We start from the raw sequence: 101,800 nt of genomic DNA, 5'->3' as shown, positions 1-101,800 counted from the left end.
TAAAAGCTTTCATAGAGCATTTCATTCTCCTAAATTACATTTCAAGCATCAACTTCCTTAAGAGTCTGGGGGGGGGGGATTGTTTTGTTTTAAGATGGTCATACCATGGATCATTTAGCTATTTAATTTTGAATGTTAGTACCCCTTTAGGTATAAACAAAATATATATTTAAAAAATGATTTAATCAAACATTGAATTTGGCCTTACTGCTATTAGCCCATAGAAATGCATTGAATAATAGATAAATAGTGTAAAAAAAGATAGAAAAACAAATCTAAAAGAAATGTGTTTTAAAGTGTATGTCCTATATCTGAGAGATTTAAGAAAGATCAGGAAAGTATATATTATTATTTTCTACCCATATTTAACCAATTGTTGGGGCACTAAACTACTTCCATATGCAGTGCCTTGCAAAAGTATTCAACCCCCTTGGCGTTTTTCCTATTTTGTTACATTACAACCTGTAATTTAAATTGATTTTTATTTGGATTTCATGTAATGGACATACACAAAATAGTCCAAATTGGTGAAGTGAAATGAAAAAAATTACTTGTTTCAAAAAATTCTAAACAATAAATAATGGAAAAGTGGTGCGTGCATATGTATTCACCCCCTTTTCTCTGAAACCCCTAAATAAGATCTGGTGCAACTAATTACCTTCAGAAGTCACATAATTAGTTAAATAAAAAGTCCACATGTGTGCAATCTAAGTGCCACATGATCTCAGTATATATACACCTGTTCTGAAAGGCCCCAGAGTCTGCAACACCACTAAGCAAGGGGCACCACCAAGCAAGCGGCACCATGAAGACCAAGGAGCTCGCCAAACAGGTCAGCGACAAAGTTGTGGAGAAGTACAGATCAGGGTTGGGTTATAAAAAAAATATCTGAAACTTTGAACATCCCACGAAGCACCATTAAATCCATTATTAAAAAATGGAAATAATATGGCACCACAATAAACCTGCCAAGAGAGGGCCGCCCACCAAAACTCACGGACCAGGCAAGGAGGGCATTAATCAGAGAGGCAACAAAGAGACCAAAGATAACCCTGAAGGAGCTGCAAAGCTCCACAGCGGAGATTGGAGTATCTGTCCACAGGACCACTTTAAGCCGTACACTCCACAGAGCTGGGCTTTATGGAAGAGTGGCCAGAAAAAAGCCATTGCTTGAATAAAAGAATAAGCAAACACGTTTGGTGTTCGCCAAAAGCTATGTGGGAGACTCCCCAAACATATGGAAGAAGGTACTCTGGTCAGATGAGACTAAAATTGAGCTTTTTGGCCATCAAGGAAAACGCTATGTTTGGCGCAAACCCAACACTTCTCATCACCCCGAGAACACCATCCCCACAGTGAAGCATGGTGGGGATGGCATACTCCCGAGTGGCGCAGTGGTCTAAGGCACTGCATCGCAGTGCTAGCTGTGCCACTAGAGCTCCTGGTTCGAATCCAGGCTCTGTCGTAGCCGGCCGCGACCGGGAGACCCATGGGGCGGCGCACAATTGGCCCAGCGTCGCCCAGGTTAGGGGAGGGAATGGCCGGCAGGGGATGTAGCTCAGTTGGTAGAGCATGGCGTTTGCAATGCCAGGGTTGTGGGTTCGATAAAATAATGTATGCGCTAACTGTAAGTCGCTCTGGATAAGAGCGTCTGCTAAATGACTTAAATGTAAATGTAAATGTAAATGTAAATGCTGTGGGGATGTTTTTCATCGGCAGGGACTGGGAAACTGATCAGAATTGAAGGAATGATGGATGGCGCTAAATACAGGGAAATTCTTGAGGGAAACCTGTTTCAGTCTTCCAGAGATTTGAGACTGGGACGGAGGTTCACCTTCCAGCAGGACAATAACTCTAAGCATACTGCTAAAGCAACACTTGAGTGGTTTAAGGGGAAACATTGAAATGTCTTGGAATGGCCTAGTCAAAGCCCAGACCTCAATCCAATTGAGAATCTGTGTCAAGACTTCCTCCGAAGCTGCCTCTTCTCCTTGTTCGGGCAGGCTTCGGCGTTCGTCGTCACCGGCCTTCTAGCCTCTGCCGCTCCTCATCTCATCATTCCATTTGTTTTGTCTTGTTTATCACACACACCTGGTTCATATCCCCTCATCAGTACATGTATACGTATTCCCTCTGCCCCCCATGTCTTTGTGTGTGATTGTTTATTGTGGAGGTTATTATAGCTCGGTGGAGCTATATGGTATTTTGTATCACTGGGATATTCACCCATGTGCCTTGTTGTCTCCAGTGCGCCGTATTACCGCACTGGAGTGTTTTACGCATTGCTGCGTACTGCTGTCTTACCGAATAAACAATTTATTCTGTGATTTACCCTCCTGCGTCTGACTCTGTCCAAATCACCCGCCACAATCTGTGGTATGACTTAAAGATTGCTGTACACCAGCGGAACCCATCCAACTTGAAGGAGCTGGAGCAGGGGGGAGGGGGGATGAATAGTTATGCACGCTCAAGTTTTTTTGTCTTATTTCTTGTTCGTTTCACACCAAAACATTTTTTGCATATTCAAAGTGGTAGGCATGTTGTGTAAATCAAATGATACAAACCCCCCAAACATCCATTTTAATTCCAGGTTGTAAGGCAACAAAATAGGAAAAATGCCAAGGGGGGTGAATACTTTCGCAAGCCACTGTATACTTCTATTCATTTTTTCAACTGGTATGGGCTACCTTCAGAGTCTTGTGAGGCTTGTGGGGGTCATAGAGCAAAGCGGAGAACACCATCATGTTTGTGAGAGTCTCTTCTTTCCATAGAGTGGTCATATTAGTTCAGACACTACAGACGTTTTTGTGAGAAGACCGATCTTCGGGATGTCTCATGGTCTGACAAACACCGCTGTAGCTCGGCGACCTTCCACCACAGATACGGAAAACCACCATTGGTGGATGCGGTGGATTTAGATGCAGCCCATGGAAAAAACAGATATCTCCATCTTAATCAGACAGATTTTGATGGGTATTTGTATTATTATGTTAATTAAATTTCCATGGGGTGCTGACATTGAAACTAGCTTAAAGGGATGGAACAGTACCAATTCAGTGCAATAAAAACATGCTATTGGCTACTGAGCGAACTGAGAGCATTTAAAATATACTTATCTTTTATGGCACTGCATTGCTCATCTAATGGCCTAGACTAGCTGACCAATCATAGAGGCTACAAACTTTTTTAATCTAATAAGCAAGACCAGCATTTTGCCTGTGAGGAAAAGCTTCCCTTTATTAAACTCAAGTGGAACCCACACGCCTCAATGCCTTGGTTTGTTGAAGCGCTGGAGAAATCTGAGAGATAGCTCTTTTACAGGTCACCAAATGTCCCTTCGCATTGCTCTGAACTTAGTGAGATAGATTTGGACTAACATCCCCACTGAGGTTACATCATGAGTCCCCGCTGTGCCCAATATTTGAACTATATATATATATATATATGACCAAAAAAAACTGCCATCCACCACCCAAGTGCCTCATTCCCCCTCATTTTCACATAGAGATCTGTACCCATTTTGCAGTTTGTTCTAAATTTGATGGGAGTTCATTTAGCATGCCTGATCTTCATATGCATGCAGCATCACTTGCCTTCAATTCCTAGTCTGTCTTTCTTCCTAATTTGAAATCAATATAGACTTAGTTATGTAATTATTATGCCTGTAATGTATTCACCCTTGTAGAGTAACACTGGCCATTCTGTCCCTCTCTTTCTTCAGCCTCATTTCTTAAAAACATATTGACCTGGATCTGCTGGCTGTGAGGAATGAGGCGGCCTCCTGTTTCTAAATAAATTGGCTCTCACCGTGTACGGGAGGGAGTCATCAGGACTGGAGCAGAGTCTAAGGAAAACACAAAATAGCTTGTGTCAGTTCAAACACTACATTTACATTTAATAATGAAACTTATAAGGCTTTTTAAGGATATTGTTTATTATTTTGGCCGCATGTCAAATTTTAACTCATGTTGCTGACCTAAAAATCTCCCAAAAGCAGGTGCAGGTGAAAAAATGAGAAATAGATGGAGGTGAAGGAGAGAAAGGTGGATGATGGAGAGAGAGAGCAAGAGAGAGAGAAGGGGGGGATAGAGGGAACGAGAGAGAGAGAGAGAGAGAGAGAGAGAGAGAGAGAGAGAGAGAGAGAGAGAGAGAGAGAGAGAGAGAAAAAAAAAATAGATATGCAGGAGCAGTGGTTTGATGCCTTGAGCAAGGTGTGCTTATGAAAAAGTGTTAATATCTTATGTGATATCTTACTCCAGCCAGCCTCAGTCAGACAGATTAAGGTTATTAATACACAGACACACAGATGGTCATTTCATTTCTGTCAGTGGGGCAGGTGTAATGGAAGCAGTATCCCACCTTCCCTTCTCTTTGTTTCAGTCAGAATAGCATAGAATAGAGTAGAGTATAGTAGAATATAATAACATAGAACAGAGTAGGGTATGGTAGAGTAGAGTAGAGTAGACTAGAGTAGAATTACCTGGATTGAACAACAAATCAAAAATATTCCTACTGTAACTTTTCCTTGTGTCTTTCCCATTTTTTTAGGCCTAACTACTACCACTCAAAACAACAGTAAACAAACAGAAAGATAATTTCCCTCTTGTAAATTAGTTGCATCATCCTTGTTCTGCCGTCTTCTAGAATCTAAACCCACCCACGCATTCCTTCCCCACTACCACTCCATTTAGGGCTCTATTCAATCTGTATCGCGGAAGTTCAGTGTTACAGCGTGATTGACTCGCATTGACTCGCAGCTTGATTGACTCGCATTGACTCGCAGCATAATTGTCTCGCATTAGCTGAGACTGCATTCACGGTAAACGCTGCATATGTCGGCTCAATCGAAAAGTACCCTTACATTTCTATAGCGCAATCTGTGACGCTTCAGGGATAGAGCCCCTAATCCCTCTTGACCTTGACCTACACTGTTGATTCACCCCGTTCTACGATCTCGCTCTCCATCTCTCTCTCTTTCTCTCTCTTCCTCTCTCTGTCCCCCCCCCCCCCCCCCCCCTCTCTCCCTATCTCTCTCTCTCTGTCTTTCTCTTCCCCTCTCTCTAGGTACATTGAACACCCACCTCTTCTGGCTGAAGAGAACTTGGGTTTTAAAAATACATCGGATCAAAGGTATAATTTCAGAGAAATGTTTGCTTGAGAGACAAGTAAGAGAGAGATAGGAAATAAGAAAGGTTTCCATAGAAACTATCGAGTTGCATATAATTGTGGTCTGTCTGAAATACTGTAACTAACTATATTTCCCTGCAAAAAAGAGACATTGCCGACGCCAATACAAATATTAATTATAAATTAAACTATGAACAGTAGTGTCTTTGATATAAATGAGAAAGTTGGATGAACTTATTGCAGCTAGGAGAAAGTTATTCAGGTATCCATCGCTAGTTCAGTAGTCTCCCTGTGGTAAAAAATATTGGTCTAATCAATGACTAAGCACATGAGGTGGTGGTTGTTAGCAGGGTGCTGAGACTGGTCTGGAGGCTAACTGTATGTGACAGCCAGCCAGGCAGGCCACGGAAGGGTGGTGATAGTTCGAGGAGTATCCGTTTTCCGTTTTAGTCTGTTTCAGCACCTCCTCTCTGGACAGCTCCACAATGCAACACTGGATCCGATTTCAATTCCCTGTTTTCACTAGCTTAGTAGGGAGACTGTTTCTTACCCCACACCCCCTCTTCAGTTGGTTTGTTACGTATATATGTAGAATCATAATTTGACCTATATTGTCGCAATAAAATAATCCTGCAGCAACGGGATTTGAACGTTTATGCCATAATGTTGTTTGATCGGTGGTTAGGACATTAGCTGGCCAAAAGTAGGCTACATGAAAAGTGCAATACTGTTAATATAACCGTGTGTTAGTGTGTGTTTACGGTGAATTTATGTAAATCACGAAGCTCATCTGGATTTCCTGCAGTACAATAAAATTCTCAGCAACAAAAGAGTGATCAAATTAAGAATCTACATTTGTAAATGCGACTCTAACATTACATGATGTCTGTATTTGTCAACAACAGGGATATTTAATCAACCACCTTCCTGTCATTGCCTTTTTATAGTAGGCCTATTTCTATAAGTATATTCACAGTTCAATAATACAGCTTCAAACTCGCACAAAGATAGGCAGCTCACATGTACAGCCTAACACTGATCTAAATTCACTGAAAATCCGAGCAAAGCATAGCAAGGTGTTGTCTTCTCTGGAGGCCAGTCTAATAAAAATCTGTGGCGCGGGCGGTAAATAATAGGGATGCACACCTACACTCTCAGGAACACAACTCCACGTAAACGGGGACATAATCAAAGTGACAAGCGCTCCATCCCTCCCGCCCGCCCTCTCTCTCCCACCCACAGCTAGCGAGGGACAGAGAGATGTGCCGTGCGCACCTCACACACAGGGTTCGAGCGCTTATTGAGTGAAGTGCGAGTCCAACAGAGAGAACGAATGCGAGCAGTTGAGTGGGATGCAAATGAAGCAATAAAACTGAACATTGGAAGAATATTAGGATTAAAAGACAAAAAGTTTCAAAATGAACGTCATGAGTCAATGAAACGGGCTGCAAAAAAAGGAATTCGTAGAGAGAGGACAGAACATTAAGGATGTGTTTTATTTTTTATTTTGGAGAGAATGTCAACGTTGTTTTTCAAGTAGCTAAGAACATTGCCATTCAAAAGGTGAGTATGTATTCTAATCACTGACAGTTTTTTCATAGGCAACAACAATTTTCCATTGACAGGACAAGTTGTCATGAACTTGACCTGTTTTTCTTTTAGATTGGTTGGTTTTTAGGTTGGCTAGTCGAGGAGGCTTTGTTGTTTTTAACATGCAAGGTTTCGATGAAACTCACTTCATACACTAGTTACGGCCCCGAAATAAACTGCAGAGTAATCTTGTCTGTTTTCACCAGTATTATGTCACGACATGAACTCCTCGCCCTGTAGAGCGCAGTGAAACCTGTTATTTTCTGCTGTTCACTGTCCTTCAGACAAACACTGTAAAAGGATCAATGAATCCGCCAACGTAACACATTGTTCTGGCCTATAACGTCAATCAACTGTAAATGATGCACAGACAAATCCTAATTATGTGCCATATTTGATTGACTAGGCCGTAGGTGATGTATCATGCCAGTTTGGATATCCTGAGAGGGTTGATTTGCAAGACTCAAAATTAGATCAGATATGGACACATAATAGATATATACACATAATTCCTATATTCAAACATTCTTCTTTCCTACATGCGCGGAACAGATTTCAGCACTGGACAGCTCTACACGTCAGCATCAACTTTGATATAGTTTAGCAAGTGCGTAGGCCTACCCTGCACTGTGTTATAAAAAAGGATCTAATTTTAGTTTATCATTGGCTATTAAAAGAATGGGATATCTCGTCACCCCATCATTTTTCATAGATATGGGAAGGCCATGGTTTTTACACAATAATGTGCATTCATGATAGACGTGCAGATCGTACATATTTGAATGAGATATTGTGTTCAAAGAGCTCCCATCAAAGCCTTTAAAAAATACATAACATTCCCCCCTCCCTATTACTTGCCTACAATAACGTCTGCCATAATCATGTAGAACAATGCCTTATTTAGTGATGAAGACGCCATAATGCCACCAATCACTGGATCAAAAGTAACACACCATCCTCTGATGTCATAATCTCTATACCTCCATTCTTTCTTCCCTTCATCCATCCATCCCTGACAAGTGCATGCCCTCCCCTGTGCTGTCACCTAAACTCTTCACTTTCTTTTTCCTTTTTTTCTCTCCTTTAATGTCAGTCTCAGATTAAAGAAGAACATATAAACCAGGTCGCTTGACTGCATCCACCTTTCATATCACAGTTTGGATTAGGAGATTACTACACATGCACATGCAATCGCAAACGCACGTGCGTACACACACACACACACAGACACACACACACACACACACACACACACACACACACACACACACACACACACACACACACACACACACACACATACACATACACATACACATACACACACACACATAAACATACACACACATACACACATACACACACACATACACACACACACAAACATTCATCCATTCATATTAATTTACCCTGGGATTAAGTGTTTCCGGATTCGAGGCATTTCTGAGCTGCCTATATATTGACAATTTCAGGCCCTAAATGTATTGTGTTGTGTAGAGCTCTGTTGTGGAGTAGGTTAAATATCTGGGTCTTTACGCGCGCGCGTGTGTGTGTGTGTGTGTGTGTTTGTGCCTGTCTCTGTTCTGTGTGAGTGTGATTCAGTTTTACCCACATTGAAGTGAATCAGTCCTGTATGTGACTCAGTCACTCAGGAGAGCACTTACACCTCTGGTGCCTCTACCCTCGCGCTCCACCTCGGCGGTGGTGCCTCGTGCTAAATCATCCCTGCTCGACACGGCAAATCAGAGCGTTGAGGAGGGAAAGAGGTTCCTATGGAAACAGCTAATAACTATCATCAACATTTAATTACTCCTGCTCTCCCTCAGGGACTAGTGGTTCCTGACTGTCTGTCTGCGTCCTAAGTGACACCCTATTCCCTATATAGTGCATTGCGTTCGACCAGAGCCATATGAGCTCTGATCTAAAGTAGTGCACTATGTAGAGAATAGGTTGCCATTTTCGTCCTATCTCTACATATATTCTACAAAGTGTTCTAGATCTGCAGTACATCTATATGTGTTGGAAGCCTCTAATGCTGAAGATGCTGATATGGTTAACAGTATGGCTACATTCTGAGTCTCACGTCTCAATGGCAATCAGGTTGACCCGAAAATACTACTGTTTCTGAATCTGTGGCAATGGATTCATCATGATCTGGCATAATCCCATAGCCTCTCAAACTGAGAAACTCAAGCTGTCACAGTCTTCCATTCAGATGCATTATTCTTCTCCTCCAACCTAACTCAGATACACATTCTTGTCCAATCAAACTCCCAGGATCCTCAGGAAGTGGCATGGATAGACCTGATACGTGTGACCCTGGTGAACACTGTGTACACTGAAGACTCCTTAAGACACAGTGGCACTGGTGTGATGTTGTCAATAAGTCACATCAGCCCCCTGGATCTCTCTCTCTCTCTCTCTCTCTCTCTCTCTCTCTCTCTCTCTCTCTCTCTCTCTCTCTCTCTCTCTCTCTCTCTCTCTCTCTCTCTCTCTCTCTCTCTCTCTCTCTCTCTCTCTCTCTCTCTCTCTCTCTCTCTCTCTCTCTCTCTCTCTCTCTCTCTCTCTCTCTCTCTCTCAGCGCCTTTGGTCCAGCTGCTACAGTAGTTGACATGTAACAATGCTGACGTAATCTATCCCAGCCTCTTACTGAGGATTTAAGTTGGGAAGGATCCTGGATCCTCAATCCGGCCAATAAGCACACGGCAGGAGCAACATCTGTCCATCTGCTGTGTGTGTGTATTTGGGAGGGAAGAAAATTGCCATAGACTGTCACGCAAAGGTAAAAAAACAACCCTGCTAAATCCTGTCAGTCTGTGGACAGTGTGTGTGTGTGTTTGTGTGTGTGTGTGTGTGTATGTGTGTGCACTCGCGCTCAAGTCTGTGTGTTTTAATAAATGCGTGCTGACGTATGTCGAAGTGTCAGTTTCGTTGACCCAACAGTGATGTCACATCGCCTTTGTAAGCTACTGTAGTTGGACATGTATTTTTCTACACATAGCTAACTCCACACCTCACGTCAAACCATCCAGTGCTGCTGTTCTATTGTGTGCAGCTACAAACCTGTTATGGCTGTTATGCAACACTTTCCCTTGGTCGCCCTGATAGCCTAGCGATCACATAATGGGTACTAGCTCTAACCCACTACGTCACCCGGCCTCTAACCCTGTCATCAAGCCAAACACCAGATCAATTGTTCCCTTAACAGTAGATCAACACAGATTCCCCTCTCTTTTAGACCTTTGGCCCCTCCTCTGTCTGTTAGTGTGTTCCACCCCATGCTGACATAAAGGGCCCTCAGGCGACCGTCTACGAGGACTCAATCTATAACCATCATGATGAATATTTGTCTATTTTTCTTCACGGATGAAGAGAGTTGACTATCCCACCCTTCTCCTGCATGACATGTATAGATGTAGGAATACTGTGCATGGGGTGCTGTGATTCTGAATGACCTGCAACATTCTTACTGTTCTCTGATTTGCTGTCATTCCAGGAAATGCATCAGAAGGAGGCGACGCTGATATCTCCAAGGGGTCCTTAGACCTGAGGCTGCTGTCCTCCTGCCCCCCTCTGCCCTCTGCCCACACCCTCCTACCAACCTGGTCTCTTTTAATGGTTGGCACTGGCCACCGCGGCCCTGATTACTTCCCACACAGACACAGCCTGATGATCACTGGTGCCATGGGAGCGGTGCGAGTCAACAGGTAGGACTGGGGAATAGGACAATCAGCTCATTTTCTGCCCCTTTTTCTGCCTCTAAAAGCCTGTCCTTGTTGTCTATTCTTGGACTATTAGCTATTCTTCTTGGAATGTTATAAAATAAACCTGGTATTCGCTGCTCTGTACTCAATTTTAACTCTTCAGTCTTAAAGCTGTAATATGTCACCTTTTGGGCAACCCGACCAAATTCACATAGAAATGTGAGTTATAGATCTGTCATTCTCATTGAAAGCAAGTCTAAGAAGCAGTAGATCTGTTCTACAGTGGGGAAAAAAACTATTTAGTCAGCCACCAATTGTGCAAGTTCTCCCACTTAAAAAGATGAGAGAGGCCTGTAATTTTCATCATAGGTACATGTCAACTATGACAGACAAATTTAGTAAAAAAATCCAGAAAATCACATTGTAGGATTTTTAATGAATTTATTTGCAAATTATGGTGGAAAATAAGTATTTGGTCACCTACAAACAAGCAAGATTTCTGGCTCTCACAGACCTGTAACTTCTTCTTTAAGATGCTCCTCTGTCCTCCACTCTTAATGGCACCTGTTTGAACTTGTTATCAGTATAAAATACACCTGTCCACAACCTCAAACAGTCACACTCCAAATTCCACTATGGCCAAGACCAAAGAGCTGTCAAAGGACACCAGAAACAAAATTGTAGACCTGCACCAGGCTGGGAAGACTGAATCTGCAATAGGTAAGCAGCTTGGTTTGAAGAAATCAACTGTGGGAGCAATTATTAGGAAATGGAAGACATACAAGACCACTGATAATCTCCCTCGATCTGGGGCTCCACGCAAGATCTCACCCCGTGGGGTCAAAATGATCACAAGAACGGTGAGCAAAAATCCCAGAACCACACGGGGGGACCTAGTGAATGACCTGCAGAGAGCTGGGACCAAAGTAACAAAGCCTACCATCAGTAACACACTACGCCGCCAGGGACTAAAATCCTGCAGTGCCAGACGTGTCCCCCTGCTTAAGCCAGTACATGTCCAGGCCCGTCTGAAGTTTGCTAGTGTGCATTTGGATGATCCAGAAGAGGATTGGGAGAATGTCATATGGTCAGATGAAACCAAAATATAACTTTTTGGTAAAAACTCAACTCGTCGTGTTTGGAGGACAAAGAATGCTGAGTTGCATCCAAAGAACACCATACCTACTGTGAAGCATGGGGGTGGAAACATCATGCTTTGGGGCTGTTTTTCTGCAAAGGGACCAGGACGACTGATCGGTGTAAAGGAAAGAATGAATGGGGTCATGTATCGTGAGATTTTGAGTGAAAACCTCCTTCCATCAGCAAGGGCATTGAAGATGAAACGTGGCTGGGTCTTTCAGCATGACAATGATCCCAAACACACCGCCCGGGCAACGAAGGAGTGGCTTCGTAAGAAGCATTTCAAGGTCCTGGAGAGGCCTAGCCAGTCTCCAGATCTCAACCCCATAGAAAATCTTTGGAGGGAGTTGAAAGTCCGTGTTGCACAGCGACAGCCCCAAAACATCACTGCTCTAGAGGAGATCTGCATGGAGGAATTGGCCAAAATACCAGCAACAGTGTGTGAAAACCTTGTGAAGACTTACAGAAAACGTTTGACCTGTGTCATTGCCAACAAAGGGTATATAACAAAGTATTGAGAAACTTTTGTTATTGACCAAATACTTATTTTCCACCATAATTTGCAAATAAATTCATTAAAAATCCTACAATGTGATTTTCTGGATTTTCTTTTCTCATTTTGTCTGTCATAGTTGACGTGTACCTATGATGAAAATTACAGGCCTCTCTCATCTTTTTAAGTGGGAGAACTTGCACAATTGGTGGCTGACTAAATACTTTTTTTCCCCACTGTATGTGCGATATTGCTATGCTTCCCGTTCTTAAGTTTCGTTTTTGCGTCTTTTACTTTCGGTTTTGTACACCAGCTTCAAACAGCTCAAAATATTATATTTTTGGTTATGGAAAATATATTTCACAATGTTTTAGATGGTGCAATGATTCTCTACACATTGACTGCTTGTGTTGTCACATAAACTGAAATTAGCAAACTATTTGAATTTTAGCAACCAGAAAATGATGGAGCAATTTCTGCATAGTTCACCTTTAAAGGTCCAATGCAGCTGTTTTTATCCCAATATCAAATCATTTCTGGGTAACCTTACTGAGAGTCATTTCTCAAGCAACATTTTTGCTAGGACTGTCTGGGAGTGGTCTGAGTGTGGAGGGGAAAACTGAAAACTAGCTGTTATTGGCTGAAAGGTTTGGAACTCTCTTTCTTATCAGCATATTAACTAATTTACCGCCTAGTGATGTTGCCAGTCAGGCCAAAACTCCATCCAAGCAAAACACTGTGAAATTTCAGGCGGTCTTTTCAAACAGCTCTTACACTAAAAGTGCATTATCATAATTGTCACAATTTCACAGTATTATTCCAACCTCATAGTGTGGAAATATTTACACTTAGTGTACAAAACATTAAGGAAACCTGCTCTTTCCATGACATAGACTGACCAGGTGAAAGCTGGGGAGGAGACAGGTTAAAGAAGGATTTTTAAGCCTTGAAACAATTGAGACATGGATTGTGTATGTGTGCCATTCAGAGGGTGAATGGGCAGGAACAAATATTTAAGTGCCTTTGAACGGGGTATGGTAGTAGGTGCCAGGCGCACCAGTTTGTGTCAAGAACTACAAAGCTGCTGGGTTTTTCATGCTCAACAGTTTCCCGTGTGTATCATGAATGGCCCACCACCCAAAGGACATCCAGCCAACTTCACACAACAGTGGGAAGCATTGGAGTCCACATTATCCAGCATTCCTGTGGAGCGCTTTTCACAACTTGTAGAGGCCATGCAACTTAATATTAGGAAGGTGTTCCTAATGTTTGGTATACTCAGAGTATAAAACACAGGAAAGTCATGTTTTGACTGCACTGGGACTTTATCTCTTAAACCTGCCATATCTATCTCCTTCACCCTCCTCTCTAAACTCATGTATTTTGTTGTGGTTTTTGTTTCACATCAGATACAGCATCGTAGCCACCGATGAAGACCACTTCAAGATCTCCACCCTGGGCCTCCACAACGGCCATGGTCCCCTGATGCACCACACCCTGACTGGGAGGGGGATGGGGGGCGGAGGGGGTGGTGGTGGTGGTGGTGGAGGGTCAGAAGGAGGAGGAGGAGGCGGCAGCTCATTAGCCCTGCGAGCAACGGAGCCTGTCCACAATGGCCGCCAGATCTCCACGGCGGGGCCCAACCATGTCCGGAGCCGCTTTGTGAAGAAGAACGGCCAGTGCAACGTGGTTTTCCACAACATGGAAGACAAGACGAAACACTACCTGGCCGACATATTTACCACCTGCGTGGACATCCGCTGGCGCTACATGCTGCTCCTTTTCACCTCTACCTTCCTTCTCTCCTGGTTCGTCTTCGGTGTGGTCTTCTGGGGCGTGGCCCTGGCCCATGGGGACTTCGACCTTCGACCCGGCCTGGGAGAGGGGCCTCTGGCCAGCTTGGAGGGAGGAGGGGTGGAGTGGAAGCCCTGCATCCTACACGTCCAGGGCTTCGTAGGGGCTTTTCTCTTCTCCATAGAGACCCAGACCACCATTGGGTACGGGTTCCGCTGCGTCACAGAGGAGTGTCCGGCGGCGGTGGCTACGGTGGTGGTCCAGTCCATTGTGGGCTGCATCATCGACTCCTTCATGATCGGAACCATCATGGCCAAGATGGTTCGACCTAAGAAGCGGGCGCAGACCTTGCTGTTCTCGCACCACGCGGTCATCTCCATGCGGGACGGGAAGCTGTGCCTGATGTTTCGCCTGGGGAACATGAGGAAAAGCCACATCGTGGAGGCCCACGTCCGGGCGCAGCTCATCCGGCCGCACGTCACTGCTGAGGGCGAGTACCTCCCCATGGAGCAGACGGACATCGACGTGGGCTACGACGAGGGCCTGGACCGCCTCTTCCTGGTGTCTCCGCTGGTCGTGGTCCACGAGATCAACGAGAACAGCCCACTGTACTGTATGAGCAGCGCCGACCTGGCGACGGAGGACTTTGAGATCGTGGTGATCCTGGAGGGGATGGTGGAGGCCACGGCCATGACCACCCAGGCCCGCTCCTCCTACCTGGCCAGGGAGATCCTGTGGGGCCACCGCTTCGAGCCTGTTGTCTTCGAGAAGGAGCACCGCTACCAGGTGGACTACTCCCGCTTCCACAAGACCTATGAGGTGCCGGCTACTCCACACTGCAGCGCCAGGGAGCTCCGGGAGATGACGGGTCGATCCCGCTCCCCCTCGTCCGCCTCCGGCTCCAGTTCTACCCGGTCAGTGTCCCCTCTCGGCCCCAAGTCCTCCGGCCTCCACCTCTTGCCTCCGCACTCCCCCAGCGCCTTCTGCTACGAGAACGAGGTGGCCCTGTGCTGCGGGGAGGAGGAGGAGGAGGAGGGGGAGGAGGTGGGGGAGATGGGGGTGATGCTGGGGGGGAGGGATGATGGGGAGGGGGAGGAGAGGGACGTACAGCTAGACATTTTCCAGGAGAGGTTTCAGGACCAGGTAGCGGTGGACATGAACATGCTGTGTGTGCTGGACATGGACAATCAGATTGACAGGCTGCAGCCGGCTATAGCTCTTGATGCGCTGGGCTTCAGGAGGGAATCAGGAGTGTAGTGACTGATTCACACTATAGAGTCAAACTGAGACAAGACAAGCCTGCGCTGGCCTGGTTACACATCCACTATAGTTTCTGGAACCATGCTGGAAAGGACATTGTGAAAGGAAAATGTCCAAGCCAGCCAGGGCCACAGCTACATATGAGGACGAGGTCCAGACCTAGTTAATTTATTCAAAAGTTTGGGGTCACTTAGACATTTCCTTAGAGTGTCTAGTTTGAGAAACAGACGCCTCACAGGTCCTCAACTGGCAGCTTCATTATATAGTACCCGCAAAATACCAGTCTCAACGTCAACAGTGAAGAGGCGACTCCGGGATGCTGACCTTCTAGGCAGTGTTGCAAAGAAAGCCATATCTCAGACTGGCCAATAAAAATAAAATGTTAAGATGGGCAGTCTGAGATAGGGCTTTTTCTTTGCAACTCTGCCTAGAAGGTCCCACTCCTCTTTCTATTCTGGTTAGAGACAGTTTTATTGCTTCTTTAATCAGCACAACAGTTTTCAGCTGTGCTAATATAATTGCAAAAGGGTTTTCTAATGATCAATTAGCCTTTTACATTTTAGTCATTTAGCAGACACTCTTATCCAGAGCGACTTACAGTTAGTGAGTGCATAATATATATTTTTTCAGCTACAATAGCCATTTACAACATTAACAATGTCTACACTGTATTTCTGATCAATTTGATGTTATTTTAATCGACAAAAGAATTGCTTTTCTTTCGAAAACAAGGACATTTATAAGTGACCCCAAACTTTTGAACGGTAGTGTATATTTATGCACAAGGTTTTGAAACTTGGCTGCGCCAGTTTTCCTCTTGTTATATGTCACTCCCTGACAGTCACTCAATTAGCCCATGTCAGTAAAAATAAATAAAAATAAAGGTAAATGAGTCTAGTTAGTCTAGACTAAACTTATAGTAATCATACCCGAATGACTGACTGGGCACGCAGGGCACATGCCCAGGGGCCCTGACCTCCAGGGGTCCCCCATTGATTTTGTTAGTCACTCTCACTCATATATCATATTAACATGGCATAAGTCATGGTAAAATGTGTAGAACTGCAGGAAAATCGCAGAACTTTTTTGAAATGGTTTACCATTTGTTAATAAAATACTGCTAACAGATCCCTCACTATGTAATAAATTATAGTTTTTAATCCTGGTGTTGAGTTCATGTGTAGCGGCTAATTGTGCAGCTAATAGGCTATGCGTTTGTAGATCGCCTGATGTGAATGAAGCTACAGAAACCATAGTGATAATGGCTGAGGAATTATTTTGTTGCTCTTCTCCAAATAGCATTTTAGAGTTTTTTAATTGTATAGAAATGCAGTAAATGAGCGTGAACTTTTTAAAATGTCCTCACTAACACTCAGACCCTGGCTACGGCCCTGAAGCCAGCACAGTATGGCTTGGGTCGGCCATGTAGTGTGAATCAGTCATAGAAGACTCTCATGTCTAGTGTCCTGAATGAACTATGTGCCCTTGGTACACTTCCTCTTTTTGTGTATCCAACCAAAGTCCTCGGAGAGAGAAGAAGAAAATAATTAGAACTGTTCTGCCGCACAACAACAAAGGAAGGTTGAATGACCTTACTATTCTCTTGAGTTTCTTTTTGTTTTTAAACATAGTTGTGTTCAGTACATGAGTCTAAATTTGCATTTTATAGCGCAATATTTAAATGCATTCTTATTGTATTCAATATTCCGTTGTATATATTCTCTGGAATAAGATTCTTTGTGAAGTGACTTTTGGTTCCATTCAACCAAGTCTTGGTACCGTTTTTTTCATTTACAGATAGTCATCATGAGTCATTAATACTTTCAAAACCACAAATGAAGTTCATGTGGTTTTAAAAAAGTATTTTCTGTTTGTAAATATATGATTTCCCATGTTTAGAAACTAGGGCTGGGATGATACCAATACCACAATACTGGTTAGCATCGTGGAAAGGAAACAAAACATGAAGCGGATTTCACTTCTTTAGGAAAACATCTGTAAAGTTGGAAACAAACATCATTATGTTGTCATTCAGAGTCACATTTATTTATTTTCCAAGCTATAGCACCCAATAGTTTACATACATTTTTTAAGAACCAAAGAGTTTGGTCTGCTTCGTGTTTTCATTTTTGCCATGGAGTAAATATTTCAATACTGGTATCATCACAGACCTATTAGAAACCATGGTAATTTTGACTTCCTGCTTAAGGTATATTACTGTTAATGTTTGATACATGAGCTATGTATTCCAAAATTTGAAAATATTTTATGATGCAAAAACAAGGAACCTGAACAGAAACTGAGTTGGAAATAACATGTATTGTCCAGATAAAGAATAACAAGCACTTTATTCTGTATTTTATCAAAAGGAATATCTAAAAAAATTAACAATTTAATTGTATGCTGTTTTGTATGAATTAATAAATGTCTAATAATAATAATAAACAAGCAGCAGTAGCTGTTCTGGTTGGGTTGACACACTCTGCTCTGTTCTCACACTCTTTTTTTCCCATCAGACACCAGTCCCAAAGGTCCAAGGTCAAACTGACCCCATGTTGATGTCCACCTGCTTCTGACTGCTCATTGGTTGGCCCGGTTTGGGGCAGTGTGTGTCTGTGTGTGTGGGTGTGTGTGTGTGTATGTGTGTGTGTGTGTGTGTGTGTGTGTGTGTGTGTGTGTGTGTGTGTGTGTGTGTGTGTGTGTGTGTGTGTGTGTGTGTGTGTGTGTGTGTGTGTGTGTGTGTGTGTGTGTGTGTGTGTGTGTGTGTGTGTGTGTGTGTGCGTGCGTGCGTGCGTGCGTGCGTGCGTGCGTGCGTGCGTGCGTGTGTGTGTGTGTGTGTGTGATGTGAAGTGAAGGCAGGGGGTTGTTGTTCTCTAGCTCAGTGACTCAGAGGTAATCCCATACACACACCTGTCTCTCTTACGATTCTCTCTTTCTAAACCAAAACTGGGGTATTACCCAAAATCTGTGTCATACTCAAATAGCTCAGTACAGAGAGTTTTTATTTGGCAGGTTGTCTTTTAAAACGTCCCAGAGAGTGAGGGAGAGAGGGGCAGATAGAAATAGAAAGAGATGCAGACTGGAGGAGGACATACTAGGCCGAGGGGCAGTGGGGAGGGAGAGAGAGAGAGAGAGAGAGGGAGAGGAGAGAGAAAGAGAGGGAGGGAGAGGAGGAACAGCTCGCTGACGCAACACGGTCATGTACTGTACCTACCCAGTTCACCACTAGGAGACAGTGAAGACTGCTCCACTACAACAGACCAATGGAAGAGAGAGTACGGTATACCAGCTCCCTCATGTGGTAAATTATCAGAGTAAACCATAACATAGTTTTTTTTAAAGACTGGTCACCAAACCTTTATTTTTTTTGAAGTGCTGAGGCCCACCTGAACACTTTACATTCTCTATATGATGAGTTTCATTCCAAAACACTATATATTCATGTTCATAAATGTTGGTAAATGAGCTTTTATTGTTTAAAGAAATGATGAAAGAGTTTGGTGTGTCTAATCATGGCATGGGATTGTTCAATGACAGACATGTATTTCTTTAAAATCTATCACTTGATGGTTTCATTTCAGAGAGACAAATAATCATATATTTTTTTTGCAAAATGCTATCTATCCGCCTCACTCTCAGAGAAATAAGTAGTACTGCTAGGTTTTACACAGTCAAATGTAACAAATAACTACATTTTTCATAAAGAAATTTACAAATGATACATTTTTTAAATCAATGTTTAAATCAATAAAAATTTAAAAATTCAATACAGTAATAGGAGATCTGTATGTAAAACATTTGAAATTTTAGTCATTTAGCAGATGCTCTTATCCAGAACGACTTACTGTAAGTACATTCATCATAAGATAGCTCGGTGAGACAACCACATATCACAGTCAAATATAAAGGAAAGGAACATTCCATTCCAGCTAAACAATGGATTTACAGTATAGCGTTCCCATCATTTTATTAAACGTGTTCTCCTGCTCTAACAAGCCACTTCCCCATCTCTATCGCTATCTCTCTCTCCTTCTCACCCCTCCATCATTCTTTCCTTCCTCTACTAATGTCAGTTCAAAGAGCCATTTCCCCATCTCTATCGCTATCTCTATGCCGTCTCTCAATTTTTCCCTCCTTCTCTCCCTCCTTCCCTCCATCCCTCTCTACTGATGTCGGTTAATTAGCCACTGTGTCACACCCCCTTGTCATCAACATCCATAAAAACGACCAGCTGGGTGACCTCTGGTGACCTTTCTCCAGGCTCCGTCAGTCATAATGGCTGACTAGAGGATCTAGAATCTGAGCTGTCTGGCAGGGGGCTGCTTTCATGCTTTGTAGCCCTCCTCTGCTGCTGTTGGTTTCTGCCCTGGGGTTGTGTGGGGCTGTGTGGGGCAGTGGGGCTAGTGTTAGGAAATAGGGGCTAGTGTGTGTGCTCAGTAGGGGACAGTATTGGGGACTAAGTGGTGGAGGGTTGGGGGTCCTGGGGCCCATAATGATCTGTTGTGTGTTGTGGAGCTGTGAACCATTCGTTGGAGGACAGAGAGGCATTGTGTTACATTGGGCTGCCCACGTTGGCTACACCACTGGGAACCACCACAGGCTGTGTGTGTGTGGGGGGGGGGTAAGTGTGTGTATGTGTGTGTGTGTGTGTGTGTGTGTGTGTTTCTTTCTGTCTGTCTGTCCGTCCGTCTGTCTGTCTATTTGTCTGTCTGTCTGTCTGTCTATTTGTCTATTTGAGGCTCTGAGATCAGGTGAGGTGTCTAGCCTGTGTGGAACACCTGTGGATATCCCATGTATCAATGCATGCTGCTGTAGCCATATGCAGATCATCCGTCACTGTCTCAGTGTGTGAATATACAAGACATATGAAGAATATTGACAATCCCCCTTTTTCTCTTTCTTTGAAAATCCCTCTATCTCTTTCTTCCCCCTTTCATGTCTTCCTCCTCTCCGCCAACAACAGAGTCTTTCATTCGGGCATCTCAGCGGCCGCCTCAGGCCCTCAGGCCCTCTGCCGTTCGCTCAGCTTAATTAAATGTTCTGAGAAAAACTCATGATTGGAAAGTGACTTGTTTCTCTCTGTTTCCAAGCCACTCGTCTCTCTCTCTTCTCTCTCTCCTTTCTCATCCCTCAGGTCAATCTCTCTCTCTCGCCCTCTCTCTTTCTCTCCCGTCTCTCCACGCTCTTCTCTCCTCTCTCATCCCTCAGGCCAATTTCCCATGCATCTTCCTTTCACCCATTTGATCAGAATCAGAAATACATTTTCCTGAGAAGTAAACTTAGTGTTTGCAAGTGAGTACTCTGCTGGATGAAGCACTTTCCGTCTGTATCCATAGCTATACAGCCAGGTCTCCCTTGGTCTTCTGAACTCAATGGGACTTACATTTACATTTTAGTCATTTAGCAGACGCTCTTATCCAGAGCGACTTACAGGAGCAATTAGGATTAAGTGCCTTGCTCAAGGGCACATCGACAGATTTTTCACCTAGTCGGCTCGACCTTTTGGTTACTGGCACAACACTCTTAACCACTAAGCTACCTGCTACCTAAATGTTACAGAAAAAGTGCATCTGTACCAACGCCTTTTGGTTAGAATGTCTGCCCTGAGATCGGAAGGTTGGGAGTTCGATCGCCGGCCGAGTCATACCAAAGGCTGAAAGAATGGGACCCGATACGTCTCTGCTTGGCAGTCAGCATTAAGGAGATGGACTGGGGTAAGGCCCTGCGATAGACTAGCATCCTGTCCAGGCGGTGTACTGGTACATCAAGCTGCCTCACTCTACAGAAACAGGAGATAGACTAGTGTCCTGTCCAGGGGGTGTACTGGTACATCAAGATGCCTCACGCTACAGAAACACGAGATAGACTCCTCTCCTATGAGCTGTTCTGCCTCTCACAAGCAAGGCTACTTACTATGATCTTTATAGAGAACATAACTAAGTATGTGTTGAACTCCTTTGCTCAATAATACAGGCATCCACAGGAGTCCTGGGCAACCATACAGGTGGTTATCAGTCTAATGATGCTCCCCTCCACCCAAAACCAAATGACACCCAAACTCAGCACTGTCTTAATGAGAGGGGGGAAGGTAGGGGGAGGCCTGGGGCTGAAAGTGATGCTGTCTGCAGCCTCACATACCACCACCACTATAAGCCTTAATTGGTTAATTTGATCACTGCTGATTGAGGGAGACCTCAGAGATTATTATTATGGGAGGCTGGGATAGTAACCTGGGGTTACCCTGATTTTGCACTACATTACCAAAAGTATGTGGACACCTGCTCGTCTAACATCTCATTCCAAAATCATGGGCATTAATATGGAGTTGGTCCCCCATTTGCTGCTATAACAGCCTCCACTCTTCTGGGAAGGCTTTCTACTAGATGTTGGAACATTGCTGCGGGGACTTTCTTCTATTCAGCCACAAGAGCATTAGTGAGGTCGGGCACTGATGTTGGGCGATTAGGTCTTGCTCGCAGTCGGAGTTCCAATTCCTCCCAAAGGTGTTCAATGGGGTTGAGGTCAGGGCTCTGTGCAGGCCAGTCAAGTTCTTCCATACCAATCTCAACAAACCATTTCTGTATGGATCTCGCTTTGTGCACGGGGGCATTGTCATTCTGAAACAGGAAAGGGCCTTCCCCAAACTGTTGCCACAAATTTGGAAGCACAGAATCGTCTAGAATGTCAATGTATGCTGTAGCGTTAAGATTTCCCTTCACTGGAACTAAGTGGCCTAGCCCGAACCATGAAAAACAGCCCCAGAACATTATTCCTCCTCCACCAAACTTTACAGTTGACACTATGCATTAGGGCAGGTAGCGTTCTCCTGGCATCCGCCAAACCCAGATTCGTCCAACGGACTGCCAGATGGTGAAGTGTGATTCATCACTCCAGAGAACGCGTTTCCACTGCTCCAGAGTCCAATGGCGGCGAGCTTTACACCACTCCAGCCGACGGTTGACATTGCGCATGGTGATCTTAGGCTTGTGTGGAAACATATTTCATGAAGCTCCCAACGAACAGTTCTTGTGCTGACGTTGTTTCCAGAGGCAGTTTGGAAATCGGTAGTGAGTGTTGCAACCAAGGACAGGCGTTTTTTATGCTCTACGCGCTTCAGCTCTCGGTAGTCCCGTCTGTGAGCTTGTGTGGCCTACCACTTCGCGGCTGTACCGTTGTTGCTCCTAGACATTTCCACTTCACAATAACAGCACTTACAGTTGACTGGGGCAGCTCTAGCAGGGCAGAAATTTGACGAACTGACTTGTTGGAAAAGTGGCATCCTATGACAGTGCCACATTGAAAGTCACTGAGCTCTTCAGTAACGCCAGTCTACAGCCAATGTTTGTCTATGGATATTGCATGGCTGTGTGCTCGATTTTATACACCTGTCAGCAACGGGTGTGGCTGAAGTAGCTGAATCCACTAATTTGAAGGGGTGTCCACATACCTTTGTACAGTGGGGGAAAAAAGTATTTAGTCAGCCACCAATTGTGCAAGTTCTCCCACTTAAAAAGATGAGAGAGGCCTGTAATTTTCATCATAGGTACATGTCAACTATGACAGACAAATTGAGGAAAAAAAATCCAGAAAATCACATTGTAGGATTTTTAATGAATTTATTTGCAAATTATGGTGGAAAATAAGTATTTGGTCACCTACAAACAAGCAAGATTTCTGGCTCTCACAGACCTGTAACTTCTTCTTTAAGAGGCTCCTCTGTCCTCCACTCATTACCTGTATTAATGGCACCTGTTTGAACTTGTTATCAGTATAAAAGACACCTGTCCACAACCTCAAACAGTCACACTCCAAACTCCACTATGGCCAAGACCAAAGAGCTGTCAAAGGACACCAGAAACAAAATTGTAGACCTGCACCAGGCTGGGAAGACTGAATCTGCAATAGGTAAGCAGCTTGGTTTGAAGAAATCAACTGTGGGAGCAATTATTAGGAAATGGAAGACATACAAGACCACTGATAATCTCACTCGATCTGGGGCTCCACGCAAGATCTCACCCTGTGGGGTCAAAATTATCACAAGAACGGTGAGCAAAAATCCCAGAACCACACGGGGGGACCTAGTGACTCAAATCCTGCAGTGCCAGACGTGTCCCCCTGCTTAAGCCAGTACAAGTGTCCAGGCCCATCTGAAGTTTGCTAGAGTGCATTTGGATGATCCAGAAGAGGATTGGGAGAATGTCATATGGTCAGATGAAACAAAAATAGAACTTTTTGGTAAAAACTCAACTCGTCATGTTTGGAGGACAAAGAATGCTGAGTTGCATCCAAAGAACACCATACCTACTGTGAAGCATGGGGGTGGAAACATCATGCTTTGGGGCTGTTTTTCTGCAAAGGGACCAGGACGACTGATCCGTGTAAAGGAAAGAATGAATGGGGCCATGTATCGTGAGATTTTGAGTGAAAACCTCCTTCCATCAGCAAGGGCATTGAAGATGAAACGTGGCTGGGTCTTTCAGCATGACAATGATCCCAAACACACCGCCCGGGCAACGAAGGAGTGGCTTCGTAAGAAGCATTTCAAGGTCCTGGAGTGGCCTAGCCAGTCTCCAGATCTCAACCCCATAGAAAATCTTTGGAGGGAGTTGAAAGTCTGTGTTGCCCAGCGACAGCCCCAAAACATCATTGTTCTACAGTAGATCTGCATGGAGGAATGGGCCAAAATACCAGCAACAGTGTGTGAAAACCTTGTGAAGACTTACAGAAAACGTTTGACCTGTGTCATTGCCAACAAAGGGTATATAACAAACTATTGAGAAACTTTTGTTATTGACCAAATACTTATTTTCCACCATGATTTGCAAATAAATTCATAAAAAATCCTACAATGTGATTTTTTTGGAGAAAAAAAATCTCATTTTGTCTGTCATAGTTGACGTGTACCTATGATGAAAATTACAGGCCTCTCTCATCTTTTTAAGTGGGAGAACTTGCACAATTGGTGGCTGACTAAATACTTTTTTCCCCCACTGTATATATAGTGTAGTTCATTTATTTTTCTATTTGAGAAAAAGCCTCACATTTTTCGTCAATATTCTACTTGTCTATTCATCGTGTATTTGAATAGGGACAGATAGAAACACATTGGTTTCTGTATCTATGGTGACATTATGACAAAAGGGGCAATCTGCAGTTGTTACATCCATTTTTGGACTTATAAATTAATGATATGTACCGATTGATTCTTGAGGAATATAACTTAGAAATGCCTCATGAGCTTAGTTCAACTGTCATACCCCATCAGAACCCAAAATATAAGCTTGTTTTACTCCAATGTTAGTAAACAAAGTAAATGTAAGCAAACTCTATATAGCCTCAAAACATGATTAAAACTATCATTTTGATATCGTGGATGGTCAGTCCTTGCATCAATATCATTGTCTATGAATTTGAGAGTGGTTACATTTCTCCAGCCCCATCCCTCAGCTTTTTACCGAAACAGGGGTGGCGAGATAGCTTTGTTATTATTTCAACTGCTGATTGCCACTTTAAGTGCTCAGACTACAATACTATGACAAAACATGAAACCCAGTTCCTTCCTTGTTGGTAATTGTGATATCTTTGATTGTAAATCATTTCAGATGTAGCAACACTGAGAGATGCATTGTAAGAATGGCTAAGCTAATAAATAGTAAATAGTCAACACCCTACACTTCTGTGTGACTAAATGCCATGACTAGGCCAGTGCTGACACTATGACTGAGGGGCCACTGCCAGCTAATCACAGACGCCATTGTCCACCTTCACATTATTTTAATAACATAAGTTTCAACCTCCGGCTAATGACTCAGCCCCATCATTCCATCTCTCTCTCTAGTTGTCTCATTCTACCCATCTCCCCCATCTCTCTTTCTCTCGCTCTTTCGTTCTCTCATTTTCTTGATATCTTGTTTTCTAGTTCCATCTCTCCATCTCTCTCTCTCTCTCTCTCTCTCTCTCTCTATATATATATATATATATATCTCCCTCTCTCTCTCTCTCTCTCTCTCTCTCTCTCTCTCTCTCTCTCTCTCTCTCTCTCTCTCTCTCTCTCTCTCTCTCTCTCTCTCTCTCTCTCTCTCTCTCTCTCTCTCTACATCTCTCTCTCTCGCTCTCTCTCTCTCTCTCTCTCTCTCTCTCTCTCTCTCTCTCTCTACATCTCTCCATCTCTCTCTCTCTCTCTCTCGCCATCCCTCCATCACAATTGAGGTAACTCGGGCCAGTGTAGATACGGACCCAGGGGCGAACAATAGGCCATTCATGATGCCTTGCAAATGCAATGATGATCCTGCTCTCTCTCTACCCCCCCTCCACCAGCCTCCACAGCTGCACAGGAATGTGGTCCAACAAGTCCCCCCCTCCCCTCCCCTCCACCCCCTTACCCCCCCAAACTTCCACCCGCACCACTATCGCAACCGAAGCCAACCTCAACCCCCTTCCCAAATAAAAAGAGAGAGGGCAAGAAATGGGCAATTCTGCAGATAGAACACAAAGAGAGGATTCATGGCTTTAGTCACAGACACTCACGGGAAGAGAGGGGGACCCATTTAAGTGTTGCGCAGCTGCACTGATTCATTGCAAAAATGGCTGAGGAGAGACAAAGGCCAAGCAGCATAATTTTTTATTCATCCTTCTGGAATCTGCATGAGGCCGTGCACACTAAATCACTAAATCACTAAACTATGAATCACAGCGAGCCATGGCATCAGTATGATATGGCATCAGTATGGTATGACAGTGGTCCTGGGTGGCTCAGTTGGTAGAACATGGCACTTGCAACGTCAGGATTGTAGGTTAGATTCCCACTGAGGCCACCCATACGAAAATGTATGTACGTACTACTACTATAAGTCGCTTTGCATATAGTGTCTGCTATTTGGCATCAGTAAGAAGACTGTTTCAATTAATCAGAGCAAATTGTATATCTGGACATGATCTACTAATAATATATATCCTGTATGACGGTTGTATAAAATAAATGTGAATGTTAGTGCCAGGATAGGCTGAGTGTCATAATGTAACATGGAATAAATCTGTGAGCCATGGAGGGTTAAGGCTACATCTGAACCATGGAGAAGTGGACTGGGGCCTTCCATCCACATCCTCCATTTCCCAGCATGAATGATAAGCCATTTTGTCACTCATAGGGCCTGGTTGTTTATGGTGTTATGAAATTCTTATTTTAGACGCGATATGAATAAATTAGAGCAAGTTGTTAAAAAGCTGTAGAGATTTGGTTCAGAATAGGAGAGGGTCAATTAGGTTGGAGTTCCTTTTAGTTGCTTTGGATGTGGAATTTGTCCTTGAGAACAGTTTAATTCCTGAATTGTCCTGAACCCTGATTGTCGTCAAACATGTTTACAGATGTTCTGGCCAATAGGTATTTGCTGAAATGATTTTGAACAACATATTTTCACCTGTTGCTGTAAAACTGTAAAATTGAAGTGTCAACAAATCATGTAACAATTAATGGGGTAAAACCCCAAACACGTATTAGCTAAGTCTGACTGTAAGTACAGAATATTTCCATATTTCAGGAAGCAATAGGTTGTCAAATACAAACATGCTAATATATGCAATTCCTCCTTGTCATATGGGCTTCTATTGAGTGCGTCATCATTCTGAACAAACACCACCATTCACATCAGCCCTACATGTCCATTGACATGGGAATGACTGTCTTTCCCTCAATTATACATACGACAGTTGAACACAGAATGTGACCCACTGCATGAATATATTGACCGCTGTCCGTGTTCCCTTGTTCTCTCTCTCTCTCTCTCGTCAGATTTCAGGAATTTCCCAGTGAAACTCTTCTATGGACTGAGGCCAACACAAAAGGGCAGCAATCTCTCTCTATTCCATTCTTTCATTCTCTCATTCTCTTTCTTCTTCTTTTTCTCTTCTATCATTTCACCATCAGCATCCTGTTTTCCAGGACACAAAACTGGATTCACCTCTTTGAATCTTTCTCTATCATGCTCTTACATTTTAGAACATGACATCACAATGAAATTAACAGTATGTAGCTGCAGGCTTATTGGTTCATTTGCGAGTAAGACATTACATTTTGGGGGGACAGAGCCACAAACATGAACACAAAATGGCTGCAGCTGCCCCATATCACACTACATCCACCTAGGGAGTGAGACATAGTGAATCCTGACCCCTTGAACCTGCTGGTCATGAGTTCCCCATCGTCTCTCTCTCTCCTGCCACAGCAGCATACAGACTCTTGTGACAGGGACAGGGGCAGACACATTAGTGCAGCAGGTCACATGGCAGGTTAAAGCATGGATGTATGAGTCACTGTGGTTAATAGATGGACATGTGAGTTCTATTTTCCACAGAGCTATGTCAGCCCCTGGGGGCCCATAGCCCTGGATGGGAGAGATGGGATCGAGATAGGAGAAAGATATGGATAATATCTCTCTATGTTATATTAAAATATTAACTTTGTACAAAAATGTACATAATTCATTGTATTGTTAAGCACATTCAGTCCCTTATCTTGTGTAAAGTGGAACAAACAAAATATTGAGCAAAATACATATACAAACCATTCAAATGGACTTTCATTAAAATAAATAGGCTCACATCAATATTTTGGCAAGAAGTCTTAGTAGTAGCCTATAGAATATGTCTTATAGTTGACTATAAACAGACAGAGAATAATTATATTTAGGCAATAAAGTTCCACTCAACTTTATTTTTCTGAAAACCCCAAGTTCTTATAATTACTAGCTATTGAAATAATATATTTCAAAGACAATATTTAATCAAACGAATGTTAACTTATACATTCAAAAACGGATCATCTTTTGCATTTAAATCGTTTATAATAATCGACTGATTAGGCCTAAAAATAATAGATTGCAAGTATGTCATTGTTGAGAAAATAATCGAAAGTGAAATGAAAATCGAACGAAAGTTATTTGGAAAAATACAGTGGGATAACCTTTTTGGTAGGCCTCCTTTTAAAGTTGATTACAACTCGTTTCTCGTATAGGCCTAGTTGTTCATTCATTTGATCTATCTTTCGTGCGTTTCTCCCACACTATCGAGACAATTGTTTTTAGAGGAATTTACACAACTTATAGACTATATATATATATATATGTATGCATTTCTCCACGATTAATGCTACGACCATGAATAACATATTATGAAGATTCTGATTGAACTGACCCGGTGATAGGCCTATGTGTAGCATTGAGAGTTTCGGTGCGTTATTTACAGGAATTCTGAACAGAATGAAACCATTTCTAGAAGACCAATAACATGTATCATAAATAATTGACTGAAGTAACTATTCTGGCATAGCATTGCTGCATAATCTCAGTGTTATGAAAATATAAAATAAAATGGCAGTTTTACTAAATTAAGACAATTGTAAAGCAGGTGCTTATTTCGTTAGTTAATGGTATGTTCAGAATTTCTAGAATATTTAACGCTATTTTTGTCAACGAAAAAAAATAAGGATTGCATGGGAATTTACAAAATAATGACAACTTGAATCACTGCTAATTAACAATGTACTTTTAATTTGGTGTTTCTCTAAAAAACGTTTCGTTTTAAATAAATTCAAACATCTTTGAATTTATGTTTTACTAACTTTTTACAATCTAGTTTACAAGCCTTTCAGAAATATTTTTCTATTGGGAATACTCTCAGTAAACATCTTGCATCCACATAAAAAATAATACCATGCCCTGCATAAATTCACAATGATTTTTATTGCACCTAATGTATAATATATCATAGCATACAGCACAGTCACTCTGAATCACAAAATACATATCACAATTAATTCCAACTTGCTCTTAGTCTGTCAAATTCCGTTGATTGCTTAAATAAATCAACATAAAATCAAACCTTTTGTCAGCATACTATTATCTAATGCATTTTCTTTAAACTCCTCTCTCTCATACACAAACAGAAGCAGTCACTCACATCAAGGCCAGGACAGGGCCTCAGTATCCCAGTGTAGTCAGAGGGGTGTATGTAGCCCCCATCCTGAATCGTGCACCCCCAACCAACCCCTCTCGGACGAACCCACCAAGGCTAGCACCCAAAGGCCCAGGCCCATGGTCTCGGTGGACATGGCAATAAAACAGATGGAGAGAGATCCATGTGTCCAGCTAGTGCAGTCCTTGGATGTTGTGTTATGTGTGAGATACTGTGTCTGTGTGGTAACACAGGGCCCCAGAGACACACATCTCTTTCTTTTCTGTTATCATTTTTTCAAGATGCACAAAACTGCTTTTTGTTCGTCTCATTTTTTCATTTAGAGGGCTAATGGAATGAGGCTTGCAGGGCGTCTGATCACATGGTTACAATTCACCTGAGATGACAACAAAGAGTCTAAAGAAGAGAGAGAAGAGAGGGAGAGAGGGAGAGAGGGAGCGGGAGAAAACTGAGACACGGATTCAACATGAGAAGGAAAAGGGAAACACTGGGGGTTATTGTTGCAGTCAGTGTGTTTGTGTGTGTGTGTCTTTAGCCCGTAATACTCAGTCCCTGAATCTATCTTAACGTGTGTGAAATGTATTTATATACTGTAAATATCTGACATATTAACATATTAACGACTACAAGTAAGGTACATACAAGTTACATAGAATGTAGCCAGTTACAGTAACAATACATTCAATGCAGTAAACATCATGAATGATTCGACCTCAACAGCACAACCTTACACACAGAACCCTCTGGATCTTGACAAGTATTTTAGATGCATATATACTATTATTAAGTGACATCCAAAAGCAATTTGGAAGAGCAATATCGGAAGTGAGAAGAGTTCTGTGTTTCATAGAGTATAAGCCTAAAAGGTCACGTACATTGACCTCAGGATTGGGTCCATAAAGCCCTTATTGCTGGTCAACAATATAAGGATGATGATTTTGGATCTAATTCAACTCCTCCAGCAACTCACTCTACCCTATATCCCTTTTTGTCCTCTTTCAGTACTATATCAGCCATAGGCAGAGGTGGAAATGTACCCAATTGTCATACTTGAGTAAAAGTAAAGATACCTTAATCGAAAATGACTCAAGTAAAAGTGAAAGTCACCCAGTAAAATAATACTTAAAGTATCTAAAAGTATTTGGTTTTAAATATACTTAAGTATCAAAAGTAAAAGTAAAAGTATAAATAATTGCACATTTCTTATATTAAGCAAACTAGACAGCACGATTTTCTTGTTTTTATTTATTTATAGATAGCCAGGGGAACACTTGAATGCTTAGGCAATAATTTACAAACGAAGCATTTGTGTTTAGTGAGTCCTCCAGATCAGAGGCAGTAGGGATGACCAGGGATGTTCTCTTGATAAGTGCGTGAATTGGACCATTTTCCTGTCCTGCTAAGCATTCAAAATGTAACGAGTACTTTCGGGTGTCAGAGAAAATGTATGGAGTACAAAGTTCATTATTTTGTTTAGGAATGTAGTGGAGTAAAAGTAAAAGTTGTATAAAATATAAATAGTAAAGGAAACTACAGATACCCACAAAAACTACTTAAGTAGTACTTTGAAATATTTTTTACTTAAGTACCTTACCATAGACCTAATTCTTTCATAATAATTTTTCTGGGGTTAACGATAACCTAGATATAAGTAACATATTCACTGCATGAAATAGGACCTCACGAACTGTATAATGATGTTATAATGCATATAATGACGTTATAATGCATTATAATCCCTTGGAGATTTTTCGTGAACTTTAGTGTAATTTGACCACAAATAAGTCTTGTCACGATTGTTTATTTATTCAATATAACATGTCAACACATCAAACAAAGCGGGCCTTATTTGGTTGCTAAATAGAGCCAGTATAAAGTCACTTAAACTACTCTGATGTAAAATCTCACCTCCTTTCATTGGAAATATTACTTGTGACGGACAGACAGGCAATAACAGTAACCCCGTCGTCCAGTAAGAAAGCCGGAGAATATTAAATGACCAATAGGCGTCCAGCGTGTGAGCAAGAGGGTGGTGTCGACTCAGTGTTGGAATGCTGCGTCTCAGAATGTTTTCCACTTTCAATCACTTTTTTTTCTCGTTCCTTCTCACAACGGAGCTCTTTAAGCTCCGGTGCGCGACACAGAGCGGCCATTCATTGAAGGGCAAACCGAACGAGGGGGCAGGGGACGGAGCGCGAGCGTCACACCGGTGGACAGGGGAACGCACAAACTCGTGTGTTGAACGGGCGACCTCCTAAACTCTGCATTGGTACGTTTTTTAACTTTATTTTCCATATGAACATAACATAGACTTGTTTACGCTTTTGGGTGGAATTTCTGAAATATCCTAATCTTATTAGCTAAGAGGTTTTTTTAATTCCCAAGATGATGTTGGGCTGAGTTTTACGGGCTTTTATCAACTTTAGCCTTAAAATAGGATTAAAACAGTAAACTACATATTCTCAGAATGATTTAAAGATAAATACTGAAACATTTAGGATGTTCGTTGTTAATGTTCAGTTTTCTTTATGAACCTTGGTTATTTGTAAAATAGGTCATATTGGGTGAAGCAAACCTTCCTATTATTAGCCTAAAATGACAAGAACCGGTGGATTTGGTCTTCTTCTTATGTATCCTATAAATTGGTTCCAGTTGACATATATTAGCCTATCTTTCGTACATTTTTTGTGGCCTAACATAACTGTAAACAAGACAACACTGTATGAATGCCTTTCTGTTCCTCTCAGAGCTAACGGTCATTTCTAGGCCTACCATTGTAATGAAAATATCCTCTGGGAATAGACGTTGAACTGACGTCTGTTCCCAGTGGGTACAGTTTCTGCCTTGGTCTATATATGATTTGTTTTATATATATTTTAAAAGTTGTATTAAATGGTGTCTGACTTCATTGCCCAATGTAAAATGTGTTAATTGCCTAATTTTGTTATATTCTATATTATTCATTTCAGGCGACATCGGTGGAAGTGAATGGGAAGTGCAAAGGACAGGATTTGGGTACATTCGATTACGCACGAGTAGGCTATGGGTTTACGCGTGGCATATAGGAAGAATTCCATATAAAGGAGCGAGTCCGGAGCACATCTCACAGCTGTAGCCTAAAGTTTTGTATTCTCTGAACAACTTGATTAATTTACCTAATTTTCCTGCAAGGATATTTTTGTTGCCAATCGATAATAGCCTATACATTAAAATGTCTGGAGAGGAGCACAGCCTATCCGAGGCAGAGTTGAGTCCCGGGGGCTCAGATGATGGTCACTCTCTGTCACCGGCACACTCCGGGGCCACCGGCGGCCGGGACTCCCCGCTCATCGGTCCGTCGCAGCAACTGACGGGGCTTTCTGGCGCAGATGGCGGCGGAGAAGATGGTGGACTAGTGCCCAAGTCAGAGGTGGATATGGACCGGTTCCCCATCGGCATCCGCGAGGCGGTCAGCCAGGTGCTCGATGGATACGACTGGACGCTCGTACCCATGCCCGTGCGAGTAAACAACGGGAACAAGAGCAAGCCGCACGTGAAGAGGCCCATGAACGCCTTCATGGTGTGGGCGCAGGCCGCGCGCCGTAAACTGGCGGACCAGTACCCTCACCTGCACAACGCGGAGCTCAGCAAGACACTTGGCAAACTGTGGAGGTGGGCATTGGCCGGGAATTGGAATGAATAGGCCTACGTGGGAAATTGATAATCTATAAACTACCCATAGGCCTTGTTGGCGTTTGTGTGTAATTGAAGCATGACTCATGCAGTAAAGTCCTACTTCCTTCAGATACATTTCCTGCCTGTATTTTATAAATATGTTTCTGAAATTAAAGGCATATTATATAACCATTATATTTAAGTTATTTAGCAGACACACTTATCCAGAGCAACTAGAGTTAAGTGCCTTGGTAAAGGGCACATCTACAGATTATTCACCTAGTCAGCATGGGGATTCAAACCAGTGACCTTTCAGTTACTGGACCAACCCTCTTAACCACTAGGCTACCTGCTGCCCTGCCATGACCATGTTTTGTCCCACAGGCTCCTGAATGAGAGTGACAAGAGGCCTTTCATTGAGGAGGCGGAGCGACTGAGGAAACAACATAAGAAGGACTACCCAGAGTACAAGTACCAGCCCCGCAGACGCAAGAACGGCAAGCTGGGGACCAATGGTGAGGGAGGGGAGGGAGCAGAGGGGGAGGGCAGCCACGCCCAGCCCCATTACAAGACCCTCCACCTGGATGTGCACAGTACAGGGGCTGGGTCCCCCCTGGCCGACCTCCACCACCATCATCACCACCCTGCAGGTGAGCTCAACTTTATTTGTTAGTGAATTTACCCAATACTCTGAGTAAGTCCTACTTCAACTAGCCAGGGCAAACAACAGGCCACCTGGTACCAAACAGCCTTCTGTAACCTCAGAGACCAAGATGAAAACAGAACTACTGTCTCCATTCGAAATGTTTCACTTCTATTGCTTTGCTGATTGGTTGTCCCCTTTTCCTTCCAGGTCAGGGCCCGCCGACACCCCCCACCACCCCAAAGACAGAGCTCCAGTCTGGGAAGATGGCGGAGGGGAAGAGGGAGGGTGGAGGTGGCTCAGGGTCCTCCCGTGGAGGAGGCCTGGGGGTAGGAGCAGAGGCCTCTGGTGGCCCTTCATCAGCGGGCGGGAAACCCCACATCGACTTCTGCACCATGGACATCGGCGAGATCAGCCACGACGTGATGGCCAACATCGAGCCCTTCGACGTCAACGAGTTTGACCAATACCTGCCGCCTAACGGGCACCCGGGGGTCGGCCAGGGCGGCGGTGTCACACCAAGCTCCTCTGCTACATCCTACGCCTACGCCCTGGCTGCTGCCAGCGGTCACTCAGCCGCCTGGCTCTCCAAGCAGCAGCATCAACAGGCCTCCCCCTCTGCCTCAGACCCCACCAAGGCCCAGATCAAGAGTGAGTCTGGAGCCGGGAGCCACTACGCAGAGACCTCCTCCTCCTCGTCAGGAACCCACGTCACCTACACCCCCCTCAGCCTCCCCCACTACGGATCAGCCTTCCCCTCGCTGGCCTCCAGGGCCCAGTTTGAGTACGGGGAGCACCAGGCGCCGGGGCCGTACTACACCCACTCCAGCCAGGCCCCGGGGCTGTACTCAGCCTTCTCCTACATGGGGCCCAGCCAGAGGCCCCTCTACACTACCATCACTGACCCCTCCAGCGTGGCCCAGTCTCACAGTCCTACACACTGGGAGCAGCCTGTCTATACCACCCTGTCACGGCCATGAGAGAGACTGAGATGCATGGGATAGGATGTGTGCGTGTGTGTCTCTACACCACCATAGAGAAAGACAAAGATTGGAAGGGTGTAGGGCGGCTACTGAGTGTGTGTGTGTGTGTGTGTGTGTGTGTGTGTGTGTGTGTGTGTGTGTGTGTGTGTGTGTGTGTGTGTGTAAATGTGTGTGTGTGTGGGGCGGGTTAACAAAGGATGGATATCTTACTGATGTTGTATTGGGATTCATTGGGACTTGACAGTGCATCCATGGAGGCCTTATAATCTTTTACTGTATAGTATCTTTTCTATCACAGCCAATGGTCAATAGCCAATCAGAATAAACCTTTAACCAATGTGTGCCATGTTTTAGTGTGTAAGGTCAGGATCCCAGCTGCCATGGAGGCATAGTGTATAGTAAGAAAGCTTATCGTGATGATGAGCCCAGAGTTCACAGAATCAATACCGTAGTGGTAAGAAGGATACCCATAGGGTTGCAAAATGCTTGTAACCTTCCTCAAATTCCCCAGATTCCAGAAATCCTAGTTGTAAATTCCTGGAATTAGGAGGGAATAAGCAGGATTTTCAGGAATCCTCCTACTGGGAAATTTTGGGAAAGTTATCGGAATTTTGCAACCCTAGCTACCTATATCACAAGGATTGAGTGACAGTGCCAGCGAGGACTGGCTTTGGGCGGGTTTCGACTGGCTATCAGCCTAGGCTTGACAAGAACAAATACAACGTGACGTTTATCAGAACTGGGTTGTTTTAGATTGAAATAATCCGATTCTATTAACCAAACTAAAGGAAATGTTTGTGTGACGTCATTTTAGTATTTTTTTATGACTTAAGTGATGTATTGTTTTTGTATTTTTTATATGACTTTACATGTTCTGGTTTGATATTACACTGCCATGGCTTCACCACTGCTTTTGAAAGACAATGTTTATTTAAAATTCCTGAGTTTACTTGGCCAATAACTTTATGCTTTGGTTTATGGGCGTCAGGTAACCTAGCCAGTGCGTTAGGCCAATACCTGAAAGGTTGCCGGTTTGAAACCCTGAGCCGGCAAGGTGGAAAAATCTGCTGTTCTGCCCTTGAGCAAGGCAGTTAACCTGCAACAACTACCCCCCGGGTGCCATGGACGTCAATTAAGGCAGCCCCCCTGCACATCTCTGATTCAAAGGGTTTGGGTTAAATGTGGAAGACACAGTTGAATGCATTCAGTTGTGCAACTGACTAGGTATCCCCTTCTGGGATGCTGCTTGACTCCTTATGAATTGCATTGTGCTAAACCATAGTTGATGGGAAAAAAAGAGGGAAAGAGAATGATTGGAAACACTTTAGCTTACAGTTCTGGAAATCATTACATTACCTCAACTCAATGTACATGTGCCAATAATATGCCAATAACACTTTACATGCTCAAATAACCTTGATAAGAATATATGGCACACATTTCGCTTATACTACTCATAAATAATAAAACATTGTTGAAGTCACTGGACTTTTTTATTGATATTGATTGCATTGTACCCTCTGGTTGCTTCTAATTCCATTTGTTTACCAAATTATCAAAGCAAAACAATCTACATGATTCAGCAAGTACAAAGTCTGCAAAATCTTTTGTGAGAATTCTCCAGCTTTAAACTAAAGATTTTGTGAGCTATTTAGAACAAGTGCCACATGCTATAGTTTATGTACATAGGTTTTCCCCTCTGCATCTCCCTTTTCTGTATCCTGTTTAATGTCCCTCTCTGCTCCCTCTGCAATGTGAATGATCACCACATGCCTCTTCTTCCATAGGTGATTTATACTGAGTCATTTTATACTGACCCTCTCTGCTTTGTAGTTTTTATTTAAAACAATTTCACGTTTAGCTTTTTTTCAGTTTTGTACAATTCTGGATCGTTTCTAAAACGTTGTATGCTACACATTTGATGTATCTGCTTTCTTCTACAAGAAACAACAATGTACAAATATTATTGATGTTGTCATTACGTTGTCATTCTATTAAAGCAATTTATTTATACAAAACTGAAATTGATTGGATATGATTTGGAAAGGCACACACCTGTCTATATAAGGTCCCACAGTTGGCAGTGCATGTCAGAGCAAAAACCAAGACATGAGGTCGAAGGAATTGTCCGTTGAGCTCCGAGACAGGATTGTGTCGAAGGCACAGATCTGTGAAGGGTACCTAAATATTACTGCAGCATTGAAAGTCCCCAGGAACACAGTGGCCTCCATCATTCTTAAAAGAAGGAAGTATAGAACCACCAAGACTATTCGTAGAGCTGACCACCTGGCCAAATTGAGCAATCGGGGAAGAAGGGCCTTGGTCAGGGAGGTGACCAAGAACCCGATGGTCACTCCGACAGAGCTCCAGAGTTCCTCTGTGGAGATGGGAGAACCTTCCAGAAGGACAACAATCTCTGCAGCACTCCACCAATCAGGCCTTTATGGTAGAGTGGCCAGGCGGAAGCCACTCCTCAGTACAAGGCACATGACAGCTGGCTTGGAGTTTGCCAAAAGGCACCTAAAGGACTCTCAGACCATGAGAAACAATTCTCTGGTCTGATTAAACCAAGATTGAACTCTTTGGCCTGAATACCAAGCATCACATCTGGAGGAAACTTGGCACCATCCCTACAGTGAAGCATGGTGGCAGCATCATGCTGTGGGGATGTTTTTCAGCTTCAGGGACTGCGAGACTAGTCAATTACAGAGAGATCCTTGATGAAAACCTGCTCCAGAGCGCTGATGACCTCAAACTGGGGAGAAGGTTCACCTTCCAACAGGACAACGACCCTAGGCACACAGCCAAGGCAACACAGGAGTGGCTTCGGGACAAGTCTCTGAATGTCCTTGAGTGGCCCAGCCAGAGCCCGGACTTGAACCCGATCAAACATCACTGGAGAGACCTGAAAATAGCTGTGCAGTGACACTCCCCATCCAACCTGACAGAGCTTGAGAGGACCTGCAGAGAAGAATAGGAGACACTCCCCAAATACAGGTGTGCCAAGCTTGTAGCATAAAACCAAAGAAGACTCCAGGCTGTAATCACTGCCAAAGGTGCTTCAACAAAGTACCGAGTAAAGTACCAGGGTCTGAATACTTATGTAAATGCTATATTTCAGTTTTTTATTTTTAATAAATTTGTCAAAAATTCTAAAAACCTGTTTTTGCTTTGTCATTATGGGGTATTGTGTGTAGATTGATAAGGGGAAAAAACGATTTAATGATGAGGGAAAAAACGATTTAATCCATTTTAGAATAAGGCTGTAAAGTAACAAAATATGAATACTTTCCGAATGCACTGCAAACAGCACTAATAAATCAAATCTCTGCCATGTACAGTCAGTGCGACAACAACAAGATCTCTGTCCCACAACACAAGCCCTTCCCCTAAGCAGTTTAATTTCTGTTTGTGTGTGTGGCAAGCTAAAATTGACAGCTAATTCCCTGCGTTTAATCGGCTGAGGCTGCATGTTACTCAGAGAGACAAAGAGAACCATTGAATATGAGAGAGAGGGAGGGAGGGAGCTAGATGGGGAGAGGGCCAGTGAGAAGGCCAATAGCTGCCACAGTCAGTACGCTACTTTACACATGGACTTTCATAAATGCCCGGCCGGAGGGATTTAACCCTCCCTCCATCCCCCTCTCTCTTCCTCGTGCCCTCCCTCTCTACGTTTACTCTCACTTCACAGTTCAGCTACGAAATCTAATGGATTCAAGCATTCAACAGCAGTCAGCAACCTAGATGGTGGGGTAAAAAAATTGATGTTTTAGCTAGTTAGACAGTCTCACAATGCACAATTTGATACCCAAACTCTTTAGATTGATAAATCATGTGCCATGCTTTACACAGTTGAGACTTGAGACAAGAGACACAAATAGAAAACGTTTAAAATAGAAGTTATACTCAAACACATTATTGCACAAAAATGAACACTTCATTTTTCAATAGCTCTATATGCCTCGTACAATTATCTCTGTGGTTTTGCCTCCCCCTAGTGGGCCAATGTTGTACTGCAAGACCAAATGCCTCATCACGTGGCTTTGAGACCCATGGTTTCTATGGCAACCGCCAGTTGTGTCCGGAAGAAACACTGCCATCATTATCCCATGGTGCAGCATCAAGAAAGTTGAGGAAAATAGAAATCCATGGTAAGAAATACAACACTGTGAAGTTATGTCTTGATAAATAGTTTGCATGTTTGCAGTTTGGGTAGCTTAGCTTCCTAACAAGCAACGTTTTGCTATCTGCCATGGCCTTTGTGCAGCAGCAGCTAACGCGTTATTCGTTGTAGATGGAGACGTCTTCTCGTGGTCCAGCTGGTGGAGGTCTGTGGAACTGTCCTAGAGGGACCCAGTACAGCAAGGAGACTCAGGAGATGCTGAAATGTGGGGGGTTTGTTCTCTCTCTGTGTGTGTGTGTGTGAGTTTGTAGACTTTAGATCCATACCAGTGGAGGCTACTGAGGGGAGGACGGCTCATAATGATGGCTGAAACGGAGCAAATGGAATGGCATCAAACACCTGGAAACCATATGTTTGATATCATTCCACTGATTCTGCTCCAGCCATTACCACGTGCCGTCCTCCCCAATTAAGGTGTCACCAACCTTCTGTGATCCACACAAATACAATAGGCCATCTTGTGCACTGGTTTTACAGTGATGATGCAAGAGTCGAGACTCACCAACTTCCAGCAAAGACAGATCAATGACAAACTAAAGAGTGAGTGTCACATGTTTGTTATACATCTTCTCTTGAAAAGTAATGCTGACTTACTGCTTGAACTTCCTCCACAGCTGTTGCTCCATTATGAGTCCTAACATTCATTTTCAAGTATTATGAAACATTTTGCCAAACAAAGGTAAGATAATGTTGTGATGTTTTTTTTTTTTTTGTCTGCATTTTCAACAGAGGGAGCAGCTTTGCCATTGACCTGTAACCCCACATCATCGGCTCTTCCCTCACTGCCCAAACCCAAAGTCGTAAAAAATAGCACGACCCGCACTCCAGCCAAGCCCCTGAGGCGCTCCGCTGACAATTGTAGTTCTGGGGACAACTACACCAGAGAAAGGTTCCGCCCCAGTGCCACACGTATGTGTTCTGCTTCAGCTCTACCACCTTTGAACTGTCCGAGATGCTTGGTATTCTATTGATAGAGGCCCTCCTCTTCTGATATCAGAACTAGTTCACTGATAGTAGGTCAGGGACACCTGGGAACAAATGTACCACCACGCTCTATTCTTGTAAAAAAAGAAAATGTAATTTAGGCCTATGTGTATGAGCCTTCTTTTACAGTAGTTTCCCTCTCCATTTCTTTCTTTCTCTCACTCTCCTCTCTCTTCTGATTCAGAGGGGTTGGGTTAAATGCGGAAGACACATTTCAGTTGAATGCACTCAGTTGTACAACTGACTAGGTATCCCCCTTTCCCTTTCCTTCTATGAGAGATCTGGATAAGAAGAGGTGTATGTGCATTCATTCTCTCCCTCACCTTTTCTCCTGTAAGGAGATTTAGAGAAGGAGAAGAGGAGGCTCCAGAACATTCTAGCTACGGGGCAGGAGGAGCCCAGACCCAGTCGTCCCAGGAACATTTCCCTGGACCAGGGCCCAGAGGAGGAGAGGGACCGCTTCCAGGAGGGTGAGGTTTACCACAGAGAGGGAGAGAGTTACTGCTTTCTGACCATGGGCAAACATGTTGTCCACATCTCTGGCTCTCCTACATGTTTTCTATATATCTTTCCTCCTCACATACATCACTTTCCCCTAATTTCAATTCAGTTCCATATGACTCTACTAAATTACTAAAGTAATTTACCCCAACCTACTGTAACCCCATTCCAACACAGCGTTTGATCAAAGAGTTTCTCCTTGGTTTGATGTACGGTCTTTGCAAGTTTTCAAAGGGTTGTGTTCCTTTCCTAGTTTTGGGTGAGATTGAGGAGAGGAGGGAGTTTCTGGAGGAGATGACGGCCCTGGGGAAAGGGAAGCAGTACCACAACATCATCAACACAGAGATCTCACAGGTAAGTTGTCTCATATACCTCATGTCACAGGAATGTCTTTAAGGAAAATAATCTACACCCAACAACAAAAGTATTTACATTGTACTGTTTCGATGACGATACAGATTCATTGGTGAACACAATGTGGAATAACACACATACAGTACCAGTCAAAAGTTTGGACACACCTACTCATTCCAGGGTTTTTCTTTATTTTTACTATTTTCTACATTGTAGAATAATAGTGAAGACATCAAAACTATGAAATAACACATATGGAATCATGTATAACCAAAAAAAAGTGTTAAACAAATCAAAATATATTTTATATTTGAGATTCTTCAAAGTAGCCACCCTTTGCCTTGATGACAGCTTTGCACACTCTTGGCATTCTCTCAACCAGATTCAACAGTCTTGAAGGAGTTCCCACATATGCTGAGCACTTGTTGGCTGCTTTTCCTTCACTCTGCGGTCCAACTCATCCCAAACCATCTCAATTGGGTTGAGGTCGGGTGATTGTGGAGGCCAGGTCATCTGATGCAGCACTCCATCACTCTCCTTCTTGGTCAAATAGCCCTTACACAGCCTGGAGGTGTGTTTTGGGTCATTGTCCTGTTGAAAAACAAATGATAGTCCCACTAAGCGCAAACCAGATGGGATGGCGTATCGCTGCAGAATGCTGTGGTAGCCATGCTGGTTAAGTGTGCCTTGAATTCTAAATAAATCACAGACAGTGTCACCAGCAAAGCACCCCCACCCCATCACACCTCCTCCTCCATACTTCACGGTGGGAACCACACATGCGGAGATCATCCGTTCACCTACTCTGCGTCTCACAAAGACACAGCGGTTGGAACCAAGAATCTCACATTTGGACTCATCAGACCAAAGGACAGATTTCCACCGGTCTAATGTCCATTGCTCGTGTTTCTTGGCCCAAGCAAGTCTCTTATTATTATTATTGATGTCCTTTAGTAGTGGTTTCTTTGCAGCAATTCAACCATGAAGGCCTGATTCACGCAGTCTCCTCTGAACAGTTGATGTTGAGATGTGTCTGTTACTTGAACTCTGTGAAGCATTTATTTGGGCTGCAATTTCTGAGGCTGGTAACTCTAATGAACTTATCCTCTGCAGCAGAGGTAACTCTGGGTCTTCCTTTCCTGTGGCGGTCCTCATGAGGGCCAGTTTCATCATAGCGCTTGATGGTTTTTGCGACTGCACTTTGAAAAAACTTTCAAAGTTCTTGAAATGTTCCGTATTGACTGACCTACATGTCTTAAAGTAATGATGGACTGTCGTTTCTCTTTGCTTATTTGAGATGTTCTTGCCATAATATGGACTTGGTCTTTTACCAAGTAGGGCTATCTTCTGTATACCACCCCTACCTTGTCACAACACAACTGATTGGCTCAAACGCATTAAGAAGGAAATTAATTAACTTTGAACAAGGCACACCTGTTAATTGAAATGCATTCCAGGTGACTACCTCACGAAGCTGGTTGAGAGAATGCCAAAAGTGTGCAAAGCTGTCATCAAGGCAAAGGGTGGCTACTTTGAAGAATCTCAAATATAAAATATATAATTTGTTTAACACTTTTTTGGTTACTACATGATTCCATATGTGTTATTTCATAGTTTTGATGTCATCACTATTATTCTACAATGTAGAAAATAGTAAAAATTAAGAAAAACCCTGGAATGAGTAGGTGTTCTAAAACTTTTGACTGGTACTATAGGTACATTCTCTCTCTTACACATTTTTTACGGTTATTTGTGTCTCCTCACCTTCCAGAAAATCCATGAGCTGGAGGTGATTGACAAGGCCCGCAGTGCAGAGCTGAGGACCATGATGCCAGAGAAGAAGACTGAGTGACAGAAAGGAATACTCATCTACCCCAACTCTGCTGAATGGATCTACTCTACTGCTAATACTCCTACAGAAAATACACTACTGCACAGGAATTCTGAACTCAAACTTGGATACTAGTCTTAATTTCAGCATAATGCGTGTTCAAATGATGGCATGGTATCATAAATGTTGCTGGGAAGACACCAATGCATCCTTATCAAACTGAAAAATAATTGTAGTGTACATTCAAACATGACCAAACAGACATCTTTTTAGTTGCATTAATATGTTTTATTTCTCAGTCTCCCATATTTCAATGCGATCCTGTTGTTTCTTTAGGACAGTGTTTTAACATAGCTATACAGAAGCCCTTGGTTTGAGTTCAATAGGAAGAAGAGGCACAAAGACAGGAAGAGACAGACATGGAAATACACTGACTAACAGAATGCACAAACACAGACAGACAAGTAGCCATTTTGAATGGAAGACAAGATCGTAGAGAAGAGAGAGAGAGAAAATGACAACTAGACAATATACGAACAGACTATAACAAGACATTCAGTTTAACTTAGGACAAAAACAAGACTTATTGACAAATACATTTAAATAATGGCACTCTTAACATACAAAACGGATCTCATAGTACTATCGACTTTGACAGCCAATTCTAAGTTAAGGCAAAACTCAATGGAATTAGACAGCGTTTACAGAGTAAAACAAAGAAAGGTATTGTAAAATATATCAATTAAAAGATTTGCATATTTTGCAGGCTTTCCCGAAACAGTTAAACTGATATCAACTGGTAGGTACTAATAGTTTGCTACATTGTTAAAAGATATCTACAGAATATATAATTTATATACACACACACAGAGTGTACAAAACATTAGGAACACCTGCTCTTTCCATAACATAGACTGACCAGGTGAATCCAGGTGAAAGCTATGATCCCTTATTGATGTCACTTGTTAATTCCATTTCAATCAGTGTAGATGAAGGGGAGGAGACAGGTTGAAGAAGGATTTTTAAGCCTTGAAACAATTGAGACATGGATTGTGTATGTGTGCCATTCAGAGGGTGAATGGGCAAGACAAAAGATTGAAGTGCTTTTGAACGAGGTATGGTAGTAGGTGCCAGGCGCACCGGTTTGTGTCAAGAACTGCAACACTGCTGTTTTTTAAAATACTGAACAGTTTCCCGTGTGTATCAAGAATGGTCCACCACCCAAAGGACATCCCGCCAACTTGACACAACTGTGGGAAGCATTGGAGTCAACATGGGCCAGCATCCCGGTGGAACGCTTTCAACACCTTGTAGAGTCCATGCCCCGACGAATTGAGGCTGTTCTGAGGGCAAAAGAGGGTGCAACCCAATATTAGGAAGGTGTTCTTAATGTTTTGTACACTCACTGCATATGCATATATATATATATAATGCAATCCTTATTGCATAATGTAGCCCCTAGAACAGTTCACACTTGTTTCGGTTGTAAATCTTGTCAGGTTCAGTAATACTAATAAGTCATACAACTATGTTAGTCAAATACAGTGCTTTAAAGTCCTCTTTTAAAGTCATTACATACATTCCATCTGAACTATTTCTATCCTGTCTTACTCATGACTTACTCTCAGACCATGATTATCCAACCCTAAACATTGTCCGATTTAATATCTACAGTCCAATAGTCAGTGATTTGGAAAACATAAGTAGCTAGTAAAGAAATAACCTTTTCGCTAAAAGCTACAGTAATTATTTAGGTTCTCATTTCTCCATCTTAACTGGCAGTCTTAACATGATGTATTTACTCACAAAAACAGGTTCCTCTTTTAAAAGATTCACAATAGTTCAGAAGTACCACAGACTCAAACCAGACAACTGACTGACACATACAACTCTTAGTTCTATATCAAATCTACAGACAATGAGACATACGCAACGTCCACGAACAAATGAAAAACCTTATGACCACTGAATAAGCAGGAGATGTTGAGGGAGTGTTCTTCTTTAGTTTCTATCATGATAAGAGACTGATAAATGGTAAAAAACCTGCAGTCATAGTATTTATATCTTTGTTAAAAGCCGATTTAAAAAGGCCTGGGTCACAATGTGCAAAGTAACAATGAAAAGGGGTAGAAGCATCCGCATACTGCACTGAACATCAAAGATACAGTATATATACCTCCTCTTCAATTCAGTCTTTAGAAGTTTCTTAAGCTTTGTCTTAAAGCAGTTGAGTTCTCTTAACTTTCTCTTCACACAAAGGCAACTTCAAATATATACAGTACAGAAAACATTGGAGTGGCTGTATTTGGAAGAGCATCATGGGAGGTACAGTAGGGAGCAGAGTATGTGAGCGGAGTGGAGCTGGAGCGAAGCGATCCCAATTTGACTGGAGCTCGGAGCGAGATTCCCAAAGGCTGGAGCGTCGGCCTTCTCGCCCGCCCGCTCCAATATCGCTGCAGTAGCGCTCACTTCACAAGCTCAGGGCATGCCCGGCCCAGCATGCATTTGTAGTCTACTTGTGTGCTGCTATAGCCCCTTGTTTTAGCTACTGTCATGGAGTTCGCTAAATATTTTCATAAAGAAACTGATATAACACACAGGTGCTAAATCAAGGTGACTTACAAAGATGAGGACCAAGAGCAAGAGAGGGAGTGCGGTGATGTGGTGTCCACAACTAAATAATAATTGTGGAATCTGAAAAGACACGTATCCCGAAAGCATGATGGTGTACTTACTATATGCACATGTTAAAAGAAAGGAACGAGGTGGGTAGATAACTAAGTGTGTCATTGTAGCAAAGTATTTATACACTAAAAATCAGATATCTTAAATGTTTCATTCATTTTTGTTCTATTATCTATACAATAGGCCGTAATTGATTTTGGCCCAATAGGCCTGGCATATTCCCACGTTCAATAAGCTTTCCGTTTTGATCGGGTTATTTTGCCTTAAAACCTTTAGGCCTACCTATGGTAAAAAACAAAAACAACTCTGCATCTCTGCCCAGCCTGGCAAGAATGGCCAAACGGGTGTTTAGCATCCACAGTGGCTCTACAAGTGAGGAGAGGATTTTCTCCGATGCTGGCCTGCTCTCCAGGCACCATCGCATGAGCCTGAAGCCACAGACTGGCCAAACTCGTGTTTCTAAAAATTAATTCTAAAAATAAATTCAAAGGCACAAAGTCATTTTTTTGTTTAATTTGTATTTAATTCTAAGTAAGTCCCAGCCTATATGCGAAATGTATAGACTATAATGATCAAATACAACGAAATGTTTAAATGCTGCTTGCTTTATGTCCCTACCAATCTATTGTCGCTCTCGCAAATGCTTCACAATGTATTTCTTAGTAGGCTATAGCCTTGAAATATTTGAAATAATATATCCTAAATAATTCATTTTCGTTCCTTCTATCTGGCTATTTAGAGTGTTTATATGCTGTTTAATATGACATGTAGCCTATTTGAAATGATGTGCGCGTCTTACGTTCACCTTTTCATATTTATTCAAATCATATGGTTTGGTTTCCATACTTCTAAACCAAATGGTAGGTCCAGGTAGTCACAAAAATAGATGGGTGTTGGTGAAATTGTGATTTTCATGAATGGAGCGAATTTAGAGCAGCTGTTTTTTATTCTGTGCGCGTAGCGGTTTTTAGCGGAGCCTTTGGAAAGGACGTGGAGCCCGGAACTGGATTTCCAACCGCTCAACTCCACTCACATACTCTGATAGGGAGGAGCGATATGAAGGATACGCTACAGTAAGGGCAAGGGGGAGTGAATTACAGGTTGCACACATTACAGTCTTTGATATAGCTGTGAGAATCCTGGGCTGTTTTTCCTTTCTTTTTCTCCCTCCACTGTGTTTTGTTTTCATCAGTCGTTTCCTTGCTCTTTCCTTCTGATATGCCCCCCTGTAAAGGATGGTATCCCTCTTCCATCTTCCATCCATCATCCACCTCTCCCTCCCTCCTTCTATACCTTGTTCAGCTCTTGTCCTTCTCTGGTATCTCCTTGCGTGGGCTCCCGCCTTTGCCTTGGTTCACACTCAACCTCTTCAGAACCTTCATGGGTTTAAACTTCTTCTCTTTCTTCTTCTTCTGTTGCTGCTCGCCCTCTGCTGCTGGCTCCTTCTGGAAGTCTGGAGGAAGGGAGAGATGGAGAGAGGACGTTAGGAGAAAGGAGAGAACGAAGAGAGAGAGAGGGGGGAAGACAAAGACATGGACGAGAAGCTTGAATACTTATAGTGGAAAGAAAGAGCAATGGGAAAGTTCTAACAAAACAAGCTTTTGTCTCGTCTTACCTTTTTTCTTCAACATGGTCGCCACCAGCTTATCCTCTTCCTCTTCCCTATTGGAGAAGCACAGTAATATCACCAAAAACACAGACATTGACTGCAGATCACCTATCTAACATCATCCTACTAGCCCATCCTGCTCTGAATGAGCTCAGACAGTAGATGACAGGTGATTGATTACCTCTGCCTGTCCTGATCCATGTTGTTGATGATTTGGTTCCGCTGTTCGATGACTGTGACCAGCTCTGTCATCAGCTCCTGCTCCCTGCCCTTGTCCTCCTCATTCCAGTCTTTCTCTACAAGATGGAGGGATTGAGAGGAGAGGATGAATGAAGAGTAATGCAGTCACTTTTAACACATTGATCATTTTTTGGACCCTGTTCCATTTCAGTGAATTCAGTCCTCCAACACCAAAGAGGAAGGAAAGAGAAATGAAATGGAACCAGGTCTTTAGTTAACAAGCCTCCCATCCCAGGTAGGTGCAAGGGCCTTGTGCTCTATGATATCATTCACAAAGAGGAAGTGAGATCACACACCCGGCTTGTTAAGAAGACATCTCAGCTCATACTCTACATCAGCCTGCCTCTCCTCCAAGTTCTGCTGCTTGTCCCTGTCAAGAGAAAATAAATAGCGTCAGAATCTTAAAGAGACTGCAGCCAAATGGGCCAATGAGCACAGGCTCTGGTGAGGCTTTGGTACGTACGTGTAGACCAGCTCAGCCTCGCGGCGCACCAGCAGGTGTTTCTCATGGATCAGAGTGAACCAGTCCACCAGCAAAGTCTCCTCCTCCTCATCTATAACAGGACAGGAACACGACCATGAGAATATAATAAGATTATACTACAGATACAAATATGGATTATTAAACTGACTATTAGACTATTGACCTGACTATTAGACTGACTATTGAAGTGACTATTAGACTGAATACCGAACTGACTATTAGACTATTGAACCAACTATTGGAATATTGAACTATCAAACTGACTATCAGACGATCAAACTAACAACTACCTAACCGACTATTAGACTATTGAACCGGGTATTAGACTATTGAACCGGGTATTCAACTGACTATTAGACTATTAAACTGAATATTAGACTATTGAACTGACTATTAGATTGACTATTGAACTGAGTACTAGACTGACTATTGATCTGACCATCAGACTATTGAACTGACTATTAGACTACTGAACTAACTATTAGGTAATTGAACTGACTATTCAAATAATGACTATTGAACTGACTATTAAACTATTGACTATTAAACTGACTACTAACCATTAACTATTGAACTAACGATTAGACTATTGACCCGACTATAAGACTACTGAACCGACTATTAGACTATTGAACTGAGTCCTGGACAAAAATATTTTAATAGAGACTCTCCATTGAACATGCTTCTTAGTCCAGGGGTAGGCTTAATCTGAGACCATGCAACCTCCCTATATCATAAAATGAGTCTCTAGAGGTTTATATGATGGCCAGGAGTGCAGAACAATGGTTGATCTGATAGTTTTACCGTTGGGGTTGTCTCTTAGTTTTCTCTCCAGAGCCACTCCTCTCTGCTCCAGCTCATCCAGCTGTTTCTCCAGCTCTCCCATCTCTCCATGGATGTCCTCTACTGGGATGTACTGGTCTGACTGCACCTGGACAACACACACATCACAAAACACACTAGTACTGCAATCTTAGAATAATACAATATGGTACAGTTCGCATTATTTACATCCAGATAGAGTTGTTCCTTTGAAAACATTAGTGCTACTAGTCAAACTATATCCAACTATAACCAATACCATTGCCTATTAATAGCAGTAATAGTAGACTTTTGTTGGCTTGTCGCCACATTCCATAAAAAGACTTGCTCTGTCGGATGCTGAATCATCGAGTGACTCATTGAATTACAAACTTTAGCTGACTGTGGCGTCCTCACAATCTCACCTTGCGTTTGATGAGGGGGAAGCCGTGTCCAGGTGCGGGGGGCCGGGCGGGGCGAGGGCCTCTAGGGGGTCTGGTTTTAGGGGAGGAAACGGGGGAGGGAGAGGCTTTCCTGTTGAAAGGGTTTTCCTTACAAATCCGCTGGAAGGAGAGAGAAGACAGAGATGAATGTCAAGGTATTAATAATTATCATGGTATTTGTTAGTTAGATATAAAGCTCATTACATTGAATATCTTGTATCATTAAAAGGTTCTTAGAAGTTAGTGGAGTGTATTTTTACATGGTGAAAAAATTAGAGGTCTAGAATCCCTTACCTTGGGGGGTGGAACTGGGATAGCACTTGACGCTGCCAGGGGGCTGGGTGTCGTCGGGGGTCTCGGGGGAGGGGGTCTGGCGCTCCGATTGCTCTGCGGAGTGGCTGGAGCCGAGCTAGGATTGGCTGGCTGGGGAGGAGGGGAGGGGCTCGGAGAGAGGCGATTGGCTGAGGTAGAGGGGGAAGGGGTGGAGCCACCACAGGGCCCGCAGATGGAGGGCTCTGATACACTCTTGGTGAAGGGGTTGTCCTGATCGCCTGTGGCTCCGCCCCCTAGGGAAGATGGGTGGGAGGAGCTATGGTCGGAGGCAGAGGATAGGCTTTCTATGCTAATAGCTGGGGAGGGAGAGGAAGAGGAGGGCTGGGAGTGAGGAAGGGCTGAAGAAAGAGGGATGAAGTGATATCAGAAAACAGAAAAAAGGAGCAGAAGTTGAAATGGAAAACGAAGTAGAGTTGAATGGGACGAGGATGGAGGGAAAAACATTGTGAACATCCATGTACACACATCACATGTCTTTCAAAATGACATCAACAAAACCACAGTGCTGTGCAGGACATACAAGACACATGATTGACATGATTTGAGGTGAATTGGATCAAACCAGTCCATTGCGCTAACCCAGTGGTTCCCAACCTTTTTCGGTTACTGTACCTCCAACTGAATTTTGCTCTGCCCGGAGTACCCCTGAAGTATCCCCTCATGTGCATTTTACCAAGAAGCCTATGGTCTCATAAGTCTTCTCAAGTACCCCCTGTGGATAGGCAAAGTACACCCAGGGGTCTTAGTACCCCTGGTTGGGAACCACTGCTCTAACCAACCTCTATCCTATCCTGTTACCTTCAAGGCCCACTGACCTGAGTTAGAGTTTTGGGGCCTTGGAACAGGCTTTGGGGGCGCTGGACGTTTCTTGCACCTGGAGCCACTGGGGCTTGCAGAGCGGGAGGAAATACCCCCACTGGGGGGCGTGTCTGGATCAGCTGCAGCGTCTGCAGCCTGGGTGATGCTGTACCACGGATGACTCACCACCACAGTGGGCGAAACCAAACTTCCTACTGACCCCTCCCCTGACCCCGCCTCCTCTTCCTCTACTTCCTCATCGAAGGGGTTGGCGGGTGCAGGGGGCGTGGCTGGTCTGCAGCCCTCCCCTTTTAGAGAAGATAACGAACCAGTGTTTGGGGGCGTAGCCACTCCAGGGGGAGGGGGAGGGGCTGGTTTCTTCTTGGGTTCTTGGGATTGGACGAGGACCAGCCAGGGCGGGTTAGGGGGTTTGGGGGCGTCGCTGGAGAGACTGGAGCTGAGAGACAGGATGAGTGGGGGAGACAGAAACAGAAAGGGGGGGGATAAAACAACAAAGACAGATGAGTGCATGAAAACATCAACATACATTAACACACAAAGACTGCTGGACAGAGACTGGGAGAGACAAACAGATTAAGTAGTCCAACCACTGTAGACTTATAGTAAAGATAGGTTAGTCAGTATACTGAACCTTCCAGGGGAGTGGGATCTTTCTCGAGGTCTGGGAGCTGGAGGAAGAGATCTCCTGTGTTCACCATGATCACCTGAGAGTCAAAATCAGAGGTTTCATTTAGTTTCATATATTTTATTTTAGCAGGGAGTTCACAGTTCAGTTGAGGATCTACTGCAGCAAATAGCAATAACTTATTTCAGCTGTCAATCCCTTTAAAATCGACCACTCACCATTGACCGCGAGGTTGTCAACGCGGGGTGGGCGGACCCTGGGGGCGGGACGAGGCGGAGGGGAGGGCTGTGACAAGCGGCGAGGGACGGGGACTGGCTTACTGTCCCCTAGTCCTAGATGACTGACAGGTGTAGGAGGGATAACCCCATTGGCTGTGTCTTTGGCTGGTGTCTGAGTCTCCTCCCCCTTTCCCTCGTCTTGCTCCTCCTCGATGTCATCGAAAGGGTTGGGAGGAATGGAGGGTGGAGGTTTCACCTCTTTTTCTCCTGCGCCGTCTTCCCTCGCTTTCTCTTTTTCTGTTTTCAAAGAGTCTGTTTTTGTCGTTGAGGTAGGACAGGGTGTAGAGTCAGAGTCATTGGTTGGTGTGGGGGGGTAATCATCATTGGTGATGCCCTCTTGGGGCGGAGTCTCTTTTGGTGGAGTCTCTTGGGGCGGAGTCTCTTTTGGTGGAGTCTCTTGGGGCGGAGTCTCTTTTGGTGGAGTTTCTCGGGGCGGAGTCTCTTTTGGTGGAGTCTCTCGGGGTGGAGTCTCTTTTGGTGGAGTCTCTCGGGGTGGAGTCTCTTTGGGTGGAGTCTCTTGGGGTGGAGTCTCTTTTGGCGGAGTCTCTTGGGGCGGAGTCTTTGCCCCCTGGTCCCTCCCAGAAGGAGGAGAAGTTTGAGGCAGCATGGGTCGACCAATCCTGACAGACGGAACCGTTGTCGGTCGCTTGCTTAGGTCCGGTCGGCCATTCTGATTGGCTAAGGCAGACCTGGCAAAGTGATGCGTGCAGACCAGGGAGCCGACCTCGTTTCCTAGCTTGTAGGACCCAGGCAGCAGAGTGCTGCTACACTCCCTACACCTGAGAGAGGAGAGGAGGAGGCAACATTCAGAAGGCAGTAGGCTCTGACATACCCTGTGGTAAACATATTGATTAAACACTTGTAAAAACATGGTGAAAATCAAAGTTTAATTTCTTCAAACTCTGGAAATGCATGTCAACAGAGGCAATGCAACTGGCTGTTTTGAGTAACTGGAATAGCAGTGTATTATCATTTTACAGTTGACAGATTCAGCAGTATGACATGTTGTAGTTGCTGTGCAGACCAGATATACAGTAACTGAAGTGGTGGTGTTCACCTGAAACAGTTGCGGTGGTAGAGCTTGCCGTCGACCAGGAACCTCTGCACCAAGTGGACGTGCCTCTGGCAGGCAGCGCAGATGCTGCTGAGGGTGCTACGCTTCACCCCCGCCTGTACCCCTCCGTCCGTACCCGTCTGACCAGGTAGGCTCAGCTAGCACGGGCGTGGCAGGCAGGTGGCCAGGGGGTGCGGGTCGCAGGTGGAGGGGGTGGGGGACGGGGGAGATGGAGAGGATAGGGGGGAGGGAGGGAGGGAGGTGGGGGGAGATCAAACACGGAGTCAGGATCGAGGATGTGGAGGATCCATTCTGCTTATCATTCTGCTTATCATTCTGCTTATCTAGCTAAAACCAGTCTGTTATACTTCATCATCACCTTATCAGCTTAGAGTCATTGTCTTAGCTAGCTATACTATTATTATTGCATTTATTTTATATTCATTCAAAATATTATTGTCTTGATATAAAAAAGTGATATGTATTAAGTGGGAAAGTAGTAAAGTTCCAAACCAGCTGTTAATTAGTTAGGAAAGTCTAGTAGAAAACTAGTCCTAGTAATGGAAGAAACTCTGGCAGGCGTTTTTAGGTCGAGTTAAAAGTTAAAAGGTTAGCAGCAAGTGTTCAAACTTGGCACACAACGTTAGTGGTATAAAACAACAGTTAAATAGTTAGTGTTTATGTACAGAGGTTAAAGGTTAAAGTTCAAAGTGACTGACCTAACTGTTTCAATCCCCCCCCGCCCATCCTACTGTCTAGGCTCAGGACCAGAGAGAGGGGAGGAGATTACAGGCCAGGAGGAAGAAGAAGAGGAGGAGGAAGAAGAAGGGGAGGAGGAAGAAGAGTAGGGGGAGGAGGAGTGGATTTCCGTCTAAAGATGCGGAAGAAGGGAGGAGGCCGGTATGGGGGGACGGTGGGAGGAAGTGGTAGAGAGGGCATGCAGAAGAAGGGGAGAGACAGGATACAAAGGCTATCTTTAAAGCTACCTTTAAAAGAAAAACAATGGAGGCTAAACTTATAGGATAAAGCCCACATCAATAGTACCTTATAGGCCATATTTCTGAGATATCCTACAAGTTTAGCCTAAAATGTATTTAGTCAATAGAATTACTCCATCCCGTACCGCATTGATGTAATGGACAACATGACTTATATCGAAAACACTCACACACTAACTAGTACCCAACCTCTGCCATACGGACACACCAATAGATGCCATAGACAGACAACAATCCATTCATGCATCTCTGAGTGCTTTGTGCACGACCCGTTTGCATTGACACCTAAATAATGTGACAGTCAATGTTATATAACACCCTTTGAGTGGTTTTCCAGGTCTTGGTCCATGACAAAATACAACCACAAGCACAAATACATTCCCTGTTATGTTAAACAAATACAATGAATTAGTTATAGTTATCACGCATGTACAACAAAAGTTAAATCAATGTAGTAGGCTTCTAACGCAGCCATTAGTTTAATTTAATAAGGCGCTGAATTAGAACCATGTGAATGACATCATACACACATTCCATCAATCCAGAATATCTGCATACTCCGAGTCGATATTCACGTAATAATAAGGAAAACATTATTTCCCATTGACCCCCAGTGTAAAAGAGCCAACTTTGTCATCGAGTTCTGTTATACAGAAATAACATACACCAGGTCAAAAATCCCAACCATCGGTTTGCAATGCTCCCACGTTGGGAAATAGAGCCTGCGAGAAGAGCCCTATGGCTTCAGGCTATTCGGCGTGGGACAGTGGGAAATTGTGGGGAGCCGGTGTCCAAGTAGGCTACACGTAGCTAGCTATGTGTGTGGAAAACATTTAAATCACAGGTAAGACATTTAACTTGTTTAGTACAGTCAGTTTGTAACTCCATTCACTACTTGTAGCTGTATAGTCTGTTTGTTTGTGTTGTTGGTCTTAGCTAGCTTAATGTTCTGGTTGGAAGCTAGCAACACATATAAACAATATCCTAAATGTAGGCTAATATTGCTGGGGGGCAATGAGGAGATTCCGGATCTTTCCCATTTACATTTACGTCATTTAGCAGACGCTCTTATCCAGAGCGACTTACAAATTGGTGCATTCACCTTATAGCCAGTGGGATAACCACTTTCCAATTTTTTTTTTTTTTTTTTGGTGAGGAGATTCCGGATCTTTCCCCATACGGCCCTTTCCCCTACGCGTTTCCATGGCAATTCCATTGTTTTGGTCACATTCCATTGACCTCTTTACCACATGTATTCATGCATAATCAGATTCCCTGATACCATCGTAGCCCTTACCTCAGGCTCAACCACTTTGTCTTCCAGAGGGGCCACCGGTCTCTTCTGGGCCGGCTCAATGTGGCCTGTACCACTGGACCTCTTCATGCAGGGGGGGTTGGCTACAGGAGAGGGAGATGGTATCAGTCAATTTCTAATCGAGTTTATGCATTGGCTACTGTAGATATTTTCCTTTGCGTCAGAGCACTACAAAGCCCAGAGGGACTTTTGAGAGACCAGTTACAAATGCAATCATGTAGTAGTGACTCAGTGATGAATGTCGGTGATACTGTCATATCTAACAACACAGCACCACTTCTTATCCAGCTATCGAACCGCTTAGGTTACAGTTGTGTACTAAAGGCCCTGGAGTCCTGGACCACGTTCCGTAGGCAATCGTTGTGGAACATTCAGATAGAACTATAATTTGTAGAACAAATATGCCTCTCTGACAAATAGAAAAAGGGATCACGTCAGCTCTATTCATGACAATTCTATCTGCAACATTCCACAACACAGTCCTGGATTGGTGCTTTCACGGTGTCTGGGTCCTCCAACCCCAGAGCTGTACTACTCACCATGGGACTTGTTGGTGAAGAAGTTGTAGTACTGGGAGACGTAGGTGATGATGCTCAGTCTGTCAGGCACTTTCATTGACACCATGTCCTCTGGGTCCAGCAGAGCAGGGATACCCAGCTCCGCCTCCGCCACCTCAAACGCCTAGGGGAGGGAGGGAGGGAGGGAGGGAGGGAGGGAGGGAGGGCGGGAGAGAGAGAGGGAAAGACCATAAGAAATAGCGAGAAAAACAACAATGTGAAAACAGACATCAGTTATTTTATTTTGTGTGTGTGTGTACTTTGATACTTGATCCCCTGCTTCAACAAACCTCAGTGTTATTTGGTCATAATGAAATGTTAAAGCCTGCCTGAATACTGTTGGCTAGATAACCATCTGCCTAATGAAAAATTCCCCTGAGGAAATGAAGGCCTTAATAGTTCTGTGCCCCAAATGGTACCCTATTCTCTAAATAGTGCACGACTTTGACCAGGGTCCATAGGGAATAGGGGGACCCATATGGCTCTATGTAGGGAATAGGTGCAATTTGGGACGCAATGCTGGTCAGGTTACAAAACACTGGGGATTACACAATCACTTGGCAGCTGTTCAGTAAACAGGGCCACAATTGATGCAGAACTGTGTACATGTAAACAAACTGTTACAAACTGTGTACATGTAAACAAACTGTTACAAACTGTGTACATGTAAACAAACTGTTACAAACTGTGTACATATAAACAAAATGTTACAAACTGTGTACATTTAAACAAACCAGTGAATGGGAGCTGTTTTTGCATGTGAAAAACAAACAATCATCAAATGTATCTCGGCCAAATGTAATATCAGTCAAAACAATGACAGCTTGCAGAGAGTAGTTCAGCTGAATGTTATCCCAGAAGCAAGATAAATTCTAACAATTAACTCAAAACAGAATGTCCCATGATGACTAAAACTTTTCAAGGATTATCAGTAGTCAGATAAGTCTGAGAAACAATGGTAAACAAACGCAGGGGAACAATTGAAATCTACCGTGTAGACAATGATTGGAAGTTAATCATCTAGCTTTAGCTTAGTATGCTGCGTGTTTGGGTTCAGGATTAGGCTGTCTCGGGCTAACTCAGGCTAATGTCGTAGCTACAGTGAAAACACTCCAAATGTTCATAGATATCTGACATGCTGCCAGTGAAACAAACACTTATTTCGACCACCAACTGCTTCTACCCTGAAAAAGCTCTTGGATAATTGGAAAGAAATGTAAATAGTAGCATTCAGCTGCCAACACTCAAGCTCAGTTTGAGGATTAATACAAATAGGCTAACCAAGGCCTACTCAATATTAGAGCAATGTTATTTTGGCCCCTTTACAGTTGTTGATAAACAAATATTTGGCTTTTATGTAAATGCATTGCTACCACAAACAGGCCTATAGTGGAGGACTAGTTTTTTTAATATCCTCCCTTCGGTTAGCTGTTTTGTCTTTCTTTCCTGTCCTCATTTGCTCGCTCTGGCTCCCCCTTTCTCTCCTTCCCTCCCTCTCCCTCTCTCACCCCCCTTTCCCATGACAGGCTCCAGCAGGAACCAATACACAACTATGCTCTCTACAGACAGACAGACACAGAAGTATGAAACAGACCAATGAAAATGTATGACACTTAACTGACTAACTAACTGTATGACACTGCTCTTCTGTCATACCCACAATCCATCCGTTCCTCATCTCCATGACCTTCCTAAACAACACTCATACTCTCCTAGATACTAGCAGGCCTATACCTGGGCTACACTGTATTCTAGCATTACAGAATTCACCCAAAACATAGCCTACCACAGACTGTTAAATAGCCATCACTAGCACATTAGAGGCTGCTGCTGCCTATTGAAATCACTGGCCACTTTAAGAAATGGAACACTAGTCACTTTAATAATGTTTACATATCTTGCACTACTCATCTCATATGTATATACTGTATTCTATTCTATAATATTCTACTGTATCTTAGTCCATGCCGCTCTGTCATTGCTTGTCCATATATGTATATATTCTTAAATTCCATTCCTTACTAGATTTGTGTGTATTGGGTATATGTTGTGACATTGTTAGATATTACTTGTTAGATATTACTGCACTGTCAGAGCTAGAAGCACAAGCATTTCGCTACACCCACAATAACATCTGCTAAACACGTGTATGTAACAAATGAAATGTGATTTGACACCGAGGAGGGAACCAGAGTAACAACCATGACTGACTTGTCACAGCTAATTACAGTATCCGGCAACATGAAGTCACTGGCTGATTCACAACTAATCATAACATCTAGGCCTAGGCTATTAGAGAGTGTCTGTATGTGTGGAGAAGTGATGTGTTCTTGTGACTCACCAGACGGTTGTTCTCGTAGACATTCTCTTTGGAGAGGGAGTCAAAGTCTCTGGAATGAGGGACAAAAGACAACATTTAAAATCTAAACAAATAGCCTACTCTAAATAATTGATACAACATTACATCACAATACTACGGTCAGAATATGAGAGATCACACTACTATTATTAGGCAAAAGGGTGAGCATCTAACCAGAACAGTAATAAACCATATAGCATATTAACGCTAAAATATGTAACCTTTTGGCGACCCAACCAAATTCACATAGAAATGTGAGTTATAGGTCAGTTATAGATTATTTCCTGTTGAAAGTGTGTCTAAGAAGCGGTAGATCTGTTCTATGAGTGCTATTTCTATGCTTCCCATTCTGAAGTTGTTTTTGCATCTTTTACTTTGGGTTTTGTACACCAGCTTCAAACAGCTGAAAATACAATATTTCTGGTTCTGAAAAATATATTTCACAGCGGTTTAGATGGTACAATGATTCTCTACACTATACTTTATTATTATATTATTATTATTCTTGTTTTGTCACATAAACTGAAATTAGGCAAACTACTAGAATTTTAGCAACCAGGAAATGGAGCGATTTCTACATAGTGCATCTTTAAGTAATGACAGGCCTAACTATCTTGGGTGGGAGGGTAAAGTCAATTTGATCTCATCTGAAAAGTCTCTTGAGTGATGGCCCATCAAACACCATCAAGATCCTAACAGAATGACAGACAGTGTTTGCCCATACACAAGCAGTTACCTCCACATTCAATGAGACAATGGGGCCACAGCCCCCATCAAGTGTTTTATGGGTGAACCCCACTGTGATGAAAGGACAGCAGGTTGGCTCAACACAGCAGTAATGAGTAGGTGGCTGGTCGACTGGGCCTGGAGCAGGGAACTAAACCCCATATTCCCACCAATTAACATCCTGCTGTAAAACTGGGGTTGTGTCTCAAATGGCACCCTATTCACTGTGTAGAGCACTACTTTTGACCAGAGCTCTATGGGCCCTGATCAAAAGTAGTGCACTATGTAGGGAATAGGGTGACATTTGGGATGTATCCTGGAACATTAGTGAGTTGCTTTTGGACGCAACGTGTCTGCTCTGTTGAAGAAGGGAAGTAGGAAAAACACCAACACCACAACCTTGGAGGAGAGTTTGAAACCTCCCTAGCACAGCCAAGCCCATAGACTAGTATGAGGCAGCCTATAGCACAGCCAGCCTATAGACTAGTATGAGGCAGCCTATAGCACAGCCAGCCTATAGACTAGTATGAGGCAGCCTATAGACTAGTATGAGGCAGCCTATAGACTAGGCAGCCTATAGCACAGCCAGCCTATAGACTAGTATGAGGCAGCCTATAGCACAGCCAGCCTATAGACTTGTTTTGTTTTACCCCATATGTAACTCTGTGTTGTTGTTTTTATCGCACTGCTTTGCTTTATCTTGGCCAGGTCGCAGTTGTAAATGAGAACTTGTTCTCAACTGGTTTACCTGGTTAAATAAAGGTTAAATAAAAAATAAAAAAATAAAAAAAATAAAAGACTAGCCAGCCTATAGACTAGTATGAGGCAACCTATAGACTAGGCAGCCTATAGACTAGTATGAGGCAGCCTATAGCACAGCCAGCCTATAGACTAGTATGAGGCAGCCTATAGCACAGCCAGCCTATAGACTAGGCAGCCTATAGACTAGTATGAGGCAGCCTATAGACTAGGCAGCCTATAGCACAGCCAGCCTATAGACTAGTATGAGGCAGCCTATAGCACAGCCAGCCTATAGACTAGTATGAGGCAGCCTATAGCACAGCCAGCCTATAGACTAGGCAGCCTATAGACTAGGCAGCCTATAGCACAGCCAGCCTATAGATTAGTATGAGGCAGCCTATAGCACAGCCAGCCTATAGACTAGGCAGCCTATAGACTAGTATGAGGCAGCCTATAGACTAGGCAGCCTATAGCACAGCCAGCCTATAGACTAGTATGAGGCAGCCTATAGCACAGCCAGCCTATAGACTAGGCAGCCTATAGACTAGTATGAGGCAGCCTATAGACTAGGCAGCCTATAGCACAGCCAGCCTATAGACTAGTATGAGGCAGCCTATAGCACAGCCAGCCTATAGACTAGTATGAGGCAGCCTATAGCACAAAGTGAGCTCTGTTCTCCCCCTAATCTGACTCCCATGGCCCCTAATGCAATTAGATTATCCGTCCTGAACTAGCGCTACGTCACACACACCCTGCCTAGGCTACTGTATGTGATGGCCCACTCTGCTGTAGGCCTACTGGTGCTAAAGCGCTAACGCTACAGCTGAGTCTGCTATGACTCAAAGTTGTGCAAAGTGCAGCAACCGCCACCGCCAAATCCTCCTTGAGTAACAATGAAATCTCTGGAGTGGTGTCGCTCTGTCCTTCAACAGCTGACAGCCTGACAGGCCAGATCAGAGCAATGCTTCCCCTGTATTCATTTAGCAGTGGCGCACCGCAGCTGCTAAATTGTTGTTGCCACAATTTTTTTTTTAGAAAAGATAATTGACCTATCACATTTTTTAAAATATAATCTTTGAGAACAAGAAATAACAAAATAAAAGCTAGACACTTCTAAAAACAAATTGTGGAGTATTTTTGGCATGGTTGGATTAGTGACGGGGCACGCAGGGTTAGTGTCCATGGCCAGGGGCCCCCATTGATTTTGTTATAATGTTTGAGCATAAGAACACACAATTAGCCATGGCAAAATGCATATAATTGCAGGAAATTTGTTTTCACACTGCAAAATGTTCTCTCAGCTCCATGGAAACATTTATAGAATGTGGTCCTCTGTAGCTCAGCTGGTAGAGCACGGCGCTTGTAACGCCAAGGTAGTGGGTTCGATCCCCGGGACCACCCATACACAAAAATGTATGCACGCATGACTGTAAGTCGCTTTGGATAAAAGCGTCTGCTAAATGGCATATTATTATTATATTATAGAATTGCAGGAAATTAACTGGAAAAACAGAACATTTTTCTCTCTGCCAACAATTCCCGACCAATTTAACTCCGGACCAATTTAACCCACTCCTTCTGCGAGCATTGCACATTTTTGGGAGAGAAACACTGCAGACCATGACATAGACGGATGAGGGAGAGAGAACCTAATCCGACAAGTATTGCTGCCTCGCTCACAAGTTTATTTTTGGCAAGGGGACTGCCATCACCACCGGTGTGCTCGCTGTCTACCATCCTCATGTTTAAGTCCTGTATTGTGCGAGTGAACTTGGTGTTGCTGCCAACAAGATACATGGTCTGCTTTAAGCTACATGGTCTGCTTTAAGCTTCATGGTCTGGTGGTTAACAACAAACACAGCATGTAGTCAAATGTCCTCTGTTTATTTGGTGGTGATGTTGCTGTGTGGACAGTATATAGAGAGAGGTGGAAAAGTGGTGTCATTTTGAACAGTCTGGATGGGTGAGCTGGATGGTGTGGGAGAATATCACAGAGAGGTAGAGAACACCGTGTCAGTGTGGAAAAGGGAACTGAAATACAGAAAAGGGGAAAGAGAGACAATACGGAGGCCACTAGTGTCGTGTGTCAGAGAGAATCACAACGTCTGACATGAGGCACCGAAATCACATGAAACTGAGGTTGATACCGACTGAATAATAACTGATCTGGGCCAATCTGTCTGGGCCCATTGATGGATCTACTGAACAAGGCTTATTGTTTGTACTGAGGAAATAATCAAAGTTGCCCCTACCAAACCTTGGTCAGACTTATAGCGTCAGTTTAATCACCTTGCTTATTAGCCCTGAACCAAGAGCCACTTCAGTCAAGAGAGAACTGGACCCTGTCTGATCCTGAATGACATTACTAGGTTTCAGTCAGATAAGTCCTGCGATGTGACCACTTTTGCTATTATTATGTGGTGCATTTGTATAGTACAGTGGAGTGCTGAATGCTGATAGCACAGACGTCAGTGCAGCACTAATAGCAGGAGTAGCATTGCTGTGCAGCACTGCACACTGACTGGCTAGAGTAGCATGAGAGCTAAATGCAGGTTGGCAGGCGGAGGCCTCTGCTGCAGATTACCCTGACGGCCTGTCTGTCTGGATCAGACTGAAGACAGTCACAGGGAGGCCAGGACAGTGCAGCGCTGCTGGTTGGTTGATGAGGCTGCCTGGCCAAAGAGCTCTAAGCTCAGCGGACAGAGGTAGAGCTGGATCTTTAGCATTTGACCCATAGAGATAGATGTACTGTAATATATCTGGTGTCATTTGCCTTCACTCACTCCCTTTCTACTGTATGTAGTAGTTGAAGACTTAGGTCGAGAGAGACACTCATGTCAGGTGATCTCATGTCCTGTCACACACACAAGCCAGGATGGGTGCAGTGTGTGTAGTACTGGTGCAGTGTGTATGAGATCCTGCATGCAGGTCATGCACGCTTGGTTTTCACACACACACGTTGAAGGACATGGACACACAACGTGTGACGTCCGCAGAACAGCAATAAGACATGCCATTACACAGCAGAGTTACAGTATGAGGTGCATGGTTGTCCCTGAATGATCTGTCTTGTACTGTATTGAATGTGAGGCATCATAGTTTGCTCACTCTTACTCTCAGTCAAGGCAGTCCTATTTACCATCTTCCGCTTCCTTGCAACCCATCATCGCAAACATTTTCATGCAGTTAGTTTGTGGCCTAACTGTGCCCTTGTTTTGTGACTGCAGTGTGTGTGACTCCAACACAGGAAAAGGGGTGTGTTGTTACAGACAAGGGCAGGCCCGTCAACCCACATTAGATACAGCACACTTGGCTTACCCTTGGTTTTCCCCTTTCTAATGCTGCTTAGAAACCGTCTCTAATGACGCCTAGATTACAAGTCAAGCCTAGGTTTGCTGGCCGTAATAGCTCACAAAAACGTTGTTAGTGGAACAATGTGATCGTTGTGGCAAAAGGGTAGTTAGCAAATCTTCTCATTCTGCACACAAACACTGGTGGTAAAATAATAAACACCAACACAAGCCAGAGGGCACACCCTCCCTATATTTAGTTGCATGTTGTAGTGACATGATCTTGTCTGTGTTCAAGACAAATTTAGTTCCCTGGCTACATAATTCTGAAGGTGGTCTGGCTCTGGCTGAGAGCACTAATATGCCACCCCATTATATTATCTAGTTACAGGCTAGATCAGTTCACTTAGCCTAGCGTTTGACCAGGAACACAGAGTGTACTCGAGTGTCCTGATGATAGGATTAGATTATAGTGAAGTCAGCAATCATGCATTACTGTATCGAAGTTCAGCGCCCAGCTAGTTCTGTTAACAGTTGTTACATTGTAACAGCGATGAAGTGTTGCAGCACGTTGCAACATTATAACTAGTGATCCTATTTTGGAGCAACAAATTGCTACATTCTTGATGAGTTTGAGAGTTCCATTGTTATTGAAGAATCTTTGTCAATAAGGACATTTTGCCCTGATGTGTTAAATAAACTCACTCTTTGTAGCTGGCGTGCTATGTTTCTAAATATGTATTGTTTCTGAGGGACAAGATCATCTTGTTTAGGCCTGGGAAGAAGTGGAGGAAGTTTTTCAAAGTTTATTGAAACGAAATACTTACATCAAATCCGGTCTATATCGGTGGATTATGGCACAGAATGCCAAACCATCCCGGAAAGACGATGACATGTTCTTGATGTCTACATCGTTGTAACTCTCGCATTGTATCCGACACCATTCTTGAAGCGCTTTTAACGACCCCATGTTTGGAAACATTCAGATTTTATTCCTTTCAATCTCAGTCTCATCCCACGTGTAACGTTAGCGGGATGAGAAAGAAGCTTTTGTAAGATTCTAGAAGCAGCTTTTAGAATTTTGGAAGACAACACCCGAAATGACTCATTCTGAATTCCATTGCCTGGTTGAGGATAGTAGCGTTGAAGTCACGTTTGGTAGCAAGCTGGCTAACTTTGCGATGTCAATGAAACATTGTTTCCACAACTCCGCCAGCAGATGTGATCAAAGTTTCGATCTGCAACTTTTCCCAACACGCACAATCAATAAATCACCATATAAAAAGACTCCTACATACAATGGGTTTGACAGCTTGTCACAGAAATGTTGTCAGTGACTCGCTAGCTAGCTACCTGGATTAGCTAGCTTCGGTCCAAATTTAGACGAACATCTCAACCCTGCTTCAGACTGGTGTGAGTTAGCCTTTTAGCTAGTTAGCTAACCGCTAGCTGAAGCTAACTAGCCATGTTTTCACCTGGAAAAACACATTCATTGACCCGAAACGTGTCCCTTATTTGTGTTAACTCAGTTACAATCCTTATGTTGAAGCATTCATCCAAAACTTTAAATGGGAAACGTCGTTGCTTGTTATATTGTGCAGTCCCATCTGTGTCGTTATACCGGTCAGACTCCAGAACAAGGCGCTTTTTCTTCCTCGTGCACTGTTCTTGCCGCGAAAACAGAAGATAAATGTATCAAACGCACAGCTGTGTTTGGATGGTTAGTTATATGTATCATGAAAAAGTAATGTAATCAAGGCAGCCGACCATCCTGCCAAGCCTTGCCTTGGCTGCCTGCTGTTGAAATGAAACGAATGCAACAACGTTCCTCCTATGTGTCCGCTAGAGGGAGTAGCTAAATACTTTTTTGGCAACTCCTATAATTACAGTACTCACACACTCAGTCTGTTGACAGTGACCCAATTTACAAATTGACAACTTTTATGGAATATGTTGTTGGTCTCTTCTCCTCTCTGTGGAGTTTAATAGACTTATAAGGGAAACGCTAAACAGCATATTGCTGTTTATGTTTCCAGTTTCTGTGCTATTAGGAGCAGGTTAGTGCACAGGCTTGTCATCATCAATGGTTGAGGGTTGAGAACACACTTTGTGGAGGCAGAGAAGGATCAGGTATATCAGCCATAAAAAAGAAAACCTATAGATAGACCATGGGCAACAGCCAGGCTTTAGCCTACTATTTGTGTTTCTATTGCAATGTATCTGTCTTTCTCCTGATGGAGCCTTTACATGTGACGATGAAACACAGAACATTGTGCCTTTCCATGGTATCTGTGTAGAAAAGTGACATAAACATCCTGGAATATCAATCATGGAAAATGAGATGATCATGCATGACATACAGTCGTGGTCAAAAGTTTTGAGAATGACACAAATACTAATTTTCACAAAGTCTGCTGCCTCAGTTTTGATGATGTCAATTTGCATATAATAATAAGCCATTTAGCAGACGCTTTTATCCAAAGCGACATACAGTCATGCGTGCATACATTTTTTATTTTTTTGTGTATGGGTGGTCCCGGGGATCAAACCCACTACCTTGGCGTTACAAGCGCCGTGCTCTACCAGCTGAGCTACAGAGGACCACGAATGTCATGAAGAGTGATCAGATGAATTGCAATGAATTGCAAAATCCCTCTTTGCCATGAAAATGAACTTAATCCCCCAAAAACATTTCTACTGCATTTCAGCCCTGCCACAAAAGGACCAGCTGCCATCATGTCAGTGATTCTCTCGTTAACACAGATGAGAGTGTTGACGAGGACAAGGCTGGAGATCACTCTATCATGCTGATTGAGTTAGAATAACAGACTGGAAGCTTTAAAAGGAGGGTGGTGCTTGAAATCATTGTTCTTCCTCTGTTAACCATGTTTACCTGCAAGGAAACACGTGCCGTCATCATTGATTTGCACAAAAAGGGCTTCACTGGCAAGGATATTGCTGCTAGTAAGATTGCACCTAAATCAACCATTTATCAGATCATCAAGAACTTCAAGGAGAGAGGTTCAATTGTTGTGAAGTAGGCGTCAGGGCGCCCAAGAAAGTCCAGCAAGCGCCAGGACCGTCTCCTAAAGTTGATTCAGCTGCGGGATCGGGGCATCACCAGTGCAGAGCTTGCTCAGGAATGGCAGCAGGCAGGTGTGAGTGCATCTGCACACACAGTGAGGCGAATACTTTTGGAGGATGGCCTGGTGTCAAGAAGGGCAGCAAAGAAGCCACTTCTCTCCAGGAAAAACATCAGGGACAGGCTGATATTCTGCAAAAGGTACAGGGATTGGACCGCTGAGGACTGGGGTAAAGTCATTTTCTCTGATTAATCCCCTTTCCGATTGTTTGTGGCATCCGGAAAACAACTTGTCCGGAGAAGACAAGGTGAGCGCTACCATCAGTCCTGTGTCATGCCAACACTAAAGCATCCTGAGACCATTCATGTGTGGGGTTGCTTCTCAGCCAAGGGAGTGGGCTCACTCACAATTTTGCCTAAGAACACAGCCATGAATAAAGAATGGTACCAACACATCCTCAGAGAGCAACTTCTCCCAACCATCCAAGAACAGTTTGGTGAAGACCAATGCCTTTTCCAGCATGATGGAGCACCTTGCCATAAGGCAAAAGTGATAACTAAGTGGCTCTGGGAACAAAACATTGACATTTTGGGTCCATGGCCAGGAAACTCCCCAGACCTTAATCCCATTGAGAACTTGTGGTCGATCCTCAAGAGGCGGGTGGACAAACAAAAACCCACAAATTCTGACAAACTCCAAGCATTGTTTATGCAAGAATGGGCTGCCATCAGTCAGGATGTGGCACAGAAGTTAATTGACAGCATGCCAGGGTGGATTTCAGAGGTCTTGAAAAAGAAGGGTCAACACTTCAAATATTGACTCTTTGCATAAACTTAATGTAATTGTCAATAAAAGCCATTGACACTTATGGAATGCTTGTAATTATACTTCAGTATACCATAGTAACATCTGACAAAAATATCTCATAACACTGAAGCAGCGAACTTTGTGAAGACCAATACTTGTGTCATTCTCAAAACTTTTAACCACGACTGTAGAGTGGTGGTGTGTGAGTTTGTCTGTGTATTTGGATGAGAGCAGCAGGTCTAGGGCTGACACAAGGTGAGTTTGAGTACGTGGCAATATGGGTTGAAATGGAGGCTTTTGCTGCAAGATGATTTGAGTCATAAAACGCATTATCATGCACCTCAGTTTTTTACTTATCCTTGACAACCGTGCAGAGGTACTACCAAGGATGGGTTGATGTGATGACGCCCACAACGTTGCATGAGACAGGCAGAGTACCGCGATAGTTGCCAGTTTGGCAATTGGAATCCCCGAAAGATGGCGGCGCCGCCAGAGGAGGAGAGCTTGGAGTCTCGCGTCAGTGAGTCATACGATGCTTTTACTGCTATAACGACTAAATAAGTGACCAATTTACTTTCAGAAAACTGTGGTAGATAATGCGCTGTAGTTTTAGTGTTATGTGCATAATTGCTGAATGTGCAATGGACGATATCCAAAGTGTTAGCTAGCGTCCTATAACGTTAGCTATCCATCGCGAAGCGCTGCTAAGGTTGGAACAAAAACAGACCTCACTCCTGTATTGTTTACGCTGAATAATGCCTTGACAACCACGAATAAAGTTTATTTTAGCTGTTCTTAATACGCAATTTGTTACAAATACAACAAAGTCCGACTTTGAAACTGGTGAATAGGACTGGCTAAGCTAACTAGCTACATTATCCAGTGGCTATGTGTCAATACTCAAAGAAATTGGGGAGGAGTCACTTCTGCTAACGTTTGCAGCATGTGAACGTGAAGTCTGTCTTTGTGCATTTGGTTCTAGGGTAGAGAGAAACCCTTGAAAATGTTGATAATCCCCAGGTTCTGGAATTTGCTTTTATTCTCCCCAGACAAAGCCACCAACCCTCTGAACAAGGAGGCGGACTGGGACAGTATCCAGGGCTTCTGTGAACAGCTCAACAATGAGCCTGAAGGGTAAGGAGGACCAACATAATGTGGAGAGCTGGTTATAGGCTTGCTTTGTCAGTCATTACTTCAACATTTTTAAACATATGGCAAACCATACAGGTACTCTTATTTGATGTGTCCCCATGCCTCTAGTCCTCAACTGGCTACCAGACTTTTGGCCCACAAGATCCAGTCACCCCAAGAATGGGAGGCCATGCAAGCACTAATGGTGAGTATACTGTTATCGGGATAATGTATTGGTTGACATGCTCACTGACAACTCCATTAGCCAGAATATGCTAATTGTCAGTGATCACACCACCAGCAGTAACATGACATCTATGTGTCCCTAGGTCCTAGAGATGTGCATGAAGAACTGTGGGAAGAGGTTCCATAATGAAGTGGGCAAATTCCGCTTCCTCAACGAGCTCATCAAGGTGGTCTCACCCAAGGTACTGTCTGGAGGGCTATTTCTCTAGGGTCCAATTTTAAATCAGTCACCTTTTGACTGCATCCCGTTTGATTTGAACGAAACTTTCCATACATATTTGCCCATGGTAGAAGTGGTGAGAAAGTGCATTTCTGGACCTGAATGTCAAAACATTCAGAAGATAAAAATAAATAAAATATAATGTGGTTTGACCACCCTGTTTGTAAGGTTTTAAATGATATCAAACTTAACCGTTAATCGTTTCCAGTGATGAGGACATGGATGTGTCATGATATCGTGGGGTATGCAAAATGGGTGAACTTTGAGCACCAGAATGTTTTGACATTTAGGTCCAAAAAGTTACTTTCTGGCCACTTCTACCATGGGCAAATATGTATGGAAAGTTTCGTTCAAATCAAAAGGGGTGCGGACAACAAGTGATTGAAATCAAATGGAAAAACCCTCTATGTAACTCAAAAACCCTTTATTAACAAAAACAACACAGTATTCCTCCCATCTTATGTATGTTTTAATGTTCCTAAATCTCGTCTCCTGTGCAGTACCTGGGTACTCGGGCCCCAGAGCCAGTGAAGAAGAAGGTTCTGGAGGTGATGTTTAGTTGGACGGTGGGGCTGCCTGACGAGCCCAAGATAGCGGACGCCTACCAGATGCTGAAGAAACAAGGTGAGCTTTAATAGTGATGCTATACATAGAAAGAATACAAGGAGTGAAATAAAAACATTCCCTCTGTGTTGATCCTTTTCTATCAACTCACATTGTTTTCATTATGCTGTAACATGCTGACCAGACTGCACGCGTGCATGTTGATTTTTTTCCTCCCACACTAGACACGATCAGGACATGCAGGTTGAAATATCAAAACAAACTCTGAACCAACTATATAAACTTGGGGACAGGTTCGAAAAGCATTAAATATTTATGGCAATTTAACTAGCTAGCTTGCTGTTGCTAGCTAATTTGTCCTGGGATATAAACATTGGGTTGTTATTTTACCTGAAATGCACAAGGTCCTCTACTCCAACAATTAATCCACAGATAAAACGGTAAACCAAGTTCAGGCTTCCTTCAGGCTTCTTCTTCTTTGGACTTTATATGTCGGTTGGCAACCAACTTTAAGATGCATTACCACCACCAACTGGACTGGAGTGTGGACCTCAGTTCATCTTTCAATCACCCACGTGGTTATATGCTCCTAAAAACCAATGAGGAGATGGAAGAGGCAAGACTTGCAGCGTGTCAAGCATCACAAATAGAACCAAGTTCTATTTTAGTGCCTGCCCACGCAGACGCTTGCGAGCAGTGTGGGTGCAATGATTGAATAACATGTATGTGTACATTTATTTTGCAACGCACGCAACGCTTCCGGTCTGATCAGCATGTTACGATAGGATGAGGAATATGGGTAAATCATATGATTATTACAGTACTGTAACTGTATGATAATTTCAGGAGTTCACTCATTTAATTTTTTAGTTATCTGTAAGTTCCCCTAACGTGTGCTCCTGATATACAGTGGAGAAAAAAAGTATTTAGTCAGCCACCAATTGTGCAAGTTCTCCCACTTAAAAAGATGAGAGAGGCCTGTAATTTTCATCATAGGTACACGTCAACTATGACAGACAAAATGAGATTTCTTTTCTCCAGAAAATCACATTATAGGATTTTTAATGAATTTATTTGCAAATTATGGTGGAAAATAAGTATTTGGTCAATAACAAACGTTTCTCAATACTTTGTTATATACCCTTTGTTGGCAATGACACAGGTCAAACGTTTTCTGTAAGTCTTCAAGGTTTTCACACACTGTTGCTGCTATTTTGGCCCATTCCTCCATGCAGATCTCCTCTAGAGCAGTGATGTTTTGGGGCTGTCGCTGGGCAACACGGACTTTCAACTCCCTCCAAAGATTTTCTATGGGGTTGAGATCTGGAGACTGGCTAGGCCACTCCAGGACCTTGAAATGCTTCTTACGAAGCCACTCCTTCGTTGCCCGGGCGGTGTGTTTGGGATCATTGTCATGCTGAAAGACCCAGCCACGTTTCATCTTCAATGCCCTTGCTGATGGAAGGAGGTTTTCACTCAAAATCTCACGATACATGGCCCCATTCATTCTTTCCTTTACACGGATCAATCGTCCTGGTCCCTTTGCAGAAAAACAGCCCCAAAGCATGATGTTTCCACCCCCATGCTTCACAGTAGGTATGGTGTTCTTTGGATGCAACTCAGCATTCTTTGTCCTCCAAACACGACGAGTTGAGTTTTTACCAAAAAGTTATATTTTGGTTTCATCTGACCATATGACATTCTCCCAATCCTCTTCTGGATCATCCAAATGCACTCTAGCAAACTTCAGACGGGCCTGGACATGTACTGGCTTAAGCAGGGGGACACGTCTGGCACTGCAGGATTTGAGTCCCTGGTGGCGTAGTGTGTTACTGATGGTAGGCTTTGTTACTTTGGTCCCAGCTCTCTGCAGGTCATTCACTAGGTCCCCCCCGTGTGGTTCTGGGATTTTTGCTCACCGTTCTTGTGATCATTTTGACCCCACGGCGTGAGATCTTGCGTGGAGCCCCAGATCGAGGGAGATTATCAGTGGTCTTGTATGTCTTCCATTTCCTAATAATTGCTCCCACAGTTGATTTCTTCAAACCAAGCTGCTTACCTATTGCAGATTCAGTCTTCCCAGCCTGGTGCAGGTCTACAATTTTGTTTCTGGTGTCCTTTGACAGCTCTTTGGTCTTGGCCATAGTGGAGTTTGGAGTGTGACTGTTTGAGGTTGTGGACAGGTGTCTTTTATACTGATAACAAGTTCAAACAGGTGCCATTAATACAGGTAACGAGTGGAGGACAGAGGAGCCTCTTAAAGAAGAAGTTACAGGTCTGTGAGAGCCAGAAATCTTGCTTGTTTGTAGGTGACCAAATACTTATTTTCCACCATAATTTGCTAATAAATTCATAAAAAATCCTACAATGTGATTTTCTGGATTTTCTTTTCTCAATTTGTCTGTCATAGTTGACGTGTACCTATGATGAAAATTACAGGCCTCTCTCATCTTTTTAAGTGGGAGAACTTGCACAATTGGTGGCTGACTAAATACTTTTTTCCCCCACTGTAAATAGTATCTTGTCCATGCCAATCTCACTTCTTCTTTTTATAGTTATGATGCACCAACACAAGACAAAACTATTGAAACTCCTGAGTCATAACTAGCTGCATCCAGAATCTTCTGGGTTTTTTCTTTCACTTAGTCCGTCTAAGTGAGAGAGAAAAAAAAAACTGTTTGTGTAGTATGATAGAAGATAATTACATAGTGCTCCAGTTAAGTGTTTTGCTCCAGGGAGTGACAGCCAGCAATATTTCTTAGCCTGGCCCTGAATCCATTGGTTGTGCTGCTTGTGTTTACAATAACTAGTATCTTCATGGGGAAAACAATGTTATTACCAACGTGCCGGCAACCTACGGTATATACAAGATGTACTATACAGTGTAAGGAGTGCCAGTGACAGGCTGTTTATTCATGTGACGTGGATGGGTTCCCTGCTCTCTTCCAGGCATTGTGAAGCAGGACCCGGTACTTCCTGATGAGCCCCTCCCACCCCCTCCTCCCAGAACTAAGAGCGTCATCTTTGAGGATGAGGAGAAGTCCAAGGTAAAGATGACAATGAAGGAGCCCCTTGAGTTTTGTCAATAGAGATGACATTAGCGGACAATTTGAATTGATGTCATCTTTCCATTCTTCCACTGTAATTTTCATGTATTCCCTAACGGCCTGCTCTCCCTCTTTTACCTCACTCCTCCTGTTTTTTCCTATTTTCCTTCCTCTTCCCTTCCTTCCTGTGTAGATGCTGTCTCGCCTTTTGAATAGCACTCACCCTGAAGATCTAAGAGCAGCCAACAAACTCATTAAGGAAATGGTGCAGGAGGTGAGTCCTACTCTGTTTACTCATGTCTGCATGATTGTGTGTGGGTTTGGGTGGGTGCCAGTCAAATGCATATAGGCCTATTGCATTCACAACTCAGTAGATTTATTACTCGTACGCTAAGTAAACAGCAAGCACTTTATATCGTCAAAGCACTTCTAATGATTTATGGATTCAATTCTAAACTCCCTCACAATTGTGATCTACTATCCCTACAACTGCTCTCATAATTGCACTGTATATGCCTGCAATAAAACAAGAACCTATGCAGACTTTGGAGTGCTCCAGCTTTTCTTATCTGGGAAAATGTTTTTTTTTTATTGCAGTGTTCTGAGTCTGTGTGTGTGTTCTGTTGCGTTCCTCCAGGATCAGAAGCGAATGGAGAAGGTGTCTAAGCGTGTGAACACCATCCAGGAGGTGAAGGAGAGTGTGGGCCTGCTGACCCAGCTACTGGGAGAGTATAGCAAGGAGAGCAACTCCCAGAGCAACCAGGAACTCATCAAGGTTAGCACAGAACAACACCACTAGGGTGGGTCTGTGTAGGCAGTGGGCTATTACTAAATGTGTTTGTGTTTGCAGGACCTATACCAGAGCTGTGAAAAGATGAGGCCTACTTTGTTCCGATTGGCTAGCGACACAGAGGACAACGACGAGGCCTTGGGTGAGAATCATATGTTTACATATAGTGTGATCACATCAATAGAAAAGGTATGATTCAAAATGGCTGAAGAGTGATGCATGCCTCTGTACGGTTTCTAGACAGTTATATATGGTTATAATGTGTTATGTAGTGTTCTGTATCGACGCATTGCATAGCTCACCACTGTGTGCATCACTGTGTTATGCCAGCTGACATCCTGCAGGCCAACGACAGCCTGACGCAGGTCATCAACCTGTACAGACAGCTGGTGAAGGGAGAAGAGGTGAACGGAGACACCACAGCCATGCCAACACTACCAGGTGAGAGAGAGGACCTCTGTAGGGACATGACCTGAACCAGCTGGCATCTCAGAGGGGCAGACACACTGTTGTACACACCCACAACATGTTCACACATGCATAGACTGAACCTCAGGACATCCAGCATAATCAACCAAGTAGTTGTTCTGTTCATTTTCACAGATGTGTTCCATGTATTCCAGGTTAGGTGGTTAGTTCTGTGGTTTCAAAACATTTGCTCACAAAGACTGATGTGTTTGATCTCTCCTATCTCTCCACAGGAAGTAGTACAGCCCTCCTAGACCTGACAGGGTTGGACACCTCGCCCACCGGACTGCCCTCCTACCCAGACACCCCGTCACTACAGACCCCGTCACAAGAACTGGGTATCAGCCTGCTAGATGATGAGCTCATGTCACTAGGTAAGCAGTAGGTTTAAATTTCATTTCTCTAGCTTGTTTACTCTCTTATTAAATTGCCCAATTATTTTCCAATTTGTCATGACTCATCTAACTGTGGTTATGCATCATGTTCGCTCCCGGTTCGTGTTGACACCTCTTTCTGTTGTTGTTTTCACTCAGGACTCAATGACGTAACGCCCAACTCTACCCCCACTCCTCAGTCAGGAGACTGGAACTCCTTTCAGGTGAGAGAGAGTTGTCAGCGTATGACACATACGCAAAAGCACACACAATTTCCCTAACCCGTTGTTTTTCTGCGCAGTGTTCTGACAGTGTAGAGCCAGTCGTCCCAGCGGTGCCTACTGCAGCAGTGTTACTACCGGCCGTGACCCCTAACCCCCAGGCTCCGTCAGGGGGGGCCCCCGCCGCTCCCTCTAAAGCCCTGGATGAGTTAGACCTGCTGGGCAAGACCCTTCTGCAGCAGGCCCTACCCCCGGGGACCCAGCACGTCAATTGGTAAACACTGCAGGCCAGAGGGCAGCTGCTAATCTGTCACACAAACAATCTGTATTCTCTTAAAAAAGCTGACCCCTTTCTCTCTCTCCCTCACAGGGATAAGCTGCAGCCTCAGTCCAGACCCACCCTGCGAGACCTCCAGACCAAGTCCAGTACCAACACTACTAGCACCACCACCCCCAGCCCTATCCTGGCCTTGCCCTCGGAGCAGCCTGGGTCTCTCCTAGACTCCCTGCCCAGCCTTGGGCCTCCTGCCCCAGCCCCCCAGAATGATATCTCCCTAGCTAACGTGACTGTGCCTCTGGAATCAATCAAGCCCAGTAAGCCAATTGTCTGATCAATCTGTATTATTGTATGGTTGTTTTGAACATTAGCAAGAAAAAGACCTACTCAGCCTCCAAATATATAACTATAACATACCCAGCCATTACCTGTGTCTCAACATGTCTCCAGACATGGTGATGGCTGGGTATGAGCTAACCCTAACCCTCTGTCTGTCCTCTAGGCAGCTTGTTACCAGTGACTGTATTTGACAAGCACAGTTTGCGGGTGCTGTTCCACTTTGCCCGTGACTCTCCTCCCTCTCGGCCTGACGTGCTGGTAGTGATCATCTCCATGTTGTCCTCCGCCCCCATACCAGTCACCAACATCCGCTTCCAGTCTGCAGTACCCAAGGTAGGTCCTGTCTCATTCCTGTCTCTCGATCACCTCTCGCTCTCTCTCTCTCTCCTTTTTCTCTTCTACCTCTGTAATCATTTGTTTGTCCCTCATTTCTCCTCCGTCTGATTAGATGGTTGTGTTCTGTGGTAAGCTATGTGGACTGTGTTGTGTCTGTAGTTTAAGTGTAATGTGTTTCCTCCTCTGTCTGTTTCTAGGTGATGAAGGTGAAGCTACAGCCTCCTTCAGGCACTGAGCTTCCAGCCTTCAACCCCATCCTACCCCCCGCCGCCATTACACAGGTCCTACTGCTGGCCAATCCTCACAAGGTGCTACACACACACACACACACACACACACACACACACACACACCACAGAGAGAGAGACTCCTCCTGCCTGCTTTCCAAGGTGTTTAAAAAGCTCATAAAAAAAAACCTGACAAGTCAGCATCTCGTTTGTAGCTGTGAAACGCCCTGAGGTGACAATGAAAACGGTCACCGTGGCAACAAAACAGAACTTAAACATGTGCAAGCAGAAAGCATGTTCATTTGGGACTTGTGTCCCTGTTCCTGGTGTAGCCTAAAATGGTTCTGTTCTTTCTTTCAGGAGATGGTCCGGTTGCGATACAAGCTCACATTCGACCTGGGAGAAGAATCACACGACGAATCCGGCGATGTAGAACAGTTCCCCCCTCCAGACACCTGGGGGAACCTTTAGTTGGACGGATCAACTTCCTGTCACCTGATCCGCTGCTTCCCTTAGGTGTAGGTCGAAGGTCCCCCCCAAGCACTGGTCCAGGGAAAGATGGCGTTTTTACATGGTGATGGTTACGGATTGAATTTGGCAGGGTAATCTGGTCTTAGATCTGTTATTTGGGATCGGTTTCTCCCTTAAGGGTTGCACCAAATGTGCGCTGTTGACATCTGACTGGCAACTTTTTTTGCATAATTCTACATGTAAAATCGGTTTGCACTCAGTTCGCAAATGACATCTGGTACTCTGTTCAGAGGTGCTAAGTACTCTCAGCAGGCAAATGCTATTGGTGTGTCTGAGCCCTTATGTCTTCCCATGTGTTATGGATTGAATATGGGCAGGGAAAGCTGATCCTAGATCAATTATTTGGAGGCAGTATCTCTCTTATGCCTTCCCATGTGTCCCATCCATGATCCACCATCCCACGTCCCAATGCTGTAATCTTTCATACTCCATTTTGTGTTGTCTTCATTCCATTGACTGTACTACAATCAGCCCTTAGTCTCCAATGCATTACTGTATAATAACCACCTTACGTGATCTGTCCAAAATGAACGTCAAATCATTGCAGTGAGTTCTGCGAGAACAAGCGGAAGCCTTTTAAACTGAATGTGTGTGGGACTGTTTCTTTCTGTCTATGTCTAATAGCATTATTCTGCACAAAATATGACACTCAAATTGTCTAGTCCCAAAGTATTGTATTATTGTCTTGTTTTTATTATTATTTGTACGGTGTAAGACCAGTTGGGTCTGTGAGTGTGTTATGATGATGCCGACGAGTTGGGCAATAAGTGTCTAAAGCTGTGACAAATGTATATCCTGTCAAATCTTCTTTGAAGGAATAGCCAATCTATGGCGCTTTTATTCATTCTATTGAAATCACATTATCATTTTCTTATTTAGATTTTGTTTTGATCTAAACAGCAATTTGTTTTGGTTCATCACTCTAAACTATGTCATAGTTCATATTTTCATTACAACAAGTGATTTCATTACAATACACACCCAAATGTGCACGCACTTCCTATTTCTTGTTTGGTTTTGCACATTAATATGATTCCCTCATTTCCTGTCCTCTCTGATCTACCTTGAGCTGTTGACGCTGACCTAAAGGGAGAGGTGTTAGTTCAGTACTGAGTTGTCAATGCTGACACCCTGTTTAAATCTGCCGGATGTGCCTAAAGCTGAGAGTGTGTTCTTTCTGTATCTTTGTATTTCATTTTTTTTACCTTCCATGTACATACGAATTTAAATTAGTTTGATGTCAATTTTTTTCCTATTTCTGAGTCTGACTACTGCTTTTCTTATTACGTGATCTGGTTATGCTTCCTTTGGTGTGAGATGTGAAACGAATGGGACATGGTCATTGATGATGCGTCCGTTCAATCTAGGGGCGGCCAATCATATCCGCAAAGGGACGGTGGGGGCGGAAGCTTTTACTCCAGCCAAGAGGTACCACACCTGATTCAACCAATAAGCTGATTTATTGAAAACTAAGATTAGTTGATCAGGTATCATGTTAGTGCTTGGATAGAAGTAAAGCCTGCACCCCCACTTGTCCATTGCAGATACAGTCGTCCAACCATGCAGCAGCTGCATCTCTCTCGCCACTGCATCTCCCCTTCACATTCCACCTCCCTGCCTTTATTCCGTAGCCTGGTCCCAGATCTGTTTGTGCAGTCTTGCCAACTCAATGACCATAGGAGCTGGTAAAACAGCACAAATATTCCCTGCTCTGACTTTGTAAATAATAAGAATGGTTCTGCAATTATGTACATTTGCCCAAAAAATATAATTACAAAGAGCAAATAAATATTGAGGGGGGAATGGTGAGAATGTAGTGCAAATATGTATTTAAGGGAAATAAAATTATTCTTTTTCTTGGGGGTTTAAACTGACTTTTGTCTATTGGTGGTTGTAAATGAACTTTCACTCATGCTTACCTATCCTGTACTACATACAACAATTAGAAGGATTTTGGTTTCAAAAACTTTATTTAAATCCTGTGAAATAAAGCAATGTAGAAAAAGAACATACAAGTATGAATGACCTCTTACCAATAAATGTTATGATTAAACAATCACAAAGCATCACTCAATGTGCTGACATGATGTGTCTATGATTATCATTCCAACATTCTCCTGATATGGTTTTGATATGAATCTGAAGAACATGGTATAGCCATACAGCTTATGTAGTTTAGAAAAAGTTTATAGAAAAGCTGACTGCAGTATCAAATGAATATACATTTCCAGAATATGATAATAGTTAGAGAATGATATAATGCAACATTCACGTCCCCAAAAGAGAGTTAAGAGAAATAGAAAGCATAGACGAATGACAACCAAAATCACAGTTGAGTTCTACATAACAAAAAAATCACATTTTAGCATTTGTTGCTCACTGAAGGACTAGAACGTCACCATTTAGAGTAAATCACAAATGGAAATATCAACTCCTGTCGTGCCAATTAATAACAAAGAGTCACAGCTTTAGATTCACAAAATACCATAATCTGGCCGAGCACGGACTGCTGAAAACATGAAAAGCAAGAACAAATGTATCACACATGCATGAGTACAACATTTTCAGACGTAGGAAGAATCATATCGCGAAACAAACATTAAACAAGTACAAAAATATGTAGCTATATGTTAGCCCTTACCTCCTCAAATCTCTTGACTTTCGCCTTAACATGGTAAGGGCAGAACGGCAACTCTAAACACCCTTTCAGAGGAGTAACGTTACAGTTACACACTGGTACCATGGTGATTGGGGTTACAAGTACCATGGCTGTACAGTAATTCTATTTCCTGGGTGTAGGAGGAGGCGGGGGAGCAAAGGGGTACGGAGGCTTCCCTATGAAGCCCATGAGAGGGGGCTGTGGCGGGGCCATCAGCTGGGCCATGAGGGGCTTGGGCCCTGCTGGAGGTGGAGGGGCTGGACCGAACACACCCTGGGGCTGACTGGACTGATTCTGGCCCCCACCACTACTACCCCCAGGGGCCCTGTTAGCTGCCACCCCAGCCCTGGAGCTGTACTGGGTACCTCCACCTCCACCACCACCATAGCTCTGGTACTGGTCGGCCCCCCCGGAGCCGTAACCCCCCCGGCTGTCCCTGCTTCGGTCCCTGTAGGAGGAAGAGGACGAGGACCTAGTGTCTCCGTCCCGACCCCCTCCACTGCGCCCGCCCCGGCTAAAGCTGCTGCCGCGGCTGTGTGGCTTGTTGCCCCCGACGTCGGAGCGCATGCGACGCTCACACACGTCCTGGAACATCATGTTGGGGTTGTTGGCGCTGGAGCCACTGCCACGGTAACGCATTCTGCCACCTGGAGAAGAACATTCACATAGGAGGATTAGAATGTCATATAATATAAACTGAAACATTTTAGTATAAGAATGTCAAACATCACTGGTTACACAGAACATGTGGCTTATGTTTGGATTTGACATGGTAAAGGTGATAGAATAGAATTAAAAACTGTGGTCTAGAAATCACTCTCACCCCTTCCTCAAAATCTGAGCCAGCATAGTATAGTTCGGGTTGGCCCTATAGTGTGAATCAAGCAAAGGTGTAATCAAGCCAGTCTCACCCCCTCCTCCCCCATGTCCAGAGTTAACCAGCTGCAGCAGTTTGGGATTGATGGCCTGCCGGGCCTCCTCCAGGACTCGGACCAGGTCCCTGGCCTGGCGCAGGTTCCCCGGGGTGAAGAAGGTGTAGGCCGTGCCCTTGTTGGTGCTGCGGGCCGTACGGCCGATCCTGTGCACGTAGTCCTCAGACGAGTTGGGGAAGTCGTAGTTGATGACAAACTTGATATCCTCCACGTCTTTGGGGGAAAGTGGTTTTGAGAGGTGGGAGAGGAAGGTGAGGAGGAAGAGATGAGAGAGGAGGGAGAGAAAGGAGGGAGAGAAGGGAGAGGTGGGAGAGGAGGGTGAGGTGAGAGAGGAGGGAGAGAAGGGAGAGGAGGGTGAGAGAGGAGGGAGAGAAGGGTGAGGAGGGAGAGGTGAGAGAGGAGGGTGAGGAGGGAGAGGTGAGAGAGGAGGGTGAGAGAGGAGCGTGAGAGAATGGGTGAGGAGGGAGAGGTGAGAGAGGAGGGTGAGGTGAGAGAGGAGGGTGAGAGAGGAGCGTGAGAGAATGGGTGAGGAGGGAGAGGTGAGAGAGGAGGGTGAGGAGGGAGAGGTGAGAGAGGAGGGTGAGGAGGGTGAGGAGGGAGAGGTGAGAGAGGAGGGTGAGGAGGGAGAGGTGAGAGAGGAGGGTGAGGAGGGAGAGGTGAGAGAGTAGGATGAGAGAGGAGGGTGAGGAGGGAGAGGTGGGTGAGAAGGGAGAGGTGAGAGAGGAGGATGAGAGAGGAGGGTGAGGAGGGAGAGGTGGGTGAGGAGGGAGAGGTGAGAGAGTAGGATGAGAGAGGAGGGTGAGGAGGGAGAGGTGGGTGAGAAGGGAGAGGTGAGAGAGGAGGATGAGAGAGGAGGGTGAGGAGAGTGAGATGTGGGTTTGAGGGATTTTTGTATGGTGAGAAAGAAGACAGATGGTATTCAAACAATGCAAAAGCTATGAGAGAAAAGTGTTTGATTATTTAGAATACTATTTCAGATTAATATTTTATAAATATTGATTACCACTTACCTGTCCAATAATAACATAAGAGGAAATATACATTTATCCAAACTGAAGTAGAATAAAAGTTTTAATTCTTGAAGTAAACCTATGAACGTTTTTCAGCTTTGGGTCAAAATATCTTGACCGGAGAGGCCTAGAGGGTTAGTGGTAAACCCCATAAGAATGTGACAAGAGAGTGCCACTTATACAGCATTAGCAGGGCTTCAGTAGAGTTGATGATGTGACATTTTCTCTGTCTGGACCTTCACCAATTCACAGTTTATGTAATCATACATAATAGTATAACTATCATTCAGAACATTTAGTTCTACCATGGTAACATGTTCTATGCTGAGAAATGGTATGAGTATGAGGAAATGTGACAGTATACTGTCAACACGATCAGACCGGAAGAGTAAAAAGTGTTTCCAATCTTTCTTTTAAATTCGGATGTTCAAATGACAGTAGAAGGACAAATAAGTCTGTTTCTCATTACAGAAGCACTGACAACACTGCTGGGTGGGTCCGAAAACAAAATGTCTCCTTGGACCCTTTCCTTGTGTTTTCCATGGTAACAGAGGTAGGCCATTTTACTACTCACAGAACCTGCCAAACAACAATATGTTTCCACCAAGAGAAAATGTGATGGAGTAAATGTTGAAGGACAGAGTTCAACACAATTCCTTCAACAAATACCTTTCTGTGACTGATTTCAATATAGATCGATGAAACTACCTGAATGAGTTGTTGCGACTGGGGAGGTTGTGGAAGAAGTGGTAGGAAAGGGGGTGTTGAGGTACTTACCCCTTTAGAGTTGTTTTACAAAGGTAGCCAGTCACCCCCTGTCCTGTCCTGATCAGCCCTGGTTCGCTTGGAGGCGCTGGGGGGGAGGGAGAGATGAGGGGGCCCAAACTAGCCCCCCGTTTCCCCCTCACCCTTCGCATACACCAGCAACGTCGGACGGGAGCAGAACCGTTAACCCCCCAACGGCCGGTTCTGTTGCTCTCTCGCCGAGTTGCAGGACCTCCTCAAACCGGTCAGGACTCGATCCAGCCGAGCTCCTACCTCTCCCTGTCTGTCTGCCTTTTGGACGGGACAGACAGGCACCTCAGGTTGATCCCAAGGAGAGCTCGCCTGAATCATATACCCTCAGTCTATGATGGGGATCTATGGGGGTGTTTAGGAACCAGATAATCATATACCCTCAGTCTATTGTGGAGGTCTATTTGGAGGTGTTTAGGAACCAGAGAAGGTGGAGAACGGGGGAGGATGTATCCTTCTGATAACTAGCCAAGCCACTAGCTAGCTGCTAACGTGACTGAGGACAGCCCCAGTACTGTTTGACACCAGCATGTGCTGGAGCTGCCTTGTGCTGCACAACCCTGAGGGGGGAGAGAAAAAGAACAAAGATACAGTCATTGGTAGCTTGGCAAATCCAACATGTCTACTTCCCCTTCTCAGTTCCAGGTTTAACCTATTTATTCAGGGAGGTGGAATAGGGCACTACTGTACAAGTTTCAGTGTGGATATGGGGAGAACTGACCGTTGATTTCACTTATAGATAGCCCTAAAACACGCCCTACCTAGACAATACCTGTAGCAAAAAATACTACAGTACAATGAATGACGTAAACATATCTTGAGGAATAATCAAACATATAAAACTGAATATTTGGGTTGTTTTCCTTCATGTTTTGGGTTACATCATAAAGGAGACATGAGAGGAGGGTATTGGGGCGAGCATGGGGACATCTGCCCCCCCATCACACCCCCATTCAGGCAGCGTGCCAGAGAGCCCCGGTCGAAGGAAGCTTTGGACTGCAGTAACAAGAAACAGACTGTAAAACATTGTGGAGTTGAAGGCCTGGGGGATTGTGAGGCTACTGATGGTTATACTTTTGTTTAAAAAGTAATTTACAGAAGTCATGCTGTAGAAAGAGTGCTGATTGATTTTTCGTTGTTGTTTAAAGGTTAAATTACACCGCTATTACATGTTTGCAGACAAATGTATACTTTTAAACCTGGAAAAGGGGATGGGATATTAGACAACAATAAAAATCACATTTATTACATTTGTGTATATTTTTATCTGAAAATTGTTTTGTTTCTGTGTGTTGGAGAGTGTGTATACAGTCGTGGTCAAAAGTTTTGAGAATGACACAAATACTAATTTTCACAAAGTCTGCTGCCTCAGTTTTGATGATGGCAATTTGCATATACTCCAGAATGTCATGAAGAGTGATCAGATGAATTGCAATTAATTGCAAAGTCCCTCTGTGCCATGAAAATGAACTTAATCCCCAAAAAACATTTCCACTGCATTTCAGCCCTGCCGTAAAAGGACCAGCTGCCATCATGTCAGTGATTCTCTCGTTAACACAGTTGAGAGTGTTGACGAGGACAAGGCTGGAGATCATTCTGTCATGCTGATTGAGTTAGAATAACAGACTGGAAGCTTTAAAAGGAGGGTGGTGCTTGAAATCAGTGTTCTTCCTCTGTTAACCATGGTTACCTGCAAGGAAACACGTGCCGTCATCATTGCTTTGCACAAAAAGGGCTTCACAGGCAAGGATATTGCTGCTAGTAAGATTGCACCTAAATCAACCATTTATCGGATCATCAAGAACTTCAAGGAGAGAGGTTCAATTGACGTGAAGAAGGCGTCAGGGCACCCAAGAAAGTCCAGCAAGCGCCAGGACCGTCTCCTAAAGTTGATTCAGCTGCGGGATCGGGGCACCACCAGTGCAGAGCTTGCTCAGGAATGGCAGCAGGCAGGTGTGAGTGCATCTGCACGCACAGTGAGGCAAAGACTTTTGGAGGATGTCCTGGTGTCAAGAAGGGCAGCAAAGAAGCCACTTCTCTCCAGGAAAAACATCAGGGACAGACTGATATTCTGCAAAAGGTACAGGGATTGGACTGCTGAGGACTGGGGTAAAGTCATTTTCTCTGATGAATCCCCTTTCCGATTGTTTGGGGCATCCGGAAAAAAGCTTGTCCGGAGAAGACAAGGTGAGCGCTACCATCAGTCCTGTGTCATGCCAACAGTAAAGCATCCTAAGACCATTCATGTGTGGGGTTGCTTCTCAGCCAAGGGAGTGGGCTCACTCACAATTTTGCCTAAGAACACAGCCATGAATAAAGAATGGTACCAACACATCCTCCGAGAGCAACTTCTCCCAACCATCCAAGAACAGTTTGGTGATGAACAATGCCTTTTCCAGCATGATGGCGCTCCTTGCCATAAGGCAAAAGTGATAACTAAGTGGCTCTGGGAACAAAACATCGACATTTTGGGTCCATGGCCAGGAAACTCCCCAGACCTTAATCCCATTGAGAACTTGTGATCAATCCTCAAGAGGCGGGTGGACAAACAAAAACCCACAAATTCTGACAAACTCCAAGCATTGATTATGCAAGAATGGGCTGCCATCAGTAAGGATGTGGCCCAGAAGTTAATTGTCATCATGCCGGATTGCAGAGGTCTTGAAAAAGAAGGGTCAACACTGCAAATATTGACTCTTTGCATAAACTTAATGTAATTGTCAATAAAAGCCTTTGACACTTATGGAATGCTTGTAATTATACTTCAGTATACCATAGTAACATCTGACAAAAATATCTCATAACACTGAAGCAGCGAACTTTGTGAAGACCAATACTTGTGTCATTCTCAAAACTTTTGACCACAACTGTGCATTTCGAATCTGTATGTTGAGCTCTGTAGGAGTGTAAGTGTGCATACGTGAGTGTGTGTGTGTATTCAATGTTGAGAAGACATACCCAGACCACGAGATGCCACATCAGTGGCGATGAGGATAGGAGCTTTGCCGCTACGGAATTCTGAAAGTTCAGACAAAATCAAAGAAGATGTCAAGCGGAAGACTGAAAAAGGAAACAAAACTGAAGAAAAAGCAGAAAACATCAAACATAACATAAAAAACATAGTGAAACACATTGCACCAAAGCGGAGCATCCAAACGTAAACATGGCTGTTGAAATGTGACCTACCTGTCAGAACCCAGTCTCTCTCTGGCTGGCTCTTGTCTCCATGGATACACATGGCTGGCCACCTAGAAAACACACCGCAACAATGTTGCCATGAGACAGACAGCTGAGACAGGAGAACAGGACGTGATAAAAAAACAGTTAGACGGTTTCGTTACACTCTTATCTGACTAAGTAGCCCAACACACTCCATATGAAACCAAAACCTGACTCTTGTTTTGCATAGTCAGTACTGTGGCTTTGAAAGAAGACTTTAAACCCATTTCTGCAGACTGTGCTTTCCCTCCATCTCTCTCTCTGTCTCACCCATCTCTTCTCATCCTGCGGGTGAGCTCGTCACAGCGCTTCTTTGTCTCCACAAAGATGATGGTCTTGTTCTCCTTCTCTGCCATGATCTCTTCCATCAGCTGGAGCAGCCTGACATCAACAAAAAGACAGAGGAAAGATATTAGGAAAACATCCCTCATCACCGCATTCCCAGGACTGATCTTCTCTCACGTTACAAAAACATAGCGTCCTGCACTCTGTTCCTGTCCTTCATAACCAACAATAGATCAAAAGACTGAATACTTTTAAACTACATTGGGTTAATCCCTTCCAGATCAGTGATGATTAAGGAAAGGAGACATGAACAGAACGCAAAACTAGAGATTGGTCTTGTCCATTGGCTGATGGCCTCACTAACTTGTTGTCCTTCTCATTCTCCATGCAGACGTCTACTATCTGCAGGATGTTGTGGTTGGCGCTGAGCTCCAGAGCTCCTACGTTGATCTGGACATAATCCCGCAGGAAGTCCTCTGCCAGTTTACGCACGTCCTTGGGCCAGGTGGCACTCCACATCAGAGTCTGGCGGTCCGGCTGGGGCACAGGGAGAGAATGGTAATGGGGATATTCCTCCTCAGAGGACAATACACTATTATTCTATTCTATAACATGAGTATTTAGTTATTTATGATGGATGAATATTATATCAACTGTCATGAATCTAGATAGATAGATAGATATATAGATAGTACATGCAGACAGACAGACAGACAGACAGACAGATCATGATCTACCTCCCTCTGTAGTATCCATCTACTTATCCAACCATCCATGAATGGCTATGTATTACACTGTTATAATAATTGCCTAATGCCAGGAGAAGTGTGTGCGGTTTGCTAAGTATGGCATGTGTCTGGCTTACCCTGATCTGGTCCACGATCTTGCGTATCTGTGGTTCGAAGCCCATGTCCAGCATGCGGTCAGCCTCGTCCAGCACCAGGTAGGTGCAGCGCCGCAGGTTGGTCTTCCCTGCCTCCAGGAAGTCTATGAGACGCCCCGGGGTGGCAATGCAGATCTCTGTACCTGTATGGACATAGGACGCAAAGTGTCACAGTTTCAAAATAGACGCAAACGCGCCAGAAGAGACCAATTGTGAGATTACTTCCAATACTTGCAACTTTTTCAATCTTGAATACTAGTAACTGAAGGGGAAGTGCAGGAAATTAAGCTAAGCTGGGGTGCCAATCAGGTTTTAGATCATCAGAAGTGGAGAGGTCTTGTCTCTAGTAGGCACAAACAATATAAGTAAGTAAGTAACTTGTAGCAGCATTTAATTCAACCTGCAGCTCCTCACCTCTCTCCAGGTCACGTATCTGCGGTCCCTTCGGTGCTCCTCCGTAGACACAGGTACTCTTGATGCGGGAGGTCTTGCCGTAATCATGAGCCACCTGCTGCACCTGCTGGGCCAACTCTCTGGTCGGGGCCAGGACCAGGCACTGAGGAGAGAGAGAGAGATCAATAGATAGAACCTTTAATAACACATGATACAGTGCCTTGCAAAAGTATACATCCCCCTTGGCGTTTTTCCTATTTTGTTGCATTACAACCTGTAATTTAAATAGATTTTTATTTGGATTTCATGTAATGGACATACACAAAATAGTCCAAGCTGGTGAAGTGAAATGAAAAAAAATTACTTGTTTCAAAAAATTATAAGAAATAAATAAAGGAAAAGTGGTGCGTGCATATGTATTCACCCCCTTTGCTATGAAGCCCCTAAATAAGATCTGGTGCAACTAATTACCTTCAGAAGTCACATAATTAGTTAAATAAAGTCCACCTGTGTGCAATCTAAGTGTCACATGATCTGTCACATGATCTCAGTATATATATACCTGTTCTGAAAGGCCCCAGAGTCTGCAACACCACTAAGCAAGGGGCACCACGAAGACCAAGGAGCTTTCCAAACACATCAGGGACAAAGTTGTGGAGAAGTACAGATCAGGGTTGGGTTATAAAGAAATATCCAAAACTTTGAACATCCCACTGAGCACCATTAAATCCATTATTAAAAAATGGAAAGAATATGGCACCACAACAAACCTGCCAAGAGAGGGCCGCCCACCAAAACTCACAGACCAGGCAAGGAGGGCAATAATCAGAGAGGCAACAAAGAGACCAAAGATAACCCTGAAGGAGCTGCAAAGCTCCACAGCGGAGATTGGAGTATCTGTCCATAGGACCACTTTAAGCCGTACACTCCACAGAGCTCGGCTTTACAGAAGAGTGGCCAGAAAAAAGCCATTGCTTAAAGAAAAAAATAAGCAAACACGTTTGGTGTTCGCCAAAAGCCATGTGGGAGACTCCCCAAACATATGGAAGAAAGTACTCTGGACAGATTAGACTAAAATTGAGCTTTTTGGCCATCAAGGAAAACGCTATGTCTGGCGCAAACCCAACACCTCTCATCACCCTGAGAACACCATCCCCACAGTGAAGCATGGTGGTGGCAGCATCATTCTGTGGGGCCCCATGTAGCTCAGTTGGTAGAGCATGGCGCTTGCAACACCAGGGTTGTGGGTTCGTTTCCCACGGGGGGACAGTATGAAAATGTATGCACTCACTAACTGTAAGTCGCTCTGGATAAGAGCGTCTGCTAAATGACTAAAAATGTAAATGTAAAAGTTTTGCCTTGAAGAATGGGCAAAAATCCCTGTGCCTAGATGTGCCAAGCTTATAGAGACATACATTTACATTACATTTACGTCATTTAGCAGACGCTCTTATCCAGAGCGACTTACAAATTGGTGCATTCACCTTATGATAGCCAGTGAGATATACCCCCAAGAGACTTGCAGCTGTAATTGCTGCAAAAGGTGGCTCTACAAAGTATTGACTTTGGAGGGGGTGAATAGTTAGTTTTTTTGTCTTATTTCTTGTTTGTTTCATAAGAAAACATATTTTGCATCTTCAAAGGTAGGCATGTTGTGTAAATTAAATGATACAAACCCCCAAAAAATCAATTTTAATTCCAGGTTGTAAGGCAACAAAATAGGAAGAATGCCAAGGGGGGTGAATACTTTCGCAAGCCACTGTATATAGCTACAGCATACCATAGGTAGGTCTAAGTACAGCAGAGAAGTTAAGTACACTATAGAAAAGGGTCAAAACAGGCTGGTCTCACAGACCTGAAATATATGAATAAGCAACAGTGTGCAGTTTCCAGATGTGTACTCACAATAGGTCCGTCTCCCCTCTCTAGATAGGGCTGATGGTTGATGTGCACAATGGCAGGAAGCAGATACTGCAAGAAAAGGCGCCAAATAGTACAATGAGGTCATGAGGTATATGTACCAGTCTGACAATCCAGGGACATTAGTCCTCATGTGTCAATATGTCTTTGTGTGTTGCAGCTGTCAATGTTCCTCTGGGAGTTTATGTGTTTTTGTACTGCAGCTGTTGGTGTTGGTGCTTGTGCTTGTGTGTGTGTGTGTGACAGAAAGAAAGACAGATGTTGCAGTTGTCGGTACTGTGTGTGTTGTTGGATTATCATGGCGTCCTTACTGCCAGGGTCTTGCCGGAGCCGGTCTGAGCGATGCCCACCATGTCCCTTCCACTCAGGGCCAGAGGGAAGCCCTGTGCCTGGATGGATGTGGGCTCCTTGAAGTTCTGACTCAGTAGCACATCCATCACATACTCTGTCAGAGCAAAGACAAACAATTAAAGGAACAGTTAGCTATAGCCCAGGGGTGGGCAAACTTTTTGGCTCGAGGGCCGCATCGGGATTTAGAAATTCAACGGAAGACCGCACAGATTTCTTTTTGACAGATTTTTGTCCAAATCAATTTGCAGGCCATTAGAATTTCTACATACAGTTGATGTTAACATACACCTTAGCCAAATACATTTACACTCTGTTTTTCACAATTCCTGACATTTAATCCTAGTAAAAATTCCCTGTCTTAGGTCAGTTAGGATCACCACTTTATTTTAAGAATGTGAAATGTCAGAATAACAGTAGAGAGAATGATTTATTTCAGCTTTTATTTATTTCATCACATTCCCAGTGGGTCAGAAGTTTACACTCAATTAGTATTTGGAAGCATTGCTTTTAAAAATTGTTCCTGACTGATGTCTTGAGATGTTGCTTCAATATATCCACATAATCTTCCTTCCTCATGATGCCATCTATTTTGTGAAGTGCACCAGTCCCTCCTGCAGCAAAGCACCCCCACAGCATGATGCTGCCACCACCGTGCTTCATGGTTGGGATGGTGTTCTTCGGCTTGCAAGCAACCCCCTTTTTCCTCCAAACATAACGATGGTCATTATGGCCAAACAGTTCTATTTTTGTTTCATCAGACCAGAGGACATTTCTCCAAAAAGTACGATCTTTGTCCCCATGTGCAGTTGCAAACCGTAGTCTGGCTTTTTTATGGCGGTTTTGGAGCAGTGGCTTCTTCCTTGCTGAGCGGCATTTCAGGTTATGTCGATATAGAACTCGTTTTACTGTGGATATAGATAATTTTGTACCTGTTTCCTCCAGCATCTTCACAAGGTCCTTTGCTGATTTTCTGGGATTGATTTGCACTTTTCGCACCAAAGTACGTTCATCTCTAGGCGACAGAACGCGTCTCCTTCCTGAGCAGTATGACGGCTGCGTGGTCCCATGGTGTTTATACTTGCGTACTATTGTTTGTACAGATGAACGTGTTACCTTCAGGCGTTTGGAAATTGCTCCCAAGGATGAACCAGACTTGTGGAGGTCTACAATCTTTTCTCTGAAGTCTTGGCTGGTTTCTTTTGATTTTCTCATGATGTCAAGGAAAGAGGCACTGAGTTTGAAGGTAGGCCTTGAAATACATCCACAGGTACACCTCCAATTGACTCAAATGATGTCAGTTAGCCTATCAGAAGCGTCTAAAGCCATGACAACATTTTCTGGAATTTTCCAAGCTGTTTAAAGGCACAGTCAACTTAGTGTATGTAAACTTCTGACCCACTGGAATTGTGATACAGTGAATTATAAGTGAAATAATCTGTCTGTAAACAATTGTTGGAAAAATTACTTGTGTCATGCACAAAGTAGATGTCCTAACCGACTTGCCAAAACTATAGTTTGTTAACAAGAAACACTGTCTGTAAACTTCTGACTTCAACTGTACTTTGTATCTAGTATTTGACGTTCAAGAGTGGCCTGGGGTGTTTAAAAAAATAAAAATAAAAATAATAATGTGGCCCATGGGCCGTAGTTTGCCACTCCCCTCCCCAATAGCCTATGGGGTTACTGTTTTGTAAGCTTGGGCTGTGTTCCAAGAACTCTTTAAAATGGGTTCAACTTCCTTTCCTCATCTCTTTACTGTCATGACTGCTGACAGGTGAAGGAACAGGTTATAATATAGGTTCAACAAGTGTCAACTGGGATCTACTGTTGTCTACTTACGGGGAAACTGTGCCTGGTGGAAGCTGGTGGTGGCCTTGGGGCAGCCAGTGCCGCTGACTGTGATCTCCTTTCTCCTGCAGAACTCATCTATGTCATACTGCAGACACAGACAACAGAGAATCAACAGGCTCAATAGACACACTATGGATAGCATCCTTCAAAGAACATTTTTATATATTGTGTGTGTGTGTGTGTGTGTGTGTGTGTGTGTGTGTGTGTACCTGACTCATGCGCTGGAGCTCTGGGTGCTCGTTGTAGAAGTTCTTCTCAAACTTAGGCAGGTCGTCCAGATCCCACTTCTTCTTGCGAAGGCGTTCTCCAGGGTTCCCAAACTTCTTCATAGGGGGAGGGCCGCCCCAGCTACTGGACCCAAACCGAGGCCTACAGGACAGGCAGGGAGAGGAGTGATGAAAAAGAGGATGAATGATTATCATTAGTAACACTGCAACATAGACACTAAATAGGTCCCTGGCCATTTTAATCTATTTGCAGTAAGTGCAATTTTCCCTGGGTGGGGTGGGGCCCCGCCTATAACTCTGTTGCAAACAAATAGAGTTGTTTATCATGCACGAACTAGAGTTGACGGGCGCGTGCAACTGTCTGAGACACGCCCGTGCACGTAAACATTCAGCAAGATAGTTGTGGTTCAACGAACATCACACAGCATTCCAAGATAGCCCCGTATCATATATTAAAAAAACATTTGACAGATACTTCCTATATGGCTATAAATATATTTCACATGCCGAAGAAAATATCTGCTTACCCTCTGTCTCGTCCACGGTCTCTATCTCGGTCTCCATACGACGAACTCCCTCTCATGTTGTCAATAGATTCTTGCTTGTAGAAATATTTTGAGTTGCACGGTGTTGTGCAGTCTGAATAGCTTATGCAGCAAAAGGAAAGTGCAATAAAGTTTTAGAAAAGACAACACTTACTTACAAACACAAATGAAAAGGTAAGACAAGCCCTGAAATTATGGAACAAGCCAAAACAGAATTTTGTTTTGCAGTTGCTGCTGCACGTGACGTCAACTCCCCTAGTCACTATCTCCCATGTGGACGTAAATTTTTGGGGCGTAACTCCACACGAACAACATGCACGTTTCGTAGCAAAGGAGCGTAGAGCAAATTGGGAATTCTGTGTAGCGTACGTTTCACATTTTCTAGTGTTCATGCGCTAATAATATTCCTGTACAGTTGGTGGCAGTAATTCATATTGTGGCAGTAAGTGACATTCTTGAGGAGAAAGCCTACCAAAGAAGAAGAAAATGGATCCAGGAAGTGAAAGCTAGCTAGCCGTCTGTCTTGTGTAATATGTCTAGTTTTCATGTTTCGCGACGATAAATATTTCATTATATTAGGTAGATTTAGATTATAGGAAGAAATGCCTCTGCTAATACAAAATAGAAGAATCGAACGACCAGGTTCGACAGTCGATTTGTTCGCCAGATATCCGCATTTACAGGTAAGTTGACTAGTTAGCCAAGCAAGCTAGCAGCTGTCATATCGTAAGCAAGTCGTCCTTGGTGGAATTAATCACCATTAAGTAAAATAGCACTTGCTTTTCATGCAATATTGACTTGACGTTTTACTCCATTCTTATTTTATACCATAGGAAAACGCCCGAGTATTTAGGTCCAAGACGATTGTAGATGTCGACCCAAAGTGCCTCCTATACATACAGCAAAGAGAGTTTGCAGCCACAACACCAGCGGACAGTGAGTATAAACCTATAGTTAAATCAATATGTCAGCCTAGCTTAACATAGTATATTGTTGCGTCCATAGGCTACCTCTACACTGATAAATTGTAGTAAAAAATCCCCGGCACAGTATCCAGGACCATGACGAAATATGTCCCTCTGTTTCTCCAGACTCTGTCGCTGTCCTTGGTTCTGATGATGCAACCACCTGCCACCTAGTTCTGGTGCGACACACAGGTGCTACAGTTCTCTATTTAATGTATGTTTGTAGATACTATGGTAGCATCACAATATGAGCTTCATAATGTCTGCATTTGTACCATCTTGTAGGAAGCGGAGCTGCTTGCCTTGCTCACTGTGATGGCTCCAGCACGTGGAGTGAGGTTCCCCTCATCGTCAAAGCTGTCACATCTCTGAGCAAGGACCCTGCCAAGGAGGGCAGGTAAGAGATAACACACACATACACACACACACACACGTAATTGGCCCCTTGCTTCTTTTCCTTCAGGCTGGAGCTCCACCTCGTTGGAGGATTTGATGATGAGTCAAAGACGTCCCACAAACTCAGCCTTAGCCTATTGTGTACGTAAAGCTCCTTCTCTTCCCTCCAGTTTGAATGCAACTGTCAAAGTAGCAACACCATTATCAGGCTGCATAGGGAAACTACAACCCTTCTATTGTGTTTTGCAGCGGCCTTCCAGAGACAGAAAGAGGATATTCACCTAGAGACCTGCTGCATCACAGGTACATGTTTACACTATTGTCTGATTATTAGACTGTTATATTCTCTCTCAGCCTGTGTGTTTCTTTATACTACCCAGAGCCATATATGTAGAGAGTTTGGCCAGGTTTTAGAACGGCTGCCATGTTAGCGCCTTTATTCTCTATATGTTGGTGCCTCTGACAATTCCCTCTGAAATGACCCGCTGTAAACAAGCAAAACAGAGCAGCGAATTTAACAGACGTTTTTATTGATTCGCATTCGGGGTCATGTGTATCCAAGTCTATACTGTGTTGTGGTGTCAACAAATTGCATATCTGCTTTCAGTGGACATCTTCATAGGTTTTGAAAACAATCCGAAATAAACAGCACAACGCGGAAGCGTCAATTATCTCTTCGCAAAGGCTATGGAGGAGAAAGTGGGGCTCTCGGAACATTCAGACAGAAACCACATTGGCCCAACTCTATATATCTGACTCCGCCCCTACCTATCTCAAGACTCTTTCTCTTCTTTCCGCTTGCAGAGATGAATGACAGCTTAGTGGACGGAGCGCACAGACCAGTGGTGTATGGAATAGGTACTATACTGTATCTACACTGCAAATCACATCACCTCTGTGTCGAACACAGTTTATAGTATGGCATTGACTGTGTGTTGTGACTGTGTGTCTGCAGGTATAAATATGAAAACAGGGGAGGTGTTCCCTGCCTCGTTCCCTTACAAAGGACCCGCGGAGGAGCTGCGATCTGCACGGACCTTCACTGGGGGCCAGGTAGAGACTTGCGCATAGATATAGAACCTTAAATAGGCTGATGTCATAGAGCCACTATGCATCAGATTGGCAAAATCTGTCAGCAATTTTAGCTGGGGCCTGCTCTAATTGGACCGACAAGTAGAACCAGAATTCCTGTCTACTGATATATTGTCTATGCTCTTGCACTTCATCTCTGACACTACATGAAGGATTGATATAAAGAAAGATCAAAGATGACACATTGAATGGCTTGTGGAGTGTCTGGATAGAACCCATACGTGACTTGCTAACTACATTTCATCAGACAGTCATATAAGATTGTAATTATATCTCCACAGATGGCTGATATATATGACTCGAGCAAAGGAGAAGTGAAGATAGGCCCATGTAAGTGGTCCCCGAATCTGGATATTTCCTTCTGGCTGTCGCAAGACGATGACACCATCTTAAAGGTAAGGTGTAAGGAAATAATACATTACTAATATTGATCCCATAATCACTAGAACTTTAGTTATATGTCCCTTTAAAACCTTATTGACAACCTCTAGTGTGTTATAGTCCCTGTTTCTGTCAACACTTATACAATGAATGTTGCATAGTATGTTATCAGTATACACACTGTGATATGTTACTCCCCCTGTTTTTTTCCCCGACCAGTACCTATCCACGTCCCCTATGGCTGAGCCTCCGCACTTTGTCCAGCACATCAAGTCCACCATCCAGTTCCTCCTGGAGCACCCCAGTTCAGATAGCGTCTTCCCTGGAGGACAGCCCCAGCAGTACCGCAGGACAGAGCAAGGGGACTGGGAGAACGTTAACCAGACATAAAAGGCTTGAGTCTCTTCTCCAACGCACTTTACTTTGACTTTCCATGGAATCTGCCCGGAAATGAAATCACTCCTTAACTTCTGGAAGAAAGACACTGTGACCCTCCTCCTTATGCCATTGTGGGCGGCACATCTGTTATTGTTATTGTTTGTTTGACTCGGTACCGGTACCCCTTGTATATAGCCTTGTTATTGTTATTTTATTGTTGCTCTTTTATTTTTTACTTTATTTCGTAAATATTTTTCTTAACTCTTATTTTTCTTTAAACTGCATTGTTGGTTAAGGGCTTGTAAATAAGCATTTCACGGTAAGGTCTACACCTGTAGTATTCAGTGCATGTGACAAATAAAATTGTATTTGATTTATCCGTGGTGGCTATGTACAGTACAGAGGTATGTGGATTGAACCCAAGTGCTATATCTATGGCCTGTCTGTCTCGTAGTTTACCAGACTTTTAATATTTTTTATTTATATATATATGTTTTATTTTAAAACAACAATACAGACAATACAAATATCCGCTCCCACAGAGGGTGCTCTGGTCAGTGGGTGCTCTGGTCAGAGGGTGCACTCGCCCCCACCCACCTCGAGACGCCAGCAAGGCCCCGCCCCTGGCCCAAAGGGATTTTCCAAGGGCGGGAAAAACCAAGCCCCGCCCGACTCCCGGGTGGGCATGGAAGCGAGCGCACCCATAACAACCAGGACCAGCACACACACCGCTCACAGCATGAAGCCAAACCACAAAACATAAATAACGAAAAGCAGAACATACAATAATCACATCCCCCCCTCACCCCTGATTGGAGGACCTTTACCCTGTACATTTATGTTTATACTTACTTCAACACTCATCAATTCCATCCTTCAGACAGCCACAGATCAACCCATCTTTCCCACTAAATCATAATTCTACCATTTCCTCTCGCAATACATCCCTCCATTCTCCCATGGTGTCTCACTAGGGACTTCAACCTCCCCATCTGCAACATTTCTGCCAAAATTACCCCAAAAATAAACATTTAATTTTGTTAACCTGACTTGACTGGCTGGCCCCGGTGAAGAGACAGGACAGGCGGAGCTCTATTCTTCATCCCAAATGGCACCCTTTTCCCTATATTGTGCAGCCCCATAGGGCTCTGGTCAAAGGTAGTGCACTATGTAGGGAATAGGGTGCCATTTGGGACGTATTGTCTCGCTCTGTTACTGATGGTTGTTGTTGGGATGTTTGTGTGGGTAAATGTCTGCACCCACGCGGCCTGTTGGATTGCACAATGTGTTCATCTGAGTCCTACTATGCTATTATCTGGTGTAGTCATGTTATCCAGTAGCTGTAGACGTACCCTGAGTGGACAAAACATTAAGAACACCTTCCTAATATTGAGTTTCACCCCCTTTTGCCCTCAGAACAGTGGCTGCTTGCTGCTTATTTGTATCATTTTAGCTAAGCAGGTTAGGAGAATGAACGTAGCAGGTAAGGACAATGAGGTTAATGTTAGGAAAATGTTTAGGCTTAGCTAAAATGCTACAAGGAAGCAGCATGCTACAAGGAAGCAGCAAACAGCCACGCAAAAAGGTCTCGAGTGGCAACCAATCTGGCCAATTAGCTGTTAGGTTTCCATACACTCACTTATGTTGATCCTCCCACTTATTTAGTAACGCCCACTTTCAAACGCTTGCCCATGACTCAAATTTGCATCAATAACTAAGGTCTGTCAGTATCGATTTTTCCTCACTCTTGGACATTTTGGAAAACCTTTGAAAAACATATTCACATGAAGCAGGAGTCAAAATAACACGGGTATGTGGCACATCTCTTAATTTAGTTAGAGAAAAACTAAGGGATTGGTTAAGAGATGGCTGAGTTATTCATAATTTTACGGGTCCATTTAATTGCTTTGTGAATTAATTTCACAGTGGCCTATTGTTAGAAATTGCGTAATTCAAATCTGGTATTGGAATAAGAATCAAGAGATCTTCAATCCAATCTAAATTTTTTATATGCAAAATGTATGGATGATAAGTATGTTGGTTCATATACGGGCTCACTGAAAAACCTCGCAGGGCAGACAGAGAACTAAATCCATTGTTTACATGTTCTTCCTCAAATACTCTGACAGAGAGTTTCCCACCTCTCTGCTGGCCAATCAGAGTAAAGACTTGAGTGTGGTTTAGACTTACTCAGCCAATCCGTTGATGCACCCCTGTTGCCAGGCATATGTCCATATCATAACAACCTGTCATAGTGAGAAGAGCCAGCTCCCTTAGACACCATTCCTACGTCCAAGGAAGGTTCAGAGATCACAAAGAACCAGTATATTCCAGTATCTGGAGACAAAATCCTTATCTCATTTTACCCCCTAAAACAGCTCTTCACATCAATCACAGCTTAGCCAGGTGTCACAACCTACATTAGCACAGTCCAGAATGCATTCTTTCTAAGTTAGTCATCCCATCAATTATGAAAATAATACATCTCTCACAATCCCTCTTTTCACACCCCCTAGGGTGTGATTCAAAAAATAAGAAAACACAGGGTGTCATTCATTATAATACAATACAATAGGCCATAATGATACAAAAAAATAAAAACCCTCAGTCCATCTACACCCAACTTGCAAATTGTTACCAGTCACCAAGGAACTTCAAACCATAAACCACAGGATTAATAGAACACAAAACATAAGACTATTAAAACATAAAACACAAACAGAGAAGTATATTTTGGCCCCCTTTAGACACCCTCTAGTGTCACTCCACCAAGCCTGGTAGGTCATATCCTTAATTCCTTAGGTCGGAGTCCAGGATTGGGCCGTATCTCACCATCTGTTGGGAAACCACCTTCCCCATCTCCTTTCTCACCAAACCTCAGACACAGGAAATAAGACAACATCCACAAAGAACAAGTATACCCATAGAAGCTATAACTTCACCCAGAATAGTTACAACAATAGTTTTCCATTTACCAAATATGTTATCAAACCAACCGTTTATGGAGCTATCAATACCAGAGTTCTCAGCCAGTTTGTTCGTCAGCGTAGTTACTCCCCTGAAACTCTTTTGTCACGGACCCGTCCGGTGCTATATTGTTTGAGGATGAAAATACAGCACATATATCCAAACAGAACACAAACTCCGCCCCGCCCAGCCAAAAGCATATCTAAAGCTATTCTATCCTGCCATGTCATTAAGCTAGTTGCCGCTGTCTGCTCAGCTAATCCCTTTATTGCATCACGAGTGAGGTTTATAAATCTTTGCTGGTTATAGTAAATATAATTCATCCAATCTACGTTTTTATCCCATCAAAGGATCCTTTCATCAAAGGATCCCGGGAGGAGGTCCTACTTTCTACGTGACAACTCACCAGTCTCTGACACGTTTGATTATTTGCGTATGTAGGTGAATTCACAATCAGTTATCACCACACAACCATCAGATGTCAGCACGGGCCTGGTTTTGGTTCCTAAAATCCTCTGGCTGCAACAAAGAGGAGAGATTAGTCATGGTCTCTTTTAGTTGTGATATTCTCTGTGTAGGAGCAGGAGCTAAGATGCCCTACTCTGTATCCTATCTTACTAGTCCTAGAAAAACAATTAGAATCCCCTGAGACTTCAAACGTAGGCAACCTAGGTCGGAATGACTTTGTTATCGGGGGATATAGATAGTTCAAGTTACCATAAGACTCTTTCACCACATTCCCAGGTGGCTTGCATGGAGGATAAACCTGTTTTTGCGTACTTCAGACTTTCAGACAGTACCTACCCTTCTATGGGTCGCACTGCCATTTCTGTTAATTCCCTACTTTCACAATACTACACCTGTCCCTAAACTGTGTATGGAGATTTACATATCCCCCCCCTCGGTATGAGCAACTACATAATCCCAGGATGTACATGGTGACATACATATGGTGATGTCCTCCCCTAAAGTCCCTAGTACTTCCCCTTTCCCTACGTCTAGCTGTCTCCTATGCCTTCGTAGACTGTGCTCAGGTATTATTTTATCAACTTGTTTTAGGTTAACTACTACTTCTGGCTGATCAGGAGGGTTTGAGTGTGTTAGGAATATGGCCCCCACAATCAGACAGCTACCTACCGTCAGGAGACCTGTGAATCCCCACCCTCGCCCTGAGAACATGTCAGACGCCAACCCATTGCTTCACCTTCTACCGAACTCACACAGGGATGATCAGACAGGGTAAGGGAATCTTCGTTAAGGAGCCAACCCCCGAGCCCTAATGGTGATCGGTTCTTTCTCCTAACTCTGTGTTTGTTCATCAGGTGTAACTGGGTTTACCTTTTTGCAGTATGTGACATGCACCCAGGTGGATCTAATAGGATTTGATAGGGCCCTTCCCAACAGGCCTGCTTCCAGTTTTTCTTCTTTTAGGGACTGGATCCACACCCAGTCTCCTGGTGAGATAGAGTGGGTCACCTTCTCCTTTAGTTCACCTGTGGGGCACAAAACCTCTGACATACAGGTGTGGTTAATGAACTATCTTCACACATACATGTTGAGCTCTCAATTTCTATTTTTTTATTTTATTTTATTTTTTAAAGTATTTTTTTATTTTAATCCTATCATTATTATTTAATCCTATCACTCCCCCTTTTTGACACATGATTTGCCCATGTGTCTATTACCACCTACCTAAACAATCACTTAGGTAATATTGGTAGTTCATTATCCAATTGCCATCCCTCCACTCTCTCTTCTGTTATTTAATGGTTCAAATCAAATATATTATTACCAAATTATAATGTTCTTCACAATTTTCACTGTACTGTAAATTACCCTCAACTTAGTAAAATAAACTACCTTAAAGTCCTCCTCTCATGCCTTTAGAATTTACTAGTGTGGATTATTAATTAACACCAGAAGGTTAAAACAGAGTTCAGAGGCAATTGAAATTATTCAATGAACTGTTCCATCCCATAGTATACCCAACATTACCATTATTCTAAATATTAATTCTAAATATTTCATAAATGTTAGTTATCCCAAGTGTTCATTAAGTCCTACAGTTATTATCAATTCATTCTCATAAGAAATCATATATACCCCAAACTCAGCCAAAACCTAAAAAACTCCATAAAATTCACTGTGTGTGCTCCTCTAAGACCTATCACCCTTGACCTGCTGAAAACCCCCCAAAATTGAAACGACAAGGCTTTATAAACATCATACTAGGTGTGTTGTTTTTTGTTTGAAAAACCCAATTGAAAAATAACAATCAAAGATAGTTAGGCTCAACTTAATTTGGTAGCTCCCTCTTATGACCTAAATACTGCCTAACTGAGATGAGCTAATCTCTTTCTCCTGGTTATAATCTAAAGATGGTAGTATACACAAAACATGATACAGATATCCCCAGTCTTAACCCATCAATAATTGTTTTTATCAATCTAATTCCTCATAACTAATCCATAAAACCACTCAAAATTCCTCGAGTATACAATGATTATTTAATTGATTACCCTAACTCTACTACATGTGATCTCATCTCAAATGATCCATTATCAATTATTTGTTCAACCCCCTAGGAAAATCTGTCCCCCCTGTAAATGTCATATTTGAGTTTTTAGCCAATACAATCACGGTTACATCAAATGTTCCCTCATTTAGTGGTATTTTCTTCCTAATATAACTTCCCTAAATGAGATTAAATCCCCTGCCTTCCTCTACTATCCTTATATCATTACTGGATCAATGATACTAATTGTAATAACTATTTCACATTAAATTGTGCCTTTTTTCTGATAATGTTATAATTGTAGCCTACTCCATCACTTTAGTTTAAAATATACGTTTGTTTTATGTAACAATTCCAGAACCCACCACAGGCTGGCGCTATTTCCCCAGCACAACAGCCAAGGTCACTTGCATCCACGTAACCAAAATACATTATCGTTCTAAAATGTACCAAAAATTTATATTAACCCATTTCAGTTCGCTATTCAATTTCTTTAACCGTTCTCTCTGATTAGGCCCTAATTAATAAAACAAATACTTGCTATCGTTGATACGCATACATTTAATGATGTTCCTACCATCTGAACTGTACTGTCTCTCACCCTCCCCTTGCTCCTTCGGGGAAAGCGCATGGTAACCTTATAACATATTTTCATAGAACTTTCTAGAATACTACTAAAGCTATCTTATGCAACTTTTAATACACGTAAAAACTCTCTCTCTCTCCACCATTCCCTATTGAATAAGTGAGTTTTTTCTATTTAACCCCAAAACACGCTACAAATAGTCCATTCAACATTACCAAACCAAATACTCCATCGTACCCATTCAATCAACACATCAGCAGTGGAATTTACACTCATAAATGCAGATTGTTACTCCATGCCTTGAAATGATAAATAGATTTCCACCAATAGTACCATTAATGATCTCATCTTACCCTCTGACACAAAATGAAGTTCCCTCACTGTACTACGTTAGCTCTACCATGATAATTAGTTCAATTTAACCCTCTATTTGCTTTGTACTATATTATACATTACGTCTAAAACAACATTACTTATGGTCAGTTTATTCCACCATCACATGATCCAACAACGCCACAACCTTAAACTCATATGGGGCGGCAGGCAGCTTAGTGATCAATAGCGCCGCGCCAACAACCGAGAGGTCGCCGGTTCCAATCCCCGAGCCGACCAGGCGAAAAATCTGCCGATGTGCCCTCGAGCAAGGCACTCAACCCCAATTGCTCCCATAAATCGCTCTAGACAAGAGCGTCTGCCAAATTACCAAAAATGCAAATGTAAACATTCTCTACTTTCTCACCCATGACGCACGTCTGTGTTCGGGTGAGCAAGTTTAGAACATCTCTCGTCAGAAACCCACTTGCACCTCTCAAATAATCACCCCGTGGTGTTCCCAGCCAACTTCCAGTCTTTCATGGCTCAAAAAGCCACACTTTCGCTGTCTCCAGCCCCTCCCCTCGCAACTCTACCTATTCCTTGTCCAGGGGGAACAGGCTTTGTGAGGAGCTGTTTCTCGTTTTAGCGCGTTTCCAATATTCTGCCGTTATTCAAAGTACTTTAATCTATTTATTTAAATCAAATGATTCCCACCTAATTAGTTAAAGTTGGTGCACGTTTATATTTAAACGATAAACCGAATTATTTCAGTCTAATTGTTTAACCAGTATTTTGCAGGGTCAAACGTCAAACATTACATCAAATAATCAACAAAAAAAAGCCTCAACCCAAGCACCTATAACCAGAATTATGCTATGTCTAACACCAAACGGCACAGTTCAAACATATCAGCTCAACTGTTTCAAAGCTAGAGTGTTACTGTTCAGTCACACAATTCATCACTTTAGCTTTATGTTCCCAATTGTTTTTAACGGGTTATATGGTTTAAGTAAACACAAACCCAACAGTTATCCCCAAATTATACAGTTTGAATAGTTTTTTTTTTTTTATCCCTAATTGGCTTTTCATCAAGGTACATTATCATTCACACCCTCATGCATACAGTAACACTCTAGCTTTAAAGTACCTCCTATGGATCTCTAACCATAGCTCGCACCGTTTTTTAAAGGTACCTCCTATGGATTTTCTATCCATAGCCCGCACCGTCTTTTAAAGGTACCTCCTATGGATTTTCTATCCATAGCTCGCACCGGTTTTTAAAGGTACCTCCTATGGTTGTCTAACCATAGCTCGCACCTCCCATGGGTTTTAACCATCACAATTATCAAACATTTGCATGGTATTTTATCAAATGGAATTAGTAATCTATAATCGTTATTTATAGAGTAATAGAGTTCACTTACATCAAACAGGTGCTTCACAAAATTAATTTGGATAAAGCCAATGTGCAAAACTTTAGTTATATTACAATAGGTGTTTGCTTACCTTTTTAAAAGCCTGGGCACTTTGTGAAACACACGGTTCAAAGACAGCGATTGTCCAATAGGCTGGATGAATTCCAGCGAAGTTCTGCTACCAGATCACATCGGAGGTCACCAATTGTTAGAAATTGTGTAATTCAAATCTGGTATTGGAATAAGAATCAAGAGATCTTCAATCCAAGCTAAATTTATTATATGCAAAATGTATGGATGATAAGTATGTTGGTTCATATACGGGCTCACTGAAAAACCTCGCAGGGCAGACAGAGAACTAAATCCATTGTTTACATGTTCTTCCTCAAATTCTCTGACAGAGAGTTTCCCACCTCTCTGCTGGCCAATCAGAGTAAAGACTTGAGCGTGGTTTAGACTTACTCAGCCAATCCGTTGATGCACCCCTGTTGCCAGGCATATGTCCATATCATAACAACCTGTCATAGTGAGAAGAGCCAGCTCCCTTAGACACCATTCCTACGTCCAAGGAAGGTTCAGAGATCACAAAGAACCAGTATATTCCAGTATCTGGAGACAAAATCCTTATCTCATTTTACCCCCTAAAACAGCTATTCACATCAATCACAGCTTGCCAGGAGTCACAACCTACATTAGCACAGTCCAGAATGCATTCTTTCTAAGTTAGTCATCCCATCAATTATGAAAATAATAAATCTCTCACACTATCAACTTGAAACTTTTTAGGGCCACCAAAGACATTACCATGATGAACCATGTTAAGGAAACTACTGTATTAACAATTCACTTTTTTGACTATGTAACACTAATGCTTAAAATAATCCAGAGTGGATGAGTTTTAGTAAGGTTGGATGTCTTGCGTTCATAGCCATGGTGATCAACTGCACTGATGGAGCAGAAATCACAGAAGATAGATGTGGTAGTTGCAGCAGAGAAATATTTGGGTGTGAGAGATTTTAGTTCAGAAGATCTACAGGAAGTTTTGAGAGAAGGGGTTCCATCCTCCCATGCCGACGGCCTGGTTTAGGATATTTTAGGGCCAAAGTAGTGGGATGGGGTGGTAGGTTTTGGGGGATAGTGTATAGGTGCAGGGTTAGATGGTGGTGCAATTTAAGATTTTCCCATTGCCCCTTTTGTTTTTTATGACCAATGTTCAATCCGCACTCCGACCTGCGAAAGGCAGCAATATGCAACACAGCGTCTAGTCTATTAGAAATTCAGAGAAGAAGAAGATTAAAAATATATATATATATATATATTTTCATTATTATTTTCATTATTATCCCATGTTTATGTATTTTATGTCTTTTGAATTTGGAAGACAAACCGGCTCATTTTCCCTTTGAGGACCCCAGCCAAATAATAGTTATTCAGTGCAAAAAAAAAGCTAACAATTTACACTGGGCTGAAGATGGACCAGCCTATCAAGCATT

General features: G+C 43.4%; 7 protein-coding genes across 9 annotated transcripts; 5 read left to right on the top strand and 2 right to left on the bottom strand.

The window, feature by feature from the left end:
• Positions 1–6,427: 6,427 nt before the first annotated feature.
• LOC121556537 (ATP-sensitive inward rectifier potassium channel 12-like) lies at positions 6,428–15,105 on the top strand. Its single transcript, XM_045213294.1, has 4 exons — positions 6,428–6,690; positions 10,214–10,424; positions 13,464–13,531; positions 13,622–15,105. The coding sequence occupies exons 2-4, from the start codon at positions 10,333–10,335 to the stop codon at positions 15,103–15,105; spliced, it is 1,644 nt and encodes a 547-aa protein (XP_045069229.1). The 5' UTR covers positions 6,428–6,690; positions 10,214–10,332.
• Positions 15,106–31,158: 16,053 nt separating this feature from the next.
• On the top strand, positions 31,159–36,390 carry LOC121556528 (transcription factor SOX-10-like). Its single transcript, XM_045213257.1, has 4 exons — positions 31,159–31,345; positions 32,046–32,727; positions 33,115–33,380; positions 33,584–36,390. Exons 2-4 carry the CDS (start codon positions 32,288–32,290, stop codon positions 34,351–34,353), a joined length of 1,476 nt encoding a protein of 491 aa, XP_045069192.1. The 5' UTR covers positions 31,159–31,345; positions 32,046–32,287; the 3' UTR covers positions 34,354–36,390.
• A 2,030-nt stretch (positions 36,391–38,420) lies between these two features.
• On the top strand, positions 38,421–42,487 carry cunh22orf23 (chromosome unknown C22orf23 homolog). The gene is made up of 7 exons (XM_041870410.2): positions 38,421–38,507; positions 38,651–38,744; positions 39,017–39,079; positions 39,269–39,448; positions 39,862–39,993; positions 40,278–40,378; positions 42,150–42,487. Exons 1-7 carry the CDS (start codon positions 38,505–38,507, stop codon positions 42,228–42,230), a joined length of 654 nt encoding a protein of 217 aa, XP_041726344.1. The 5' UTR covers positions 38,421–38,504; the 3' UTR covers positions 42,231–42,487.
• A 1,028-nt stretch (positions 42,488–43,515) lies between these two features.
• Positions 43,516–63,371, bottom strand: micall1a (MICAL-like 1a). Of its 3 annotated transcripts, XM_041870408.2 has the most exons (17): positions 62,394–63,371; positions 56,792–56,840; positions 54,433–54,574; positions 53,876–53,976; positions 51,584–51,738; positions 50,467–51,305; positions 50,255–50,327; positions 49,620–50,059; positions 48,766–49,142; positions 48,454–48,591; positions 48,032–48,158; positions 47,207–47,297; positions 47,040–47,113; positions 46,685–46,799; positions 46,510–46,556; positions 46,188–46,347; positions 43,516–43,552 (listed from the first exon to the last, which is right to left on the bottom strand). In XM_041870408.2, exons 1-16 carry the CDS (start codon positions 62,546–62,548, stop codon positions 46,193–46,195), a joined length of 3,078 nt encoding a protein of 1,025 aa, XP_041726342.2. In that variant the 5' UTR covers positions 62,549–63,371; the 3' UTR covers positions 43,516–43,552; positions 46,188–46,192. The 3 variants fall into 3 exon arrangements, with proteins under 3 accessions (XP_041726342.2, XP_041726341.2, XP_041726343.2); XM_041870407.2 differs by lacking the exon at positions 43,516–43,552 and having other exon boundaries at positions 45,607–46,347; XM_041870409.2 differs by lacking the exon at positions 43,516–43,552 and having other exon boundaries at positions 45,607–46,347; positions 48,766–49,100.
• Positions 63,372–65,895: 2,524 nt separating this feature from the next.
• On the top strand, positions 65,896–76,751 carry LOC121557748 (ADP-ribosylation factor-binding protein GGA1-like). Its single transcript, XM_045213255.1, has 17 exons — positions 65,896–65,976; positions 66,506–66,590; positions 66,717–66,792; positions 66,917–67,015; positions 67,554–67,677; positions 70,567–70,664; positions 70,858–70,938; positions 71,302–71,439; positions 71,515–71,596; positions 71,785–71,895; positions 72,156–72,296; positions 72,456–72,520; positions 72,598–72,791; positions 72,888–73,111; positions 73,297–73,466; positions 73,667–73,777; positions 74,057–76,751. The coding sequence occupies exons 1-17, from the start codon at positions 65,934–65,936 to the stop codon at positions 74,165–74,167; spliced, it is 1,953 nt and encodes a 650-aa protein (XP_045069190.1). The 5' UTR covers positions 65,896–65,933; the 3' UTR covers positions 74,168–76,751.
• LOC121557668 (probable ATP-dependent RNA helicase DDX17) lies at positions 76,179–89,576 on the bottom strand. Its single transcript, XM_045213254.1, has 13 exons — positions 89,280–89,576; positions 88,735–88,894; positions 88,514–88,610; positions 86,635–86,768; positions 86,309–86,374; positions 84,425–84,566; positions 83,993–84,153; positions 83,492–83,664; positions 83,113–83,223; positions 82,810–82,871; positions 82,582–82,641; positions 77,798–78,031; positions 76,179–77,533 (listed from the first exon to the last, which is right to left on the bottom strand). Exons 1-13 carry the CDS (start codon positions 89,333–89,335, stop codon positions 77,010–77,012), a joined length of 1,980 nt encoding a protein of 659 aa, XP_045069189.1. The 5' UTR covers positions 89,336–89,576; the 3' UTR covers positions 76,179–77,009.
• A 69-nt stretch (positions 89,577–89,645) lies between these two features.
• On the top strand, positions 89,646–92,730 carry ntan1 (N-terminal asparagine amidase). Its single transcript, XM_041871170.2, has 10 exons — positions 89,646–89,980; positions 90,131–90,233; positions 90,389–90,454; positions 90,548–90,659; positions 90,726–90,799; positions 90,908–90,961; positions 91,463–91,516; positions 91,614–91,711; positions 92,032–92,145; positions 92,351–92,730. Exons 1-10 carry the CDS (start codon positions 89,900–89,902, stop codon positions 92,519–92,521), a joined length of 927 nt encoding a protein of 308 aa, XP_041727104.2. The 5' UTR covers positions 89,646–89,899; the 3' UTR covers positions 92,522–92,730.
• Positions 92,731–101,800: the final 9,070 nt, after the last annotated feature.

This window comes from Coregonus clupeaformis, unplaced genomic scaffold, assembly GCF_020615455.1.
Source record: "Coregonus clupeaformis isolate EN_2021a unplaced genomic scaffold, ASM2061545v1 scaf0095, whole genome shotgun sequence".
Lineage (NCBI taxonomy): Eukaryota > Metazoa > Chordata > Actinopteri > Salmoniformes > Salmonidae > Coregonus > Coregonus clupeaformis.
This window is presented reverse-complemented; position numbering and strand designations above follow the sequence as displayed.

What these genes read in the sequence shown, in the direction of transcription:
- LOC121557668 (XM_045213254.1), bottom strand. Translation starts at nt 89,335, where the DNA reads ATGAGAGGGAGTTCGTCGTATGGAGACCGAGATAGAGACCGTGGACGA. An exon ending in GAGAATGAGAAGGACAACAA is followed by an intron (nt 83,224 to 83,491) that starts GTTAGTGAGGCC and finishes TGTTGATGTCAG; the next exon opens with GCTGCTCCAGCTGATGGAAG. An exon ending in GAGAGACTGGGTTCTGACAG is followed by an intron (nt 82,642 to 82,809) that starts GTAGGTCACATT and finishes CTGAACTTTCAG; the next exon opens with AATTCCGTAGCGGCAAAGCT.
- LOC121556537 (XM_045213294.1), top strand. Translation starts at nt 10,333, where the DNA reads ATGGTTGGCACTGGCCACCGCGGCCCTGATTACTTCCCACACAGACAC. An exon ending in GGAGCGGTGCGAGTCAACAG is followed by an intron (nt 10,425 to 13,463) that starts GTAGGACTGGGG and finishes GTTTCACATCAG; the next exon opens with ATACAGCATCGTAGCCACCG. An exon ending in GGGCCTCCACAACGGCCATG is followed by an intron (nt 13,532 to 13,621) that starts GTCCCCTGATGC and finishes AAGGAGGAGGAG; the next exon opens with GAGGCGGCAGCTCATTAGCC.
- micall1a (XM_041870408.2), bottom strand. Translation starts at nt 62,548, where the DNA reads ATGTTTCCAAACATGGGGTCGTTAAAAGCGCTTCAAGAATGGTGTCGG. An exon ending in TCTACGAGAACAACCGTCTG is followed by an intron (nt 54,575 to 56,791) that starts GTGAGTCACAAG and finishes TCCCTCCCCTAG; the next exon opens with GCGTTTGAGGTGGCGGAGGC. An exon ending in ATGGATCAGGACAGGCAGAG is followed by an intron (nt 46,557 to 46,684) that starts GTAATCAATCAC and finishes CTTCTCCAATAG; the next exon opens with GGAAGAGGAAGAGGATAAGC.
- ntan1 (XM_041871170.2), top strand. Translation starts at nt 89,900, where the DNA reads ATGCCTCTGCTAATACAAAATAGAAGAATCGAACGACCAGGTTCGACA. An exon ending in AGCCACAACACCAGCGGACA is followed by an intron (nt 90,234 to 90,388) that starts GTGAGTATAAAC and finishes CTGTTTCTCCAG; the next exon opens with ACTCTGTCGCTGTCCTTGGT. An exon ending in ACGATGACACCATCTTAAAG is followed by an intron (nt 92,146 to 92,350) that starts GTAAGGTGTAAG and finishes TTCCCCGACCAG; the next exon opens with TACCTATCCACGTCCCCTAT.
- LOC121556528 (XM_045213257.1), top strand. Translation starts at nt 32,288, where the DNA reads ATGTCTGGAGAGGAGCACAGCCTATCCGAGGCAGAGTTGAGTCCCGGG. An exon ending in ACACTTGGCAAACTGTGGAG is followed by an intron (nt 32,728 to 33,114) that starts GTGGGCATTGGC and finishes TTTGTCCCACAG; the next exon opens with GCTCCTGAATGAGAGTGACA. An exon ending in CCATCATCACCACCCTGCAG is followed by an intron (nt 33,381 to 33,583) that starts GTGAGCTCAACT and finishes TTTTCCTTCCAG; the next exon opens with GTCAGGGCCCGCCGACACCC.
- LOC121557748 (XM_045213255.1), top strand. Translation starts at nt 65,934, where the DNA reads ATGGCGGCGCCGCCAGAGGAGGAGAGCTTGGAGTCTCGCGTCA. An exon ending in CTCAACAATGAGCCTGAAGG is followed by an intron (nt 66,591 to 66,716) that starts GTAAGGAGGACC and finishes CCATGCCTCTAG; the next exon opens with TCCTCAACTGGCTACCAGAC. An exon ending in GCAACCAGGAACTCATCAAG is followed by an intron (nt 71,440 to 71,514) that starts GTTAGCACAGAA and finishes TTGTGTTTGCAG; the next exon opens with GACCTATACCAGAGCTGTGA.
- cunh22orf23 (XM_041870410.2), top strand. An exon ending in GACTCAGGAGATGCTGAAAT is followed by an intron (nt 38,745 to 39,016) that starts GTGGGGGGTTTG and finishes CTGGTTTTACAG; the next exon opens with TGATGATGCAAGAGTCGAGA. An exon ending in TCAACACAGAGATCTCACAG is followed by an intron (nt 40,379 to 42,149) that starts GTAAGTTGTCTC and finishes CTCACCTTCCAG; the next exon opens with AAAATCCATGAGCTGGAGGT.